The sequence below is a fragment of the Aotus nancymaae genome, unplaced genomic scaffold (genome assembly GCF_030222135.1).
Source record: "Aotus nancymaae isolate 86718 unplaced genomic scaffold, 86718_ANA_hifiasm-v0.15.2.pri h1tg000028l, whole genome shotgun sequence".
NCBI lineage: Eukaryota > Metazoa > Chordata > Mammalia > Primates > Aotidae > Aotus > Aotus nancymaae.
This window is the reverse complement of record NW_026988441.1, coordinates 27,669,978-27,782,308: the sequence shown is the minus strand read 5'-3', so window position 1 is coordinate 27,782,308 and position 112,331 is coordinate 27,669,978. Positions and strand designations below refer to the sequence as shown.

The 112,331-nt window shown below is 53.8% G+C and overlaps 4 protein-coding genes across 12 annotated transcripts; 2 read left to right on the top strand and 2 right to left on the bottom strand.

Moving 5' to 3' along the window:
• Positions 1 to 5,980: 5,980 nt before the first annotated feature.
• On the top strand, positions 5,981 to 49,622 carry FCHO1 (FCH and mu domain containing endocytic adaptor 1). Of its 7 annotated transcripts, none has more exons than XM_064381652.1 (29): positions 5,981 to 6,051; positions 12,373 to 12,417; positions 12,651 to 12,680; positions 13,175 to 13,248; positions 20,608 to 20,699; positions 23,389 to 23,463; positions 26,024 to 26,165; positions 30,534 to 30,686; positions 30,880 to 30,984; positions 32,897 to 32,995; positions 33,086 to 33,182; positions 34,308 to 34,352; positions 34,466 to 34,550; positions 35,090 to 35,114; positions 35,494 to 35,551; positions 35,987 to 36,165; positions 36,251 to 36,275; positions 36,619 to 36,670; positions 38,113 to 38,204; positions 38,588 to 38,863; positions 41,773 to 41,885; positions 41,992 to 42,079; positions 42,257 to 42,365; positions 43,513 to 43,668; positions 44,275 to 44,407; positions 44,889 to 45,088; positions 47,013 to 47,068; positions 48,328 to 48,492; positions 49,334 to 49,622. In XM_064381652.1, exons 4-29 carry the CDS (start codon positions 13,222 to 13,224, stop codon positions 49,354 to 49,356), a joined length of 2,670 nt encoding a protein of 889 aa, XP_064237722.1. In that variant the 5' UTR covers positions 5,981 to 6,051; positions 12,373 to 12,417; positions 12,651 to 12,680; positions 13,175 to 13,221; the 3' UTR covers positions 49,357 to 49,622. The 7 variants fall into 7 exon arrangements, with proteins under 7 accessions (XP_064237722.1, XP_064237721.1, XP_064237718.1 ...); XM_064381651.1 differs by having other exon boundaries at positions 12,651 to 12,740; positions 13,179 to 13,248; XM_064381648.1 differs by having other exon boundaries at positions 12,651 to 12,740.
• Positions 49,623 to 57,368: 7,746 nt separating this feature from the next.
• Positions 57,369 to 71,760, top strand: B3GNT3 (UDP-GlcNAc:betaGal beta-1,3-N-acetylglucosaminyltransferase 3). Of its 2 annotated transcripts, none has more exons than XM_012443648.2 (3): positions 57,369 to 57,458; positions 67,618 to 68,243; positions 70,855 to 71,760. In XM_012443648.2, exons 2-3 carry the CDS (start codon positions 67,668 to 67,670, stop codon positions 71,404 to 71,406), a joined length of 1,128 nt encoding a protein of 375 aa, XP_012299071.2. In that variant the 5' UTR covers positions 57,369 to 57,458; positions 67,618 to 67,667; the 3' UTR covers positions 71,407 to 71,760. The 2 variants fall into 2 exon arrangements, with proteins under 2 accessions (XP_012299071.2, XP_012299070.2); XM_012443647.2 differs by lacking the exon at positions 57,369 to 57,458 and adding an exon at positions 58,041 to 58,092.
• Positions 71,761 to 74,483: 2,723 nt separating this feature from the next.
• INSL3 (insulin like 3) lies at positions 74,484 to 80,155 on the bottom strand. 2 transcript variants are annotated; one of them, XM_064380706.1, is made up of 3 exons: positions 79,966 to 80,155; positions 79,065 to 79,183; positions 74,484 to 75,444 (listed from the first exon to the last, which is right to left on the bottom strand). In XM_064380706.1, exons 1-3 carry the CDS (start codon positions 80,153 to 80,155, stop codon positions 75,253 to 75,255), a joined length of 501 nt encoding a protein of 166 aa, XP_064236776.1. In that variant the 3' UTR covers positions 74,484 to 75,252. The 2 variants fall into 2 exon arrangements, with proteins under 2 accessions (XP_064236776.1, XP_012298929.2); XM_012443506.2 differs by lacking the exon at positions 79,065 to 79,183.
• A 4,254-nt stretch (positions 80,156 to 84,409) lies between these two features.
• JAK3 (Janus kinase 3) lies at positions 84,410 to 106,401 on the bottom strand. The gene is made up of 25 exons (XM_064381647.1): positions 106,333 to 106,401; positions 104,402 to 104,517; positions 102,797 to 102,993; positions 102,336 to 102,459; positions 101,936 to 102,047; positions 101,584 to 101,729; positions 100,887 to 101,181; positions 100,224 to 100,346; positions 99,966 to 100,123; positions 98,031 to 98,142; positions 97,178 to 97,364; positions 95,595 to 95,722; positions 95,278 to 95,409; positions 93,868 to 93,952; positions 92,454 to 92,581; positions 91,613 to 91,745; positions 91,382 to 91,533; positions 91,102 to 91,252; positions 90,300 to 90,439; positions 90,029 to 90,218; positions 89,230 to 89,354; positions 88,801 to 88,973; positions 88,098 to 88,215; positions 87,712 to 87,822; positions 84,410 to 84,611 (listed from the first exon to the last, which is right to left on the bottom strand). Exons 2-25 carry the CDS (start codon positions 104,497 to 104,499, stop codon positions 84,498 to 84,500), a joined length of 3,432 nt encoding a protein of 1,143 aa, XP_064237717.1. The 5' UTR covers positions 104,500 to 104,517; positions 106,333 to 106,401; the 3' UTR covers positions 84,410 to 84,497.
• Positions 106,402 to 112,331: the final 5,930 nt, after the last annotated feature.

The window sequence follows — 112,331 nt, the reverse complement described above, 5'->3', positions numbered from 1 at the left end:
GGTCCAGCAGCTGCCTGGTGCCTGGTGGCCTCACTGAGCAGCTGGGACCAAACTCCATGAGGCCACGGGAAGGGGACACCCAGGGGAAGCAGGCTTACAGTTTGGATTTGGGGGAGGCGGGAGTGGGGGTCCCAGGTCCTGGTGGGGTGTGGCTGGAGCTCATTCTGGGAAGATGTCAGCTCTTCCCAGGCAGAGGCGGTGATGGAGCAGGGCGTGGTGAAACCCTGCCTGCCATGGCACCTCCTCCAGGAAGCCTTCCTTCCTACCTCTTAGTCCACTGCGAGGGTCCTTCCTGACTCCCTCTCTTAAAAGTGTTGTCCAAGCCAGGCATGGTGGCTCAAGCCTGTAATTCCAGCACTTTGGGAGGCTGAGGCAGGGGGATCACCTGAAGTCAAGCATTCAAGACCAGCCTGGCCAACGTAGTGATACCCCATCTCTACTAAAAATACAAAAATTAGCCGGGCATGGTGGTGGGCACATGTAATCTCAGCTACTTGGGAGGATGAGGAGGAGAATCACTTCAACCTGGGAGGTGGAGGTTGCAGTGAACTGAAATCGCCCGGGCAGCAGAGTGAGACTGTCTCAAAATAAATACATAAATGAATAATAAAATAATACACTAAAAAAAAGTGTCGTCCTGTCCACCAGCACATCTCCCTTTTGTATTTCCTTGTTTTTTTTTTTTTTTTTTTTTTTGAGAAGGAGTCTTGCTCTGTTGCCCAGGCTGGAGTGCAGTGGCGCAGTCTTGGCTCACTGCAACCTCCGCCTCCCGAGTTCCAGCGATTCTCCTGCCTCAGCCTCCCAAATAGCTGGGGTTGCATGCACGAGCCACCACGCCCAGCTAATTTTTTGTATTTTTAGTAGAGACAGGGTTTCACCATGTTAGGCAGGATGGTCTCGATCTCTTAACCTCATGATCCACCCGCCTCAGCCTCCCAAAGTGCTGGGATTACAGGCGTAAGCCACCGCGCCCAGCTATTTGTTTATATTGTATCGATTCCCTGACTGCGAGCCCGGGAAAGCTGCACCCTCTCTGTCTTGGCTGTTTCTGGGTCCCCACCGCCCAGGACAGGACCCAGTACTTGCCTTCACACGGTACGTTCTCGGGAAATGCTGGTTGTGACCCAGCTTGGCAGCTCTGCTGGGTGACCTTGGGAATGTTATTTAACTTTTCTGGGCTTCCCCTCTCCTCCAGTCTCAGAAATAAGAAAGTTGGCCTCAACCTCCAGGAGAAGCAGGGAGCCTTTGGGCTCTTTTTGTGGCACTGGACCCCTGAGTTTTCTTCCCTGGCCTGCTCAGCCCCAGGCACCCCAGACAGACCTGCCCTGTGTCATCCTGCCCTCCCCATCCCCAACAGCATCCTTTGGGATCTGGGCCCAGGTCAGGTGTGAGCTTTGGTACCAGCACAGCCATGTCAAGTTCTGCCTCTGACACGTGTGTGCCGTGTGACTTCGGAGAGTAGCTTGCTTTCCCTGAGCTCAGTTTCCCCTGGCACAGGCTTGGGAGAGGAGTGTCTAGGGGAGTGTGGATGCAGTTCAGACCTCACCTGACAGGTGTGGATGGTGCCAGGGCCCCCAACAAGCTCCCAGGCTGGAGGGGGAGGGGCAATGCCTAACACAACATCCCGGTCCTGGGGAATCAGCACTGGCTTGGAAAGTCAGATGGGTTTTCAGGAGCCTGGGATGCCAGCTGGAGGGCTTCTTGGAGGAGGGTACCGCGTAGGAATGAAGAGCTGAAGGTAGGAAAATTACCAGTCAGATTGGCCCTGAGGTGGAACTGCTTTTGTGCCTTGAGTGTGGTGGAGACAGATGAGGGCAGGAACTTAGGCAGGGCTGGACTCTGGCAGCGTGATGGGCTGCTGAGGGGTTTGCAGTTTTTACCAAGAGTGCTGGGGAGTCTGGGGAGTGTTCCCAGCTGGAGAAGGGGATCAGTTTCTGTCTGAAACCCCACTGTGGGTCTGAGTTAAACATTCTGGAATTGCTACGCATGTGCACTGCAGTGGAACAGCTGAGCCGTGAAGGTGAGGAGGACAGGCGAGCCTCAAAATTGGGGCTTAGCCCGGGAGGGTTCTTGGCTTCACCCAGGAAGGAATTTGAGGGTGAGTCAACGGTGTTAAATAGCAACTTTTTTTTTTTAGACAGGATCTTACTGTCAAGCCCATGTTGGAGTGCAGTGGCAGGACCTTGGCTCACTGCAGGCTCCAGGAGTACTCCCACCTCAGCCTCCTGTGAAACTTGGACCACAGGCATGTGCCACCATGCCCAGCTAATTTTTTTGTACTTTTTTTCTTTTTTTGAGATGGGGTCTTGCTCTGTCACCCAGGCTGGAGTGCAATGGCAAGATCTCTGCTCACTGCTCCCTCTGCCTCCCAGTCTCAAGGGATCCTCCCACCTCAGCCTCCCAGGTATCTGGGACTACAGGCATATGCAATTGACCCAGCTAATTTTTTGTATTTTTGGTAAAGGCAGGGTTTCACCATTTTGCCCAGGCTGGTCTTAAACTCCTGAGTGCATGTGATCCGCCTGCATGGGCCTCCCAAAGTGCTGAGACTACCGGTGTGAGCCACCACACTTGGCATAATCTTTGTATTTTTTTTGTAGAGATGGGGTTTAGCCATGTTGCCCAGGCTGGTAAACATACATTTTTTTTTTCTTTTCCTTTTTTTTTTTTTTTTTTTTTTTGAGACGCAGTTTAGCTCTTGGAGGGTAATGGCATGATCTCAGCTCACTGCAACCTCCACCTCCTGGGTTCAAGCAATTCTCCTGCCTCAGCCTCCCAAGTAGCTGGGATTACAGGTGCCCACCACCATGCCTGGCTAATTCTTATGTCTTTAGTAGAGACAGGGCTTTGCCATGTCGACCAGGCTGGTCCCGAACTCCTGACCTCAGGTGATCTGCCCGCCTCGGCCTCCCAAAGTGCTGATATCATAGGTGTGAGCCAACTTGCCTGGCCTCTTTTTTTTTTTTTTTTTTTGAGACAGAGTGTCACTCTGCCACCTAGGTGGAGTGCAATGGCACCATCTTGGCTCACTGCAACCTCTACCTCCCAGGATCAAGCAATTCTCGTGCCTTGGCCTCTCAAGTAGCTGGGACAACAGGTGCCTGCTACCAGGCTTGGCTTATTTTTATTTTTATTTTTGAGACAGAGTCTCGCTGTTGCTCAGGCTGGAGTGTAGTGGCATGATAACAGCTCACTGCAGCCTCCAACTCTCTGGCTCAAGCAATCCTCCAGCCTCAGCTCCCGAATAGCTGGGATTATAGGCATGTGCCATCTCAAGAAAACAAACAAAAAAAACCCCTAAACCTGACAGATGCTACTTCTGCCAGGAAATCAAGGTCAATGCCAGCAGAATAGGTCATGCTGACAATTTACCTTTGATATGGTGTGATGAGATGGGTGCTTCACCTCTGTGGTCTTCCTTCCCCAAATCCGTCAGCCTCATTTGACCCTGAGAAAAACATCCTTGACGGAGGGACATTCTGTAGAACAGCTGACCACCATTCCTCAAAACTGTCACCAAAAACAAGACAGTTTGACAAACAGTCACACCCAGAAGAGCCTGAAGAGACATGAGGAGTCAATGTCATGTAGGATTCTAGGATAAAAAAAGACATACCAGTGGAAGGTGATAATTACAGGGGAGGCGGGCCGGGCGCAGTGGCTCACGCCTGTGATCCCAGCACTTTGGGAGGCCGAGGCGGGCGGATCATGAGGTCAGGAGTTCGAGACCAGCCTGGTCAATATGGTGAAATCCCGGCTCTACTAAAAATACAAAAATTAGCCGGGCGTGCTGGCACTCGCCTGTAGTCTCAGCTACTCGGGAGGCTGAGGCAGAAGAATAGATTGGGCCCGAGAGGCGGAGATTGCAGTGAGGTGAGATCACGCCATTGAACTCCAGCCTGGGCAACAGAGCGAGACTCTGTCTCAAAAATAAATAAATAAATAATAAAGAAAAAAATAATTGGAGAAACTGGCTGTGGGGTATACAGGAACTTTCTGTACTAGCTTCACAATAATTCTATAAATCTAAAACTGCTCCAAAATAAAAGCTTTATTGGGAAAAATAAGAAAAGGAACTGGCCAGGTGCCATGCTTCATGCCTGTTGTCCCAGCACTTTGGAAGGCTGAGGCAGGAGGATCGCTTAAGCCTGGGAGTTTGAGGCTGCAATGAGCTATGATCACGCCACTGCACTCCGGCCTGGGCAACTGAGCAAGACGCCATCTCTAAAAAAGAAAGGAAAGAAAAGAAAGAACAACGATAGTTGCCTTGGAGAACAGAGATTGTCTAGAGCTGGGATGGAGGGAATGAGAAACACAAATAGGAAACTGAGGCAGCTTCCAGACTGAAGACAATTGGGTCTTTGCCCAGACCCCTGTGGGGTGTAGGAAAATGGACAATTTGGAACTGTTTCAGAGACACTGAATCCACAGGATGAAATGCCGGTGATGAAGGGAAGAGAAGATCCTCAAGGCCTCCCAAGCTTCTGGTCCGTGCTCCTGGACTGCTCTGACTGAGCCTGGGAGGCTGCTGGAGGGGCAAGAGGTGATCAGCTGGGTGCCCTGTCCCTAGGTGGAGGGTTGAATGGGGGACTGGCGGGTGTCGTGTAAGTTTCTGTTTTCTTTTTCTTTTCTTTTTTTTTTTTTGAGACGGAGTCTCGCTGTGTTGCCCAGGCTGGAGTGCAGTAGGTGGTGCGATCTTGGCTCACTGCAACTTCCACCTCCCCAGCTCAATTCTCCTGCCTCAGCCTCCCAAGTAGCTGGGATTACAGGTGTGCGTCACCACGCGCAGCTAATTTTTTTGTATTTTTAGTAGAGACAGAGTTTCACCATGTTGACCAGGCTTGTCTCAAACTCCTGACCTCAAGTGATCCACCTGCCTTGGCCTCCAAATGTGCTGGGATTACAGGCGCTCACCCCCACACTGGCTTTTTTTTTTTTTTTTTTTTTTGTATTTTTAGTAGAGACAGGTTTTTACCACACTGACCAGGCTGATCTCGAACTCCTGGCCTCAAGTGATCCACTCGCCTCGTCCACCCAAAGTGCTGGGATTACAGGCATAAACCATCGTGCCCGGCGTTGTGTAAACTTCATTAGGGCCCAGGTAACGGGGATGGGTATGGCAGCTTCTCAGAACTGTCACATGAGCCCGGCGCTGTGGCTCACACCTGTAATCCCAGCACTTTGGGAGGCCGAGGCAGGCAGATCACCTGAGGTCAGGAGTTCGAGACCAGCCTGGCCAACATGTTGACACCCTGTCTCTATTAAAAGTACGAAAAATTAGCCTAGGGTAGTGCCGGGCGCCTGTAATCCCAGCTACTCAGGAGACTGAGGCAGGAGAATCGCTTGAACCCGAGGGGCTGAGGTTGCAGTGAGCCGAGATCGCGCCATTGCACTCCAGCCTGGGCGACAAGAGCGAAACTCATGTCTCAAAAAAAAAAAAAAGAAAGAAAGAAAAAAAAGAACTGTCACATGGCCGATTGAAGGAATGACTCCTCTGCAAGTGGCCGGATTCCGAGACTGCCCTGGGCCGGCTGGCAGACTTGCTGTGTGGCCTACAAGCAAGACCTAGCCCTCTCTGAGCCTCAGATTTCCCAACTGTAAAATAAAGACCAATAATGTCCCGCTTACAGGCTTGTGGGGTGGGGTCATCAAATGAGCCCTGTCTGGGCGCTCAATAAAGGTTGATCGCTCCTTACACCTTATCAACAGTCTCAGGGGGAAAGAGTGGCGCCTGTCTCTTTAAATTATGCAAATAGACTGCGGGTGGTGTGGGGGGAATATAAAAAGGATCCTGATCTACGGCTGGGCCAATCAGCGCGCTGGGTTGGCGGAGCTGGCCGCCTAAATGGCCCAATGGCGGACGGCGCGGGATCAGAGCCCGCCTCTGCCTACCGGCGCCGTCATTGGGGTGGGGACTTTCTCGGCCACGCCCGGGGGGCGGAGCCAGCCGGCAGCCGCGCCGCAGCCTCGGAGGGAGGGCGGGGCGGGCTCGGGTGTCAGCGACCAAGCCGCAGGTGGCGGCGAGCGCGGGGCTCGGCCCGAGCTCAGGAGGTGAGTGCTGCCCCCCAGACCCCCGTGGGGCATGCTGGCCCGCGCAGCCTCCCACGCGCACCGTGCTCTGCAGCCCCAGAGGCTGCGGAGGGCAAAGGCGCGGCGGGACAGGAGGGATGGAGAGCAGGGGGTGGGGGTACGCGGTGGGTGCCCAGGCTTCCCCCCACCAGTGGTAATCGGGGGTCCACAGGCGGAAATGGGGACAGCTCCCCAAATCCCCTGTCTCCTGGCCTAGAACCGAGAGTGCACGGGGGCGGTGGCGACGACGCGAGACCCCTCCCCAAATCCTTTTATTCTAAGCCTAAGTCTGGATTCTGGGGCTGCAAAGATGGGGGCGCCGCTCCCCCTCCAGCCTGGAACGCTGGGCGGCGGCTGAGGTGGAGACCACCCCTAAATACCTTCTTCACAGCTCCAGCTTGCAGACCCCTGGGGACCGAGATGAGGGACCCACTTCTCTTTTCCTCCAGGCCTGGTTGCTAGAGGAGCTGGGGGGTCCCCTGGCCCCTGTAATCTGCCCCATCCCAGCACCCCACCTCAAGTATGGGGTAGGGGGCGTTTACTGGCATGTTCTGTAGGGACCCCGAGGTTGGAGTTTTGGGGAGGAGGTCAGCATGGGGTTCCCTGCCTGGCACGGATTAGCCAGACCAGGCCTCGAAGGGCCTGGAGCCTGGACTTGTGGGGGGTCCCTCTCTCACTGGGGGGGGGGGTGTACAGCTAGCATCTGTTCCTGGGGATTAAAATAAATCGAGGTAAATCAGGATCTTGCCAGAGGCTGACTGTGAGTGGGGTGCGGAGGAGGCTTGGGGGGTGGGGGGCCTCCATCTGCCTTGGATCCCCCAAGTCACCTGCCCCAGCCGCACTGGGGACCAGGAGGCAGTGTCAAATGGACCTGCCTCACTGGTGACCTTGGGCAGGTGACAGCACCTTTCTGAACGTCCGTTTCCTCTTTTGAAAATTGAGGTTGGGAGCTTCGGACCCTGCGTTTTGCAGATTCTGAACTCACCCAGCCCACATTTTGTCCGATGGTGATTCACTCTTCTGCTTAACATGTGGGTGGTTTGGGGTCCAGAGAGCATTGGGTTGAGGACCCTCTCACAGTGCCTTGCTAGTCTCTGAGCCTCAGTTTACTGCACTGCAAAATGGGTTGATGATGACACTCTGATATTTGGGCTGGGGGCATGGGGCAGGGAATAAAACATAGAACAGAGCTGCAATCGTCGGGACGGGGCTTAGCTACCCTGGCCTCACCGGTGGGGCCACCTGGGGCACACCCTGACCCACATACCGTCACCCACGCCAGGGGTGAAGCTGTTCTCGGGCGGGGTCCTGGGCAGGAGGAGGTGGGAGTTGCCAGGCCAGCTCATCCCCTGTCCCTTGGAGCACCCTCCCAGCGGTGGGCACAGGGCTGGGAGTCTGACACCCCCAGATTTGAATTTGCCTCTGCCTGTGTGTGTGTGTTCCCTTGGTGTCTTGGTCTGTTCTTCTGTGAAATGGGCTGAATTCCTCTGGGAAGATCAGAGGAGTCTGTGGGAGGAGGCGAGCTCTGTAAATACAGACATGATCATTATAATATTAATGACAATATTAGCAGCGCTCATTAAATGGGGTCACTGCTGAGCAGGAGGAGGGCGGGGAAGGGGGAGTCTGCCAAGGACGTTGCCTGAGGAGACGCCAGCATCTGGGAAATGTAGGTACACAGTCGGCACACAATAGATGTTTGCCAAATGAAGTGAGGAAGAAGGAGGGGACTCGTGGGGAGGGCAGAAAATTCCTGAGAATCCCTGGCTCAGATTCCCACTTGGTGGCTGGAGTCGCTGTGTGACCTGGGGCATGTGCCTCAGTTTCCCCATTGTGGTGCTGGTCAAGATAAGACTGCCTCGAGATGCGGTGGCGACAATCAAGCCAGACTGTGTTAAGTGATCGCAGCCCAGGTGGCTTGGTCAAGGGGGAGACGTGACGTTGTAGGTCATTGAAACAGCATGGTACCCACTTGAACCAAGTGACCGGTCAGTGGGAAGGATGAGGAAACCCTTGCTCCTGGCCCTACTGTGCGCACACTGGGGTCCAAGAGAGAGGGAAATGCCAGATCCTGTAGATCCTGTTTCCCAGGATCCTGGAAGCCAGATCCTGGAAGGTCAGGAGTGTCCAAGGTCATTGGCAAGAAGTCAGCAGCTCCGGACGCCCAGCCAGACACCACCCGATTCCCAGGGTGGGAGCCCAGGTCTTGCCTTTGTAACTGATGTGGTTCCTGCTTTGTTTTATCTGTTCCGGGGCTGCTCACATGTCTCAGCCCCAGGTTTGCAAGATTTGGTGCCGGGAAGGCGGGATGGGGCCCTGAGTCAGCTGGCAGTGTGCTGTGTGACCTTGGGTAAGTCTCCGGCCCTCTCTGGGCTTTGTGCTGGCACTGTACAGGCTGGGAGACTTGGGTTCTAGCAGAGCTGACTGCAGCAGACCCGACAAGCCCAACGTCTCAGGCTCAGAGTGCTTTTCCAGGCCCTCAGGGTGATGTTTTCACTGCTTTTCAAATCAGAAGGGAAAAAGAATGAACTTTTGGGTTGAAGGAAGCATTTTTGTGTATAACATTAATATATTTGTCTTTATGCCAATGCAGTAGTAAAATATAGCTTTGTTTTTTGTTTTTTTGAGAGAGTCTCACTCTGTCGCCCAGGCTGGAGTGCAGTGGTGCGATCTCGGCTCACTGCAACCTCCACCTCCCGGGTTCAAGCAATTCTCCTGCCTCAGCCTCCCAAGTAGCTGAGATTACAGGCATGTGCCACCACACCCGGCTAACTTTTGTATTTTTAGTAGAATCGGGGTTTCACCATGTTGCCCAGGCTGTTCTTGAACTCCTGGGCTCAAGTGATCCACCTGCCTCGGCCTCCCAAAGTGTTGGGATTCCAGGCATGAGCCAACATGCCCAGCCTAAAATATAATTTTAAATTCCTTTTGTAGTGAAGGAAAGGGCCCACGAATACAAAAATGTCTTCCCCTTTCTGAGCGTGTTTCCCTCTCTGAGCCTCAGTTTACCCTGTCTGTGAAGTGGGTATCGTTGCACGTCGGGACAGTGAGATGTTGAATGTCCGGGTCAGGGTGGGTGCACAGCTAGTTCCCAGTTGTTTTCGTGATTATTATTTGTTCGGTAAGAACAGCCCTAGGTTCAGGCTGGGGGGCTGCAGGTTCAGGCGTCTGTTTACTCACCCATGGCCTATGTGGTTCCAGGGAGGTCCCATGGGTGCCGATCGGGCGGGGGAGGTAAGGTGGCAGTTGGATGGTAGGCGGGGCGGGGTGAGCTTCCTGTCCCCCCCATGCACACAAGTCTCCAACTTGGTGCTGACGGAAGTGGCCTTGTGGCCGTCTCCTGGCGCCTGCCTCATCAGACGGGGGCCCCATCCCACTCGCTGCCCTGTCCGGTGAGTTTGAACCCTGGCCGGTAGGCACCCATCGCCTCTCCTTGCCCCCTCCGCTCAGGAGCAGAAGGGAGGCCCCTCTGCTCGGGGCCCGGGTTTCAGGAGAAGTAGCAGGTGTCACTTCCTGGGCTTGGGGAAGTGACAACGCGTGGGGCTACCCGTTGCCCTGTCCCCCGCCCCCCATTCCAGCTGTGAGTGGTGGCTTGGGTTGGGGCAGGGCAGCAGCGGGGGCTTAGAAACCCAGAGAGCGACGCGTGATGGTTTCAAACAGGTCACTGGCAGAGAGACCAGGGGCAAAATCACAGTCAGCGGGACCAATGACTGACCTCCCTGTGCCTCAGTTTCCCTCGTAACGTTGAGATTGCATCTCAGGGCATGGCGTGAAGGTTGGCTGAACGGATGTGTGTGAATAGTTGGGTAGAGGGTCGCACACATACTGGTGCTCCGTGTGTATCTGTTTGCCAGGGGTGGGGTGGGTGAGGCAATCTCACTGAAACTGTAAAAACAGTAGTGAGATTCTTGGTTTCTGGGGAACTTGGGCTCTGTGGCTCCTGGGATCTTCTAGAACAATGTTGGGCACAGGACTTTCTCATCTGTGCCATCCAATACGGCAGCCACCAGCCTCATGTAGCTTCTGAGCCTTGGAAGGGAGGCTGGCGCAGGTGAGGAGTTGGGCACGTAATTGTATTTAATTTTGTGTGTGTGTGTGTGTGTGTGTGTGTGAGAGAGAGAGACAGGGTTTCACTCCGTCACCCAGGCTGGAATGCAGTGGCGTGATCTCAACTCACTACAATCTCCGCCTCCAAGATTCAAGCGATTCTTGTGCCTCAGCCTCCCAAGTAGCTGGGACTACAGGCATGCGCCACCACGCCTGGCTGATTTTTGTATTTTTTGGTAGAGATGGAGTTTTGCCATGTTGTCTAGGCTGGTCTCGAACTCCTGACCTCAAATTATCCACCTATGTTGGCCTTCCAAAGTCCTGGGATTACAGGTGTGAGCCACCATGTCCAGCCAATTAAATTTAATTTTACTTCGTTTAACATTAATATAAACCAGCATTGGTGGCTCACGCCTGCAATCCCAGCACTTTGGGAGGTTGAGGCGGGTGGGTCACCTGAGGTCAAGAGTGAGACCAGCCTGACCAACATGGAGAAACCCCATCTCTACTAAAAATACAAAATTAGCCAGGCATGGCAGTGCATGCTTGTATCACGATACTTGGGAGGCTGAGGCAGGGGAGGTGGAGGTTGCAGTAAGCCGAGATCTCGCCACTGCACTCCAGCCTAGCCAACAAGAGCGAAACTCCATCTCAAAAAAAAAACAACAACAAACATACAAATCATTAATACAAGAATTAAGACCAGGGGTGTTGGCTCACAGCTGTAATTTCAGCATTTTGGGAGGCCCAGGCGGGAGGATCGCTTGAGCGCAGGAGTTTGGAACGAGCCTAGGCAATGCTAGTGAGACCTAGTTTCTACAAAAAAAAAGGTTTTTAAAAAATTAATTGGGCATGGAGTCCCAGCTACTCAGGTGGCTGAGATGGGGGGATCACTTGAACCTGGGAAGTTGAGGCTGCAGTGAGCTGTGATCGCACCACTGCACTCCAGCCCTGGGCAACAGAGCAAGACCCTGTCTCTGAAAAAAAAAAAAAAAAGAAAAAGAAAAAACAGTTAAGTCACTGTTTGGGGCTAGTGGTTCCTGCCAGTCAGCACAGCTCTAAGGGATTTGGAGATGCTTAGGGGTCCCGGTCATGGATAGAAGCTAAGGCATGATATGGGAATTTAGAGCGTTTCCCGTGGGGATGTCAGTATAGCATGCTCACCACCCTACCCCTGCCACCAAATTAGGTTTCCTAAGGGACCACAGTAGAGCCTGAAGTTTTTCAGGGGCCCTGTCATTAACCAGTGCAAGGTTAGGAATGTTTGTTGAAACAAGTAATTTTTTGCCCAGCGAACTCCTATTCATCCTTTGAAACCCCAACTCCCATGAACTCTCCTTTTGTCTAGGCTCTTCTAGACCTTGTCCCTCCATCTGGCTCAGCCCTGACCATGCAGGATGGGGGTAGCTGTGTCCAGCTCTGTCCCTCTAAACTGGGACTGCTGCAGGGCCAGGCCCAGGGCTGAATCAACTCATTCAGCCTGACATTGTGCTATCCAGGATGAGTGCACGGGAGGTCTTAGGTGACTCACAGAAGTCCCAGGACTGGAGGGTGAAGATACTGGGTCCAATTAAACCTTTCGTTCGTTCGTTCGTTCGTTCTTTCTTTCTTTCTTTCTTTCTTTTTTTTCTCAGACAGAGTCTGGCTCTGTCACCGGGCTGGAGTGCAGTGATGCCATCTCGGCTCACTACAACATTTGCCTCCTGGGTTCAAGTGATTCTCCTGCCTCAGCCTCCTGAGTAGCTGGGATTACATGCATGCACCACCACACCCAGCTAATTTTTGTATTTTTAGTAGAGGCGGGGTTTCACCACGTTGGCCAAGCTGGTCTCGAACTCCTGACCTCAAGTGATCCGCCCACCTTGGCCTCCCAAAGTGCTGGGATTACAGGTGTGAGCCACTGTGCCGGGCCTAAACTTTCAAGATGAGCTAGACTGAGGTGCATAGAGGGGCAGCCTTGCCCAAGGTCTTGCTCAGTCCTTTCCTGGGGAGACCCTGGGAGCCTCCTAATCCTGTGGTCACCGGTCCCTGTCTCTCTTGCCACTGTGCCTCTCAGGCTCCCAGCTGCTGCCGAGCTGCCTGCCGGATCATGAATTATGAATGAGGCCCTCAGGCTCCAGTAACAAGTCTGGCCTCTAGCACATGCCAAGGACACTGCCTGTTCGTCCCCTGCCGGGCGGCCTGACCCATCCTTTTGTGCAGACACCTGAGGTTCCCCGGCAAGATCCCTTCTAAGCATTCCTTCTTATTTTGCAGATGGGGAAACTGAGGCACGGAGCTGGACAGTGACTCAGACACCAGGTGAACGCTGGCTTTCGAGGGCCGGGTTGGGAATCGTGGGGGCACCAGTGCCAGCTGGGGCATCACGATGAGGGGTGAGCTCTGACACCCAAGAGGGCACATAAGCTGGGGACTATTGTAGAGGAATTCAGAAGACCCCCCAAGGGACCGTCAGGGACACTTCAGGGACCCCAACCCCCATGTGGCTGATCACAGCCCCTACATCTATTTCTCTTCAAACCCTTTTCCTACAGGAGCCGCCTGGAGTGGAGCTGAGAGCACAGGTCTGTGCTCAGCCAGTCCAGAGTGCAAATCTACTATCACTTCCTAGCTGTGTAATCTTGGCAAGTGGCTTCCCCTCTGGAGGCGGGGAGGGCTCAGTTTTCCCATCTGTGAAGTGGCTCAGAGCTTTCCCTCCAAGGTTGGGGGTCATCCAGCACTGCTCCTACCCATTGCTATGAACTCTTATACATACCTCAAAACCCCACATTCCATGCCCCCTCCTCCAATCTAGACTCCCTCAGCTCTTGTCCCCCCACCTAGTCCAGTCCTGACTGTGGAACTAAGGGCATCTGTGTCTTGTTCTGCCCCCTATACTGGAGCTACTTGGGGCCAGCACCAGGGCTGAATTATCTCAGGGGTCCTGGCATGGTCTTAGCAATGGGGCTTTCAGTTCCTCCTTCATCCTTTCTCTCCCTCCTCTACAGGGAGGGACTTTCCCCCTCATCAGGCCCACACTGGCAATGACTCTGTAGGTCAAACTTGCCTCTCTCTTTAGACAGGCACTGGACGGGGCCTGCGGCAGTCTCCACAGAGATCATCAGGATGTCGTATTTTGGGGAGCATTTTTGGGTAAGACCTACTCTTATTTTGGTGGGGGATCCTGGCAGGGCTTCAGGGACTTTTATGGAGATGGGGGGACTGGGTGAATTGTGGGTAGAGTCTCGGACAGGAGGGTCTGCAAGGGATGGAAGTTAACGTGGGAAGAGTCAGGCTGGGTTTGAATCCACACCCACTCCAGACCTCACAGGCCTTACGACCTTGGGCAAGTCATAGCTTGTGTCATAGGGAGACCAAGGCCCAGAGTGAGAACGTCTTACCTGAAGCTGCCCCATGAAAAAGTGCAGAGTCAGCACTCAAACCCAGGGCCAAACTGAACTTCCAGGACTCAGGGTCATTCCAGCCAGGGAATTTCCACCCCCTTCCCATCCTGGAGAATTGGGGGGTTTTCCTGACCTAGCCAACCATGGCCTGTGCACCCCTCCACTGTCTAGGTTGGAGATCACCTACTGTAGCCCAGGGGGTGCTGAGTGGGACAGATTTGTTTTCATTCATTCATTTCCTCCCTCCCTGCCACTGTGACCTCATCCCCAGCTCTCCCTAGGAGAGACTGGGGCCTCCAAGAGAATCCATCCCAGCCCCAGCCCCAGCCCCAGCCCCAAGGGAGGAGTCCCCAGTCTGGGGGACCCAGAGCCAGCTTAGACACCTCCAGCCCTGCAGGACCAGGGCTGGACCCAGCCTTGGTGGGGGCGGGGGGTCTTATAGTGGGAACCAGGACACAACAGAGTCGTGTTTGCTGTGGGACAGCCTGGGCAAAAGACTAGAAGTGTGACATTGAGTGGCAAGTTGAGGAAACAGGGACTCCTCCTGCGGAGCCAGGATAACGGGATGCCACAGAGGATGGGCGAACAAGGGAGAGCCCAGGAGTCAGGGAAGAACCAGGGCAGAAAGCCCCTTCCCCAGTTGCGGTCCCTGAGCTTGCAGCTAGGAAGCTTGTTGCTAGGTGACTGGTTGCCCCTGGCAACAAGCCCCACCTCCTGCCCTTGCTCCCTCCCCAGCTGGGGCTCCTCTTCCTTGCGCTTGCTTTCTTAAAGGGGCCGCACTCCCTTGCCTCCTGGAGGGGTGTGACCTCTGCCCTGTCTCCGAAGGTCAGACTCCTCGATTTTCCCCTGCAAGGCTGTGTGACCCCAGTAAGGGCTACATCTCTGAGCTCCTGTTAGTACTGCTGTGTAATGGAGGTGACCGTTTGAGGATCAGAAGTCACCCACATGTTGGAACCCCGACAGTGGCACCTACCTTTATTTTAAATCCTTTTTAATTGCGTGAGGCATGCGGGGCTCGCTGCAGAAAATTCAGATCAGCAGAGAAAATAGAAACCGCCCCCGACTTCCCCACCCCGCCCAAAGATATCCTGGTAGAGAATGGTTAAGAGCTTTGAGTTCAGGATTCGAACTGGGCTCTGCTGGGAGCCCTTGAGAAAAGGGCTTTACCGGCCTGAACCTCCGTTTCCCCATCTGGGAAAAAGGAACGAAATTCCTGCACCGCCACTCCCACCCCACGCACCCCACGCAACCCCAGACTCAGGGAGGCCTCCCGTGACATCTGTCACCGGCAAGGTTTCTTTTCATCAGTTGTTGGTATTGAAGCCGCCACAGATGCCTGGTTCTTTGCTGGGTGATACTGGGCGCTGATGGCTCAAAGGCGGCTCTCATCAGGGGAGATTAAGCCAGACAGGGATGTCTCAGTCTCATCACGACAGGGCAGGGCCAAGGCATAGAGGGTACTAGGGAGCCGTGGGGGAAGTGTGAGCAGGAGAGGGACATAAACAAGCTTTGTTACAAAGACCACACTCTTGGCCGGGTGCGGTGGGTCATGCCTGTCATCCCAGCACTTTGGGAGGCTGAGTGGGGCGGATCACCTGAGGTCAGGAGTTGGAGACCAGCCTGGCCAACATGGCAAAACCCCATCTCTGCTAAAAATACAAAACTTAGCCAGGCATAGTGGCATGCGCCTGTAGTCCCAGCTACTCGGGAGGCTAAGGCACGAGAATCACTTGAACCCAGAAGGTGGAGGCTGCAGTGAGTTTGCACCACTGCACTCCAGCCTGGGCAACAAGCAAGACTCTGTCTCAAAAAAAAAGACCCCACTCCGGCTGGCACGGAGGCAAGTCCGAAGTCTGGAAGTTCTGGTGGGAGAGATAGACCTGAGACAGCCCCTCCTAGGACCCTCGGCTGCCAGCCCAGTCCAAGGGAGGCAGACGCCACTGGGGGTTTGCCAGGTCTGGGAAAAGGGCCAGCATTTGGCTCTGAGTCAGCTCCAGATGCTGGTCTGGGCGGTGGTGCCTGGTGCAGCCTCACCCGAGGATCTCCTGGGGCCAGCGCTGTGCCAGCCCCATCCCACCAAGACCCTTGGGAGTTGGGTGCTGTTCTTGTCCCCACTTGTCACACAAGGAAGAAAACTGAGGCCAGAGAGGCGAAGTCACCAACCCAAAGTGACCTTGTACATATAAGGAGATTGGACACTTGAACTTTGAAAGTATGATTCCAAACACATGAAGAGGGAAACCATGGGTGGGGCGTGGTGGCTCACGCCTGTAATCCAAACACTTGGGGAGGCTGAGATGGCAGATCACCTGAGGCCAGGAGTTTGAGACCAGCCTGGGCAACATGGCAAGACCCCGTCTCTACTAAAAATACAAAAAATTAGCCAGGCGTGGTGGTGTGCACCTGTGGTCCCAGCTACTTGGGAGGCTGAGGTGGGAGGATCGCTTGAGTCTGGGAGGCAGAGGTTGTAGTGAGCCAAGATCACACCACTGTACTCCAGCCTGGGTGACACAGTGAGACCCTGTCTCAAAAAAAAAAAAAAAAAAAAAAAGAGAGAGAAAATATATTCTTGGTGAGCTGGAGGGAGCAACAGTGAAGTGGGAAGGGGGTTGAGCAGGGTTAGGGAAGTCCTAGAGCAGGGAGCGATGATCCTTGAGAACTGGAAGGATGTGGATGGGTGGAAGGAGTTGCAGGCTGGGGAGCTGATGGCAGGAATAGCCTGGACAAAAGGTGTGCTGGTGGAAAGGCATTGTGTGTCTTTGCTGTTTGCTGTTTTGTGGGTAAGGCTAGGAAGAGGCTAGGTGATGAGGCTGGAGCGTCCATGGACTTGGACTTCGGCATCTGGTGGGCAATAGGGAGCCATCGATGATTCTAGAGTGAAGTAGTGACCATTGGGAGATTTGGGCTTGAGGCTGACCTGGGTCTGCCCCAGTCTTGACTTCAGTTTCTTCATCGGTGTAGCAGGAAACATTACCTAGCGGTGACCTCTGGCTTTAACCTTCAAGCTTCTGCCCAAGTGTGATGGCTCATGCCTGTAATCCCAGCACCTTGGGAGGCTGAGACAGGAGGATTGCTTGAGTCCAGGAGTTCAAGACCAACTTGGGCAACATAGTAAAACCCTGTCTCTACTGAAAATTAAAAAAATCAGCCGGGCATGGTGGCACATGCCTGTGGTCCCAGCTACTTGGGAGACTGAGGTGGGAGGATCGCTTGAGTCTGGAATTGGAGGCTGCAGTGAGCCAAGATTGTGCTGCTGCACTCCAGCCGGGGAGACAGAGCAAGACCCTATCTCAAATATGAAAAATAGGCCCGGTATGGTGGCTGACACCTGTAATCCCAGCATTTTGGGAGGCGGAGGCGGGCGGATCACAAGGTCAAGAGATTGAGACCATCCTGGCCAACCTGGTGAAAACCCGTATCAACTAAAAAAAATACAAAAAATTAGCTGGGTATGGTGGCATGTGCCTGTAGTCCCAACTACTTGGGAGGCTGAGGCAGGAGAATTGCTTGAACCGGGGAGGCGCCGATTGCGGTGAGCCGAGATCGCACCACTGCACTCCAGCCTGGCACCTGGAGACAGAGCAAGACTCTGTCTCAAAAAAAAAAAAAAGAAAAGAAAAATATATATAACATTCAAATATAGCATTCAAGCTTCCAGGTACCTGGGAGGGTGAACTGGCCGGTTGGAGGAGGATGCAGGAAACTACCATTTATGGAAAACCAGCCAAACGCTGCCACAGCAATGGCTTCACTGATAAGTGTTGGGACTTAAATAGCATCAGATCTCTCCACAAACCTTCTTTTCGCAGTATTATTACAAGACCTGATTTAGTGCTAAAATGTCCCCCGTTCCCTCAGACCCCAGCTGATGACCTTTTTTTTTTTTTTTGAGACAGAGTCTCTGCTGCCCAAGCTGGAGTGCAGTGGCACGATCTCGGCTCATTGCAACTTCCACTTCCTAGGTTCAAGTGATTCTCCTGCCTCAGCCTCCTGAGTAGCTGGGGTTACAGGCACGTGCCACCACACCCGGCTAATTTTTGTATTTGTAGTAGAGACAAGGTTTCACCATGTTGCCCAGGCTGGTCTTCAACTCGATTACCTGACCTCAGGTAATCTGCTTGCCTTGACCTCCCAAAGTGCTGGGACTACAGGTGTGAGCCACTGCGCCCAGCCTGATGACCCTTTTTTATTTTTTGAGATGGAGTCTTGCTCTGTTGCCAGTCTGGAGTGCAGTGGCGTGATCTCAGCTACTGCAACCTCTGCCTCCCAGGTTCAAGCGATTCTCCTGCCTCAGCCTCCTGAGTAGCTGGGGTTACAGGGGCGTGCCACCATGCTCGGCTATTTTTTGTATTTTTAGTACAGACGAGGTTTCACCATGTTGGCCAGGATGGTCTCGATCTCCTGACCTTGTGATCTGCCTGCCTCGGCCTCCCAAAGTGCTGGGATTACAGGCTGAGCCACTGCGCCCGGCCTGATTACCATTTTTAATGGACAGCTTAGTAGTGTTCAGGTATGATACCCTTCCCAGGTGATAGAATCTGGCTGGGATTAAGATAGAGTTGTTGGCTCATTTTTGCCTACTCCCTTCATATGGCAAAGGGTCCCGATTTTCCATTGAGAATGGCAGAAAAAGTTGCCCTTTGACGTAAATGTCTTTGGGGAAGAAGCATAAGCAAATGTGAAACAAATGCTAATTATTAATAACCAATATTATGAATTAGCAAAAACGAGAGTTGCCTTCGGGGCTTTGGGGAGCAGTGACGTGGGTTATCTCGCTGCTTGCATCATCCCCCTGTAAGAGGCGGATGTCTCCCAGGCTGTAGGGTAGTGGCATGATTTCGGCTCACTGCAACCTCTGCCTCCCGGGTTCAAGCAATTCTCCTGCTTCAGCCTCTTGAATAGCTGGGATTACAGGCGGCTGCCACCATGCTTGGTTTATTTTGCATTTTTAGTAGAGACGGGGTTTCACCACGTTGGCCAGGCTGATCTCAAACTCCTGACCTCAAATGATCGGCCCTCCTCAGCCTCCCAAAGTGCCAGGATTACAGGCATGAGCCAGCACGCCCAGCCTCCCTGTCCCATCTTAATGAGGAGCTGCTAAAAGCTCAGAGAGGGTCACACAACGAAGCCCCGGACTGCCCCACCGTGACAACCCCAGAAACGGGAGGAAAGAGATTTTCTGCAAAGCTTTCTCAGGCACCAGGGTAAATGCTCAGTTTCCACTGGCACTAGCAGGTAACAGCAGAATCATTTGTTCATTTATTCAACAAACTCAAATGTCCTTTCTGTCTCTCATTCTGTGCTGGGCTTTGCTGGGTCCTGGGAGAAAACTCAAACTTCGACCCTACTTTGGGTTCTCAGAGAAGGAGTTTCCACATTGATAAGAACAGAAAACACAACTACAGTGACTTAAGCAACAGGGATTGTATTGGTTTATAAAATCAATTTATCATGGGGGAATGTGGCTTTCAGGGTGGGTTTGATCCAGCAACTCGATTCAACTGACTTTTTTTTTTTTTTTTTTGTAGCTATTGTAAGTGGGAACACTTTCTTGATTTCTTTTCAGCTATTTTATCATTGGTGTATAGAAATGCTACTGATTTCCATATGTTGATTTTTGTATTTTGCAACTTAACTGAATTTGTTTATCAGTTCTAAGAGGTTTTTTTTTTTTTCTTTTGAGATGGAGTTTTGCTCTTGTTGCCCAGGCTGGAGTGCAGTGGCATGATCTCAGCTCACTGCAACCTCTGCCTCCCAGGTTCAAGCTATTCTCCTGCCTCAGCCTCCTGAGTAGCTGGGATTACAGGCATATGCTACCACGCCCAGCTAATTTTGTATTTTTAGCAGAGATAGGGTTTCTCCATGTTGGTCAGCCTGGTCTCGAACGCCCGACCTCAGGTGATCTGCCCGCCTCGGCCTCCCAAAGTGCTGGGATTACAGGCCTGAACCACTGTGCCCAGCCAGTTCTAGGAGTTTTTTTGGGGAATGTTTAGTCCTTTCTATACATAAGATCATGTCACAAAGAGACTATTTGACTTCTTTCTTTCCAATTTTTTTTCTTTTTTTCCTGAGACAGTCTTGCTCTGTCACCCAGAGCTGGAGTGCAATGGCGCCATCTCAGCTCCCTGAAACCTCTGCCTCCCGGGTTCAACCAATTCTGCCTCAGCCTCCCGAATAGCTGGGATTACAGACATGCACCACCATGCCCGGCTGATGTAGAGACGGAGTTTCACCATGTTGGCCAGGCTGGTCTCGAACTCCTGACCTCGTGATCTGCCTGCCTCGGCCTCGCAAAGTTCTGGGATTACAGGCGTGAGCCACTCCAACTTATTTTTATTTTATTTATTTATTTCAAAACAGAGTCTTGCTCTGACGCCCAGGCAGGAGTGCAGTGGCACGTTCTGAGCTCACTGCAATCTCTGCCTCCTGGGCTCAAGCAATCCTCCTGCCTCAGTCTCCCAAGTAGCCACCACTCCCAGCTAATTTTCGTACTTTTAATAGAGATGGGTTTTTGTATTTTTAATACAGACAGGGTTTCGCCTTCTTGGCCAAGCTGGTCTCGAACTCCTGACCTCGAGATCCACCCACTTCGGCCTCCCAAAGTGCTGGGATTACAGGCATTAGCCACCGCACCCAACTTAACACACTTTTTTTTTTTTTTTTTTAATACAAAAGCCCTCTGGTTTAGCTTCTTTCTAAGGTTCATGGTTTCCATTTGAATTCCAATATCCCCTGTGGCCACATAATTCCCCATTTAGGAAAGACGCATAGAGGCAGAAACAAAGGCAGAGAGGCTCAGAAAAACAGAGAGGAAGACGGAGACACAAAGACAGAAGGAGACAAAGACGCAGAACAAATGAGATTCCTCCCCACCAACGACCAGACAAAAAGAAAATCCCAGGCTTCTCGCTGATTCGACCAATTTAAGGCCCATAGACAATCCCTATGGCCCAGGGGACATGCAGCAAGCTGATTGGCTCAGGCCTGCAGCCTGGAGACGAGTCCCTGCAGCCAAGGGGACGGACGTCTTCTCCTTGGCCACGCCCCCGTTGCTAAGCAACTGTGATGTCCTCTCCATCCTTTCTCAATCTTACTCCCATCCCTGCAGGGTGAGAAAAATCATGGCTTTGAGGTCCTGTACCACAGCGTGAAGCAGGGGCCCATCTCCACCAAGGAGCTGGCAGAGTTCATCCGGGAGAGGTGAGGTCCCCAAGCCCCACCCACCACAGGCCACGCCCACCACCCTGTAGTCACGCCCACCATGGCTACCCACAATGGTCAGGGACTAGATCCCTGGGGGTTCCAGGAACCAGATGGGCTCGAAAATCCTGGAAACGACTGATTCTCCACCCTGTCAGCCTCATACGTCCTTTTAAACAACAATCACCCGGTTTAGAAAGTTCCCCTCCTCTAAAGAAGATGATATACCTACTCATGGTGGGAATTTGTTTGGAGACAAGATCTTGCTTTGTTACCCAGGCTGGAGTGCAGTGACTGGATCATAGCTCACTGTAGCCTCGAACTCCTGAGTTCAAGGGATCCGCCCACCTCAGCCTCCCAACTAGCTGGGACTACAGGCACGTACAACCACATCCGGCATTTTTTTTTTCTTGAGACAGAGTTTCGCTCTTGTTGCCCAGGCTGGAGCGCAATGATGCTGTCTCGGCTCCCTGCAACCTCTGCTACCAGGTTCCAGCGATTCTCCTGTCTCAGCCTCCCAAGTAGCTGAGACTACAGGTGCCTGCCACCACGCCTGGCTAATTTTTATATTTTTTTATTATTTTTGAGACGGAGTCTCACTTTGTCGACAGGCTGGAGTGTGGTGGAGTAATCTCGGCTCACTGCAACCTCTGCCTCTTGGGTTCAAGCGATTTTCCTGTCTCAGCCTCCTGAGTAGCTGGGACTACAGGCACGTGCCACCAAGCCCAGCTAATCTTTGTATTTTTAGTAGAGAGGGGGTTTCACCATGTTGGCCAGGATGGTCTTGAACTCCCGACCTCAGGTGATCCACCTGCCTTAGCCTCCCAAAGTGCTGGGATTACAGGTGTGAGCCACCGCGCCCAGCCTAATTTTTATGTTTTTAGTAGAGATGGGGTTTCACCATCTTGGCCAGGCTGGTGTCGAACTCCTGACCTTAGATAATCCACCTGCCTCGGCCTCCCACTGCACCCTACCTTTTTTTATTTATTTATTTTTTATTTTTTTTAAGACAAAGTCTCGCTTTGTTGCCCAGGGTGATCTGATCGTAGCTCACTGCAGCCTTGACCTCCCAGGCCCAAGTGATCCTCCTACCTCAGCCTCCTGAGTAGCTGGGACTACAGGCATGCAGCACCACACCCATCAAAGTTTAAAAAAAATAAAAATTGTAGAGAAGGATTCTCATTATATTGCCAGGGTGGTCTCGAACCCCTGGTCTCCAGTGATCCTCCCACCTTGGCCTCCCAAAGTGCTGGAGTTACAGGCATGAGTCACCATGCCCAGCTCACTACTGTTGTTAATAAAATATATAGCTAAGAAAAATAGGCCGGGCGCAGTGGCTCACGCCTATAATCCCAGCACTTTGGGAGGCCGAGGCGGGTGGATCACGAGGTCAAGAGATCGAGACCATCCTGGTCAACATGGTGAAACCCAGTCTCTACTGAAAATACAAAAATTAGCTGGGCATGGTGGTGTGCACCTGTAGTCCCAGCTACTCGGAAAGCTGAGGGAGAATTGCCTGAACCCAGGAGGCGGAGGTCGCAGTGAGCCGAGATCACGCCATTGCACTCCAGCCTGGGTAACAAGAGCAAAACTCCGTCTCAAAAAAAAAAAAAAGAAAGAAAGAAAAAAAATCCTCTCCTATGAATTTCCAAAACATTCCCCAGAGGGTTGTGTCATCCCCCCATTATGGAGAGCCACTGCTTAGGTGTTTGAGATGGGGAAACTGAGGCCCAGCGGAGTAGCGCCTCTCTCAAGGGTATCTGAAAGCTTCTTCATCTTTTTTTTGTTTTTTGTTTTGAGATGGAGTCTTGCTCTGTCACCCAGGCTGGAGTGCAGTGGCGTGATCTCAGCTCAATGCAACCTCCCAGGTTCAAGCGATTCTCGTGCCTCAGCCTCCCAAAGTAGCTGGGATCACAGGCACATACTACCATGCCTGGCTAATTTTTGTATTTTTAGTAGAGGTTGCACCATGTTGGCCAGGCTGATCTCGAACTCCTGACCTCAGCTGATCCACCCACCTCGGCCTCCCAAAGTGCTGGGATTATAGGCATGAGCCAGTGCGCCTGGCCAGTTTCTGCATCTTTTTTTTTTTTTTTTTGAGATGGAGTCTGGACCGTCGCCAGGCTGGAGTGCAGTGGCACAATCTTGGCTCACTACAACCTCCGCTTCCCAGGTTCAAGTGATTCTCCTGCCTCAGCCTCCAAGTAGCTGGGACTATTTTTCAGTAGAGACGGGGTTTCACCACGTTGGCTGGGATGGTCTCAAATTTTTTTTTTTTTTTTTTTTTGAGATGGAGTTTCACTCTTGTTACCCAGGCTGGAGTGCAATGGCGCGATCTCGGTTCACCGCAACCTCCGCCTCCTGGGTTCAGGCAATTCTCCTGCCTCAGCCTCCCGAGTAGCTGGGATTACAGGCATGCGCCACCACGCCCAGCTAATTTTTTGTATTTTTAGTAGAGACAGGGTTTCACCATGTTGACCAGGATGGTCTCGATCTCTTGACCCCGTGATCCACCCGCCTCAGCCTCCCAAAATGCTGGGATTACAGGCTTGAGCCACCGTGCCCGGCCTGGTCTCAATTTCTTGATCTCATGATCCACCCGCCTCAGCCTCCCAAAGTGCTGGGATTACAGGCATCGGCCATTGCGCCCCACCCAGTTTCTTTATCTTTATCCCGTTCTCCTACCCAGGGCTACCATCGAGGAGACCTACTCAAAGGCAATGGCGAAACTCTCCAAGCTGGCCAGCAACGGGACCCCCGTGGGGTGAGTGGGGCAGGGGTCACCAAGGTTGGAACATTGGGAGCCTCTTCCTACATGGGTATCTCTTCACACTCAGGGCGTGAAGAACAGAGGTCATCCACCTCCATTATGGAGGTAACCAGATAGAAAGATGTATATCATTCATTCACACACTAGCTCATTCATTCATTCATTCATTCCACAAACATTTGTTGAGTGCCTTCTGTGTGCCAGACATCAGCAGCAACCCAGACAGATAAAGCCCCGGTCACCTTCATGCAATGTACATCTGGGTTGTGTGACAAGACAGGTGTTACACACAAACAAAACAGTTTTGTTCTGGTGTGAAAAGTGCTGGGAAGGAGACCCGGCTCAGTGGCTCACGCCTGTACTCCCAGCACTTTGGGAGGCTGAGGTGGGCAGATCACCTGAGGTCAGGAGTTCGAGACCAGCCTAGGCAACATGGTGAAACTATGTCTCTACTAAAAATACAAAAATTAGCTGGGCGTGGTGGCGGGCACCTGTAATCCCAGCTACTCGGGAGGCTGAGGCAGGAGAATCGTTTGAACCCGGGAGGTGGAGGTTGCAGTGAGCCAAGATCGCGCCATTGCACTCCAGCCTGGGCAACGAGAGCAAAACTCTTATTTCAAAAAAAAAAAAAAAAAGAAAAGAAAATGTGCTGGGAAGGGAATGAAATAGGAGTGAGAGAGATCGGGCACTTTCTCTGGGGTGGGCCCAGCCTCCCTGAGCTGAGACCTTTATAGAAAGGGGCTGGCCATGGGGATGTCTGACGGATAGAGACCCAGGCAGGTGGCTCAGCCAGTGCAAAGGTCCTGAGTCCACAGGTGTGGCATATTCAAGGAAGAGTGAGGAGGCTGGCATGCTGCAGGCTTGGGCAATGTAGAAAGCAAGTAGGAAGGGAGATGGCAGAGCATGACACACAAATGACTCTACATGAAACTCTGCCCGAGCATGGTGGCTCATACCAGTCATCCCAGCATTTTGGGAAGCCAAGGTGAGAGGATCACTTGAAGACAAGAGTTCAAGACCAGCCTGGGCAACATGGAGAACCCCCTTTTTTTTGAGACAGAGTCTTGCTCTGTCACCCAGGCTAGAGTGCGGTGGCGTGATCTTAGCTCACTGCAACCTCCACCTCCCGGGTTCAAGTGATTATCCTGCCTCAGCCTCCCAAGTAGCTGGGATTACAGGTGCCTGCCACTGCGCCCAGCTGATTTTTGTATTTTTAGTAGAGACGGGGTTTCACTATCTTGGCCAGGCTGGTCTCAAACTCCTGACCTGGTGATCCACTTGCCTTGGCCTCCCAAAGTGCTGGGATTACAGGCGTTGGCCACTGCGCCTGGCCCAAGAAACCCCTGTCTCTACTCAAAATGCAAAAATTAGCCGAGCATGGTGGTGTGTGCTTGTAGTCCCAGCTACTCTGGAGGCTGAGGCGGGAGGATGGCTTGAGCCCAGGAGATAGAGGCTGGAGTGAGCCATGATTGCACCATTTCACTTCAGCCTGGGTGAAAGAGTGAGACCCTGCCTCAACAAAACAAAACACATAATGTGGTCCCGACGGCATTTGCAATTTTCTCTGTGGCTGCTACAAGGCAAAAGCTCTGTCAGGAGGGCAGGAGTGGAGGCAGCAGTAGGAGTAGGCAGGAGGGAGGCTGGACGGGGCTTCTGTTGAGGGGGAGGCTGAATAGACTTGATTGGGGCATGTGGTGTCTCAGCCACTCTTTTTTTTTTTTTTTTTTTTTTTTGTGAGATTGAGTCTCCCTGTGTCACCCAGGCTGGAGTGCAGTGGCACAGTCCCGGCTCACTGCAATCTCCGCCTCCCAGATTCAAGCGATTCTTCTGCCTCAGCCTCCTGAGTAGCTGGGATTACAGGCACTCACCACCACATCCAACTAATTTTATTTTTTTCCTTTTGAGACGGAGTCTGGCTCTGTTGCCCAGGCTGGAGTGCAGTGGCTCGATCTTGGCTCACTGCAACCTCCGCCCCCTAGGTTCAAGCGATTCTCCTGCCTCACACTCCCGAGTAGCTGGGACTACAGGTGTGAGATACCAAGCCCAGCTGATTTTTGTATTTTTAGTAGAGACAGGGTTTTACCATGTTGGCCAGGATGGTCTCGAACTCTTGACCTCATGATCGGCCCTCCTCTCCTTCCCAAAGTGCTGGGATTACAGGTGTGAACCACCACACCCGGCCAAATTTTTGTATTTTAAGTAGAGATGGGGGGTTTTCATCACATTGCTCAGGCTGGTATTGAACTCCTGACCTCAAGTGATCCACATGCCTTGGCCTCCCTAAGTCCTGGAATTACCAGGGCCTGGGTTTAAATTCCTGCTCTGGTGTTCATTTGCTGAGGGCCTTGGGATGAGCTAAAGCGCTCCCTATGCCTCAGTTTCCCCACCTGTCGCAGGCCCGCCTCTTACGGCTGTAATGGAGTTGAAATGAATGAGTAATAAGCATTAATGTTTAACAGGGCTCAGTGCACAGCAGATGCCTGAGCCTGTGCCAGCGCTCTCCTGCGGTGGGGTGAGCCACATGAGCCCTGGGTGTGACCTTGCCTGCCCCCAGGACCTTTGCCCCGCTCTGGGAGGTCTTCCGCGTCTCCTCGGACAAGCTGGCGCTGTGCCACCTGGAGCTGACACGGAAGTTGCAAGATCTCATCAAGGACGTTCTCCGCTACGGTGAGGAACAGCTCAAGACCCACAAGAAGGTGTGTGTCGTGGGCGCCGCCTAGCGGGTGGGTCGGTGTGGGACACAAGCAGCTCGCAGGACCCCAGATGTGGGGCTTGGAACCTGCGGATGTGAGCCTCCGTTCATTCCACGACGTCAAGCCCAGGGTCTTATACGCATTGTCGAATTTCAGACTTGAAAATTCCAGACCAGGAGTTAGCACACGGCGGCCCGAGGGCCAAATCCAGCCCACCCACCACCAGTGTTTGTACAGCTAAGAAGAGTTGTTTTTTTTTCCTTGTTTATTTTTATTTATTTTTATTTTATTTTATTTATTTATTTTTTTTGAGACGGAGTTTCGCTCTTGTTACCCAGGCTGGAGTGCAATGGCGTGATCTCGGCTCACCGCAACCTCTGCCTCCTGGGTTCAGGCAATTCTCCTGCCTTAGCCTCCTGAGTAGCTGGGACTACAGGCATGTGCCACCATGCCCAGCTAATTTTTGTATTTTTTTTTAGTAAAGACGGGGTTTCACCATGTTGACCAGGATGGTCTCGATCTCTTGACCTCATGATCCACCCGCCTCGGCCTCCCAAAGTGCTGGGATTATAGGCGTGAGCCACCGCGCCTGGCCTTCTCCTTGTTTATTTTTAAGAGACAGGGTCTCGGTCTGTCATGCAGGTGCAGTGGCGTAATCAGAGCTCCCTCAAGTCACTTGGGCTCAAGTGAACCTCCTGCCTCAGCCCCCACAGAATAGCTGGGACTACTGGTGCACGGCTCTGTGCTTTGGCTAATTTTTTAAAAATGTTTGAGCCACAGTGACTCATGCCTATAATCCCAACACTTTGGGAAGCTGAGGCGGGAGGATGGCTGGAGCCAGGATCCTCCTTTGAGACCAGCCTGGGCAAATAGGGAGAACCATCTCTACCAACAAACAAAACAAAACGAAACTATCCAGGCCTGGTGGCACATGCTGATAGTCCTAGCTACTCCGGAGGCAGAGGTGGGAGGATCACTTGAGCATGGGAGGTCAAGGCTGCAGTGAGCCGTGATTGCACCACTGCACTCCAGCCTGGGCAACAGAGCAAAACTCCATCTCAAAAAAAAAAAGAAAATAAAAGAAAGAGACAGATGCGGTGTCACTGGTTTATATGTGTGTGTGTATAAATGTAAATATAAATATAAATATAAATATATATATATTGAGTCAGAGTCTTGCCCTGTTGCCCAGGCTGGAGTGCAATGGCGCAATCTCAGCTCACTGCAACTTCCGCCTCCCGGGTTCAAGCGATTCTCCTGCCTCACCCTGCCAAGTAACTGGAATTACAGGTGTGAGCCACCATGTCCAGCTAATTTTTTGTATCTTTAGTAGAGACGGGGTTCCACCATGTTGGCCAGGCTGGTCTCGAACTCCTGACCTTGTGATCCACCCGCCTTGGCCTCCCAAAGTGCTGGGATTACAGGTTTGAGCCACTGGGCCTGGCCTGGTTTTTATATTTTCAAAGGGTTAGAAAAAAATCAAAGGAAAAATAATATTTCACGACATGTGAAAATGATATGACAGTTACATATCGGTGCCGGTAAATAAAGTTTTATTGGCACACAGTCAACCCACTGATGTGCCTGTCATCTGTGGCTGCTTCGCACCGCAACGGCAGAGTCAAGTGTTCGTATCAAGCCAAACACATTTACTATCTGTTCCTTTACAGAAAACATTTGCCAACGGCTGTTCTAAAGCACTAGAAGATAACAGATATTCATATTTACTATTTTTAGACTCTTGAAAACCTAGAATCTTGGCAGATCCGTCTTAGACTCTTAGAATTCCACAATCTCCAAAGCTTATAATTGTAGAATCATAGATGCATTGCATTTGCAGAGTTTCAAAATCTGCATTTGTTTAACTCTTGTTTAAAAAGGGAGTTGGTAATACCTTTTTGTTTTTTTGAAGCAGAGACCCGCTCTGTCACCCAGGCTGGAGTGCAGTGGTGTGAGTGATCTCAGCTCACTGCAACCTCCACTTCCTAGGTTCAAGCAATTTTCCTGCCTCAGCCTCCCAAGTAGCTGGGATTACAGGTGTGCACCACCACGCCTGGCTAATTTTTTGTATTTTTAGTAGAGACAGGGTTTCACCGTGTTGGCCAGGCTGGTCTTGAACTCCTGACCTCAGGTGATCCACCCACCTCAACCTTCCAAAGTGCTGGGATTGCAGGCGTGAGCCACGACGCCCAGACTCACTAATTTTTAAATTTTTTGTAGAGAACGGGTCTTGCTAGCCAGGAGAATGGCTTACACCTGTAATCCCAGCACTTTGGAAAGATGAGGCGGGTGTATCACTTGAGACCAGCCTGACCAACATGGTGAAACTCTGTCGGTACTAAAAGTACAAAAATTAGTCAGACGTGGTAGAACACACACTTGTAATTCCAGCTAGTCAGGAGGCAGAGACTGGAGAATCACTTGAACCCAGGAGGCAGAGGTTGCAGTGAGTTGAGATCGTGACATTGCACTCCAGCCTGGGTGACAGAGTGAGACTGTGTCTCAAAAAAAAAAAAAAGAGAGAGAGAGAGAGAAAGGGTCCTGCTGTGTTTCCCAGGCTGGTGAAGCATGTAACATATCTGTCTCAGCCTTCCAAAATGCTGGGATTACAGGTATGACCCATTGTGCCTAGAATGGAGTGGAATTTTAAGTGGTAAGAGCAAGCCAGGTGTGGTGTGGATGTCTGTAGTCCCAGCTACTTGGGAGGCTGAGCTGAGGTGGGAGAATTGCTTGAGCCCAGGAGTTAGAAACCAGTTTAGGCAACATAGTGAGACCCCCATCTCTTAAAGAAAAAAAAAAAAGGCCAGGCACGGTGGCTCATGTCTGTAATCCCAGCACTTTGGGAGGCTGAGGCAGGCAGATCACCAGAGGCTCTTAGAATTCTTAGACTCTTAGAATTCCACAGTCTCCAAAGCTTGTATTTGTAGAATCATAGATGCATTGCATTTACAGAGTTTCAAAATATGGAGAAAACTGTCTCTACTAAAAATACAAAATTAGCTGGGCACGGTGGCACATGCCTGTAATCCCAGCTACTTGGGAGGCTAAGGCAGGAGAATCGCTTGAACCCAGGAGGCGGAGGTTGCAGCGAGCTGAGATCATGTCACTGCACTCCAGCCTGGGTGAAAGAGCAAGACTCCATCTCAAAAAAAAAAAGTGGTTTAGCAATTCTGCCGCTTTTTGTCATAAAACATGGGTTAGAACAAGCACCTTTATCCATATGCGGGTTATTTCTAGAGAAACATCACAGTAATAATTGGGGACTTCTAGGCTGGAGGGCCCATATATGGGAGGCTTTTTCCTGGCTTACCCCTTACAACTTTCTGAAATATGAACCATGTGTAAATAGTATCTATTTTAAAAGTCAAAAATGGGCCGGGCATGGTGGCTCACACCTGTAATCCCAGCACTTTGGGAGGCCGAGGCAGGCGGATTACCTGAGGTAGGGAGTTCAAGACCAGCCTGACCAATATGGAGAAACCCTGTCTCTATGAAAAATACAAAATTAACCGGGCATCCTAGCTATTCGCGAAGCTGAGGCAGGAGAATTGCTTGAACCTCGGAGGTGGAGGTTGTGGTGAGCCGAATTGTCCCATTGCACTCCAGCCTGGGTGACAGAGCAAAATCCATCTCAAAAAAAAAAAAAAAACAGTTAAAAATGGGCCAAGGTGGGTGGATCACAAGGTCAGGAGTTTGAGACCAGCCTGACCAACATGGTGAGCCCTCTTCTCTCAAATAAATAAATAAATAAAATTTAAAAATAAAAGTTAAGAATGTTTTGAAATGAAAAACATACAGGCCAGGCATGGTGGCTCACGCCTGTAACACCAACACTTTGGGAGGCCAAGGCGGGTGAATTGCTTGAGTCTAGAAGTTTGAGACCAGCTGCCTGGGCAACATAGCAAGACCCTGTTGCTATTAAAACACACACACACAGGCCGGGCATGGCAGCTCACACCTGTAATCCCAGCACTTTGGGAGGCCGAGGCGGGCGGATCATGAGGTCAGGAGTTTGAGACCAGCCTGGCCAAAATAGTGAAACCCCATCTCTACTAAAAATGCAAAAATTAGCCGGGTGTGGTGGCAAGTGCCTATAGTCCCAGCTACTCAGGAGGCTGAGGCAGGAGAATCACTTGAACCCTGGAGGGGGAGGTTGCAGTGAGCCGAGATTGTGGCACTGTACTCCAGCCTGGGCAACAAGAGCGAAACTCCATCTCAAAAAACAAAAACCAAAACACACACACACACACACACACACACACACACACACACACACACACACACACAGAGACTGCACCTGGCATCGCATGGAGCGTTTGTGAGGTCAGGAGTTTCCCGGTCTGCCCACGGTCTCCCCTCCTACCCCTGCAGTGCAAGGAGGAAGTGGTGGGCACCCTGGATGCTGTGCAGGTACTCTCGGGGGTCAGCCAGCTCCTGCCCAAGTCCCGCGAGAACTACCTGAACCGTTGCATGGACCAGGAGCGGCTGCGGAGGGAGAGCACCAGCCAGAAGGAGATGGACAAGGTGTGCTGACAGTGGGGGGTTCAGAGGGGCGGCCTGATCAGAGAGTGGAAACACGTGGCAGAGCGATGGTGGTGGAGCCTGTGGGCGATCGCACCCCTGGGTACCCGGAGGAGATGAGCTACCAGGTGATGGGCCCTGGCGGAAGCCCCCGAGTGTCCCCCTCCCATCCCCGTTTCCTCCCTGTGTTTCCCAGGCAGAGGCTAAAACCAAGAAGGCGGCAGAGAGCCTGCGGCGCTCAGTGGAAAAATACAACTCAGCCCGAGCTGACTTTGAGCAGAAAATGCTGGACTCGGCCCTGGTAAGGACTAGGCATCTGTAGATTTACGACCCACATATGCCTTTGCCCAGGAGGTTATGGGCTGCAGAAATCCCAGGCCAGTGCAGTGGCTCACGCCTGCAATTCCAGCACTTTGGGAGGCCTAGGCAGGAGGATCACTGAGGTCAGGAGTTTGAGACCAGCCCGGCCAACATGGCAAAACCTCATCTCTATTAAAAATACATTAGCTGTGCACGGTGGCTCACGCCTGCAATTCCAGCACTTTGGGAGGCCTAGGCAGGAGGATCACTGAGGTCAGGAGTTTGAGACCAGCCCGGCCAACATGTTGAAACCTCGTCTCTATTAAAAATACATTAGCTGTGCGCGGTGGCTCACGCCTGTAATCCCAGCACTTTGGGAGGCCGAGGTGGGTGGATCATAAGGTCAGGAGTTTGAGACCAGCCTGACCAACATGGGGAAACCCTGTATCTACTAAAAATACAAATATTAGCTGGGTTTGGCAGCACATGCCTGTAATTTCAGCTACTCGGGAGACTGAGGCAGGAGAATCACTTGAACCTGGGAGGCGGAGGTTGCAGTGAGCCGAGATTGCACCACTGCACTGCAGCCTGGGCGACAGAGCAAGACTCTGTCTCAAAAAACAAAAAACAAAAAACAAAAAACAAACCATTAGCCTGGCGTGTTGGCACCAGCCTGTAATCCCAATTCGGGAGGCTGAGGTGGGAGAATCACTTGAACCTGGAAGGCAGAGGTTGCAGTGAGCCAAGATCATGCCGCTGCACTCCAGCTTGGGTGATAGAGTGGAACTCTGTCTCAGAAAAAATAAAAATAAATACATAAAAGTAGATTGGAATCTCAGTATTAGGAATCAGAATTTTTTTCAAGTTACAAGTGATAGAAAGCTTCATTCAAATTGACAATGTGTGTATATATATATATATATATATATATATATATATATATAAAACAAATTTTAAAAACTGACAAGGTGATTTATTAGCTGAGGGAAGTGAAAGTTTTATTTTTGAGGGGTGGAGGTTTCAGGCGTAGCTGAATCCAGGTGCTCAAATAGTGCTGGCAAGAAATTGTGCGTTTCTGTTTCTTTTTTTCTTTCTTTTTTTTTTTTTTTAAGACGGGGTTTCACCATGATGGCCAGGCTGGTCTTGAACTCCTGACCTCAGGTGATCTACCCACGTCGGCCTCCCAAAGTGCTAGGATTAAACAGGTGTGAGCCACTGTGCTTGGCCATTTCTGCTTCCTTGTGTGTGTGTGTGTGTGTGTGTGTGTGTGAGAGAGAGAGAGAGAGAGAAGGAGAATTTCGTTCTGTCGCCCAGGCTGGAGTGCAATGGCACGGTCTCAGCTCACTGCAACCTCCGCCTCCCAGGTTCAAGCAATTCTCCTGCCTCAGCCTCCTGAGTAGCTAGGATTACAGGTGTTCACCACCACGCCTGGCTATTTTTTGTGTTTTCAGTAGAGATAGGGTTTCACCATGTTGGCCAGGCTGGTCTTGAACTCCTGACCTCAGATAATCTGCCCCCCTCAGTCTCCCAAGTGCTGAGAACCACGCCTGGCCACTATTTCTGCTTTTCAGGTCTGTTTTCCTCTCTGGGGACTTCACTCCCAGCAGACATGCCCGTGTGTGTGTGTGTGTGTGCGCGCGCGCGCGCGCGCGCGTGTGTACATTGTATGCACATGTGTGCAGCAAAGTGGCCACCAGCAACCCCCACTTACATCCCATCAGCTCATCGGCTCAGGAATGAAAATGTCTTTTCCTATAGATTCACCAAAAGTCCTAGCGCAGACTCTCATTGGCCTTTCCCCAAATCATTCACTGAGCCAGGGGCTTAGGGTGTTCTGATTGGTCAGGCTGAGTCATGGCCACTCCTTCTTGGCCCTGACCTTCTTTCCACCTGCGTCTCCCCTCCTGCTTCAGCGCTTCCAAGCCATGGAGGAAACGCACCTGAGGCACATGAAGGCACTGCTGGGCTCCTATGCTCACTCGGTGGAGGACACGCATGTGCAGATCGGGCAGGTGAGTCAGGGCAGGTGTGAGGAATGAGGCTGGGGTCGCTGCTGGGCGAGGGGGCCCTGATCAGTTACACGCCCTGCCCACCTGGCACAGGTGCATGAAGAATTTAAGCAGAACATTGAGAACGTCAGCGTGGAGATGCTACTCAGGAAGTTTGCAGAGAGTAAGGGCACGGGCCGCGAGAAGCCAGGTGAGTCAGGGCAGCCATCGAGGATTGGGCTGTGGGGCTGCAGGTGACGGGCAGGACTCCAGAGGCAGGAGACTGAACCTCCCTGAGCTTTGGTTTCTTCATGGTAAAAATGGGCTGCTGAGGAGTCCAGCTCTTCAGGCTGAACTTACCTGTAAATTTCTTTGAACCAGATCCCAGAGGAGCCTTGAATGCCAGGCTCAGCTGATCTGACTTCACCCCCCAGGACCTAAGGGAGCCATTGAGGGTTGTGGAGCAAAAGAACAATTTGCAAATGCTCAGATGCAGTACTGGGGAGGAGTTAAGAGCGAAAGTTTTGCCGGGTGCGGTGGCTCACGCCTGTAATCCCAGCACTTTGGGAGACTGAGGAGGGCAGATCACGAGGTCAGGAGATCAATACCATCCTGGCTAACACAGTGAAACCCTGTCTCTACTAAAAATACAAAAAATTAGCCGGGCTTGCTAATTTTTACAGGTGGCACGCGCCTGTAATCCCAGCTACTTACTTGGGAGGCTGAGGCAGGAGAATTGCTTGAACCCAGGAGGCGGAGGTTGCAGTGAGCCGAGATCACACCACTGCACTCCAGCCTGGATGACAAAGCAAGACTGTGCCTCAAAAAAAAAAAAGAAAGAAAAAGAAACTCAATTGAGGATGGGGAGACTGGCTAAATTTCTTTTTTTTAAGATGGAGTCTTGCTCCGTCGCCCAGGCTAGAGTGAAGTGGCATGATCTTGGCTCACTGCAGCCTCTGCCTCCCAGGTTTAAGCGAGTCTCCTGCCTCAGCCTCCCAAGTGGATAGGACTGCAGGCGTGCACCACCATGCCTGGCTAATTTTTTTTTGTATTTTAGTAGAGAAGGGGTTTCACCATGTTGCCCAGGCTGGTCACAAACTCCTGAGCTCAGGCAATCCATCTGCCTCAGCCTCCCAAAGTGCTGGGAATACAGGCATGAGCCACTACGCCCAGCCAATTCTTTTATGTTTTTAGTAGAGACAGAGTTTCACCATGTTGGCCAGGCTGGTCTCAAACTCCTGACTGCAGGTGATCTGCCCTGGTCTCCTAAAGCTGGGATTACAGGCGTGAGCCACCGCACCTGGCCCCTCAATTGAGTTTCTGTCTCCCATCTCAGGACCTCTGGACTTCGAGTCCTACAGTGCGGCTGCCCTGCAGGAAGGCAAGTACGTCTGGGCCTGGATGCCCAGGCTGGACCGTGGGGCTGAGGGAGGCTGATCTGAATGTGAAAGGAGGCACCTCCCCGTGCTCAGCCGCCCCCCAATCTATCCTCAGCAATGAAACGTTTGCGGGGAGCCAAGGCCTTCCGCCTTCCGGGACTCAGCCGGCGGGAGCGGGAGCCAGAGCCACCTGCAGCTGTGTGAGGAAGCACCCTTGCCTGGCCTGGCCCAGGCTAGCCCAGAAGCCCTCTCCTAGGCTAGCCCAGGAGTATCCATATTCCAGGCTAGCCCAGGAATCCCTCCACCCAAGGCAGACCAGGAGTGCCTCTGGCCCAGGCTAGCTCACTATTACCACTGCCAAGGCTAGTCCAGAATTCCTCCTTTTGCCAGGTTAGGCCAGGAACTGCCTGTCCCAGAGTAGCCTAGCCTTTCCCCTGCCCAAGCTGGCCCAGGATTTGTCTATCTGTTTGCCAAGGCTAGCCCCCACTTTCCCTACCTTCATAGGGCAGCCCTTCAAATTACTTCCAGGATTTCTTCCCTCCCAGGCTGTTTGAGAACACCCTCTACTCAGCTAAACAGATTCAACCCCCTCCCCACGCAAGCCCCAGGGTCCCACTGCCTCCGGGGCTAGCTCCGGGCAATATCACAGCCCGGGAGCTGCCCCAGCTTCCATGTCCAGTGTAGGGGGGACCAGATGGGCTGCAGAAGCTGACAGCAACATCTCTTCCTCCATCCCCAGAGATTTCCTGGAGCCTGATTCAGGGGTGAGTGACGTGGGAGGGGTCAGGCTGGGCTATAAGCGGGAGGAGTTTGAGCCTACTCTTGGCTCTTAAAGTTCAGATCTTTACTGGAAACTAAAGAGCCGGGATTGAGGGGCAGGCTGGAGGTGGCACAGCCTGGGGGCTGGGTTCAAATCCCACCTCAGCTGCAAAGTCCCGTGGACCACGTGGGCAGGGATAATGTCCCTGCCGAAGCTCAGTTTATCCCAGGAACCTGCCCACACACCGGGGAAAGAGTTGTTGCCATCAGGGTGGTTTTGAGGTCTGCGTCAGGGCCTGGGGGCGGGGCAGTTAGCAGCGTGAGATGGAAGGTTTGATACCCGGTAGCCTGACTCACCGCTGCCCCTCCCCCTGACTCCCCTAGACATGTCCAGAGGTGGATGATGAAGGCTTCACTGTCCGGCCCGACGTGACCCAGAACAATATCCTTCTGGCACCCCCTAGGGGCAGTTGTTGGCACAGCAAGGACAATAATCACTCCACTTTCAGCAATCGTCTCTGTACATCCTGCAGAGAGTCTCCCCTGTGGATGAAGCCAACCTAAATGCAATCACCCACTCTATGGGGTCAGCATTGGGCAAGAGGGAGAGAGAAAAGGAGAGCCAGCAGGGCTTCCTGGAGGAGGGGGCACCAGTGTTGGGGTTTTGCAGCTGAATAGCAGTTTGCCAGTTAGGGCTGGGCAGGCTTGTGCAAAGGCTTGGCGGTGGGGTGGGTGTCAGGACTTAGGTGGCAAGTGCTGAGCGATGGGATTGTGCAGGACCTCCAAGGGTGTGAGCAGGAAGGGACGAGGCTGAGTTGGAGAGCTGACTGGGGGGAAGCTTGTGTTGGGATTGGCTTGGACCTTGACTGCAGCCCACGCATGGCCGAGCCCTCCCGTTTCTCATCCAGCGACTCCGACTTCGACGATGAAGAGCCCCGCAAGTTCTACGTGCACATCAAGCCTGCCCCGGCCCGGGCTCCAGCCTGCAGCTCCGAGGCCGCAGCGGCACAGCTCAGGGCCACCGCGGGCAGCCTCATCCTTCCTCCCGGCCCAGGGGTGAGGCGTGGGAGGGGTGCCCTGGGTGGTGCTGGCGAGGCTGGCTGGATGCCCTCGTATGTGATGTTGCCCTCTTTGTCCCCAGGGCACCATGAAACGCCATTCTTCACGTGAGTAGCCTTTGGTCTTCAGAGTGGGGAGGATGCTAAGGTGGGGAGGCTGTGGGTGTGGACTTGAATCATAGCTCTGTTGTGTGACTTGGGTCAGGCTGCTTAACCAGTCTGATCTTCAGTCTCCTTTTCTGTAAAATGAGGTCATTATGAAATTAAATGAGAGCTGAAAGGGGTAGCTGGGGCCAGGAGGAGCCGACGTCTGGAGATGGGCTGACTCAGGCTTGAATCTGTGTCTGCCTGATTTGCTGATCACCTTGGGCAACTGGATGGCGCCGAACCTCAGTCCCCTGGTCTGTGGAGTGGGGAGCATTGCAGACTCAAAGAACTGCATCTCTTGTAGGGGACGCTGCTGGGAAACCCCAGAGACCACAGTCTGCCCCAAGAACTGGCAGGTGGGTTCCACATGAGTGGGCAGGTGGGGGGTGTCCCCACCTCCTCTCTCCACCTCCCCATATCTCTGCCTGGTGTCGTCTTGTCCTCACTGCGAGTTGAAGTCACACTGGGGTTTTTTTGTTTTTGTTTTTTGAGAGGGAGTCTCACTCTGTGACCCAGGCTGGAGTGCAGTGGTGCGATCTTGGCTCACTGCAACCTCTGCCTCCTGGGTTCAAGCGATTCTCCTGCCACAGCCTCCTGAGTAGCTGGGATTACAGGCACCCGCCACCACCCCAGCTAATTTTTGTATTTTTAGTAGTGACAGGGTTTCACCATGTTGGCCAGGCTGGTCTCGAACTCCTGACCTCAAGTGATCTGCCCACGTCGGCCTCCCAAAGTGCTGGGATTACAGGTATGAGCCATCGCACCTGGCCTATGCTGGCTTTTGAGGGACCATTTAGTCATTCATTTGATGAACATTTATTGAGTGCCTGCTGTGTACGTGTACTGTTCTAGGGCCTGGGTTCTGAGACAGGTCTCCCTTCTCAGAGTCACATTCTAGTGACTCAGATTTTAAGAAGAGCAAATAAGGCTGGGTGCGCTGGCTCACGCCTGTAATCTCAGCACTTTGGGAGGCCAAGGTGGGTGGATCACCTGAGGTCGGGAGTTCGAGACCAGCCTGACCAACATGGAGACACACCATCTCTACTAAAAATACAAAATTAGTCGGGTGCAGTGGCACACGCCTGTAATCCCAGCTACTTGGGAGGCTGAGGCAGGAGAATCACTTGAACTCAGGAGGCGGAGGTTGTGGTGAGCCAAGATTGCGCCATTGCACTCCAGCCTGGGCAGCAAGAGTGAAATTCCATCTCAAAAAAAAAAAAAAATAGCAAATAAGTTAGAGCATATTTGATACTTCTAAGTGCTATGAAGAAACTAAAGCCGACGACGTGAAGAAAGGAGGGGGTGACTTCGCTTGGGGTGGGGATGGGATCCTCCCCAAGGGAATGACTTGGAGCTAAGCCCCACAGAGGAGCCAGGAGGTGGCTGTGAAGAGAGCTGAGAGAATGGAACTCCCGACTGGGAACAGGCTGGGCACAGTGGCTCACACCTGTAAGCCCAGGACTTTGGGAAGCTGAAGTGGGCAGTTCATTTGAGGTCAGGAGTTCGAGACCAGCCTGGCCAAGATGGTGAAACCCCATCTGTATTAAAAATACAAAATTAGCTTGGTGTGGTGGCAGGTGCCTGTAATCCCAGCTACTCAGGAGGCTGAGGCAGGAGAATCGCTTGAACCAGGGAGGCGGAGGTTGCAGCGAGCTGAGATCGGGCTACTGGGCTCCAGCCTGGGTGACAGAGTGAGACTCCGCCTTAAAAAAAAATGGTGGGGACAGCATGTGCAAAGGCCCCAGGGTGGGATGAGGCTTGGGAAAAATAGAAGCAGCCCTCTTGGCCTCCTCTCTAGCTGTGCAGAGAAATTGCAGTCAGAGGAGCAGGTGTCCAAGAACCTGTTTGGGCCGCCCCTGGAGTCAGCCTTTGACCACGAAGATTTTACAGGTGATGGAGATAAGGGATTGGAGGGCATGGGTGTGGCCAGAGGGAGGATGGGTGGGGCCATTGCAAAGTCAGGCCGCTCACGTCCGTGGGAGGACAGGCCAGGCTGTAGGGAAGGCTAGCCCGTGTAAGGGTGGGCGGGGCCGGAGTGAAGGTGGGAGGGGCCATAGAGAGGGCGGGGCCCTGGGCAGTGGGCGGTGACTGGGTGGATGGGCAGGGCATTTTTGGAGAGTGAAGTCACCAGAAGGCGTAGCCTCAGGGGCTTGCACAAGGACTGAATGGGAGTCCCCCCGACCTTTCCTCGACGTTGCTGTAGCCTGCAGGAGGATGGGCGGGGACTCCAAGTGGGCGAGGGTCGGAGCTGACCGCCCCCTTCCCTCCCCAAGGCTCTAGCAGCCTGGGCTTCACCTCCAGCCCCTCCCCCTTCTCCTCCTCGTCGCCCGAAAATGTGGAGGATTCCGGCCTGGACTCTCCGTCCCACGCGGCACCTGGCCCCTCCCCAGATTCCTGGGTCCCCCGCCCAGGCACTCCGCAGAGCCCGCCCAGCTGTAGGGCGCCGCCCCCAGAGGCCAGGGGGATCCGGGCACCGCCTCTGCCAGACTCGCCGCAGCCCCTCGCCCCCTCTCCAGGGCCCTGGGGGCTGGAGGCCTTGGCTGGAGGAGGTGAGTCCAGCGGGCCTGGGCCTGAGAGTTGCTGGAACCCTGGGCCGGGGATTGAGCGCCTGCTGTGGGCAGGGCCTGATCAGGGCCTGATCAGCATCAGGAGGATAGAACCTCCCACCCTTGCGGGGACAACAATGAGATGGACATTTAGGAAGGCAGGCGGGTAGCGGGTGCCAGCTGGTGGCCCTCCCTGAGGAAGGGACATCTGAGCTGCAATTTCAGGGATGTGAGGACAGAACCATGTGGACATGAGGGGAAAGACGTGCTGGGCAGGGGGCACAGCCCTAGTGCAGGAATGCGCTAGGCATGTCTGAAGAACAGCAAGGAGGTCGGCCTGCTGGAATGGGGTGATGAGGGGAGGAGGAGGGAGAGAGTGGGGGTGTCGGCAGGGAAACGGGACCAGGCAGGGCCTGATGGGCCCAGGGAGGGCTTGTGAGTATCACCCTGAGTAACGATGAGGGCCATGAGCAGGGAGAGGGGTGGGACCTGATTCAGGTCACAGGCTCCCTTGAGCAGCTTTGGGAGTGAGGGCAGAAACCAGAGACGGGAGGCAACCAGGGAGGCAAGTGAGTGATGGGGGTACGGGTGGCAGTGGGAGAAACAGGTGGATAGGTCACTGCAGGGAGAGGGTGGAGTAAGGGGAGGAGTCAAGGGAGGGTGGAGGATGAGGAAGGGGCAGGATCAAGAGAGGGAGGAGGATGGAGAAGGGGTGGGGTCAAGGGAAGGAGGAGGATGGGGAAGGGGCGAGGTCAAGGGAGGGAGGAGATGGGGATGGGGCGGAGTCAAGAGAGGGAGGAGGATGGGAAGGGGCGGGGTCAAGGGAGGGAGGAGATGGGGAAGGGGCAGGGTCAAGGGAGGGAGGAGCATGGAGAAGGGGCGGGGTCAAGGGAGGGAGGAGGATGGAGAAGGGGCGGGGTCAAGGGAGGGAGGAGGATGAGGAAGGGGCGGGATCAAGAGAGGGAGGAGGATGGGGAAGGGGTGGGGTCAAGGGAGGGTGGAGGATGAGGAAGGGGAGGGATCAAGAGAGGGAGGAGGATGGGGAAGGGGTGGGGTCAAGGGAAGGAGGAGGATGGGGAAGGGGCGGGGTCAAGGGAGGGAGGAGGATGGGGAAGGGGCGGGGTCAAGGGAGGAGGATGGGGAAGGGGCAGGGTCAAGGGAGGGAGGAGGATGGAGAAGGGGTTGGGTCAAGGGAGGGAGGAGATGGGGAAGGGGCGGGGTCAAGGGAGGGAGGAGGATGGGAAGGGGCGGGGTCAAGGGAGGGAGGAGATGGGGAAGGGGCGGGGTCAAGGGAGGGAGGAGCATGGAGAAGGGGCGGGGTCAAGGGAGGGAGGAGGGTGGGGAAGGGGCGGGGTCAAGGGAGGGAGGAGGATGGGGAAGGGGTGGGGTCAAGGGAGGGAGGAGGATGGGGAAGGGGCGGGGTCAAGGGAGGGAGGAGGATGGGGAAGGGGCGGGGTCAAGGGAGGGAGGAGGATGGGGGAAGGGGTGGAGTCAAGGCTGGGCCTTTAGGTATCAGGTGGACAGTGGACCCCGAGTTTGGGGAAGGTCAGGTCAGGTCAGGTCAGAGCACCCCTCTTTGAAGACATAGTCAAAACACGGCCGCCCAGGGAGAGCAGAAGAGAGGACAGAGCCAGTGAGCGGGCGGGGCTGGAGGGAGGAGGACAGCAGGAGTTGGGCGGAGAGCGTCGGGGTGGGCTCCTGGGGGCTGCGTGAGGAGAGTGGGAAGCCCCCGAGTCAGAGGGACGGTGGGCTGTGACCATCTGAGGTCCCCAGCAGTGCCAACAAGGACGCTTGGCACCCTCCATAGGAAAAGGCCTGGCTGGAGCCCGTTCAAGGGAGAGCAGAGGTGGGTGGAGGCCACAGCAGCTTTTTTTTTTTTTTTTTAAATGGGAGTTTTGCTCTTGTCGCCGAGGTTGGAGTGCAGTGGTGCGATCTCGGCTCACTGCAACCTCCCCTTCCCGGGTTCAAGAGATTCTTCTGCCTCAGCCTCCCCAGTAGCTGGGATTACAGGCGCCTGCCACCACGCCCCGCTAATTTTTGTATTTTTAGTAGAGACAGGGTTTCACCCGGTTGGCCAGGCTGGTCTCGAACTCCTGACCTCAGGTGATCTGCCTGCCTCTGCCTCACAAAGTGTTGGGATTACAGGCGTGACCCACCATGCTCGGCCTGAGCAGAGGCTCTTATCCAACCAGGCCAATTTTGCTCCCAGGGGGTATTGTCAGTGTGTAGAGACATTTTTGGTTGTCGCCACCAGGCAGGGGTGTGCTCCCGGCTTCAGTGGGTGGAGGCTGGGGTTGCTGCTCAGCAGGCACATGGCAGCCCCCACCCCCCGAGAATGGTTCAGCCCCCAAATGTCTGCAGTGCTGACTGAGAAAGTAGGGTAGAGGGTGGAGCACAGCCTGGGGTGCAGGGAGGTAGGTAGGAGAGGAGGTAGGCAAGCGAGTGAGCATGTTCATAGATGGAACAGAAAACCAGGACCCTGAGGAAGCAGGAGAGGGAGGGGAGCTTGGGTGTTAGAAACTCAGGGAACTCAGACACAGGCCACCATAGGTGGTTGTGGTCAGGTTCTCAGAGAGGGTGGAGGTCACAGAATGGGTAAATGTTGGCTAAAAATCCTCTGCTGAACCCTACAGCGTGCCTGCCTCCTAAGCCTTCAGTGCTTGCTTGCATACCCCCAGTGACAGGGAGCTCACCCCTTATTCGGCCACCATTCTGGTGTCTGGGAGGTTCAGGGGTTTGGATGGTATCTGCAGTCCTGTCTGGCACCTTTTCTGCAGCCCCAGGACTTCAGACCCATCGGGGGTCTCCACAGAAAAGCCCACCTCCTAGATTTGGGCTGAGTTCGTGCCCCTGGGAAGGCCTCAGAGGCCCTGGGCAGCATCTCAGCAGTGCCTCTGTGCAATTGCTCCCAGACCTGATGCCTGCACCTGCTGACCCCACAGCCAGGGAGGGCCTGGCAGCCCCACCCAGGAGACTTCGCTCTAGGAAGGTGTCCTGCCCTCTCACACGCAGCAACGGGGACCTGGTAGGTGAGGGGGCATGGCAGGAGCTGAGCTGTGGGTCGCCTCTGGGGTCAGCTTTGGGCACTGCTCCTGGGCACCCACAGCCCAGCTTGTCTCTTTCCCTTCCAGTCTCGTTCCCTGAGCCCCTCCCCACTGGGCTCTTCGGCCCCCAGCACTGGCCCGGAACGGCCCTGCTTCTCATCCCAGACAGGACACGGTACGTGAGGGTAGGCCTGAGCCCTGCTTTGGGCCTCAGTCTCACTTTCTGTGGTTTGGGTGGGTAGCTTCTCTGTTGGCACAGGTGTGGTGGGGCGGAGGTGGGGGCGGGGTCTCGAGCCTGAGGCCTGTCTTCACCCTATCTATCTGTTCCCCATTCCCTCCCCACCACCCCTAGGAGTCTCCCGGGGTCCTAGCCCTGTGGTCCTGGGCTCCCAGGATGCCCTGCCGGTAGCCACAGCCTTCACGGAGTATGTCCACGCCTACTTCCGTGGCCACAGCCCCAGGTACACGGTGATGGGCAGACTGGGCCCATGGGGTCTGTGTTGGGGGGCGTCCAGCAGGGACAGCTTTCAGATGTGCTTCATGGCCTGTCTTACGGTGAAAGGGCCTTGAACACTGAGCCAAATGACCAGGGCCCCATGTCCTAAGGGCAATGGAGCCAGGGAGGGCCTTTTTTTAATTTGAGATGGACTTTCGCTCTTGTTGCCCAGGCTGGAGTGTAGTGGCGCAATCTCAGCTCACCACAACCTCCGCCTCCCGGGTTCAAGTGATTCTCCTGCCTTAGCCTCCCACGTAGCTGGAACTACAGGTGCTCACCAACGCACCTGACTCGATTTTTTAATTTTTCGTTTGTTTTGAGACAGAGTCTCACTCTGTCGCTCAGGCTGGAGTGCAGTGGTGTGATCTTGGCTCACTGCCACCTCTGCCTCCTGGGTTCAAGCGATTCTCCTGCCTCGGCCTCCCAAGTAGCTGAGATTACAGGTGCCCACCACCACGCCCAGCTAATTTTGTATTTTTAGTAGAGACAGGGTTTCACTGTGTTGGCCAGGCTGGTCTCGAACTCCTGACTTCAAGTGATCAGCCCGTCTCAGCCTCCCAAAGTGCTGGGATTACAGGCATGAGCCGCCACGCCTGACCATAGGAGGGCATTTGAGCAGGGCTAGGCATTACTGTAGACTGATTCGAGGCTGCCATGCGCATTTCGATGAAGAGACCAAGACTAGTTAGTCGCAGTAACGGGGGTTAGAGGGTGGGTTAGGGACAAGCAGAGGGACCAAGGATATATACTGGGATGGCCTTCAGCAGAAAAGATCTGAAAGTCAAACCACGAAGAAGAGGTGAGTGTCAGATCGAAAACCCAAGCAGACGACAGCTAAAAAACCGAACATTTTAATTTGAGCTTCCTGCTGGCCTAGGAGAAAAGAGAGCTAGGGAAGGAGATGTTCCTGCCTCCTTCAGCCCAGGGTGGATTCTTCCTGTCTAGGCAGGAACGAAAGAGGAGGAGGTTGGGGGAAAGGACATGGGGCATCCTCAGGGCCATCCTAGATCCGAGGGGTCTGGGGAGCCACAGGCAGCAGTGGAACCAGGAGAAGGGGGAGGATGAGACACCAGGCAGAGCTCGCCAACGCCCAGTCCCTCCACCCTCTCCAGCTGCCTGGCTCGAGTAACTGGGGAGCTGACCATGACCTTCCCTGCTGGCATCGTGCGTGTGTTCAGCGGGACCCCGCCCCCGCCTGTCCTCAGCTTCCGGCTTGTACACACGGCTCCTATAGAGCACTTCCAGCCCAATGCCGAGCTGCTCTTCAGGTACTGTGGATGGGCGGTGGGAGAGGGCCTCAGAGGCTGCTGGGGGTCAGGGGCTTCTGGGCTCTGAATTCCCTCTCTGCCCCTGGGATTTTTTTTTTTTTTTTTTTTTTTGAGACAGTCTCGCTCTGTTGCCCCGGCTGGATGTGCAATGGCGAGATCTCAGCTCACTGCAACCTCCGCCTCCCAGGTTCAAGCAATTCTCCTGCCTCAGCCTCCTGAGTAGCTGAGATTACTGGCCTGTGCCACCACACCCAGCTAATTTTTGTATTTTTAGTAGAGATGGGGTTTCACCATGTTGGTCAGACTGTCTCAAACTCCTGACCTTGTGATCTGCCGGCCTTGGCCTCCCAAAGTACAGGGATTATAGGTGTGAACCACCACGCCCAGCGGCCTCCTTGGATTTGCTGTGTGGCCTGGGGCAAGTAACTTGCCTTCTCTGACCCTGGTTTTCCATCCCTCCTTTACTGCCCCCACCACTACCACCCAGGTAGGGCTTTGGTGGGCCAGGAAATGGCATCTTTAGGAAGTGCTTGGGCTAGTTTGAATGTTGAGAGCCCTGGGAGGGCATCTCCCGAGGGTTGGGGTGATCAGTCCGGGTCTCTGCAGTGACCCCTCCCAGAGTGACCCTGAGACCAAAGACTTCTGGCTCAACATGGCAGCTCTGACCGAGGCCCTGCAGCGCCAGGCAGAGCAGAACCCCACCGCCTCCTACTACAACGTGGTGCTGCTGCGGTACCAGGTGCGCCACCCACAAGGGGCCGGGAGGAGGTGGAGTGGGGATGGGGTGAGCCGGCAGCCAACCTGGAAGTGCCTGCATGTTGGCCAAGCTGGTCTCGAACACCTGACCTCAAGATATCCAACCTGTGAGAGCCGACGAGCTGGAGTGCGTAGGCAGGGTGGGTTGGGAACGAATGGTGGAGTAGGCTGTGTGGGAGGGCGTTCGTCCCCTGTTGCAGATACCTTCATTATGTGAACTAGAAGAGGCCCAGCCAGGGAACCTTGCCCTTGAACTTCCTTGGTAGACTTAGAATGATGCGCTCTCCTGCCCCCTGCTGGAAACCTGGTGCAATACAGCCTCTCATCCGTCACATCTCCCTGTGACTGGGCTCTCTTGGGGCGGGGTGTGCGTGCATCGCAGGGTCAAGGTGGTTGAATAGTGCGTGTGTGGCGAGACGAGATGGCCCAAGCCATGTGCTCTCTCCCGTTCTGATTCCTCCTAGTTCTCCCGCCCGGGTCCCCAGTCTGTACCTCTGCAGCTCAGTGCCCACTGGCAGTGTGGGGCCACCCTCACCCAGGTCTCGGTGGACTACGGCTACCGGCCTGGTGCCACGGCTGTGCCCACGCCACTCACGAACGTCCAGATCCTGCTGCCCGTGGGGGAGCCTGTGACCAACGTCCGCCTGCAGCCAGCCGCCACCTGGTGAGGGCGTGCGGGAGGCCAGGGAAAACTCAGCAGTTTCCCCCATAAGCCCAGACCTTCCCCTTGATGACGGTTAAAGGGTACACGCTAAGCCCGACCCTTCACTGGTGATTCTACCCTGCTTAGCACTGAGGGTGATATTATGAGGGCCAGGTGTGATATTATGAGGGCCAGGGTCATGCCTGTAATCGCAATGCTTTGGGAGGCTGAGATGGGAGGTTCACTTAAGGCCAGGAGTTTGAGACCAGCCTGGACAATATAGTGAGACCTCATCTCTACAGAAAATATTTTAGTTTTATTAATTTAATTAATTAATTTATTTCGAGATGGAGTCTTGCTCTGTCACCCAGGCTGGAGTGCAACGGCGGGATCTCGGCTCACTGCGAACTCCGCCTCCCGGGTTCAAGTGATTCACCTCCCAAGTAGCTGGGATTACAGGTGCCTGCCACCACACCCAGCTAATTTTTGTATTTTTTTAGTAGAGACAGCGTTTCACCATGTTGCCCAGTCTGGTCTCGAACCCCTAACCTCAGGTGATCCACCCACCTCAGCCTCCCAAAGCTGAAGTACTGGGATTACAGGTGTGAGCCACTGCACCCTGCCTTCCAAAAAATATTTTAAAAAGTAGTCAGGCGTGGTGATGTGCTTCTGTAGTCTCAGCTACTTGGGAGGCTAAGGCAGAAGGATCACTTGAGCCCAGGAGTTGAGACTGCAGAGAGTTAGCCTGGGTGACAACCGTCTATCTTTATTTATTTATTTATTTTTTTGAGATGGAGTTTCGCTCTTGTTGTCCAGGCTGGAGTGCAATGGCGCGATCTCGGCTCACCGTGTCCTCCGCCTCCCGGGTTCAAGCAATTCTTCTGCCTCAGTCTCCCAAGTAGCTGGAATTACAGGCATGCGCCACCACGCCCAGCTAATTTTGTATTTTTAGTAGATGGGGTTTCTCCATGTTGGTCAGACTGGTCTCGCATTCCTGACTTCAGGTGATCTGCCCGCGTTGGCTTCCCAAAGTGCTGGGATTACAGGCTTGAGCCACTGTGCCCGGCCAGAACCCTCTCTTAAAAAACAAAAATTAGGCCGGGTGTGGTGGCTCTCACCAGCAATCCCAGAACTTTGGGAGGCCGAGGCAGGCAGATTACCTGAGGTCAGGAGTTCGAGACCAGCCTGGTTAATATGGTGAAACCCCATTTCTACTAAAAATACAAAAAAGTAGCCAGGCATGGTGGCACGTGCCTGTAACCCCAGCTACTCAGGATGCTGAGGCAGGAGAATCGCTTGAATCCGGGAGGCGGAGGTTGCAGTGAGCTGAGATAGCACCATCGTGCTCCAGCTTTGGCAACGAGAGCGAAACTCCATCTCAAAAAAAAAAATTGAGGAAAAAAAGGTAGTATCTGTCGTAAAGAAGCCACACTTATAGGACAGAATGCATCTCAAAGTGCTGCAAGGAGGCTGGGCGCGGTGGCTCACACCTGTAATCCCAGCACTTTGGGAGGCCGAGGCGGGAGGATCGCCTGAGGTCAGAAGTTTGAGACCAGCCTGGCCAACACGGTGAAACACCTTCTCTACTAAAAACACAAAAATTAGCCAGGCATGGTGGTGCGCTCCTGTAATCCTAGCTACTCAGGAAGTTGAGGCAGGAGAATTGCTTGAACCCGGGAGGAAGAGGTTGCAGTGAGCAGAGATCACACCACTGCACTCCAGCCTGGGTGACAGGGAGACTCTATCTCAAAAACAAAAACAAAAGCATAAAAGTGCTCTGTGGCTCCGTGGCTGTTCCGTATCTCACCCCCATTTCACAGATGGGGAAACTGAGGTGAAATGGGAGGTTTGCTGGGGTCACACAGCCAGGAGGCAGCAGAGCTGGGACCCTGGGCTCTCAGCATCCTCTCTGGGAAAGCCCTGACCGAGATTCTCTCACTGCCAGGAACCTGGAGGAGAAGCGGCTCACGTGGAGGCTTCCAGATGTGTCTGAGGCAGGGGGTGAGCTTTGGTTGTGCCTGAGGGCCGGGGGGAGGGACTGCGGTCAGGTGGGTGGCACTTCTTTGCACTCGGGTAGATTGGGGGTGCACTGGGGGCGGGCACGGGCACTGAGGAAGGCTTTAGCAAGCTGGAGGAAGGCTGCGCGGGTGGTCTGGGTGAGTCGGCGCTCCGCAGTGCTCACTTGAGCCCAGGGATTGGAGGCTGCAGCGACTCATGATCGCACCACAGCACTCTAGCCGGGGCAATAGAGCCAGACCGTGTTCTGAAAAACAAACCAACCAGCAAAAAACGCCAGGCGCAGTGGCTCACGCCTGTAGTTCCAGCACTTTGGGAGGCCGAGAGGGGTGGATCACTTGAGGTCAGGAGTTCTAGACCAGCCTGGCCAGCGTGGTGAAATCCTGTCTTTACTAAAAATACAAAAATTAGCTGGGCATAGTGGCAGGTGCCTGTAATCCCAGCTACGGGAGGCTGAGGCAGGAGAATCACTTGAACCCAGGAGGCAGAGGTGGCAGTGAGCCAAGATTGTGCCACTACACTCCAGCCTGGGCAACAAAGTGAGACTTTGTCTCGAAAAAAAAAGCTGGAGGAGGGCATAGTTCTGTAATCCCAGTGCTTTGGGAGGCCCAGATGGGAGGATCACAGGAGCCCAGGAGTTGGAGGCTGCAGTGACCTATGATCACACCACTACACTTCAGCCTGGGTGACAAAAAAAAAAAAAAAAGCTAGGCCAGGCGTGGTAGCTCACTCCTGTAATCCTAGCACTTTGGGAGGCTGAGGCGGGCGGATTACCTGAGGTCAGGAGTTCAAGACCAGCCTGGCCAACATGGTGAAACCCCCATCTCTACTAAAAATAGAAAAATTAGCTGGGCGTGGTGGCGGGCACCTGTAATCCCAGCTACTCGGGAGTCTGAGGCAGGAGAACTGCTTGAACCCGGGAGGCGGAGGTTGCAGTGAGCCGAGATCATACCACTGCACTGCAGCCTGGGTGACAGAGTGAGACTCTGTTTCAAAAAAAAAAAAAAAAAGGTGGCGGTGACAGTGTTCTAAGGCCAGATGGGCAGACACAGCAGGTGCAAAAGCCCTGAGGCAGGGCCCCCCTTGCCAGTGATGCCAGGAGAGATGGATGCAGGGAGGGAAGGGATATCTGATGAGGCACAGGAAGGCCACGGAACAAAGGGCTTCAGGCTCCAAAGAGGAGCCTGGTTCACAGCTGCGCCTGGGGCTGGGGCCGGGGCACAGCTGACCGCAGGCCTCCCCAGGCTCTGGCCGCCTCTCTGCCAGCTGGGAGCCGCTCTCGGGGCCCAGCACACCCAGCCCCGTGGCCGCACAGTTCACCAGCGAGGGGGCCACCCTGTCGGGCGTGGACTTGGAGCTCGTGGGCAGTGGGTACCGCATGTCGCTGGTGAAGAGGAGGTTCGCCACAGGTACTCCCCAACCCTGCTGCTGGGGGACCCCAGGAGCCGGGACCTGGCTGGGGGCAAGCAAGCCCCGGGGTGGCGGGGAGGGACTGGGTGTGGGATCCTTGGGAAGGACAGGTGGGTGTTGGGGCCAGGAGACCGCAGATGGGCGACACAGGTGGGGAAGGAGTCGGGGGCCCCATGTGTCTTGGGCTGGCCTCTGGAGGACGTCCTTGAAAGGACCCAAGCCGGCCCAGTGAGGTGGCTCACGCCTGTAATCCCAGCACTTTGGGAGGCCAAGGCGGGTGGATCAGCTGAGGTCATGAGTTTAAGACCAGCCTGACCAACATGGAGAAACCCCATCTCTACTAAAAAAAAATAGAAAAAAATAGCTGGGTGTGGTGGCACATGCCTGTAATCCCAGCTACTTGGGAGGCTGAGTCAGGAGAATCGCTTGAACCTGGGAGGTGGAGGTTGTGGTGAGGGCCATTGCACTCGAGCCTGGGCAAGGACCCAAGCCAGGGAGCTCAAAATCCCCCTGCCACCCCCTCCTCCAGCCCCACCTTGCCCCCATCAAGGGGCCCAGTGGCAGCAGGGACAATGAGTTATGGGGGTGTTTTGAAGAGGACAAGGATGATTGAAGCATCCCAGGGTGGGAGCAGGGGACCCCCTCCCGCACCCCTCCTCCCCGCCCCTCCCCCTCCTGCACCCTCCTTCCTGCACCTTCCCCTCCCGCACCCCTCCTCCCCGCCCCTCCCCCTCCTGCACCCTCCTCTCCGCCGCTTCCCCTCCTGCACCCCTCCTCCCTGCCCCTCCCCCTCCTGCACCCTCCTTCCCGCCCCTCCCCCTCACAGCCACGCCCCCACAGGAATGTACCTGGTGAGCTGCTGAATCCGCAGACGCTGCTGTCCCAGCTCTGCACTGCGCCCTGGTGCTGGTTGACTGCCCCCTGCCCTCCAGCGGGACCCTGGGGCCTCCCACCCCAGCCTCCTTGAGGCCCAGACTCCGAGGAGAGGAGCCCCATGCCCAGCCTGGCTGAGCCTGAGATTCACTCCTCCGCCTCATGCCAACCCCACACAGGTCCTGGCCTTTTAATGTTCTTTGAATAAACACTTTATTTTCTAATAAAATAAAAAAGGAAAACTTTTCCTGCTCCAGGAAGTGTCTTTTGCATTGTCAGAGACAGGAGGAAGAGAAGGAGGATGGATACGACACACCTAATGCACCTCCCTTCCTGCACTGTGTTCAACCTGTACAGGGCCATTCTGGGAGAGAAAGAACCAGACACAGACACCCCAGCCCCACGGGCTAGAGGGAGGGAGGAGGACTAGAGGTGCCCAGAAGGGGGTGCCAGGAGTCTTCCCAAGCAGTCAGGAAGACTTCCTAAGGAGGGGGCATTATAAATGGGGTTTTGAGGTATGAGTAGGAGTTTGCAAGCTAGGAACAGGCATTTCAAGCAAAGTGATGGGAAGTTGTTCAGTGAGGAGGCAATTAGTCAACCTACAAACATTTATTGGGTACCTACAGTATACCACATAGCAGGGAGAGAGCTGTAAGCAGAACAAAGTTCTTGGAAGCCAGACAGTAGAGATAGGAAGCCTGAGCGAGGAGCTGCTTGGCTACCACTGGCTGTGTGATTTGGAGCACAGGACTGGAGCCTCAGTTTGCTCATCTGCAACTCACCTCACTGGGTATCTGTGGGAGGTCACGCACTTAAAAGAGTACCAGCTACAGGGCAAAACCCCCAGTAGTACCGGGCAGCGTTGGGAGCCTCGGGTGGAGAGTGGACCTTGGTGCAGGTGTGCAAGAGTGGCCCACTGGGGAGGGCAAGACAGAAGTAGTAATAGCAGACTGCAGCAGGGAGCAGGTCTGAGGCCAGTGGACAGTCCTGGGTCCTGATGGACCTGCAGGGAACCGGGGCCCGTGTTCCTGACCTTGACACTGGGAAGACCCCTGGGAGCAAGCCCAGACTGGAAGAAGCTCAAAAGGAAGGAAGTAGGAGGTGGGATTTGGCATGAGACCTGCTGCGTGCTCTCTCTGATCCTCCCACCCTGTCCTCCGAAGAGAGAGTGCGTCTGGCGGTGCCTCGGTTTCCTTGTCTGTAACATGGGAGGAATCCTGACATTGGGAGAGGTTCAGGGAGCATCCTTGGCACAGAGCAAGTACACAACGCTAGCTGAGAGCCGGGCACCGTGGCTCACGCCGGGTAATCCCAGCACTTTGGGAGGCCAAGGCAGGAGGATCACTTGAGACCAGGAGTTCAAGACCAGCCTGGGCAACATAGCAAGACTCCTGTCCCTACAAAAATAGAAAAATTGGCCAGCCATGGTGGCGCACGCCTGTGGTCCCAGCTGCTTGAGAGGCTGAGGCAGGAGGATCAATAGAGCCCAGGAGGTTGAGGCTATGGTGAGCTAAGATCACACTGGTGCACACCAACCTGGGCAACCAGAGTGAGATGCCATCTCTTAAAACAACACAGGCCAGGTGCGGTAGCTCATACCTGTAATCCCAGCACTTTGGGAGGGCGAGCTGCGTGGATCATTTGAGGTCAGGAGTTCAAGACCAGCCTGGCCAACATGGTGGAACCCCAGCTGCACTAAAAATACAAAAATTAGCCGGGCGGTACTGGTGTGTGCCTGTAATTCCAGCAACTCAGGAGGCTGAGGCAGGAGAATCGCTTGAGCCTGGGAGGCGGAGGTTGCGGTGAGCCGAGAGTGCGCCACTGCACTCCAGCCTGGGCGACAGAGTGAGACCCTGCCTCAAAAAAATAAAACAAAAATCAGCTGTAGGAAGAAAGGGTGATTACAGGACTTAGGACATCAAATGAGGGCAGAGGCGGCTACAGCACCTGCCCCATCTGGGTACAAACGGCCCAGGGAATTCACAGCCCTTCCAGTCCTGTCCGTGGGGGGCCTCAGCACATAGGCTGTAAATTCAGAGATCACACCAGCCCAGTGGGGCCCTGGGTGTCAGGGAGAGAGCTGCAGAGGTGACAAAATCAAAGTCTGGGCTAGGCACGGTGGCTCACGCCTGTAATCCCAGCACTCTGGGAGGCCGAGGGAAGCAGATCACTTGAGGTCAGGGGTTCAAGACCAGCCTGACCAACATGGTGAAACCCTGTCTCTACTAAAAATACAATAATTAGCCAGACGTGGTGGCGGGTGCCTGTAATCCCAGCTACTCAGGAGGCTGAGGCAGGAGAATCGCTGGAACCTGGTAGGCGGAGGTTGCAGTGAGTCAAAAACATGCCACTGCACTCCAGTGTAGGCTACAGAGTGAGACTCCATCTCAAAAAACAAAACAAAAATTGCCGGGCACAGTGGCTCACACCTGTAATTCCAGCACTTTGGGAGGCTGAGGCAGGTATTTCATGAAGTCAAGAGTTTGAGGCCAGCCTGGCCAACATGGTGAAACCCAGTCTCCACTAAGAATACAAACATTAGCCGGGCTTGGTGGCATGTGGCTGTAATCTCAGCTATTTGGGAGGCTAAGGCAGTAGACTGCTTGAACCAGGGAGGTGAAGGTTGCAGTGAGCCAAGATCGAGCCACAGCACTCCAGCCAACAGAAACAAAACCAAGCAAACAAAGAATTGCAGAAGGCACTTTGCCCAGGTGTGGCCTCCTAACTGCCCAGCCGTCCAGAGCAGGTGTGAAATGACTTATCTCAGGAGAGTGACTTCCGAGAAAGAGGGAGGGTGTGTAACCCGTTAAACCTGCCAACCCCGGGCAGGCGTGGTGCCATTGTGCAGTTTACGTGCCCTGGTCTCTTCCACCCGAGGGACCCTACAACCTCAGCCGTGGCATGTGATGATTCATTGTCAACAGCGCTATCCGTTGGGTCACGTGTCAGAGGCCACCGTCAGCTGGTAAGTGGCCTAACTGGATTTTTTTTTAATTGAGGTGAAATTCACGTAACAAAAAACCACTTTAAGATGAATGATTCAATGAGTTTCAGTACCTTCACAATACTGTGCGACCACACCCGTGATCTAATTCCAGAACATTTTCATCCTCCTACAAAGGAAACTCCGTCTCCGTCAGCAGCCATGCCCCATTTCCCTTTCTGCAGCCCCTGGCAACCACTGATCTGCTTCCTGTCTCTGTGGATTTGTCTGTTCTGGGCGTTTCATAGCAATGGAACCACACTATACATGGCCTTTTGTGTCTGGCTTCTTCAACTCAGCAACGTGTTTTTGAGTTTCATTCTTGTTGTAGCATGGATCAGTTCAATCTCTTTTTTTGAGACAGAGTCTTGCTCTGTCACCCAGGATGGAGTGCAGTGGCACGATCTTGGCTCACTGTAACCTCCACCTCCTGGGATCAAGCAGTTCTCCTGCCTCGCCTCCTGAGTCACTGGGATTACAGGTGTGCACCGCAATGCCCAGCTAATTTTTGTATTCTTTAGTAAAGATGGGGTTTTGCCATGTTGGCCATGCTGGTCTCGAACTTGTGACCTCAAGTGATCTGCCTGCCTCGGCCTCCCAAAGTGCTGGGATTAGAGGCATGAGTCACTGCGCCTGGCCAGGACTTCAGTCTTTCTGATGGCTGAATAAGACTCCAGTCAGGGCACAGCGGCTCACACCTGTAAACCCAGCACTCTGGGAGGCCAAGGCAGGTGGATCGCTTGAGGTCAGGAGTTCAAGACCAGCCTGGGTAACATGGAGAAACCCCATCTCTACTAAAAATACAAAAAGTAGTCGGGCATGGTGGCGGGGATCTGTAATCCCAGCTACTTGGGAGGCCGAGGCAGGAGAATTGCTTGAACCCAGGAGGCGGAGGTTGCAGTGAGCCGAGATCGTGCCACTGCACTCCAGCCTGGGTGACAGAGCAAGATTCCATCTTGAAAAAAAAAAGACTCAAGACTCCATTGATGGACCACCTGCTATTTACCTATTCATCCACTGGACACTTGGGTGGGTTATCTCCTCCCAAGCCGTTGAAAAGAGCTTTGTGAATTGTGCTGCTGTGAACTTCCCAATGCAAGCTTTTATTTGAACCCTGTTTTCAGCTCCTTTGGGGAGTTTCCTAAGAGTGCAATCGTGGGATCATAGGGTCATTCTAGTCCGGATTTTGAACCCAGACCCCTGGGACCAGAGATCACTCTGTTGCACCCAGGGAACCCAGGAAGCACTTGGTTTAAAAGGACTGGGGGCTCAGGGCGTCTGCGTGTCTCACACGTGGGAAAACGGTTCAGTGTCCCTGGAGGAGCAGGGTGGGGCTGGAGCTCACATCCTCCCAGCACTCTGAATTCTAGAGGGCCAGTATCCCTGGTGGAGGAGGAGATGGGCAGGGACCCTGCCACGGGATGGTACTTTTTATTTTTGAGACAAAGTCTCGCTCTATTTCCCAGGCTGGAGTGCAGTGGTGCAAGTGGTGCAATCTCTGCTCACTGCAACCTCCGCCTCCCGGGTTCGAGCGATCCTCCTGCCCCAGCCTCCTGAGTAGCTGGGATTACAGGCACGCACCACCACGCCTAGCTAATTATTATTATTTTTTTTTTTTTGAGACAGAGTGTCGCTGTATCTCCCAGGCTGGAGTGCAGTAGTGTGATCTCGGCTCACTGCAACCGCTACCTCCCCAGTTCAAGTGATTCTCCTGCTTCAGCCTCTATAGTAGCTGGGATTACAGGCGCCTGCCAGTATGCCTCGCTGATTTTTTTTTTTTTTTTTTTGAGACGCAGTCTCGTTCTATCACCAGGCTGGAGTGCAGTGGCACAATCTCGGCTCACTGCAACCTCCACCTCCCAGTTCAAGTGATTCTTCCACCTCAGCCTCCCAAGAAGCTGGGACTACAGGCGCGTGCCACCGTGCCTGGCTAACGTTTTATATTTTTTTAGTAGAGATGGGGTTTCACCATGTTGGTCAAGATGGTCTCGATCCCTTGACCTCGTGATCCTCCCACCTTGGCCTCCCAAAGTGCTGGGACAGGCGTGAATACCATGCCTGGCTTGTATTCTTTCATAGAGACAGGTTTTGCCATGTTGGTCAGGCTGGTCTTGAACTCCTGACCTCAGGTGATCCGCTGACCCCAGCCTTTGGAAGGTGCTGGGATTACAGGTGTGATCTCCCTACCTCAGCCTTCCAAAGCGCTGGGATTATAGGTGTGAGCCACGTTGCCCAACCAGGATGGAACTTTTATTACGCTTCTTCCCAGCAGACAACTCCCTTCGTGGGGCCCATGGCTTGGCGGACCCAGGGGCCCAGCAGAGTAAACACAGAGTCTGAACCAAAGTCTCAGGTCATCTTATCACAGTAGGCCCGTACTGTCACATTTCATACTATAACATTTGCCGTTCATTCAGGTAGGCTTGCAAAAATTAAAAAAAAAAAAAAAACCTTGCCGTAATCACCTTCGTACACTTTTGATCATGTATTTGCTCTGAGGGTTCACTCCCCAGACCTCTCCCATCTAGAGGACCCAGAAGCTATTTGTGACACTTGACAGGTGAGGAAACTGAGGCACAGCCAGGCCACATACACACCCCAGCTTCCTCCTCGGGAAGAAACAGGGATGGAAGAGGAAGGAGGAGTTTTCTGAAACCATAGCTCAGTTCACACACCTGGGCTTCCCCAACCCCGGAGCTCCCAACCCTGGGGCCAGGCTAGAATCTTCTAGAGAGTCAGAGACAGCGAGGGGCAGGGTTCGAATCCTAGCCAACCCCAACCCTAAAAATCTACAAATCTGAGGCCGGGTGCAATGGCTCACAGCTATAATGCCAGCACTTTGGGAAGCTGAGGCAGGTGGGTCGCTGGATGCCTGGAGTTTGAGACCAGCCTGGGCAACTTCACAAAACCCTATGTCTAGAAAAATGACAAAAACTAGCCAGGCGTGCTGGCAGGTGCCTGTAGTCCCAGCTACTCAGGAGGCTGAGGTGGGGGGATTGCTTGAACCTGTGGGTAACCTTACCCCATATAGGCACCGAGGAATGAGAGCTAAGCAGAACCCTGGCACAGTTAGGGCTTGAGGAATATCTCACTTTATAGTGTTACTACTCAGCTATTTCCTCTTATATAATCCTTTATACAATCATATACTAGTTTATAGAAATAGGGCTTGAAGAATTCCTTTATATAATCCTCTGTATATAATCATATAATAGTTGATAGTATGAGTGCCTAAAGAATATTTCCCTACATATATATCTATAATTATATCTTAGTTCATAATCGGAGGAATGCCTAGAGTAGACACGGTACAGAGCATGAATTAAAGAATAAGCAGCTTATAATCAGAGGAATGCCTAGAGCAGACACAGTGCAGAGCATGATTTAAGGGAAAAACAGTTACACCAGGACAAGAATCCATGGCCCAGGCGGCAGCGTTCAGTATTGTAAAGATACCCGCTGTATGGCAGGCTTGGGGCAAGAGCCACTCCTCCTGATGAAGGAGTTGTAGGACCTTGCTCCAGTTCTTGTGGAAGGCTGCCCTCAGACCGGCAATCCACCTTGGTGACTGTGAACTTTATCAGCTCTGGTCACTGTGCTGCTTGAAAAGCATCTTCCCATAGAACCCATTGGAAGCTGCCAGGAGGTGGCGGTAACCTCGATAGCTCTGTCACTGCTATGTGACTTAAAGCATCCTCCTATAAATCTTCTTAGAAGTAGTTTGCCCATAGATAGACGTATTGCACACTGCACCCTCTTCACTGTGCACGGCCCACCTTCAAGCCTCGGTGACCTAATGGGGGTGGAACCCTTACTGCACACGGCCCTTGCCTTCATGGGAACGGGCCCCTTGCCGCGCACCGTCCACCTCCTGGCCTAGGTGACCTAATGGGGGTGGACCCCATGTTTTATTGCTCACGACCCTATCACTATCCTTAAAGATGATTTCACTCACTGCCCTGCCCCCAACCTATACACAATAAATACTCATGCTTCTGGACATTCAGGGCCTCGCCTGACTCTGCTTATAGGTGGCGTGGCCCCCCGAGCCCAGCTGCGTGTCCTGTCTCTTTATTTCTCGGATCCTGCGCCTCAGCACAGCATAAGGCTCACCCCACGACCCTGTGGGCACTCAGCCCTACATCAGGCTCCCAACGTGCCCTACAGAACTGAGGAGGCCGGCGTTGTAGTGAGCCGAGATTGCACCACTGCACTCTTAATAGCCTGGACAATAAAGCGAGATCCTGTCAAAAGAAAGAAAAGAAAAGAGAAAGGACACTACAAATCCGATTTTTGACTTGGAGAGAGAGAGAGAGAAAGAAACAAAGAAAGGAAGAGGGAAAGAAAGAACACTACAAATCTGTCTGATTTTCGACTTCAGAACCTTTCCAAATGCCAGCAGGTGGCATCTGAATGTCTGGGAGTACAGCATAGGTTTTTGGCTCCTGGGACTATTTTAAATATAGAAATGGGGTCTCACTATGCTGCCCAGATTGGTCTCAAACTCCTGGGTTCAAGCGATCCCCCTCCCTCAGCCTCCCGAAACGCAGGAGTGAGCCACCGCTCTCTGTCCTTGGTTTCTGGAATCTTTGAACCCCTTGCAGAGAGCAGAAATGCCACAAGGTTCAGCTTGCCCCCCTCTGTCCCCCACGCCCTCATCCAGTCATTTCTTCACCCAACGTACCTGGGCCGACGCTGACCGGGCTCTGTGCCAGGAACCTGCCAGGCGCCGTTTGATCATCTCCAGCCACGGGGAGCTCATTTCCTAGCAGCGGGCCAGGCCCAGGGTGGGGTCGTGCGCCCCGAGAGCGGCGAGGGTGGCAAGAGGCGGGGATGGCAGAGGCTGGAGCCGGGCCCGGACAGGAGAAGGTGGCGGTGGCCGGGGAGGGAGGCGCCAGCGGGGAACTTCACCTGGGCCACCAGGAAACTCAGCCCAGCTGGGAGCAGGGGCCTGGCGGGGGGCGGGGGCGGAGGGAGGCAGGAAGGAGCGAGGCCCGGTGGGAGGGAGGAACTGGAGAAGGCGGGAGCTCTGGCTCAGGTGGAAACCGTCTTCGGATCCTGGGCGGAGAGGAGCCGGCACAGGGGCAGAGGCGGGACGGTGGTCTGGGGGTGAGTGTCTGCAGCCCCCGCAGAATCTGGCGGACCCCGGGATGGGGGTCTCGGGCGGGGGAGTTGGGGCTCTGGAGAAGCCCCTGCGGTCTCCACCGCGCGTACCCTGCAGATGTGGGGACGTTCGGGAGCCCCGAGTCCCAGCAGCCCGGTTGCCCTCACCCAGCCCTAAGTGTCTCCGGCGTTCCCCAGGCCACCTCGGCCCTGGGTCTGGGAGGCGGCCTCCCCCACGCCTGGCCGCCCGGGACCCCGCGCAGCGCCCAGGGTCGGGCGGGATCAGCCCCCCGAGGCGGAGGCGGCTCAGGCCGCCTGGCTGTTGCTGTGACCGTTGCCTGCTTGTCGGAATTATTGGCGTCTTGGTTGGGAGGGTCTGGGCAAGCCGGCACTGGGGTCCCCGGCTGTGCGTCTGGGAACTGCAGCCGACCCCCAGCCTCTCCCCGCGGCTCCGGTGCTGCGGGGCCTGCCAGGGCCCCCGGCTGTGTGGCGCGGACACGTTGCTCTTGGCCTCTGAACCGGCCTCAGTTTCCCCTCTGTGAGGTGGGACAGTGACCCAGCTGGGATGAGGATGCCCGAAGCGTTCAGTCAAAGGAAGCTTTTGTGATGGGGTGTACTGCTGGCCACTGGGGGCCCTTGGGTGAGTGACGTTTGGTCTCCGAGCCTCAGTTTCCCTATGTGTCAAGGGGGGGGTCTCGGGACATGGGACCTCGGTGAGGATGAGTTGAGTGGGTAAGAGCTGTGGTCACTCAGTGGATGCCCAGGGACAGTCAGTTGTCATCATAATTATATGTATATGTATTTTTTCTTTCTTTTTTCTTTTTCTTTTTTTTAATTCTTTTTTTTTCCTTTTTTTAAATTTTTTTCTTTTTACACTCCCCACCCTCTTTTTTTTTTCTTCTTTTTTTTTGAGACAGAATCTGACTCTGCCACCCAGGCTGGAGTGCAGTGGCACGATCTTGGCTCACTGCAACCTCCACCTCCCGGATTCAAGTAATTCCCCTGCCTCAGCCTCTCTAGTAGCTGGGATTACAGGCACGTGCCACCACGCCCAACTAATTTAGTAGAGAGGAGATTTCACCATGTTGGCCAGGTGGGTCTCAAACTCCTGAGCTCAGGTGATCCGCCCATCTCAGCCTCCCAAAGTTCTGGGATTATAGGCGTGAGCCACCACGCCCAGCCCATCCTTATTATATTAATAATAATTATGTCTGTAGCCACTGTTCAGATTCACTCTTGTTCCGAGGATCCTGACCACCTTTTCCTCTGGGTCAGATTTAAACCTTTTATAGAGGCAGGGTCTCACTTTGTCACCCAGGCTGGAGTGCAGTGGTGCGATCTTGGCTCACTGTACCCTCCACCTCCTGGGCTCAAGTGATCCTCCCACTTCAGCCTCCCAAGCAGCTAATTACTGGTGCACATCACACTCAGCTAATTAAAAAAGCTTTTGTTTAAAGAGATGGGGTCTCACTATATTGTCCAGGCTGGTCTCAAACTCCTGGATCCAAGCAATCCTCCTGTCTTGGCCTCCCAAAGTGCTGGGATTTCGGGCATGAGCCACTGCACACAGCCCTGATTTTTTTTAAATGGATACTTCTCGAGGGGAAACTGAGGTACCCCTCAGCTCGGGCCAGGGCCTCCTGCAGTCTAGACTTGGGACTCAGAGCCCAGGGGCGGTCACCTGGCTGTCTAGGTCTGGGGCCAGCCCTGGGGGCCGTCACTTCCTCTCACTGCCCTGTTCTCAAGGTGACACCAGGCAGGGCTGGTATCGTGGCTTGGAGTCAGGAGGTCAGGAGGAAGAGGTGTGGCCTCCAAGTCAAGCAGTTGGGCCCCCTCCTGGCCTAGGCGAGCAGCTGGCTGTTTGTCTAGCCTGGACACCCTCAGCATGTAGCAGTTTCTGCCAGGTGCTCTGGGTGTGGAGGAACCAAAAGGGGGCCTAGGAGCCTCTCTGCCCTAGGCCAGAGTTCAGGGAATGCAGACAGGCTGGGCAAGCCCAGGAGGAGAAAGTAAGCCCTCCCTGAGTGATGTTTCTTCCTGCCACCAGCCTCTGAGGCCCAGAGCAAGGCAGGGATTTGCTTGCTCTCCCAACCCCATGAGCCACGGAGGATGCCTATTGTGGACCCTCTTCCTGATGGGAATCTGACTTGGCTTGATTGCTCCTCATGATGGGGAACTCACTACCAACATGGCAAACTAAAGGAAGTCTCATCAGCTGGGAGTTAAAGGCAGGAACTAGGCTCCCACCCAACCTTTCTCAGATGTATTTCTAGACCTCTCTGTGTCTCAGTTTTCCTATCCATAAAAATGGGGCTAATGCAGCCCTGCTTCCCAGCACAGATAACGGAGTTTGGATGGTCAGATGGTGACCAGGCTGCACGCAGGAGCTGGCATGTTGACTGTAGTCCTGATTATGCCGCTCATTATGTTCTCGTTGATAACAGTGTGTCTTTGCATGACGGAAATATTATCATGAATATTTCCAGGCTCTAAGTATAGGGCTTGGGAAAGAGTCCTGACCAGCCTGAGGGTGTGGGGAAGTCCCTAGAGGAGGGGCCCACGACACCTCAGTGCTCCCATCACTCCTGGATCGTGGGAAGGGTCTGAGGTTGAACTGTGATTCACGGCCTGCCATCCCCAGCCTCAGTTTCCCCCTCTATGGAGGGAGCCCTAGATGTCCTTTGAGGAGCCACTGGACCAGGGCTGGTTACTGAGGGCCCCTGTCCAGCGTCACGCAGGTGCCTCAGACAGTTCCTGCAGCAGGGTGACATACAATGAATGAGTCATCCACGACAAAGCCTGAAGACCTAGAAACCCAGCACACCAAGGTCTAAAGTGCATGTAACATCCTGCCCCGCCCCACCCTTTTTTCCACACCTAGCTACTCTCTGGTGCGAATATTGAGTATATGTTGATGTAGAACTCACTACACACACGGTTTTGCTAAAGCAGGGCCCGGCGGCCATCGTAAACCTAAAGAATTATGTTTACTGGGTTTTTTCTTTTCTTCTCCCTGTATTTGCAAAAGCAACACCTGCTCCTTGTAAAAAGGTACCAGCCCATCATTACTGGGAGGCCAAACTGGTAAGAACTGGGGAGGAACCAGCCTCAGGGGCCAGGAGGTCAGGATTTAAATCCCACGCACCCGCCCTGGCCTCAGTCCTGGCCTCAGTCAGCTGTGTGACCTTGGAAAGGTGTGGACCCTCTCTGTACAGATCGTCCACTTGGACGCTGGGTTCCCCTCTGGAAGGCTCAGTGAGAGTCCTGGGGTCCCTCCACAGGCGAGGGGCTCACACCGCCTCCCGTAAGTGTCCCCAACTTCCACCCTGGAGTTTCTTCACCCCTGGAGGGTGTACTCCTCTGGAAAATTGTCCTGTTTGCCACTTCTCTGTCCCCTGTTAGTGTGATGGTGTCCTAGGCACACAAGGATTTCTCTTCATCATCTGGGCTCTGTCCTTGAAACCTAGACCCAGAGGTGGTATACACTAGGTGCTCAGCACTTGCTTGGAGCAGTCGCAAGTATCCAGGTGATAAGGGTGACAGCAGCTGCTATTAAATCTCACTGTGGCTGGGCGCAGTGGTTCACGCTTGTAATCTCAGCACTTTGGGAGGCCGAGGCAGGCAGATCACCTGAAGTCAGGAGTTCGAGACCAGCCTGGGCGACATGGTGAAACCCCGTCTCTACTGAAAGTTAGCCGGGCGTGGTGACGCACTCCTGTAATCCCAGCTACTCTGGAGGCTGAGACAGGAGAATCGCTTGAACCCTGGAGGCAGAGGTTGCAGTGAGCCAAGATTACACCACTGCACTCCAGCCTGGGCGACAGAGCGAGGATCTGTCTCCAAAAAAAACAAAACAAAAACTCATTGTAGCTAGTCGAGGTGGTTCATACCTGTAATCCCAGCAACTCTGGGAGACTGTGGTGGGAGTATCACTTGAGCCCAGGAGTTAGACCAACCCAGGCAACATAGCGAGACCCATCTCTACAAAAATGAAATTAGCCAGGCGTGGCGGTGCATGCCTGTGGTCCTAGCTACTCAGGAGGCAGAGGCGGGAGGATCGCTTGAGCCCTGGAATTGGAGGCTGCAGTGAGCTATGATTACACACGGCAACACTCCAGCCTGGGTGACAGAGTGAGATCTTGCCTCAAGAAAAGAAATCTCATTGTTGGCACTTCCCGTATATGCCACTTGGAGAAAAGGTCACTGCTTGCATCCACCGCTTGGCCCTCTAGCTTTTCCCAGGAGTCAAGTCCTTATGCATTCAAACGGGATTCTTCCAGAAGCTTCCCTCACCCTCCGCCCCTTGCCTTGCCTTTTGGAAGCCTCAGAATGTTTCACGCCTCCATCCAAATCCCAATTGAGGATTGCTGAGAACTGGAGAAGCGGCAGCCACAACAGAGCTGACAGTCGGTGGCTCTGCCTCCATCCCAGCTTTGTAGAGGAGGATACTGAGGTCTGGGTGGCCCCAGCTTCTCAGCCCAAGTCCTGTGGATGGTTAGTCGCTGGGTCAGAATGTCCTTCCTCAAGGGCTGTCGGGAGTCCCCATGGCTGCTTCGAGGACATCAGCTCACAGGCCAGTCCTTCTAACCACAGGCGAGGAGGAGACAGAGCCAGTGACCAGGCCAGTTAGGGGTATCCGGGCCTGCGAGTCTATGAAGAGGGGTTCAGAAGCAGATCTCTCTGGGCCTCGGTTTCCTCATCTGGAAAATGGGAGTTTCACAATGGGAATTACCTTTATACTATGGAGACCTCTGAGTCAGTGTCAGGCAGGACAGCCCCTCCCCCCTGTGCCACCCCCCTTCACCCATCGTCTCTGAATAGTCCTGGGAGTGAAAGGGGGAAAGATTGAGCCCCAGGGGGTGCCAGCAGGGTCCTTGATGATATTCACATGCCCAAGTCTCTCAGAGACAGTGACAAGAACAGGGTTGAGACCAGGTGCAGTGGCTCACGCCTGTAATCTCAGCACTTTGGGAGGCTGAGGCGAGGGGATCACAACATCAGGGGTTCAAGACTAGCCTGGCCAAGATGGTGAAACCCCGACTCTACTAAAATTACAAAAATTAGCCAGATGTGGTGGTGGGTGCCTGTAATCCCAGCTACTCAGGAGGCTAAGGCAGAGAATTACTTGAACCCAGAAGGCAGAGGTTGCAGTGAGCCGAGATGGTGCCACTGCACTCCAGCCTGGGTGACAGAGTGAGACTTCCATCTCAAAAAAAAAAAATTAGCCAGGCACGGTGGTGCACACTTGTAATCCCACCCACTTGGGAGGCTGAGGCAGGAGGACTGCTTGAAAGCAGGGGGTGGAAGTTGCAGTGAGCCGAGATTGCACCATTGCACTTCAGCCTGGGCAACAGGAAAAAAAAAAAAAAAAAACAGCGTTGAGGGCTGAGGGCGACAGAGGTGGCTGGAGCCACTTGCACCTGGGGCAAGGGCCCAACCTTGACTGTCCCCTGGAAGTGATGAGGACACAGGGCCAGAGTGCAGCCACCAACGCCCGCGATTCCGCCGAGCAGACAACGCCTTCTGCATATTTAGTGGCCACTAATTTTCATTAACCATTGATTTTCTTTTTTTCTTTTTTTTTTTTTTTAAGATGGGGTTTCACCATGATGGCCAGGCTGATCTTGAACTCCTGACCTCAGGTGATTCACCCACCTCGGCCTCCCAAAGTGCTAGGATTACAAGCGTGAGCCACCGTGCCTGGCCCAACCATTGATTTTCAATGAGTCATTAATACTTAGCATCATCTAAGCATTGAAGCATGAATATTCAGTGACCATGAATATTTGGTATCTGAAGGACTATTTGTGGCTTGTTAATATTCCTCATGACACTATTAGGTCTGGCATGGTAGATCACGCCTGTAATCCCGGCACTTTGGGAGGCCGAGGCAGGTGGACCACCTGAGATCAGGAGTTCGAAACCAGCCTGGCCAACATGGTGAAACCCCGTCTTTACTAAAAGTACAAAAATTAGCCAAGTGTGGTGGTGCATTCCTGTTATTTTTAGCAGAGACAGGGTCTCCCTTTCTTGCTCAGGCTGGTCTTGAACTCCTGGGCTCAAGCAATCTTCCTGCCTCAGCCTCCCAAACTGGGGTGTTTAAATGTGTGCACATATATATATATATATGTATTTTTTTTTCCTTTTGGAGACAGAGTCTGGCTGTGTCCCCCAGGCTGGAGTGCAATGGCGCCATCTTGGCTCACTGCAACCTCCGCCTCCTGGATTCAAGTGATTCTCCTGCCTCAGCCTCCTAAGTAGCTTGGATTACAGGCGCGTGCCACCATGCCCAGCTAATTTTTGCATTTTTAGTAGATACGGGGTTTCACCACATTGGCCAGGCTGGTCTCGAACTCCTAACCTCGGGTGATCTGCCCGCCTCAGCCTCCCAAAGTGCTGGGATTACAGGCGTGAGCCACCGCACCCGGCCATGTTTAAGGATTGATCAAGAATCTGGTGCAGCTGGTGCAGATGAGTGAGGGCAGAGATTGTGTGGGAAAGATGGCAGCAGAGAGGACCCACATCCTGCAGCCACACGCCAGGCAGAGGCTTCTGGGTCTTGGCAGAGGGAAATAAGTGGCTTTTCTGTGTGCATTTGAGGAAGTGGGTTCTGGAGGATGGTAAAATCGCGCTGGCACGTGAAAGGCAAACAGCTCCAGGCAGGACCGGCTGGTCTGGCAGCGGGTGGGCAGACGAGGGGCCCCACGAATTAGCCTGGACGTCACTGCTGGACACTGGTGGCACCATGTCTGGCTTGGGGTGATGCTTCTTTACCCACCTTGAGCAGGAGTGCAGGGGAGGCACTGTTATGCGCAGACAACATACGATGTTCTTCATCAATGTGTTGGCGTCAGGCGTGGTGACTGGTGCCTGTGGTCCCAGCAACTCGGGAGGCTAAGGCTGGAGGATCACTTGAGTCCAGGAGCTGGAGGCTGCAGTAAGCTCTGATCACCACTGCACTCCAGCTTGGACAACAGAGCAAGTGAGATCCTATCACTAAAAAAACACATTTTAAAAATTAGCTGGCACGGTGGCTCATGTCTGTAATCCCAGCACTTTGGGAGGCGAAGGCAGGAGGATGGCTTGAGCCCAGGGAATTCAAGACCAGCCTGGGCAACATAGTGAGACCCTGTGTCTTTAAACGCAGCACACACAAGCAGCACCTGCTGGGCCTTCCTGGTTTACAGGCCGTCGTGTGCCAACAGCTCTCACCTGGATACCGGACGGAGTCTCCCACTGCCCAGAGGTTCCTCATATTCTGTTCCTCTGGAGTGCAATGGCACGATCCCAGCTCACTGCAACCTCCACCTCCTGGGTTCAAGCGATCCTCCTGCCTCAGCCTCCTGAGTAGCTGGGATTACAGGCACCCACCACCACACCCAGCTAATTTTTGTATTTTTAGTAGAGACGGGGTTTCACTGTGTTGGCCAGGATGGTCTCGATCTCTTGACCTTGTGATCTACTCACCTAGGCCTCCCAAAGTGCTAGAATTACAGACATGAGCCACTGCACCAGGCTAATTTTTGTATTTTTAGCAGAGACAGGGGTTTCACCATGTTGGCCAGGCTGGTCTTGAACTCCTGACCTCAGGTGATCCACCCACTTCAGCCTCCCAAAGTGCTGGCATGACAGGCGTGAGCCACTGCGCCCAGCCCTTCATCTTATTTTCTAAACCTCCCCTCTCCCCTCTTCCATGGAGTCTTGCTCTGTTACCCAGGCTGGAGTGCAATGGCGCGATCTCGGCTCACTGCCACCTCCGCCTCCTGGGTTCAAGCAATTCTCCTGCCTCAGCCTCCTGACTAGCTGGGATTACAGGCGCGCATCACCACACCCAGCTAATTTTTGTATTTTTAGTAGAGATGGAGTTTCACTATCTTGGCCAGGCTGGTCTCAGACTCCTGACCTGTTGATCCACCCGCCTCGGCCTCTCAAAGTGCTGAGATTATAGGCATGAGCCACCTCACCCGGCCCACAGGGGACTTCTTAAATGTATAAATCAATCTGATTCCTCCCCTGCTCATAGACCCTCCATGGCTCCCCATTGCTTCTTACAGGAAAATAAGACTTTCTTCCTGGCCTGCCCATTCAATTCCTGCACCCTAGTCGGGTCCTATAACTCCATCATCACCTCCATCCCCCCGCCCGCCCCCATCCCAACCCCATCAACCTCCTCGTTCTGCCACCAACACCCTAAATCTGGGTCACCTCAGGGCCTTTACACGTACTCCACCCTCTGCCTGGAATGTCCGTCCCCACCGCTCTGCCCAAGTGAACCCCCGTCATCCTTGAGGACCTCCCTGCTCCTAGGCTGCTCAGGTCCCCCATGGACCTGCCTCAGTAGCAATTAGTATGGCTGTCACTAATTGTTAATATCATTAGCAATTTTTTCTGAGACAGTGTCTTGCTCTGTTTCCCAGGCTGGAGTGCAGTGGTGTGATCATAGCTCACAGCAGCCCTGAACTTCTGGGCTCAGGCGATCCTCCCACCTCCGCCTCCTGGGTAGCTGAGACCACAAGCACATGCCACCGCACCCTGCTAATTTTTTGTTTTGTTTTGTTTTGTTTTGAGACATAGTCTCATTCTGTCATCCAGTCTGGAGTGCAGTGGCACAATCATTGCTCACTGCAGCCTCTGCCTCCGGAGTTCAAGCAATTCTCCTGCCTCAGGCTCCCGAGTAGTTGGGATTACAGGCACCCATCACCATACCTGGCTAATTTTTGTATTTTTGGTAGAGATAGCCTGGCTGGTCTTGGGCTCCTGACCTCAAGTGATCCGCCTGCCTTGGCCTCCTAAAGTGCTGGGATTATGGGTGTGAGCCACTGTGCCCAGCCTAATTTTTGTGTTTTTTGTAGAGATGAGGTTTTACCATGTTGCCCAAGCTGTTCTACTGTATTATTATAGTGAGGACAGGGCTGGCTTGGTCACGGCTGCATCCCCAGCATCTAGCATATAGTAGTTGCTCAGTTAACACTCTTGGGCTGATGAGTCAGCGCGACAGTTAACAGGATTGGACTCGGGCAGCCGGTTAGCTTAGTTGGTGAGTGCCTGGTGCTCAGTGCCCCAGGTCGCGGACTCGATTCCCGCACCGGCCAGCCCCATTAAAAAAAAAAAAAGATAAGAAAAAAAATCAAACAGGATTGGACTCATGCATGTTCACAGATACTCAGCTGTCTGTGCCCTGGGTGGCAGAGGTTGGCCAGGTTCTCTATCCTTTGAGAGATATTTGGTGCCATCCATGACGCAGTCCCTTGTGATAGATTCTGGGAGGCCCTGAGATCTGGGCAGGGAATCCCCCAGTGACCCCGAGTTGAGGGACGTATGAGGCGGACGGACTGCACCTGTCAAAGTCCTGGGTTCTGATCCTGCTCCATGCCGAAGCTTAACATCCCTGTCTGTAAGTGGGGAATCAAGGCAGCCAGGGCGGTGGACTGACGGTCACTGAGGCAGTCACCACACAGCTAAGATGCGCCAAGCCCTTTCGCAGTCACAGGGAGCTGTGGCCCCACTGTGTGTGTGTGTGTGTGTGTGTGAGAGAGGGGTAATCTCAGCACCCCCATGTCCTAATAAGGAAACTAAGACTTCACATGGAAAGGCCAGGTGTGGTGGCTCATGCCTCTCACCTCAGCCCTTTGAGAGGCCGTGACAGAGGCCAGACACAGTGGCTTATGCCTATAATTCCAACACTTTGGGAGGCCGAGACAGACGGGTCACCTGAGGTCGAGAGTTTAAGACCAGCCTGACCAACATGGAGAAACCCCGTCTCTACTAAAAATACAAAAAAAATTAGCCGGGCATGGTGGCTCACACCTGTAATCCCAGCTACTCAGGAGGCTGAGGCATGGGGATCGCTTGAACCCGTGAGGTGGAGGCTGCAGTGAGCTGAAATCACACCACTGCACTCCAGCCTGGGCAACAGAATGAGAGATCCTGTCTCAAAAAGAATAAAAATTAAAATAATCCCCAGTGGGGGGCGGGGGCAGGGCACCTGTCAGAGCCAGTCGGGGTTGGAGTGCTTTGCAGTGGGTCTTGCAAGGGGCAGAGGGGTTAGCTGGGGGGTGAATTTTGATATTTTGCCAACCTGAGCAACCTCCAGGTGCCACCAGGTGTTGGGGGCCACAGGAAAGCGCTTTGCTCATGGCAAGCGTTCAGTGAGTTTTGTTTTCCGCAGGAGCTGCCCAGGGGGCTCCTCAGACTGACCCCAGACCCTGGCTGGCCAGGATGAGGCATTTCCGGCACCTTCGGCCCAGTGGTACCCTCATTCTGGCCATCGGCGCTTTCACCCTCCTCCTCCTTCTCCTCTTCACTCTGCAAGAGTCACCACCCACCTACGAGGTCCGGGAGCAGCCACCAGAGACCCCCAAGACCCTGGCCTGGCCCACTCCACCCACCCCGCCAGCCCGCGCCCCGTGCCACGCCAACACCTCTGTGACTGCACACCCGGACTTCGCGGGGCAGCCGCGGCAGGTTCGGGACTTCCTGCTGTACAAACACTGCCGCGACTTTCCGCTGCTGCAGGACGCGCCCCCCTCTAAGTGCGCGCAGCCGGTCTTCCTGCTGCTGGCGATCAAGTCCTCGCCCAGCAACTACGAGCGGCGCGAGCTGCTGCGGCGCACGTGGGGCCGCGAGCGCAAGGTGCGGGGTTTGCAGCTGCGCCGCCTCTTCCTGGTGGGCACAGCCTCCAACCCACACGAGGCCCACAAGGTCAACCGGCTGCTGGAGCTGGAGGCACAGACTCACGGAGACATCCTACAGTGGGATTTCCACGACACCTTCTTCAACCTCACACTCAAGCAGGTGCGCTGGGCTGAGGTCACCTGATCGGGGCACCTGCTCTTCTTGTCCAAATGACCACCCCTTCCTGAGGGACCCAGGGGACCATCATGCCCCATTCTGCCCCTCTGCTATCCCCACCAGCCTTGTGGTGACCCAAAGTCATCTTCTCCTGGGGAAGGCTTGGGGGAAGGGCAGGGGAGCTAGGTTACCAGCACAGAGCTCCAGCCCGACGATGGGGTTCGAATCTAAACTCTGCCTCTTACTTGCTCTTGGACCTTGGAGGAGTTCATTCACCTCTCTGTGCCTCAGTTTTCTTACCTGGGAAATGGGATGTGAATGGGTCCCACCTACCTCTGGGGGCTGCTGTGAGGTTTACAGGAGATGGCGTTTATAAGGCACGCAGACCAGTGCCGGATGCCCAGCTCAACTTGGCAGTGACAGGAAACACATCTCCTTGGGTTTTTTTGTTTGTTTTATGGAGTCTCACTCTGTCACCCAGCTGGAATGCAGGGGCGTGATCTCAACTCACTGCAACCTCTGCCTCCCAGGTTCAAGCGATTCTCCTGCCTCGGCCTCCCGAGTCGCTGGGACTACAGGCGTGTGACACCACATCCAGCTGATTTTATTTTTATTTTATTTATTTATTTATTTATTTATTTATTTATTTATTTATTTATTTATTTGAGATGGAGTTTCACTCTTGTTACCCAGCTGGAGTGCAATGGCACGATCTCGGCTCACCGCAACCTCCGCCTCCTGGGTTCAGGCAATTCTCCTGCCTCAGCCTCCTGAGTAGCTGGGATTACAGGCATGCGCCACCGTGCCCAGCTGATTTTTACATTTTTAGTAGAGACGGGGTTTCACCATGTTGGCCAGGATGGTCTCGAGCTCCTGACCTCAGGTGATCCACTGTCTTGGCCTCCCAAAGTGCTGGGACTACAGGCATGAGCCACCATGCCTGACCTCATCTCTATTTTTTTAAAAAAGAACCCATGAGAAGTGAGAAAATCCTGCCCATCTGCAGATGAGGAAATGGAGGCTCTAAGAAGCCCTCCTAGGTCCTCGAGTTGAGCGAGACAAGTAGAGACATTTTCACGGAGGAACAGGGAATTCAGCAGGTTCCTGCTCATAGGAGGTACAGACAGGCCTGGATTCGAGGCCACTAGGGCCATTTCTCTGCAGGTGACCTCACTCAGTACAGTTTTCTTCAGGGAGCCTCTGTTCCCTCGTCTGTAAATAAGATTGAGGACCACTGCTACCTCCTAAGGGTGCATTCAGGATTCAAGGTAGGGCGCGCGCCAAGCACAGTGCCTGGAGCAGGCAGATGCCCAGCCCGTGTTAATTACCAAGTAGGTCTCCACCATGGTGAGGCTGAGGCAGGAGAATCGCTTGAGCCCTGGAGGTGGAGGTTGCGGTGAGCCAAGATCGCGCCACTGCACTCCAGCCTGGGTGACAGAGTGAGACTCTACCTCAAAAAAACAAAACAATACAAAACCCACAGAAGTGTGTGATGAATGTCAACTTGACAAATATGAACCTAGCACCCATGAAGCTCCAGCACTATGCTGGGTGCTGAGGGAGGGATGGCATGGACAGAAAGATGGAGACACAGGCCCAAGGAGGGAAGCCCAGTGTTTGATTGGAGAGGTAGATGTGAACAATCACGCAGGCTAAGCGCAGTGGCTCACACCTGTAATCCGAGCACTTTGGGAGGCTGAGGCAAGTGGATCACCTGAGGTCAGGAGTTCAAGACCAGCCTGACCAACATGGTGAAATCCCATCTCTACTAAATACAAAAAATTAGCCAGGCATGGTCGTGCATGCCTATAATCCCAGCTACTTGGGAGGTTGAGGCAGGAGAATTGCTTGAACCCAGGAGGCAGAGGTTGCAGTGACCCAAGGTTGCCACTGTACTCCAACCTGGGTAGTAAGAGTGAAAACTCCATCTCGAAAAAAAAAAAAAAAAAAAAAAACTCCCAAAGGCCAGGAGTGGTGGCTCATGCTTATAATCTCAGCGTTTTGGGAGGCTGAGGTGGGAGGATTCTTTGAGGCCAGGAGTTTGAGACCAGCCTGGGCAACATAGCAAGGTCCCATCTCTAAAAATAAAATTGTCTTAATTAGCCGGGAGTAGTGGCAAGTGTCTATACTCCCAGCTACTTGGGAGGCTGAGGTGGGAGGATCACTTGAGCCCAGGAATTCAAGGCTGCAGTGAACTATGATCATGCCACTGCACTCAAGCCTGGGCAATAGAGCAAGACCCTGTCTCAAAAACAAACAAACCGAATTCACACAAATAAGTATTTAACAACAGGGCTTGGCCAGGCAGAGTTGGAAGGAATAGCAATAAATATAAATGTAACAATTTTCTAGCATTTCTTGATGCTTCATGAAGCATGGTCTCCATGAATTTTCCCAATACTCCTGGAGGCACATGATGAGGCCTGTTTGGAGAGTTGGAAACTGAGGCACAGAGAGGGTTTCCAAAGTAACCCCCACAGAACTGGACCTCAAACCCAGGCTGGACTGTAGACACTTCCTTTCCTGGGCTCACTAGGCTGGGGTGACCAACAGGGGCCCAAGGCCGATTTCTCCAGCCCTCCAGCAAGCATGCCCTGCCCCCCCTTGTCTGCAGGTGCTGTTCTTACAGTGGCAGGAGGTGAGGTGCGCCAACACCAGCTTCGTGCTCAACGGGGATGATGACGTCTTTGCACACACGGACAATATGGTCTCCTACCTGCAGGGCCATGACCCTGGCCACCACCTCTTCGTGGGGCAACTGATCCGAAACGTGGGCCCCATCCGGGTTTTCTGGAGCAAGTACTACGTGCCGAAGATGGTGACTCAGAATGAGCGGTACCCACCCTACTGTGGGGGTGGTGGCTTCCTGCTGTCCCGCTTCACGGCCGATGCCCTCCGCCGGGCCGCCCGTGTCTTAGACCTCTTCCCCATTGATGATGTCTTCATGGGTATGTGTCTGGAGCTCGAGGGACTGAAGCCTGCCTCCCACAGCGGCATCCGCACGGTTGGCGTGCAGGTCCCGTCGCGACGCCTGTCCTCCTTCGACCCCTGCTTCTACCGTGACCTGCTGCTGGTGCACCGCTTCCTGCCTTATGAGATGCTGCTCATGTGGGATGCACTGAACCAGCCCAACCTCACCTGTGGCAAACAGAGACAGATCCACTGAGGCAGCATCAGGGTCCCCAGCCTCTGGGCTCCTGCTTTCATTGGAAGGGGTGACACCTTCCCCCCAGGAAGCTACTATCTTTGTGGTCTGAGCGGAGGGGAGTGCCAGGGAAGGTTTGATGAGTAAATATTCTGGCTGGTGAACTCCTATACATCCTTCAAAACCCACCTGGTATTGTTCCAGCATTCTCCCTGGATGACTAAAAGAACTCCAGAAAATATCCGTCTTCTGTTTCCGGAAACTAACAGTAAAAGTGCCTCTGCTAGGGTTCCAACTGTGGACGCATCCATTCCATTTAGATCAAGGTCCTACTTCCCTGCTCTGACCTACTTATAAACAGGATACTAAGCGGTGCACCTGCAGTGGTTTAATGGCAGATAAGTTCCGCCCAGTTCCAGGCCAACAAGAAACTCCTGTGTCCACATAGAGCTGATATGAGAAATATCTTTCAGCCCAGGAGAAGAGAGGTTCCGATCTTTGTGTGCGTGTGTGCGCATGCGTGTGTGAGGCAAAGTCTCGCTCTGTCGCTAGCTGTGGCGCGATCTCAACTCATCCCAACATCTGCCTCCCAGGTTCAAGCAATTCTCCTGCCTCAGCCTCCCGAGTAGCTGAAACTACAGGTGCGTGCCACCATGTCCGGCTAATTTTTGTACTTTTAGTAGAGACAGGGTTTCACTAGGTTGGCCAGGCTGGTCTTGAACTCCCGACCTTGTGATATGCCCGCCTCGGCCTCCCAAAGTGCTGGGATTACAGGTGTGAGCCACCATGCTGGCCAAGAGTTTCTGATCGTAGCCCTTTCCTGGGCCTTGGACAACTCAGAAGGTGGTGGTGGTGGGGGACCAGAGAAGTTGTGGGTCCCTCCTTGCTTGTGGTATCAAATGCTCTAATGGTGGAGGCGTGGGCAGAGGAGGGAGGCAGGGGTCCTTTGAAGGTTGTGGAAGCTCAGAGTTTCTGAGGCCCCCATTGGGAGTCAGCCCCTATCCCTGTGTTCCCTAATAATTCAGAGAACAGCACTGGGGCTGGAAGCGTCTTTAATGGACACGAGGCCAGTAGGCACAGGCCCCACTTCCTGGAGAAGGGAGAGATTCAGGTCCTTCAGCGGCCCCCACCCCGGTATATTTTACAGATTATGGGGAGACCGAGTGAGTCAGTGACCCCCTGCAGTCCCCAGCCTCAGGCCTCAGTCTCTGGGACTGCTGCTTCACAGGCATTGTGATGGGGCATCCTTGGAGAATAAAAAGTTTTGTGAAGACCTGGAGGTCTTTTTTCTTTAAAAGCAATTTATAAGTTTTAACAGAGACAAGTCCACATTCATCCCTAAAAGTTTCGTTTTCCAGTAGAAAATATACATTGGTAAAAACAAGGTGGCCGGCCGCGGTGGCTCACGCCTGTAATCCCCACACTTTGAGAGGCTGAGGCGGGCAGATCACGAAGTCAGGAGATTGAGACCATCCTGGCCAATATGGTGAAACCCTATCTCTACTAAAAATACAAAAATTAGCAGGGCATGGTGGCACATGCCTGTAATCCCAGCTACTTGGGAGGCTGAGGCAGGAGGATCCCTTGAGCCCAGGAGTTGGAGGCTGCAGTGAGCCATGACTGCGCCACCGCACTCTAATCTGAGCAGCAACAGAGTGAGACTTTGTCTCAAGAAAACTGAAACAAAACAGGACTGGTGAGGCAAAGACTGCAGGAATTTCTGTCAGGTTGATCTGACCTCATCCCACCCCACCCCCTGCTCAGACACCCTTCACAGCTCCCTGTTGCTTTCAGCTCATATTCCCAAAGACAGATTTTTCTTTTTTCTTTTTTTTCCTGAGATGGAGTCTTGCTCTGTCACCCAGGAGGGAGTGTAGTGGCACAATCTCAGCTCATGGTAACCTCCGCTTCCTGGGTTCAAGCAATTCTCCTCCTCAGCCTCCTGAATATCTGGGATTACAGGTCACAGGTATGTGCCACCACACCTGGCTAATTTTTGTACTTTTAGTAGAGATGGGGTTTCACCATGCCGGCCAGGCTGGTCTCAAACTCCTGACCTCAGGCGATCCACCCGCCTTGACTTGTCAAAATGCTGGGATTACAGGCGTGAGCCACCAAGCCCGGGCTTGATTTTATTTTTGAGACAGAGTCACGCTCTGTTGCCCAGGCTGGAGTGCAGTGGTGTGATTCTCAGCTCACTGTAATCTCTGCCTCCTAAATTCAAGTGATTCTCATGCCTCAGCCTCCCGAGTTGCTGGGATTACAAGCATGTGCCACCATGCCCAGCTAATATTTGTATTTTTAGTACAGACAGGGTTTCACCATGTTGGCCAGGCTGGTCTCGAACTCCTGGCCTCAAGGAATCCACCTGCCTCAACCTCCCAAAGTGTTGGGATTAAGGCATAAGCCACTGCACCAGCCTTAGCAGAATTTACACGAGGCAATAGGGCCGGACACAATGGCTCATGCCTATGATTCCAGGGCTTTGGGAGGCCAAGGTGGGAGGATCACTTGAGCCCAGGAGTTCAAGACCAGCCTGGGCAACACAGCAACACCCTATCTCTATGGAAAAAAAAAAAAAAAGCCAGGTATGGTGGTGCCCACCTGTCGCCCCAGCTACTTGGAAAGCTGAGATGAGAGGACCACTTGCGCCTGGGAGGTTGAGGTTGCAGTGAGCCAGGACCATGCCACTGCACTGCAGCCCAGGTGAGAGAGAGACCTTGTTTCAAAAATAAAATGAGGCCGGGCATGGTGGCTCACGCCTGTAATCCCAGCGTTTTGGGAGTCAGAGGCAGGTGGATCACCTGAGGTCAGTAGTTTGAGACCAGCCTGACCAACATGGTAAAACCCCATCTCTACTAAAAATAAATTAGCAGGGTATTGTGTCACATGCCTGTAATCCCAGCTACTCGGGAGGCTGAGGCACGAGAATTGCTTGAACCTGGAAGGTGGAGGCTGGAGAATCGCTTTAACCTGGGAGAGGAAGGTTGCAGTGAGCTGAGATCATCCCACTGCACTCCAGCCTGGGTGACAGAGTGAGACTCTGTCTCAAAAAGAAAAAAAACAAAAAAAACAAAATGAGCTGGTGGGTGACTCAAACCTGTCATCCCAGCACTTTGGGAGGCCAAGGCAGATAGATCACTTGAGACCAGGGGTTCATGACCAGCCTGGGCAACAGTGAGACCCTGTCTCAAACGCCAATCAGTGTGTTTTGCCACGATCATTTTCAGACATTTGTGTCTAGTTTCTACCATTCTAGGTCCTCAGGGTTCAGGACTCCCATGGGCCTTGGTAGAGACCTTGGCTCAAGTCCAGCACTTAACCCTTCCCACCCTGTCTGACCTTGGCAAGCAGCCATCTCCCTGGGCCTCAGTTTCCCCACTTTGCATAGCAATGCCTCTCTAGATATCAAGCTCCTGGAAGTGCCCGTGGGTCTGTGGCTGCTGGGAACAAGCCCACATGGGACTCACTGAGGCCGGTCCCTTTTTCTGTGGAAAATGCAGAACGCTGCTTTGCGTTGTTTATTTACTAGGAGACAGCAGGAAGGGGTGTTACACACGCAGGGAGCAGAGCATCGGGCTCCTCCGGAGTGGACGTTTGGCTCTCAGTGTCCAGCATCTGTGAAAGTGGGGATCCCCCAAGCCAGGGCTAGGGTGTGATTTATTCTACAGTTGACGCCACAGGCTGCAGGTGGCATTGGTCTGGGGTAGATAGTGAGCATCTCGTCCCAGGAGGTAATCAACAATGTTCCTGCAGATGTGGGACTTTATGGTGCTGTGTGGTCTTAGGACCTCAGCAGACCAGACCCCTCGGGGCCTCGGGCCACTCTGAGGCTGCACCCAAGGAGGAATCATCAGGGACAGAGGGTCAGCAGGTCTCGTTGGCTACACCCACTGAAGCAGCAGTAGCGTGCGGGGTTGCTGGCAGCTGCACGGCGGTGGCGATGATGGTGAGAGGTCTGGGGCAGGGGCTGCAGGCCAGGTCCTCCCGGCGCAGGCTCACTGTTGGCCACCAGTCCATAGAGCAGATGTCGTCTCTCCAGCCACTGCAGCAGTTCACCTGGGGACAGAGTGGAACTCAGCCAGAACCAGGACCACAGAGGACACCCCACCCCCTGCTGCATGTGCATGAATCCACACACTCACATCCCACTGACTGACCCACAGAACACTCATCATGCATGCAAATAAAAAGTGAGCAATAGCCGGGCGCGGTGGCTCACGCCTGTAATCCCAGCACTTGGGGAGGCTGAGTGTACAGATCACTTAAGGTCAGGAGTTCAAGACCAGCCTGACCAACATGGTGAAACCCCGTCTCTACTAAAAAATACAAAAATTAGGCCAGGGGAGGTGGCTCACATCTGTAATCCCAGCACTTTGGGAGGCCGAGGTGAGTGGATCACGAGGTCAAGAGATCGAGACCATCCCGGTCAACATGGTGGAATCCCGTCTCTACTAAAAATACAAAATATTAGCTGGGCACGGTGGCGCGTGCCTGTAATCCCAGCTACTCAGGAGGCTGAGGTAGGAGAATCGCTTGAACCCAGGAGGTGGAGGTTGCAGGCAGCCGGGATCGCACCACTGCACTCCAGCCTGGGCGTCAAGAATGAAACTCCTCAAAAAAAAAAAAGTGAGGACATATTAAACACCTACTGTATGCCAGGCACCTGGTTAATCATCTCATCCACTCAACTCATGTCCACGCGTCCCCAGCTGCATGCACCCCCAGATGCCACCTGTGTACCCCAAGCCCAGTCCAAGGAATATCAGGGCTCTTGGAGCTGCGATAGATCCGAGGGTCCGTGAGGCACCCAGAGCAGGTCAGAGACCCACCCACAGACTCCTCATGGCGCTGAGACATGCAGGGATGTGCGTGTCTGTGGGTCCACTTGGTCACCCACGCATGCATGGTGGACCCACAGACGTACACACACCACTACATGGACACACCCCTGGTGGCCCCCCTCCCCTGGATCCCTGCCCCAGCCCCCCATCAGAGTGGCTCATAGAGGCATGTGGACACACGTTAACACATCTGCACAAAGTTGTCTTACATACCTTCACCAGGGCCAGGACTAGGGTGGGGAGAATAAGGCACAAAGCCATCGGGACTTTTTTTTTTTCAGACAGAGTTTCACTCTTGTCACCCAGGCTGGAGTGCAGTGGCATAATCTCTGCTCACTGCAACCTCCGCCTCCCAGGTTCAAGCGGTTCTACTGCCTCAGCCTCCCAAGTAGCTGGGATTACAGGTGTGCAACACCACGCCCGGCTAATTTTGTTTTGTTTTGTTTTGTTTTGTTTTTTTGAGATGGAGTTTTGCTCTTATTGCCCAGGCTGGAGTGAAATAGGGTGATCTCGGTTCGCTGCAACCTCCGCCTCCTCGGTTCAAGCGATTCTCCTGCCTCAGCCTCCCGAGTAGCTGGGATTAGAGGCGTGTGCCACCACGCCAGCTAATTTTGTATTTTAGTAGAGACGGGGTTTCTCCTTGTTGGTCAGGCTGGTCTCAAACTCCCAACCTCAGGTGATCTGCCCCCCTCGGCCTCCCAAAGTGCTGGGATTACAGGCGTGAGCCACTGCAGCTGGCCTATTTATTTATTTTTTTGAGACAGAATCTCAAAAAAGGAGGTGGAGTTTGCAGTGCAGTGGAGCAATCTCGATCTCGGCTCACTGCAACCTCCCGAGTTCAAGAGATTCTCGTGCCTCAGCCTCCCGAGTAGCTGGGATTACAGGCATGCACTACCACACCTGGATAATTTTGTATTTTTAGTAGGGACGGGGTTTCACTGTTTTGGCCAGGCTGGTCTCGAACTCCTGACCTCAGGTGATCTGCCTGCCTTGGCCTCCCAAAGTGCTGGGATTACAGGCGTGAGCCACTGCTCCTGGTTTCATAAGTTTTCAATTGTGTGCTGTTCTGAGTAGCGCTGTGAAATCTCACACTGTCATTCAGGGGACATGAGTCCGTCCTTTGTCTAGCGTATCCACACTGTTTACGCTCCCTGCCCATTCCTGTTAGTTACTTAGTAGCCGTCTTGGTGACCAGATGAACGGCAATGTTATCTTAGCGCCCCTGTTCAAGTAACCCTTCTTTTACTTCATCATGGCCTCAAAGCGCAAGAGTAGGCAACGCAGACATTACAGAGAAGACACCAAGTGCTTCCTTAAGCGAAAAAGGTGAAAGCTCTCAACTTCATAAGGAAAGGAAGAAAAAATAAAGTACTTGGTGGCCAGACCTGTGATCCCAGGCCTTTGGGAGGGTGAAGCGGGCAGATTGCCTGAGCTCAGGAGTTCGAGACCAGCCTAGGCAATATGGTGAAACCCCCATCACTACTAATAATACAAAAGTTAGCCAGACTTGGTGACATGTGCCTATAGTCCCAGCTACTCAGGAGGCTGAGGTGGGAGGATCTCTTGAGCCTGGGAGGTGGAGGCTGCAATGAGCTGAGATCATGCCACTGTACTCCAGCCTGGGTGATAGAGCGAGACCCTGTCTCAAAAAATATAGATATTAATAATATTATGTTTTCTTTCTTTGAGACAGGGGGTCTCTGTCTCAGGCTGAGTCTTACATTGCCCAGGCTGGTCTCAAACTCCTGGCTTCAAGTGATCCTCCCTCCTCAGCCTCCTGAATAGCAGGGATTATAAGCAAGAGCCACCACGTCCAGCAAGATAAGTATTTTAATGCAATACTTTTAAAACGAAATTTTAAATACTTGTAGAAAAGCCAGGCACAGTGGCTCACACATGTAATCCCAACACTTTATGAGGCTGAGGTGGGCAGATCACTTAGGTTCAGGAGTTCAAGATCAGCCTGCCCATCATAGTGAAACCCTATCTCTACTAAAAATACACAGTCCGGATACAGTGGCTCACACCTGTAATTCCAGCACTTTGGAAGGCCGAGGTGGGCAGATCACCTAAGGTCAGGAGTTCAAGACCAGCCTGGTCAACATGGTGAAACCTTGTCTCTACCAGAAGTACAAAAAAAGAAAAAAAAATCAGCTGGGCATGTTGGCGGGTGCCTGTAGTCCCAGCTACTTGGGAGGTTGAGGCAGGATAATTGGTTGAACTCAGGAGGTGGAAGTTGCAGTAAGCCGATGTCATGCCATTGCACTTCAGCCTGAGTGACAGAGCAAGTCTCCATCTCAAACAAACAAAATACAAAAATTAGCTGGGTGGGGTGGCGCATGCCTGTAGTCCCAGCTACTCCGGAGGCTGAGGCAGGAAAATCACTTGAACTTGGGAGGCAGAGGTTGCAGTGAGCTGAGATCGTGCTATTGCACTCTGGCTTGGGTGATGGAGCAAGACTCTGTCTCAAAATAAGTAAGTATAAAATAAATAAAATAATAATAAAATCCTTTTCAAAATCAATACTTTTATTTATTTATTTATTTATTTTGAGTCAGAGTCTTGCTCTGTTGCCAGGCTGGAGTGCAATGACACGATCTCAGCTCACTGCAACCTCTGCCTCCCAAGTTCAAGTGATTTTCCTGCCTCAGCCTCCTGAGTAGCTGAGACTACAGGTGCCCACCACCAAGTCCGGTTAATTTTTTGTATTTTTAGTAGAGATGAGGTTTCACCATGGCCAGGATGGTCTCGATCTCCTGACCTCGTGATCCGCCCACCTCGGCCTTCCAAAGTGCTGGGATTCCAGGTGTGAGCCACCGTGCCCGGCTTAAATACTTTTAAGGCTGGACACAGGGACTCATCTCTATTTCCAACACTTTGGAAGGTCAAGGTGGGAGGATCACTTGAGCCCAGGAGTTTGAGACCAGACCAGACAACACAGTGAGACTCCTTCTCTGCAAAAAAGAAAAAAAAGTTTGCTGGGCGTGATGGCAGCACCTGTATCCCAGCTACTCCAGAGAATGAGGCAGGAGGATCGTTTGAGCCTGCAGTGAGCGGTGATCGCACCACTGCACTCCATCCTGGGCATCAGAGTGAGACTCTGTCTCAAAAAACAAAAACAGGCCGGGCGCAGTGGCTCACGCCTGTAATCCCAGCACTTTGGGAGGCCGAGGCGGGTGGATCACGAGGTGAAAAGATCGAGACCATCCTGGTCAACATGGTGAAACCCCGTCTCTACTAATACAAAAAATTAGCTGGGCATGGTGGCGCGTGCCTGTAATCCCAGCTACTCAGGAGGCTGAGACAGGAGAATTGCCTGAACCCAGGAGGCGGAGGTTGCGGTGAGCCGAGATCACGCCATTGCACTCCAGCCTGGGTAACAAGAGCGAAACTCAGTCTCAAAAAAAAAAAAAAAAAAAAAACAAGAAGCAAAATTAAGGCAAACATTCACGAAGATCAAAATACTGAAATTTTGAGACAGGATCTCACCACCTACTTGCAAGAGCCTACCTCTCCTGCCTCGCTCTGTTTCTGGTCCCACAGGGGATTCATGCCCCTGGGGACTTTCACATGCGCGCGCACACACACTCCAGTGGGGACCCACGATCTGTGCACGCAGCCAGCAGGTGAGCGCCGGGCACACGCTTGCAAGCCCGCCCACCTGCCCTGCCCGTGTGCACCTGCACCTGCACCACCTCGGCTTCCCAGAGCGCTGCCCCCGCCCGTCCCCACTCACCGTCGCCAGCAGCCACAGGCCTCCTGGCCTCCGTGGACCAGCGGGGGCCCCCGCACACGCGCACCAGCGCGCGCACGAAGTGGTGGCCGCACAGTTTCTCACGCATCTCTGGGGTGGGCGCGGGGCCCAACGCGAACACCAGGGTGGGGCCCAGCAGCACCAGCGCCCAGGCAGGCAGTCGGGGATCCATGGTGGTGGGTGGCGCCTGGGCCAAGCGGGGACCCGCTTTATAGGCGCCTGGGCCGTCCCAGCTGGGGGCCTTGGAGAAGGGACAGAACATTCTTCAGGACCGCCCAGGAAGAAGGTCAAGGGTGGGGTTAGCGCCAGGGCCTTTCTCCCAGGGCCAGGGCCTTACATGTACCTCCTCCAGAGGGAGCACTGGGTAAGGAGTCTTTCTTTTTTATTTTTTCTTTCTTATTTTATTTTATTTTATTTTTGAGCCAGAGTTTCGCTCTGTCGCCCAGGCTAGAGTGCAGTGAGTCCATCTGGGCTCACTGCAACTTCAGACTCCCGGGTTCAAGCGAGTCTCCAGACTCAGCCTCCTGAGTAGCTGGGATTACAGGTGCACGCCACCCTGCCCAGCTAATATTTTTGTATTTCTTTTTTTTTTTTTTTAGTAGAGGCTGGGTTTTGCCATGTTGGCCAGGCTGGTCTCCAACTCCTGACCTCAAGCGATCCGCCTGCCTTAGCCTCTCACAGTGCTGGGATTATAGGCATGAGCCACCACACCCAGCCATTTAAAAATTTTAATTGTAGAGACGGGAGTCTTGCTATGTTGCCCAGGCTCATCTAGAACTCAAGTGGTCCTCCCTCCTCGGCCTTCCAAAGTGCTGGGATTACAAGTGTGAGCCGCCATACACAGCCAAGCCTTTGCTATTGTTGTCACAATTTTGAAGAAATGAAATAGTCAACTGAAAAATAATAATCCTGCATTTTCTGGGGGGTAGGAGGGAAGTCAGCCGGCATCTTCCAAGACCAACAATGTTCAGAATTTTGTTGTTTTTTTTTTTTACTGTACAAATAAGAAAACAGGCACAGAGGCCAGGAGCAGTGGTTCATGCCTGGAAATCCAGGCACTTTGGTAAGCTGGGGCAGGCAGATCACTTGAGGTCAGGAGTTCGAGACCAGCTTGCCCAATACGATGAAACCCCGTCTCTGCCAAATACAAAAATTAGCTGGGTGTGGTGGCGCATGCCTGTAATCCCAGCTACTCAGGAGGCTGAGGAAGGAGAATCACTTGAACCCAGGAGCAGAGGTTGCAGTGAGCCAAGATCATGCCACTGCATTCCAGGCAAGGGGACAGAGTGAGACTCCATCTCAAATCAAAAAAAAAAAAAAGAAAAAGAAAACTGACTCACAAAGAGAGGACCTCAGACTTGCCCAAAGTCACAGGAGACCAAGAAGAGCCAGGTCTTCTCAAGACGCCTGACACACAGGGCTGGGGGTGTCCCGTTGGAAGCTCTGCCTCCCCAGCACGGCGGTCCCTTCCGGGTGAGCAGGGGCTGAGGGGGACCCAGAACAGATCAAGGTTTATTAGTTCAGCATCTGCTTGGCCCCAGCTTTGTGCCTAGGGGGTCTCATGGCTTTATTTTACCAAGGAGTGAAACTGAGGCTGAGAGAGGGAAGGATGCTTGACCCGAGGCAGGAGAGAACCTGGGCTCTGGAATTCGGGTCTTGCTTGACCCCCCAGCAGGTGCCTCCCCCTTTCTGCCACATTAGGGTGCTCTCTGGGTATCTCTCTCCCCATCTTTCTTTTTTTTTTGAAATGGAGTCTTGCTCTGTCGCCCAGGCTGAAGTGCACTGGCATGATCAAGACTCACTGCAGCCTCCGCCTCCCAGTTTTAAGCAATTCTCCTGCCTCAGCCTCCTGAGTAGCCGGCATTACAGGCATAGGCCAGCACACCAAGCTAATGTTTGTATTTTTAGTAGAGACAGGGTTTCGCCATGTTGGCCATGCTGGTCTCAAATTCCTGACCTCAAGTGATCCTCCTGCCTTGGCCTCCCAAAGTGCTGGGATTAGAGGCGTGAGACACTGCGCCTGGCCATTCTCTACATCTTTCTAGCAGTTATGAGGTGCACATGGCTGGGGGTGGCCTGGCCCCAGTGATGTTGGTCCCTGCCCCACAGCCTCGCCTCCCCCAGCCTGGCCTTGTCCTCTGACCACCCAGAGAGCAGCCTGTTCCTTCCCCACCCGCAGAGAGCCTGTAATCAGCTCCCCCAGGCTGCAGCCAAGGCCGGCAGCTGGGGCTAGGAGTGAGGGAGCTCTGTCCTTGAGGGTCCCAGCCAAGCCTCACCCAGTGGTCCTCCTCCACCAGCCTACCCTGAGGCTCCCACAGTGGCCCCTTGAAAGGTCTTTGGCCCACAGCCCTAACCACATCCCTCCCAGCTCACACACCCTCTGAGGTTCCACATTGCCCCAAGTCGAGCACAAACCATCTTTTCCACTGAGTTTCTTTATTCAGTCAACAAACACTCCCAGAGCCCCCTCTGTGCCGAGGCCTTGGCCCAGCCCCCAGGTAAGCCCGAGGTCAGGAAAGATAGCTGGACACAGACACTTCGCCAGCCCCAGGGTCAGAGTGGGGCTGGAGGGAAGGACAGGGCTATAATAGTGGTGGGGGTATGTGAGGGAAGGCTGCAAGGGTTTTAAGAGATAGATAAAAGTTTTCTAAGGAGGCAAAAGTGGCGGAAAAGCTTTGCAGATCAGTGAGGAGGAGCTTAACCTGCATGAGAATCCCTGTCACCCATCAGAAAGTTGATCCTGCCCAGCCAACGGGTAAGCTCTGCCCATTTTGCAGGGGACAGAACTGAGACCCAGAGAGGGAAAGGAACTTGCCCACCGTCACACAGCGCAGAAGTGGCAAAACTCCAGGCTTCAATACCTGGGCTCTTAACCTCCTTACTCAGCCTTCTCATGCTTGGCATGCTGTTCCCTCTGCCAGGAATGTCTTTCCTTCCCTTAATTGCCTGAAAAGTTCCTGCCAGGTTCTGTGTCATCCTTTGTGGTGCTTGTAGGGTGAGGACAGAAGGGGTCCCATCAGACAGATGAGAAAACTGAAGCCCTGGGACAGTCAGGTACCGTGAGGGTGGACTGAGACTCCAGCCTCTCCTGCCTCCTTACAGAACCCCAAACAGATACACGGGCTCCCCCAAAAAGCGGAGTTCCAGCCACGGCAACTGCTCTCATCCTTGGCTTCCTCCAGAGAAACAGACACGGGGGAGCAGAGGTCAGATCAGATATTTAAAGCCACACTAATGTCCCCATTGGAAATAAGACTCAAAACTGGGTGCCTGTATTCCCAGCTGAGGCAGGAGGATCACTGTAGCCCAGGAGTTCGAGACCAGCCTGGCCAACAGAGCAAGACCCTGTCTCTTAAAAAAAAAAATAATAGGCCAGGCATTGTGGCTCATGCCTGTAATCCCAGCACTTTGGGAGGCTGAGGTGGGCAGATCATCTGAGGTCAGGAGTTCAAGACCAGCCTGACCAACATGGAGAAACCCCATCTCTACTAAAAAAACAAAATTAGCTAGACGTGGTGGCACACACCTGTAATCCCAACTACTTGGGAGGCTGAGGTAGAAGAACGGCTTGAACCCGGGAGGCAGAGGTTGCCATGAACCGAGATTGCACCATTGCACTCCAGCCTGGGTAACAAGAGTGAGACTCTGCCTCAATCATAATAATAACAATAATAATAATAAATTTAGGCCGGGCGTGGTGGCTCAAGCCTGTAATCCAAGCACTTTGGAGGTCAAGATGGGTGGATCACCTGAGGTTGGGAGTTCAAGACCAGCCTGACCAACATGGTGAAGCCCCGTCTTTAAAAAAAAAAAATTAAAAATATATTAAAAAAAGAAAATAATAATAATAATAAATTTAGAAAAAACAAAACCTGGGCACAGTGGATCATGCCTGTTATTCCAACATTTTGGGAGGCTGAGGCAGGAGGATCACTTGAGGTCAGGAGCTCAAGATCAGCCTAGCCATCACGGTGAAACCTTGTTTCTGCTAAAACTACAAAAATTAGCTGGGTGTGGTGGTGCACACCTGTAATCCCAGCTACTCGGGAGGCTGAGGCAGGAGAATCGCTTGAGCCTGGGAAGCAGAGGTTGCGGTGAGCCAAGATCGCAGAGTGAGACTCTGTCTCACAGAGAGAGAGAGAGAGAGAAGGAAACTCAGAGGGCCAGGGCTTGAGGGGATGGGAAGATGGGAAGGACTTAAATTTGGTTCCTTGCATCTTCAAGCCAGGACTCAGAGACCCCACTGACACATCTGCCCATCTGTCTTGAATCTTAACAAATCCAAAAGGCCACAGGCTATTCCACAAGCCACAGGAACCCTGGAAATGCAATGTCATGGGGGTGTTCCTGAAGTAGAGGACCCTCACAAGGCCTCCGAGGCCCAGAGAGGGGCAGCTCCCTGCCTAAGGTCACACAGCCAGTCAACAGAGACCTGGTCCAGAGGTCTGCAGGCAGGAGCTATAAAAAGGACAGAGTGGGGTTTGCCCTCTGGGTGAGCAGTGAAGGTGGGAGTCTCACACCCCCGGCTTCCACTCCACACACAGCATGTCCAGCTGAGGGCCCAGGGTGCTGAATGACGGCCGGTCCTGTGGGCTAGGGGCCCAGCACAGCTTCATGAGCTCATGAACCTGAGGGGCAGAAGACAGACAATGGAGTCATGCCTGAGCAGTCAGAAGGACACGACTCCCATTCAGTTTATCTGTTTTTGTTTTTTTGAGACGGAGTCTAGCTCTGTGGCCCAGGCTGGAGTGCAATGGCATAATCTCTGCTCACTGCAACCTCCACCTCCTGGGTTCAAGTAATTCTCCTGCCTCAGTCTCCTGAGTCACTGCAATTACAGGCACACGCCACCACGCTCAGCTAATTTCGTATTTTTAGTAGAGACGGGTTTCACCATGTTGGCCAGGCTGGTCTCAAACTCCTGACCTCAGGTGATCTGCCCGCCTTGGCCTCTCAAAGTACTGGGATTATAGGCGTGAGCCACCGCACCTGGCCTCATTCAGTTTTAAAATATAAATTAAAGCCCAGGTGCAGTTGCTCACACCTGTAATCCCAGCACTTTGGGAGGCCAAGGTGGGCAGATCATCTGAGGTCAGGGGTTTGAGACCAGCCTGGCCAACATGGTGAAACCCCATCTCTACTAAAAACCTAAAATTTAGCCAGGCATGGTGGGGCATGCCTGTAGTCCCAGCTACTTGGGAGGCTGAGGCAGGAGAATTGCTTGAACCCGGGAGTCGGAGGTTGCAGTGACCCGAGATCACACCACTGCACTCCAGCCTGGGCAACAGAGTGAACTCCATCTAAAAAAAACCAAAAAAACATAAATTAAATTCCATCCCATCTCTGCTCCAAAACATCCCATGGCTCCCTGTGGGTTTTATTTATTTACATATCTGAGACAGAGTTTTGCTCTTGTTGCCCAGGCTGGAGTGCAGTGGTGCGATCTCGGGTCACTGCAACCTCCGCCTCCCGGGTTCAAGCAATCTTCCTGCCTCAGCCTCCCGAGTAGCTGGGATTACACGTGCCCACCACCACACCTGGCTAATTTTGTATTTTTAGTAAAGATGAGGTTTCACCATGTTGGTCAGGCTGGTCTTGAACTCCTGATCTTATGTGATTCACCTGCCTCAGCTTCCCAAAGTGCTGGGATTTACAGATGTGAGCCACCGCGCCCGGCCGCTACGGAGCTTAGAACACACCTCTCCCCTGATGCCCTCCTTCACTCATCTCCCTCCTCTTTCTCATTTGTTCCAGGCAGTCAAACCTGCCTCCATCACACTGGTGCTTAAAGGACCCAGCTCATTCCTTCCCCAGGGCCTTGGCCCCTTCTGTGCCCTCCACTGGAAATGTCTTCTCCTAGATTTACCTATGGGTGGGCTCTTCCTCCTTCCATCATTCCCCCCAAGAGGCCCTCTTTGATCACCTCCACCCCACCATTTCCCTCTGTTCATTTTTTTTTTTTTTTTTTGAGACAGAGTCTTTCTGTGTTGCCCAGACTGGAGTGCAATGGCGCGATCTCTGCTCACTGCAATCTCCACCTCCCGGGTTCAAGCGATTCTCCTGCCTTAGCCACCCGAGTAGCTGGGGCTACAGGCGCCCGCCACCACGACTGGATAATTTTTGCATTTTTAGTAGAGATGGGGTTTCATTATGTTGGCCAGGCTGATCTTGAACTCCTGACCTCCTGATCCATCCACCTCGGCCTCCCAAAGTGCTGGGATTACAGGCTTGAGCCACCGTGCCTGGCCTGTTCATCTCTTTCAAGACACTTATCACTACCAGAATTTTTTGTTTGTTTTGAGACAGGGTGTCACTCTGTTGTCCAGCCTGGGGTGCAGTGGCATGATAATGGCTCACTGCAGCCTTGACCTCCCGGGCTCAAGCGATCCTCCTGCCTCAGCCTCCCGAGTAGCTGAATCTACAGATGCATTGTCACCACACCGGCTAATGCTTGTATCGTTTGTAGAGACAGGGTCTCACTATGGTGCCCAGGCTGGTCTGGAACTCCTGGGCTCCAGTGATCCTTCTGCCTCAGTCTCCCAAAGTGTCGGGATTATAGGCATGAGCCATCGTGCCCAGTGGACGCGATGTTCTCATCAGCTAGCAGTTACTGGGAGGACAGGGTTCTCTCCTCATCTGGGTCCTCAGCACCCAACAAGTTATGGCACACAGTTGGCACTCAATAAATGGTTTTGGCCTGAACAAATTAATTTATCAATGACCAACTGCATGTCAGACGCTTCCACAGGGGTTATTATATGATTATAAACCATGAGAGGGTGGTACGTGGTGGCTCAGGCCTGTAATCCCAGCACTTTGGGAGGCTGAGGTGGGCGGATCACGAGGTCAAGAGATTGAGATCATCCTAGCCAACATGATGAAACCCTGTCTCTGCTAAAAATATAAAAATTAGCTGGGTATGGTGGTGCGCGCCTGTAGTCCCAGCTACTCAGGAGGCTGAGGCAGGAGAATTGCTTGAACGCTTGAACCTGGGAGGCAGAGGTTGCAGTGACCCAAGATCACACCACTGCACTCCAGCATGGTGACAGAGCAAGACTCTGTCTCAAAAAAAAAAAAAATTAAACAAAATAATTTTTTAAAAAATTAACCAGGCATGGTGGTGTACACCTGTAGTCCCAGCACTTTGGGAGGCCGAGGCAGGAGGATTGCTTGAGTCCGGGAGTTCAAGACCAGCCTGGGCAACATAGCGAGACCCCCCATCTCTAAAAAATTATTTTAAAATTAGCCAGGCATGGTGGTGTACACCTGTAGTCACTGTTACTGGGGATGCTGAAGCAGGGGGATCACTTGAGCCCAGATGTTGGAGGCTGCAGTGAGCTATGACTGTGTCCCAGCCTGGGCAACAGAACAGAGTGAGCTCCATCTCTAAAAACACCAAAAAACCCATGAACGTCGCCACCATTTATGGAGCACCAACTCTGTGCAGAGCTTTCAGATGAGCCCTCATAGGCACAGGCGTCCAGGAGTCTGATCCTCCCTCATCCTATAAGGCATTACTATTCCCATTTTGGAAAAGAGTAAACTGAGGCTCTGAAAGTGCTCTGACTTGCCGCACAGTGAAAGAGTAGCCAAGTGGGGGCCAGGATCCTCATCAGCCTCACACTCTAGCCTTTCCTCTCAGTCCAGAGACTCAGGCGCTAGCTGGTTGCCTGAGACCCTGGCCCAATCTACAGACTGGGAAACTGAGGCTAGCCCTACCGCGCTCACCTCAGCAGGGCAGGCAGGAGGCGCCGGCAGCCTCTGGCCCTCCTCCAGCAGTTCCAGGAGGCGGCAGAGGGCGGGGACATCCCGCTCACAGGCCATCATCCGCAGGAACTCCTGGAGCAAAGCAGGAGCGCAGGTGGTGGGGGAGGGGTCTCTGTGGGGGGGAGGGGCACCCGTGTGGGGGGAGGGGCCATCTGTGATGGAGGGGGGAGGGGCTGCCTGTACTGTGGGGGGTCAGAAAGGTGAGGAAGGGTCCTCCTCACTGGGGCCTAAGATGCTGAGACCAGGTGACCCCATGCTAAAAAGGGGCGCAGGTGCAGACAGGATGGAGATTGGCTATGAGGGCCGTGCGGGGAGAAGGAGGCTGGGGGCCCAGGGAGCCGACTCACGGCCGAGGGGCTGCAGCTTTTGTCGCAGTAGCTGAAGAGCTCGTACAGGACAACCCCGAAGCTCCAGACGTCTGACTGGCGAGAGAATATGTTGTCCGAGAGGGACTCGGGGGCATACCTGGCGAGGGAACAGGGAGGTCTTGAGGAACGGACAGGAAGAGGGGGGCAGCCTTGGAATGGGGAACTGGTCGGGGTAGGTGGGGACTGTAAGCAGGTCAGTCCCATCCCCAGGATCTCGGTTTCCCCGGCTGTGGGATGGGTGGATTCTCCAGCCTTGGGAGGTGCCTGGGAAGACCCTAGGCTGGGGACAGGGGCGGGGTCACTGCAGAGGGGCGGAGATGGGGCGGGGCCAGAGCCGTGGGATGGGAGGGGCCAGAACTGGGGGAAGGGTGGAACTAAGAGGGGGCCAGCGCTGAGGGGCGGAGCCAGAGTAGTTGGAGGGGTGGGACCGTGAAGAGTGGGAGGGGCCAGAGCTGAGGAGGGGCGGGGCTATGGCTGGGAGCGGCTGTCAGTGGGCAGGGAAAGAGGAAGGAGCCAGTGCAGTTGAGGGGCGGGGCTCTGGGGAGTGGGCAGGACCAGAGCTGGAGCAGAGGAAGGGCGAGGCTAAGGCTGCGGAGCAAGCAGCGGGAGGGGCGGGGCCATGGCTGGGGGCGGGGTCACAGCCGTGGGAAGTCGGGACGGAGCCTGGGCGCGGGTTCCCCACCAGAAAATGGGGCTCTGGCCCGGCTCGCGGACCACGTAGTAGTCTTTGTCAAGCGGCAGCAGCTTGGCTAGGCCGAAGTCAGCGATCTTGACGTGTGCCTCGCTCTCCACCAGGATGTTCCGGGCGGCCAGGTCGCGGTGCACGCAGCGGCGGGAGCCCAGGTACTCCATGCCCTGCGGACCGGCGGGGTGAGCGTGCAGAGAGAACCCCACGCCTGACCTGGACTCTAATCCTAACCCAGACCCCAAGCCTAACCCTACCCACGAGCCATACTTCACTGCAGTTTTGATCCTGAATCAAGTCAACCCCACCACCCCCGAGACCTGGACCGCAAACTTCACTCCTCAGCCTTCACCGCGACCTCTATGCAGACCCCTGCCCAGGCCGAGCCAGCTGAGTCCCCACAGGTCCCGGGGCGCCCCCTCGCACCTTGCAGATCTGCGAGGCGTAGAGGAGGAGCCGGCTGGCAACGAGATGAGCGCGATGCCGCTGCAGGAAGTCGCGCAGGCAGCCGCTGGGCAGGTACTCCATGACCAGCCGCAGGCTCTGGCGGCCTGGAGGACGCAGGAGCTGTCACAGCAGGGCCCAGCCCTGCTCCTTCCCCCATTTTCCCCCCCTTTCACAGCAGGACCTTGTGTCCCTTTCGACTTCAGTTTTGCTGACTGTCACATGGAAACCACGACAATGACACATTGCTAATATCTCTTGCGTACCTTCTACAACATACATTGATTTATTTCTATATCATGGCCAGGCACGGTGGCTCATGCTTGTAATCCCAACACTTTGGGAGCCTCACTCCAGGTCAGGAGTTCAAGACCAGCCTGGCCAACATGGTGAAGACCCCGTCTCTACTAAAAACAAAAATTAGCCGGGTGTGCTGGCATGCTCCTATAATTTCTGCTACTCAGGAGGTTTAGGAGAATCATTTGAACCCGGAAGGCAGAGGTTGCAGTGAGCCGAGATTGCCTGACTGCACTCCAGCCTGGGTGTCAGAGCGAGACTCTGTCTCAAAAACAAAAAACAAGTAAATATCACAACAACCCATTTATCAGCTGGGGAAACTGTGGCTCAGAAAAGTCAAGGTTGCACAGTTGGTAAGGGGTAGGGTCAGGATTCAAACCTGTGACCCATGAGAATCTGGATCCATAATCACGCAGGAGGGTAAGAATGTGCACTTTGAAAAGCACCCATACGTCTTGGTGCACTCATCCAGGAGCTGGCTCACCCGGGCCGTAGCTGACACCACGATACTTGACAATGAAGTCACTGTGCAGTGCTTTGAGGATCTGGATCTCCCGCTGGAAGTCCCTCTGCTGGTCTGGCCCGCTGTGCTGCAGCTGTTTCACGGCCACCAGGGCACCTGTGTTGTCGCCTAGCGGGTCATAGCGGCACAGTTCCACGCTGCCAAAGTTGCCCTGGGGAATAGTGGGGCTGGTGTCCAGGCGCCCGGATGCTGCCCCGCCGTCTCCAACCCACCCCGGCCCTACCCACCTTACCTTGCCCAGCTGTGAGATGTACTTGAGATGTCTCTCCTCAAAGATCGTGGGGTCTTGGCAGGCATAGAGCTGGGTACCATTCCACAGCCCATCACGAGGTGCCAGGGCACCAGGTGTGGGGTCTGAGAGGAGCTCATAATCTGGGGCGGGGGCATGGCCAGTGGTAAGCAGCGCTTCTCATCCTCGGCCCCACTCCTGAGCTCACTTGCTGTGCAACTTGCATCTGCATATTGGCCCTCTCTGTGCATATGGCAGGGCCATTGCAAGCCAAAGTCTACCTTGTGGAGACCGGGAAAAGGTGTCCCCCACTCCGTCCCAGGCAAAGGAAGACTCCTTGTGCAGTACACACCCTGTGCAACTCCCCATGGCTACAAAGACGGAGGACATAATGAGAACTCATTTCCCTCGTTCCACCACTATGAAACGTGGCCACATGACTGTGCTCGGGCTGATGGACAAGATGTGCTGGGTGCCCCTCCAGTCCTGGCCCATGGAAACCTAACATGGGACCCTCCACACTCTCTCTTTTATCTGCAGAGGATCCAACAGGAACCCAAGGCCTGAGGTGGGTGGAGACACAAAGTGAGAGGTTCCTATGGGCCTGGACACCCTCATTGAATGAGGACTAAGTATCGCACGGGGCATGGTTGTCTGTGCCTGTAATCCCACCTACTTGGGAGACTAAGGCAGGAGGATTGCTTGAGCCGGTAATTTAAGACCAGCCTGGGCAACGCAGCAAGACCAAGCCTAACCCTACCCATGACATCACAGCTCTTCCCACCCAACCAGGCCCAGCGGGCACCTGCAGAGATGAGGCTGTTGAGGTCACGGATGATGGCTCGAAAGGAGGGTCTCCGGACTGGCTCGTAGTCCATGCACTGCTGAATGAGCAGGGCCAGCTCTGTCCACTTGGGGGCCGGCAGCTGCTGCCGGTCCTCATAAAACTGGAGTTTCTGAGGGTGAGAGGAGGGGTCTGTCATCCCCAACCCACTAGACCCACCCCAACCTCCCAAACTGGGTATCGGTCTGCCCTTCTGTCACAGTAGGGGCTCAGTGACCGATGGCAGGCGAGGGGCTCTGACCTTAGCGGGATCCAGGGCGCTGATGGGCATGGTGACGCCACTAAACACCTCCCAGACGGTGGCGCCGAAGCCCCACTTGTCAGCTTCCAGGCTAAGTGTCTGGGCCTCTCGGAGGCACTCGGGGGCCACCCAGGGAATCCGGTCGGTGAGCACTGAGGGAATGGAAGTGCGATGAGGGATCCACTTCCTTGCCCTGCTCAGCCCCTCCCTCCTCCACCTCCAGGAACTTACTCTCCAGGCTTAGCACAGTGGGGCTGACCCCAGGATCACTCAGCTTGATGAAGGGCGGGCTCCCATCACCCCCGTCCCGAGCCAGGAGCACCTTCCGGGCAGAGACATTGCCGTGGGGGAGGCCTTTGTCCTCCTAAGGGGGCCAGGCATAGGGAAATGCCAGGAAGGGTTTGATGAATGAAGGCTCTGTTTGGCAAACTCCTATACATCCTTCAAAACCCACTTGGTACTGCTCAGACATGCTCCAGCATCAGCCCTGACTCCTGACATCCTGTCTTGCCCCTTTAGTTTACCCCCTACACTGACCTGGCTGTGTCCCTCCCCTTCTCAAACCCATCCTGTGGCTCCCCAGTGCCTTTGACACAAAGTGAAAGCGCCTTAGCCTGGCAATCAAGGCCCTTGTTCAAGCTGCCCATGAACTTCTCTTCCACGCTGGCCCCCTGGTCTCCTGCCAGCTGAACTGCCTGATAGGCCCAGCAGGGCCTAGTGCAATACACTAGGAACCTAGGCTGTTCCAATACTAGGGAACCTAGGCTGCTCCCTCAGCCTGACGTGCCCACCTTCCTTTCTTTTCTCGATGAACTTCTACTCAACCTTCAAGGCCCCATCTCCAATGTCCCTTCTTCTAGGAAGCCTTCCCCCCTGCCTAGCCTCATCATTCACTACACCCCCTGACATCCATGAATGACATGTTCCCTTCTAGTGTTCTCACAACCTCGTTCTAAAATGCCCTCCCCTCGAACCCTTACCAAACTCCTATGCATACTACAGAGCCCACTCCCAATCCCCAGAGAAAGCCTTCCCTGTGAATGGAGGGTGGAGCAGGCAGAGGAGAACTCACCAGATAGTTGAGGGCATAGGCCAGCTGTTTGACCACCTGTAGCTTCCAGCTGGCTGGCACCAGGTGGCCACGCTTGCGCAGATACATGTCTATTGCCCCCAGGTGTACAAACTCCTGCACCATGGTGCCTGGTTGGCAGCAGGGAGAGGCAGGTTGGGAGACGGAACTGCACTGTGTTGAGGACGCTCTGCCAACATCCTGGCTCTCGCGGTCTCTCGAACACTCCTCTCTGTCTGTTCCCTCCCCTGCTGCCTCTGTTCATACCATACTCACCTCTGCTCCCACCTCCAGCTCTCAATGATTTGCTTGGAATTTCTAGAAGATGCCAAGCCCTGTTTCTTTTTTCTTTCTTTCTGTCCTTCCTTCCTGCCTTCCTTCCTGCCTTCCTTCCTGCCTTCTCTTCCCTTCCCTTCCTTCCTTCCTGCCTTCCCTCTTTCCTTCCCTTTCCTTCTCTTCCTTCCTTTCTTCCTGCCTTCCTTCCTGCCTTCCTTCCTGCCTTCCCTCCTTCTTTCCCTTCCCTTCCTTCCTTCCCTTCCCTTCCTTCCTTCCTTTCTTTCTTCTCTTTCTCTCTCTCTCTTTCTCTTTCTTCCTTTCCTTTGCTTTCTTTTTCTTTTCGTTTCTTTTGAAACGGAGTCTCACTCTGTTGCCCAGGCTGGAGTGGAGTGGCGCTATCTTGGCTTATTGCAACCTCCACCTCCCAGGCTCAAGCCTCCCAAGTAGCTGGAACTATAGGCATGTGCCACCACACCCAGCTAATTTTGCATTTTTAGTAGAGACGAGGTATTGCCATGCTGGCCAGGCTGGTCTTGAACTCCTGATCTCAGGTGATCCGCCTGCCTTGGCTTTTCAATTACAGGCCTGACCCACCGTGCCCAACCTCTGTATCTCACTTCTAACCCTTTGTATGTCCTGCGTCCTCTGCCTAGAACACTCCTTCCTTTCCTAATTCACACTTGCCCTTGTCTTTCCAGGTTAGAATGCATCTCTGTCTACCCACAGCATTGCCCGACCCCCAGGCTGGCCCAGCAGCCTCTCTGGCCACCCACAATGCCCCATGCTTCCCTCCTCACATCTCATCAGACCCTGCCTGTCACATTCTAGGCTCTGTCCCCAGCTCCCGGCCCATCCTGGACTCCCAACCAATGAAACCGGGGCTCAGAAAGGTCACGTACAAAGCTGCAGATATTGGAAAGCCAGTTTTGTCTGACTTCAGACCATTCTGGGGCTGGGCACAGGTGGGAACCTGGAGCTGCTTTCCAAGGAGTGATGATGGAGAGACATGAATAAAGGGTAATGGACACGGCCCCCATCCGGGGCGGTCCAGCACGTGGCTGGTGCTGTCATACTGAGGCTCAGAACAGAGGCGGGAAGGACAGCCTGGACTTGGTGAGGCAGGGGTTGGGGGGGGTCTCACTGTCTCCAGCCATGCACACGCCATGCAGTAACACGAGATGCCGGTACGACACTTGGCTCATCAAGCTCGCTGCTTCCAGGAATGACTGGGGAGGGTGGCAAGGGAGAGAGGATGTGTGGGTTCTTACCACTTCAACGATCACAAATGTTGTGCTCACAAAACTGCCTTAGGTGAAAACCTACCCACAGGTTACCTTTGGCCCTGGAGTCCGCCATTAGTACATACAACACTACCATGATGGTTTTCTTTTATCTTTTATCTTTTTTTTTTTTTTTTGAGAGGGAGTCTCGCTCTTATTGCCCAGGCTGGAGTGCAATGGCCCGATCTCGGCTCACCGCAACCTCCTCCTCCCAGGTTCACGTGATTCTCCTGCCTCAGCCTGAAATCAGAGGTTGCGGCGAGCCGAGATCACGCCATTGCACTCCGCCTTAGTTTGGGGTACCCCCTAGAAGCCAACCCCGAGATGAAGACTCCAGGGCACCACTCCGAGCAGCGGGGATTACAGGCGTGCACCACCACACCCAGCTAATTTTGTATTTTTAGTAGAGACGGGGTTTCTCCATGTTGGCCAGGCTGGTCTGGACCTCCTGACCTCAGGTGATCTGCCCGCCTCAGCCTCCCAAAGTGCTGGGATTACAGGCATGAGCCATCGCGCCAGGTCACTACCATGATTTTCTGATACGGGATGGAAGTTCCCACTACAGTCTACCTTTATTTATTTATTAATATTAATATTATTATTATTGAGATGGAGTCTTGCTCTGTCACCAGGCTGGAGTGCAGTGGCATGTTCTTGGCTCACTGCAACCTCCGCTTCCTGGGTTCAAGCAATTCTCCTGCCTCAGCCTCCCGAGTAGCCGGGACTACAGGTGCACACCACCACCATGCCAGGCTAATTTTTGTTTTAGTACAGATAGGGTTTTGCCATGTTGGCCAGGCTGGTCTCCAACTCCTGGCCTCAAGTGATCCACCCACCTCCGCCTCCCCAAGTGCTGGGATTACAGGTGTGAGTGACCACACACGGCCTGTTTTGTTTTTTAGAGGCAGGGTCTCCCTTTGTCACCCAGGCTGGAGTGCAGTGGCATGATCAAAGCTCCCTGCAGCCTCAAACCCCTGTGCTTAAGTGATCCTCCCTCCTCAGCCTCCTGAGTAGCTGGGACTACAGGCACGTGCCACTATACCTGGCTAATTTTTTTTAATTTTTTTGTAGAGACCAGGTCTCGCGATGTTACCTAGGCTGTTCTGGAACTCCTGGCTTCAAACCATCCTCCTGCCTCAGCCTCCCAAAGTGCTGGGATTACAAGCATGAGCCACCGCACCCAGGCCCTGTGTGTTTTTAAATTTCTCTGTGTCCATGACCCCCTCTCCAGCCAGCCCTGCCTCCAAAGGTCTGGTCCCCACCCCTCTCACCTCCATGCAGTTCTTGTGTTTGGCGTTCATCACCTTCAGCAGCACCTCTGTCTGTCGGGCCTCCCCATCCACTGCCTCGTGGCGACAGCCCCGGTAAATCTTGGTGAAGGACCCATGGCCCAGGTTCTCATGCTGGATGGTGAGGGGACAGCAGAAGGGCCCAGTGAGGGTTCATGCAGGATCCCAGCCCACTGCTGGCCCCATTTTACAGAGGAGAAAACAGAGGCAAAAGAAACTTATAGCACATGCCTGAGGCCACACATCTGCATCTCTGGGCCCCAGACTGAGGTATCGCCCCATTTCCCAGGGCCCCTTACCCACTCCAGGCTGTCCGCGGGGATCTTGTGAAATGTCATCTGGCTCAGCTGGCATTGGGATTGGGGCTGAACCAGGGAGGATGTGGGTGGGCTGCGACCTCTCCGGACCACAATCAGGTTGGACTTTTCTATGGGGACAGAATGAGGGAGAAATACCAGAAATCAGAGCTGAAACGTCCCCAAGAAAAGCCAGAAATCAGAGGTGAAATCAGAGGTTGCAGCGAGCCGAGATGGCGCCATTGCACTCCTTAGTTTGGGGCACCCCTAGGAGCCGACCCTGAGATGGAGACTCCAGGGCACATGGTTTATTTGCTTTCTGTTGTCATTGCTGTTGTTGAGATGGAGTCTTGCTCTGTCATCCAGGCTGGAGTGATGTGGTCTCTGCTCACTGCAACCTCCGCCTCCCAGGTTCAAGTGATTTTCCTGCCTTAGCCTCCTGAGTAGCTGGGACTACAGGTGTGCACCACCATGCACGGATAATTTTTTTTCTTTTCTGAGTCTCATTCTGTTGCCCAGGCAGGAGTGCAGTGGTGAGATCTCGGCTCACTGCAACCTCCACCTCCCAGGTTCAAGTAATTCTCCTGCCTCAGCCTCCTGAGTAGCTGGGATTACTGGTGTGCTCCACCACGCCCATCTAATTTTTGTATTTTTAGTAGAGATGGAATTTCACCATGTTGGCCACGCTGGTCTCAAACTCCTGACCTCAAGTGATCCGTCTGACTCAGCCTCCCAAAGTGCTGGGATTACAGGCGTGAGCCACCACGCCTGGCTGGCACATGATTTATTTGAAAGGAGATCCAGAAGAGGCTGGGCACAGTGGCTCACGCCTGTAATCCCAGCACTTTGGGAGGTCGAGATGGGTGGATCACCTGAGGTTGGGAGTTCAAGACCAGCCTGTCCATCATGGAGAAACCCTGTCTCTACTTAAAAATACAAAACTAGCCGGGTGCGGTGGCACATGCCTATAATCCCAGCTACTCGGCAGGCTGAGACAAGAGAATGGCTTGAGCCTGGGAGGCGGAGGTCACAGTGATTGGAGATCGCGCCATTGCACTCCAGCCTGGGCAACAAGAGCGAAACTCCGTCTCAAAAAAAAAAAAAAAAAAAAAAAGGAAGGAAGGAAGGAAGGAAGGAAAGGAGATCCAGAAAGTCCCCATAGGGATTTGGGATGAGAGACAGGGAAGGGAGGAGCCCTGCAGGGCTTTACAGAACAGGTAGTACTGTGGACAGTGTGAACAACCAGGGCCCAGTTCTACTAGAGATTCTGGGAGACTCTGAAGAACTCACATCTCAGAGTTGTCCCGTCAGAGGGGTTTGTCTAAGAGTGAAATTCACCCAGAGGAAGAGCTGAAAGATGGAGAGAGACTAGGTGCAGATGACATGGCTCAAATCTAGCTATACCTAGATCAAGCCAGACCTGAAGGTTATTTATCTCTAACTGCTGAGCCAATAAATCACCTTTTCTTCCCTAATCCACCTTGACCCGCAGTTTCCGCCACTTGCCACCCACACAGGAGCTGTCACAGACATAGAAAGCCAGGGTCCCAGATCAGCCGCTCATTTCAGGGGAGGAGAGGGCTCACCTTTGGGTCTGGGGATACAGCAGGAGGTGAGGGTCACTGGGACCCCGTCTACGTGCAGCCCTCCATCCCAGCAGGTTGCCAGGAGCTCTCGAAGACTGCTGTAGGGTTGGCCGAGGCCAACCAGAAAAAAGGATCCTGTGGGGCTGCGCCGGATGAGGCAGCCCTTATAATCAGGACCGAGGGGTGTCTGCAAAGAAGAGTGAGTGGTCCCTGAGTGGGAGTGGGCAGCACTCTCCCTCCTTCTCTCTTCCTTCCTTCCTTTCCCTCTCTTTCCTTCTCCCCTCCTTCCCTCACTTCCTTTCTTTCTATTTTCTCCCTCCCTCTCTCCTTTCTTTCCTTTCTTCTTTCTTTCATCTCTTTCTTTCCTTCTTTCTTTGACAGAGTCTCACTCTGTTGCCCCAGGCTGGAGTGCAATGGTGCAATCTCTGCTCACTGCAATCTTCATCTCCCAGGTTCAAGTGATGCTCCTGCCTCAGCCTCCCAAGTACCTGGGATTACAGGCCTGCACCACCACACCCAGCTAATTTTTGTATTTGTAGTAGAGATGGGCTTTCACCACGCTGGCCAGGGTGGTCTTGAACTCCTGACCTCAGATGATGTACCCACCTTGGCCTTTCCAAAGTGCCGGGATTACAGGTATGAGCCATCATGCCCAGCCTCAGTCCTTCTTCCTAAAGCACCACAAACTCATTGCATTCTCTCGACCTTTGCATATGCTGTTCTCTTCATTTCTCTTCTCTTCTCTTTCCCTCCCATTCTTCAGGAACCAAATGCCGACTGATCTTTTAGATCTCAACTCAAACGTCACCTCCTCCAGGAAGCCCTCCACTACCCACCCTAGCAGTAGACCGACCTGAACACAAACAGTGAGGAGGAAGCTGTCAAAGTCCTGGGGGCTGCGGCGGAGAACATAGGAGCCAGGAACTGAGCCCCCAGTCTTAAGCTTGTTGATGGCAAAGTCCAGACTGTGGAGAAAGGTGAGAGGGAAGGGGAAGGAAAGTCAGAGACAGGAGAAGACAGAGACCTGGGTTCAAATTTAGTACCTCTGTAGCCCTGGGATTTTTGCCAGGTGACACCCTTCTCCCATTTATCAAATCAGCCATAAGTCTTGGCCTCTTCCTAGGAGATTTTTTAAAAAATAGATGTGGGTAATCCCCCATATCGGCACCGAGGAATGAGAGCTAAGCAGAACCCTGGCACGGTCAGGGCTTGAGGAATATCTCACTTTATAGTTTTACTACTCAGCTATTTCCTTTTATATAATCCTTTACATAATCATATATTTGTTTATAGAAATAGGGCTTGATGAATCACTTTATATAATCCTCTATATATAATCATATAATAGTTGATAGTATGAGTGCCTAAAGAATATTTCCCTACATATATACCTATAATTATATCTTAGCTCATAATTGGAGGAATGCCTAGAGTGGACACAGTACAGAGCATGAATTAAGGGAAAACAGTTACACCAGGACAAGAATCCATGGCCCAGGCGGCAGCGTTCAGTATCGTAAAGATACCCGCTGTATGGCAGGCTTGGGGCAAGAGCCACTCCTCCTGATGAAGGAGTTGTAGGACCTTGCTCCAGTTCTTGTGGAAGGCTGCCCTCGGAACGGCAATCCACCTTGGTGACTGTGAACTTTATCAGCTCTGGTCACTGTGCTACTTGAAAAGCATCCTCCTATAGAACCCATTGGAAGCTGCCAGAAGGTGGCGGTAACCTCGACAGCTCTGTCACTGCTATGGGACTTAAAGCATCCTCTTATAAATCTTCTTAGAAGTAGTTTGCCCATAGATAGAAGTATTGCACACTGCACCCTCTTCACTGTGCACGGCCCACCTTCAAGCCTCGGTGACCTAATGGGGGTGGACCCCTTACTGCACACGGCCCTTGCCTTCATGGGAACGGGCCCCTTGCCGCGCACTGTCCACCTCCTGGCCTAGGTGACCTAATGGGGGTGGACCCCATGTTTTATTGCTCAAGACCCTATCACAATCCCTAAAGATGATTTCACTCACTGCCCTGCCCCCTAACCTATACACAATAAATACTCATGCTTCTGGACATTCGGGGCCTCGCCTGACTCTGCTTATAGGTGGTGTGGCCCCCTGAGCCCAGCTGCGTGTCCTGTCTCTTTATTTCTCGGATCCTGCGCCTCAGCACAGCATAAGGCTCACCCCACGACCCTGTGGGCACTCAGCCCTACATCAGGCTCCCAACGTGCCCTACAAATAGAGACAGGGTCTTGCTCGGTTCCCCAGGCTGGAGTGCAATCTCAGCTCACTGCAGCCTCCAACTGCTGGGCTCAAGTGATCCTCCTGCTTCAGCCTCCACAGTCGCTGGGACTACAGGCCAACCACCACACCCAGCTGTTTTTTTTGTTTGTTTGTTTGTTTGTTTTTCATATTTTTTTTATAGAGATGAGGTCTCTCTTGTTGCCTAGACTGGCCTCCAACTCCTGAGTTCAACAATCCTCCCGCCTTGACCCCTCAAAGCGCTGGGATTGCATGCGTGCGCCACTATGCCCGCCCTTCCTGGGAGATTAAACAAGAGCCTGTAGGTGAAGGTGGGTGACTTGTCCGTCTCCAGGAAATGGCCCTGGGGTCTGAGAGACAGTAGTGGTCGCCCTACAGAGCAGAAGGAGACTCCAGCTTCACCGGGGCTGATTGTGCAGCACGTCCGGTGTGGGCACTGGGCCCCTGTCCAGGGCTCCTGGAAGGCGAGGAGAAGGGGAGGGGCCCCGCGTGGCCGCGGAGGTGGGAATGGAGGGCAGGTCCTTACGTGATGGGGCCGTGGCACTGCTCGGCCACCTCCTCCAGCAGCCTCGGCGGAGCCACCTCCTTGCAGAAGAAGTGCTGGGAGTCCGTGGTCAGCCGGAAGTAGCCGTCCAGGAGCGCCACAAAGGACAGCGCCTCAGGCAGCCCCGGGAACTCGGCCTCCTGCGAGGGACGAGCGTCGGAGCCCAGGAGCCCACTGCAACCCGAGGGTGCCGGTCCCGCCCTCGGGGTAAGGCCGGAGGGGAGGGGAGCCTGCACTCACCAAAATCTGATTGTCTGTTCTGGTGACAGTTACCAGACGGTGCTCCCCGGCCGGGCCAGTGCGCGGGGCCTGCTTGATGCTAATGTCTACGATTTCTGGAAAGTCGCAGAAGGGCTGGAGTTCCTGGGAAGGAGGGAAGGATAGAGGTGGGGACCCTGCTGTACCCCACCAACCCACGCCCACGAGCCGGAGCACCCAGCCACGCCATCTCCTTCTCTACCCCTTTCCCACTCAACCCCGCCAAACCCCGCCCCCTCCTGTCAACCCCACCCCTCTCAACCCCTCCCCTGCCTATCCCCCAACATCTCCCACCCACCCCCTGCCAATCCTCGCCTCCTTCTCTCTGCCAGTGCTCTGCTCCTCGATCTCTGCCCCGCTTCGCAGCCTCCCAGCTCTCGGAGCCTCACTCCCTGGTTCCCGCGCCCACCCAGCCACTCCCCTCCTCAGCCCCTCACATTTTCATTCCCGCGTCGCTCAGCCCCACCTTTCACTCGCTTGCTCCTCCCACTCTCGTAGTCTCCACCCTTTCTAAGCCCCGCCCCTCCTTAAGCCTCGCCCACTTCCCCGACCCTTTCGCTTTGGCTCCGCCCCACATCCCCGCCCACTCTGCGGCCCCTACCTAGCCCCGCCCCATTGGCCCCGCCCAGCGGGGTCCGCCCTCACCTCCTGTCCTCCAGGGCTCCAGGCGAGGCCGCGGTCACCTGCCACGCGGAGCAGCCCCAGCCCGTCCTGGCCATCAGGGCCCCCGGGGAGGCCCACGTGAAAGGTCTCGGCGGCCCCGGCCGGATTCAGCCGCTCCAGGTCCATGATGTACTTGGCCATGAGCGACTGCCGGTCGGCCTGGCAGGAGGCCACGCGGTGCAGGGCCCTGCGCACGGTCCTCCGAATACGCCTCCGCGTCACGAAACTCAGGCCCTGGATCAGGTCGCGCAGGCTGAGGGGTAGGCAGGCCTTGTAGCTGCGGAGGTTGGAGGGGAGGGAGCCGGCCCTTAGCGTGGGGAGGGGTCCCCGCGGGGACACACACAAACCCAGGCTTTAGCCCAGGGGCTGGGGTGCGGCCCCAGTTGGGGCACGAGGCACATAGGGACTCTCATTCAGGGGCCGGTATGGGGACTGGACCTCAGAGTAGGGGAGGGCCACTGGCGCCCACAGGTCGGACGGGGACCCCACACGCCTTTTAGCTGGGGAAGGTCAGGTGTCTGTCCAGCTGGAGCCTGGGGGTAGGGAGGGCTGGGTTCATGGGAGGCCCTGGGTCATAGGAAAGATTGCAGGGGAGCTGCATGGTGGGAGCCCGGCACCGGATGGAGCCCATGTTGCTCACTCCAAGCAGAGGCGGTCCCCACAGCCTGGTGGCTCTCACCTGACAGTCTTCAGCAGTTCTCCTGGCCGCTGGGCCTGCTCCCTCGCCATCCGGGCCAGGTCCAGCACAGCCAGGCTGAGACACTCACCCTGCTCCTTGAGGCTGAGGCCCACAGGGAGGCGTCCACTCACCAGGTCACTGCGGTGCTGGGGGCACCACACAGGGAGCATTAGCTGAGGCCACCCAGCCTCAAGCCCTGATGCTAACCTGCAGAACCCCCAATCCTGGGCAGACCCGCACCCCTGGACTGCCACAGGGAGGGTCAGACGAGGTCCCACCTGATTGCAAGCCAGCCCTGATGTTGCCTCTCGGACGCCCAACCCCCTGGGCCAAACCCTAGGCAGAGTCCCACCTGGGCAAAGAGGTGCTCCAGGACCGGCAGGTCAAGGACAGCACTGGCCAAATCCTTTCGCAGCCCGAAGCGGTGGCACTTCTCCAGCCCACACCAATTGGGGAAGTAAAAGCTGTGAGGGGGGAAAGAGCCCTGGGTTGAAAGTGAAACGTAGCCTCAGTAGGAGTGACAGTATGGTGGAGGCGGTGGGGGGCAGATTCTGCAGAGGCCTCACAGAGCCCAGCTTGTACCTTTAACTTTCTGTGTGACCTTGGGCAAGTGACCCACCCTCTCTGGTCTGTTTCCTCATCTGAGAAACGGGTAGTGATCATGTCCCCTCCCTGGGATGGGGGTGTGGGCACCTCGAAATGCAAGGAGATAACATTGTACAATCCCTGGGGTTTGGTGGTGCTCTTCCTACCGAATCCTGTAGCACAGGACATGGGTGGTGGCATCCTCCACGGAGAAGATGTGGCTTGGGGGGAACCAGCAGGACAGGTCCTCGGTGGCCAGAGCAAAGAGGGAGTGGTACACAGGCAGGATGCCTATAGGAGGCGGTTGCATCAGCACCCTCCCGAGTCACCTCACCTGTGCCCCGCAGGAGTGCCAGGCTCATACCCAACCGTCCAGATCCCTTCCATACCACAAGGGATGACCAGGTGTCCCCTTCATGTGCGGGTCACACCTCTGAGTTTTTGCACATACCATTCCCTCTGCCTCAAAGGCCCACCCTTCACACCCTTCTCCATTGCCAAACTCCTACTCATCCCTCAAAGCCCCAGCTCCAATGCCGATTTCTGTAGGCATCTATTCCAGCTCCCAATCTTGGCTCCACACAGCCCTATCCTTCCCTCTGGCCCGATCTTCTAGGGATGCACTCACCGCTGGCCTTGGCAGCCTGCACGCACAGGTCCTCAGCCAAGTGGTCCCCATAGGAGAAAGTTAGGCACTGGGGGGGCCCTGGGCCCCTAGCGGGCAGCAGCACATGCAGGGCACCAGCTTCCGTGGACAAGAGGCTGCAGGAACGCTGAGGGATCAGGGGCGTCTCTTCGCTTGGAGGTGCCATGAGTGCAGCTTGCCTGGGGCACAGAGAGGCAGCTCCTCAGTCCTGGCCAGAGGGGACTGGACTTATGGGGTAGGGGGAGCATGGAAAGGCGTGCTGGAGGCCGGGCGCGGTGGCTCACACCTGTATCCCATCACTTTGGGAGGCCAAGGAGGAAGGATAGCTTGAGACCAGGAGTTTGATTTTTGTTTTTTTGAGACAAAGTCTTGCGCTATTGCCCAGGCTGGAGTGCAGTGGTGCAATCTCAGCTCACTGCAACCTCTGCCTCCCAGGTTCAAGAGATTCTCCTGCCTCAGCCACCCCAGTAGCTGGGGCATTACAGGCGTGCGCCACCACGCCCAGCTAATTTTTTTGTATTTTTAGTAGAGACGGGGTTTCACTATGTTGTCCAGGCTGGTCTCGAACTCCTGGCTTCAAGTGATCTGCCACAGCCTCCCAAAATGCTGGATTACAGGTGTGAGCCACCTCGCCTGGCTGAGACCAGGAGTTCGAAGCCAGACTGGGCAATATAGTGAGAGCTCCTCTCAAAAAGAAAAAATGCCTTGTAATCCCAGCACTTTGAAAGGCCGAGGTGGGTGGATCACTAAGGCTAGGAATCTGAGACCTCATTTAGCAGGGCATGGTGATACACCCCCAGAGTCCCAGCTACTTGGGAGGCTGAGGCGGGAGGATGCCTTCAGCCCTGGAGGCTGAGGCTACATTGAGCTATGATCACACTACTGCACTCCAGCCCGGGCAGCAGAGTAAGACCTTATCTCTCTCTTAAAAAAAAAAATACAAAATACAAAATACAAAACAATGTTCCAAAACAATACCCTGGGGCTGTGGTGGGGCGGCATTAAAGAGGTTTTTGGTTTTGGTTTTGGGATGGAGTCTGGCTCTGTCCCCAGGCTGGAGTGCAGTGGCGCAATCTCAGCTCACTCCACCTCCTGGGTTCAAGCGATTCTCCTGCCTCAGCCTCCCAAGGAGCTGGGATTACAGGGGGCATGTGCCACCACACCCAGCTAATTTTTGTATTTTTAGTAGAGACGGGGTTTCACCGTGTTGACTAGGCTGGTCTGGAACTCCTGACCTCAGGTGATCCACCCGCCTTGGCCTCCTAAAATGCTGGGATTACAGGCTTGAGAAAACGCGCGGGGCCAAATGAGGTTTAAGACACCCAGAAGACTAGGGCCCTAGGACTCAGCTTTCGTAGCTGTGAAATGGGCTGACTCCCCAGAAGCCTCAGTGAGGCGGTTGGCTCAGCCCAATCCAGGCCTAAAGGGTCAACTCAATTAATCTGCATTAATTCGTACACTTCCTGATGATGTGCCGGTAAGCAATCAACAAATGCCTGTTAAACCAAACAGGAAGGGCAATTGGCACAGTGGTGTGTGGTGGTGGTTACCGTGGGAAGGGAAGTCTTGCAGGGGAAAGAATCTTACCGCCGGGCGCGGTGGCTCACGCCTGTAATCCCAGCACTTTGGGAGGCTGAGGTGGGTGGATCACGAGGTCGGGAGATCGAGACCATCCTGGCCAACATGGTGAAACCCCGTCTCTACTAAAAATACAAAAAAATTAGTTGGGCGTGGTGGCGCGTGCCTGTGATCCAAGCTACTTGGGAGGCTGAAGCAGGAGAATCACTTGAACCCAGGAGGCGGAGACTGCAGTGGGCCGAGATCGTGCCACTGCACTACAGCCTGGGTGACAGAGAGAGACTCCGTCTCAGGAAAAAAAAAAAAAAAAAAAAAAAATCCTTACCAAAGGGACACTTTGATCAATGCCCATATGAAGAATGAGCACATTCTTAGTCCCAGGAACCTTGGAGGAGCCCCATGTCTGCCAGAGACAAATCCTATCCTGATTGTAACGGCAGAGCCTGTGATGCCTAGTTTTGCCCTTTATAGAAATAGAATCACGTAGCATGTCCTCTTTATCCTACCCTCGACATCAGCCAATCAAGTGTTTTTTGTTTGTTTGTTTGTTTTGAGATAGAGTCTTCCTCTGTCGCCAGGCGCCAGGCTGGAGTGCAATGGCGCGATCTCGGCTCACTGCAACCTCCGCCTCCCGGGTTCAAGCAATTCTCCTGCCTCAGCCTCCCCAGTAGCTAGGACTACAGGCGCACGCCACCACACCCAGCTAATTTTTTGTATATTTAGTAGAGACGGGGTTTCACCATGTTGGCCAGGATGGTCTCGATCTCTTGACCTGGTGATCCTCCCGCCTCGGCCTCCCAAAGTGCTGGGATTACAGGCGTGAGCCACCGCGCCCGGCCTCAAGTGTTTTTTTTTTGTTGTTGTTACTTGTTTTTTTGTTTGTTTGTTTGTTTTGACAGATTCTCCCTCTGTTGCCCAGGCTGGAGTGCAAAGGCTCAATCTCAGCTCACTGCAACCTCCACCTCCCGGGTTCAAGAGATTCTCCTGCCTCAGCCTCCCAAGTAGCTGGGATTTCAGGCGCCCGCCACCACCATGCCTGGCTAATTTTTGTGTTTTTAGTAGAGACGGTGTTTCACCATGTTGGCCAGGCTGGTCTCAAACTCCTGACCTCAAGTGATACGCTGGCCTCAGCCTCCCAAAGTGCTGGGATTACAGGTGTGAGTCACTGTGCCCAGCCTCAATCAAGTTTAAAATAAAGCTTCGGTGGCAGTGGCACCCCAATGCAATCCCAGCTACTTGGTGGGCTGAGGCAGGAGGATAGCTTGAGGTCAGGGGTTAGAGACCAGCTCGGACAACAGAGACCCCTTTCTCCAAAAAACATTTTTAAACAAAATATTATTATTTTTTAATATTGAAAGAAAAAAAAGGAAAAGTCAGAGGTGATGTTTGGGCCCAGAAAACGCCATGGGTGTTTTTGTTTGTTTGTTTTGTTTTGTTTTTGTTTTTTTTGGTTTCTGAAAAATGTTTGTAGAAACGGGGTCTGGCTCTGTTGCCCAGGCTGGTCTTGAACTCCTGGCCTCGAGCTACCCTTCCGCCTCAGCCTCCCCTGTTTATAATTCCCAACATTCTGCATCCTGGCGTGGTGGGGCACCCTGTGTCTGGACAGGGAAGGCTTGGAGGGTCGGGGCTGGGAACTCCGCCCCCTAGTCACCCCGCAACCGCAACCCCAACCCCCACCGAAACACCAAGCCCGTGGCGCATGCGCAGTGACTCCTCCAAGTCCACAAGGCGGGCAACTCGGGGGGCCTTGGTCGAAGCTGAGAAGGGAGCGCCTGGGGGATGCGAGTCTCAGCTCTTGTCTGTCTCGCAGCTTTCCTCCGAGGCCTGGAAGGCGAGCTCGCCTTTGCCCTGGCAGCACCCTGCACCAGCCCCGCCATCCCCAGCCACCACCGTCCTCCCCCAGGGTCTGGGCAGAGCCCGGAGGCATCGCCAGCTCTTACCTAGCAGGCAGGGATCCCGGGCCTTCAAAGGGAGGGCAGAGCCGGGAGGCAGCGAGAGGAAAGTCCCACTCGGCTCCTTCCTGTGTGGGCCCCTTGGTTTCCTGAGCCACTGTCGTTTACCGAAAGTTAGGGCCCTGTGGGAGACGGGGGCGGGGAGGCCGCCAAGGACGGGTAGAAAGTTCCGGAAGCCTCTGCGACAGCCGCCCGGCTCAGACAGGCTGCTGGAGACCCCTGACCCGAGGGAACTGATGTAGCACAGAGAAGGGTCTGGGTCACACGGGGGCGGGGGGCTCAGCCGACTCCAGACCCACTTGTGAAGTGGGGCCCTAGCCCGGCCCTTGTCGCCTCAGTTTTCCCATCTGTAGCATGTGTGAGTCGGGCACCCATTGGAACTAATTTTGCACCCAGGGAAGGAAACCGGGCTGGATTTGCCCAGGAGGGAGGCAGGGAAGTTGTTCCAGAGGAAGGTCAAGTTCTTCTTTGAGGTATTTCTTCCTTAAGACTCAGGGAGACGATGGGTGCAGTGGCTCACGCCTGTATCCCAGCACTTTGGGAGGCTGGGGAAGCTGAGGTGGGCGAATCACTTGAGGTCAAGAGTTTGAGAGCAGCCTGACCAACGTGTCGAAACTCTGTCTCTACCAAAAATACAAAAATTAGCCGGGCATGGTGGCACATGCCTGTAATTGCAGCACTTTGGGAGGCCGAGGCAGGCGGACCACTTGAAGTCAGGAGTTCGAGACCAGCCTGGCCAGCATGGTGAAACCTCATCTTTACTAAAAATAGGAAAAGTAGGCAGTCGTGGTGATGCCTGTAATCCCAGCTACTTAGGAGGCTGAGGGCAGGAGAACTGTAATCCCAGCTATCCGGGAGGTGAAGGTTGCAGTGAGTCGAGATCGCGCCACTGCACTCCAGCCTGGGAGACAGAGCAAGACTCCGTCTCAAATAAATAAATAAGCAAATGGAAGAGGCAGAAGGTCCGGGCAGCATTCAAAACCTGGGCCAGTGTTCTTAGGATAATAGGATCGGAGCTCCTGGAGGTAGAGCTTCAGGAATAGATTGAAGAAGTCATGACCGGGTGCAGTGGCTCACATCTTAATCCCAGGACTTTGGGAGGCCCAGGTGGGAAGATCGCTTGAGCCCAGGAGTTCGAGACCAGCCTGGCCAACGTGGTGAAACCCCATCTCTACTAACAGTATAAAAATTAGCCTGGCATGGTGGCACATGTCTGTAATCCCAGCTACTCAGGAGACTGAGGCAGAAGAATCACTGGAACCCAGGAGACGGAGGTTGCAGTGAGCTGAGATCGTGCCACTGCACTCCAGTCAGCAATAGAGTGAGACTCTGTCTCAAAAACAAAAACAAAAACAAAATTTAAAAAAATAATAAGGAATAGATATAAGAAGTTGTGGCCAGCCGCAGTGGCTCACACCTGTAATCCCAGCACATTGGGAGGTTGACGCAGGAGGATGGCTTGAGCCCAGGTGTTCGAGACCAGCCTGGGCAACATGGTGAAACCCCATCTCTACAAAAAATATAGTAATAATAATAAGAAGCTGGGTGTGGTGGCATGTGCCTGTAGTCCCAGCTACTGGGGAGGCTGAGGTGGGAGGGTCACCTGAGCCCGGGAAGTTGAGGCTGCAGTGAGCCATGGTCATGCCACTGCACTCCAGCCTGGGGCAATGGGAGTGAGACCTTGTCTCAAAAAAAAAAAAAAAAAAAGTCATCTTCATCTCTGTAACCCAATCACAAATCTTAGCACATAAATGGTCTGGGTAAGTATTTTGTTTATTTTAACTGTTCAATCACCCAGAGATACTTCTTGGGCACAGCCTTCGTACAGGGAATCGAGGACAAAGCAAACCCAGTCCCTGCCCAAGGGAGCTGACAGTCCAGTAGGAGAGATGGCAATAAATAAACTATTACCCAATAATTATATCAGTTGCCCCTGGGACCAGGCTGCTAAGAGAGATGACTAAGTCTGGGAGGGCTTCCCGGAGGAGGTGGCTTTGATACTGAAATCCAGCAACAAATGGGACTAGCCAGAGAGTGACCTTAGAGTGTGGGAGTGTGGGGAGTTCTGGCAACGGGAACAGCCCAGGCAAAGGCCAGGAAGCTGCGTGAATTCAGTGTTCCTGAGAAGAGCAGGGTGTCAGGGATACAGGGAGCTGATGAGACTCATTTGATGGCACGGGTGGGGCCTCGTGGGTCAAGGGAAAGAGATATAGATGGTGTCCTCAGCTCAGTGGAGCCACAGCCGACGTGCAGCCGGAAGTGCCAAGCAGAGGCTTAGCTGTGTATTTTTCTCTCACTTCCTGGTGGTTTCAGCAGACAGTAATGCAACCTTATGGCCCCATCCCTGGCCCGAGACTGAAGCCTCCATTCTCCAGGAGGTACAGTGAGTTTCTGCGCCTCTGCTTCCTCTAGTGTGATGGTTCCTGCAATGTTTTGAGAATGCATAAGAGGATATTGGGGTGAGGCCCAAAGTGGTACCCTCAACCCCAGAGAAGGACGTGTGGTTTCTATAAGGAAGTCCGGGCCAGGCGTGGTGGCTCACACCTGTGATCCCAGCACTTTGGGAAGCCGAGTCAAGAAGATCGCCTGAGGTCAGGAGTTCGAGATCAGCCTGGCCAACATGGTGAAACCCCGTCTCTTCTAAAGATACAAAAATTAGCTGGATGTGGTGGCTCATACCTGTAGTCCCAGCTACTCAGGAGGCTGAGGCAGGAGAATCGCTTGAACCCGGGAGGCAGAGGTTGCAGTGAGTTGAGATTGCGCCATTGCACTCCAGCCTGGGTGATAGAGTGAGACTCTGTCTCAAAAAATAAATAAACAAAAATTTTTTTAAAAAAAGGAAGTTCTGGCCAGGTGCGGTGGCTCACGCCTGTAATCCCAGCACTTTGGGAGGCCAAGGCCAGAGGATCACGAGGTCAGGAGATCGAGACCATCCTGGCTAACACGGTGAAACTCCATCTCTACTAAAAATACAGGAAAAAAAAATAGTCGGGCGTGGTGGCACCTACCTGTAATCCCAGCTACTTGGGAGGCTGAGGCAGGAGAATCGTTTGAACCCGGGAGGCAGAGGTTGCAGGGAGCCAAGATTGTATCACTGCACTCCAGCCTGGGCAACAGAATGAGACTCTGTTTCAAAAAAAGAAAAAAGATCAGGGGACAGAACCCAGAACTTGCCAAAGAAAACTGGGGTGTGCCAGTGATGTAAACACTCACATTTTTCTGCTGACACGAAGTTCGTAAACACAGTGAAAGAATAGAATCAAATCAAAATGTAACTGGAAACAAAGTTCAACTCATGGATAAAGTATCTTCATTATATAAGTAACATCTATAAAGCAGCAAGAAAATGCCAACCACGTAGGTGGATATGAATCCAGAAGTCAAAGAAAATGAAGGACAAACAGCTCTTAAACTCAAAAAAAGGTCCGGAGCTTCACGTGCCAAATGAAAATTAGGAGTGCAGTGAAGCAGGCATGCGCGCTGGCTCACACCTGTAATCCCAGCACTTTGATACACAAGGCGAGCAGATGACCTGAGGTCAGGAGTTCGAGACCAGCCTGGCCAACATGGTGAAAACCCATCTCTACTAAAAAATACAAAAATTAGCCAGGTGTGGTGGCATGCACCTGTAATTCCAGCTACGAGGGGGACTGAGGCAGCAGAATTGCTTGAGCCTGGGAGGCAGAAGTTGAAGTGAGCCAAGATCATGCTACTGCACTCCAGAGGGTGATAGAGCAAGACTCCTTCTCAAAACATATATAAATAAAAATTTTAAAAAGTTAGCCAGGTGTGGTGGTGGGCACCTGTCATGCCAGCTACTCGGGAGGCTGAGACAGGAGAATTGCTTGAACCCAGAATGCAGAGGTTGCAGTGAGCTGAGATCACGCCACTGCACTCCAGCCTGAGCGACAGTGAGACTCCAGGCAGGTCCTCGAAGATGTCAAAAAACAAACAAACAAACAAATGCCAGGTGCCGTGGCTCATACCTGTAATCCTATCACTGTGGGAGGCTGAGACACGTGGATCACCTGAGGTCAGGAGTTCAAGACCAGCCTGGCCAAAATGGCGAAACCCCATCTCTACTAAAAATACAAACAGTAGCCGGGCACCCCCGTAACCCCAGCTACTTGGGAGGCTGAGGAAGGAGAATCACTTGAACCCGAGAGGTGGAGGTTGCAGTGAGGTGAGATCACGACACTGCCCTCCAGCCTGGGTGACAGAGAGAGACTCCATCTCAAAAAAAAAAAAAAAAGAAGAAGGCCAGGGACCTGGGGTCTGGAGTACATACAAGTGGGTGGTTTTGCAGTGTTTTGAGGACCTAGGGTCAGAATCCAAATCTTGGCAGATTTGGGGGTCTTGGATGCAGCCCTGGGAAGGCGCTGTTGCCAGTAACTGAGGTTAGGGAGGGCGTGGGAAGGAGATTGAGCTGTGGCTTTGCCCAGGGTCCTGAATGAACAAACTGGCGCCTTCAAAGTCCCTGGCGAAAAGACGACAGGGAGGACGGGCTGCCCTTGGGCTGCTCTGCCAACCAGGAACTCCTCGGCTGGGCCCCACCGAATGGTGATGACAGGCAGAGGGTGGCCCAATACCAGCCTGCCCAGGTCAGATTCCTGCGTGGCCTGAGGTGTAGGCAGAGGAATCCTACCAGGCCAGCTGTGTCACTAGGAAACGGGGGACACGTCATCACTCAGACACCGACAAAACGTAAAAGAAAGAAAAATAATAAAGCTTATTATTACTATTATTTTTGAGAAGGAGTCTCTCTCTGTTGCCCAGGCTGGAGTGCAAAGGCTCAATCTCAGCTCACTGCAACCTCCGCCTCCCAGATTCAAGCAATTCTCCTGCCTCAGCCTCCCAAGTAGCTGGGATTACAGGCGTGCACCACCACACCCAGCTAATTTTTGTATTTTTAGTAGAGACGGGGTTTCATCATATTGATCAGGCTGGTCTTGAACTCCTGACCTCAGGTGATCCGCCCACCTCAGCCTCCCAAAGTGCTGGGATTACAGGCATGAGCCACCGCGCCCAGCCAAAAATAAAAATAATAAAGCTTTGAAGCAAACAGTGAGCATATCACAACCCGTGCCCTTCCCCACCCCAGCGTGCCCCTCCCTCCGCTCCAACCCAGGCCTTGGAGACAGAAGCACCAGGCTGCAAGGGCAGGACTAGGGTTCAGGGATCTCCCTCTCCTCTCCTTCCTCCTCCCCTAAATTCCTTTTCCTGCCCCTCTCCTGTTCTCCCAGGATCCAATTTGTGCTCCAGGCGGTGCTCTGCCCTTTCCAGATCTCTCTCCACCCGCTTGTCGCCTTGCAGCACTTTGGGGAAACTGATGCCAGAGTGGTGCGTTCCGGCACAAAGGGAGAGACGGGGTCTCAACCTCCCCAGTACAAATAATCATACACCATTTAAATCTCACAACAACCCTATAAGCTGGCGACTATTATTGACTTCATTTTGTGGATGGGGAAACTGAGGCCCGGAGCGGCAACGCAGCCGGTGAACCATTGTTGGGACTTGAACCTGGTTTTGAGTGGGGTTCTTCTGCCACCTGGTGGACACTCAGGGCAGCGCGGTTGGGATAGAGTCGCCTTTCACCTGACGTCCGGCCCAGAAGACCCCAGCCAGAGAAGGACTGACCTGCTTCCCTGGCCTCCCTGTCACACATTACACCCATCAATTTTCTGAATTTTCACAATCTAAGTGTCCACCAAGAAGGGACTGGGTAACTGACCACCTGTGTTATCGTTGGGCTAAAGATTTTGGGTCAAAAATTAATTTGCCCACCTTTTAAGAAATAGCAAAAGAAATTCTTTTTTTTTTTTGAGACAGAGTCTTGCTCTGTTGCCCAGGCTGGAGTGCAGTGGCATGATCGTGGCTCACTGCAAACTCTGCCTCCCAGGCTCAAGCGATTTTCATGCCTCAGCCTCGAGTAGGTGGGACTACAGGCGCCCGCCACCACACCCAGCTACATTTTGTAATTTTTGGTA

Excerpts from the sequence above, each read along its gene's own strand:
- FCHO1 (XM_064381653.1), top strand. The coding sequence starts at position 13,222 with ATGTCGTATTTTGGGGAGCATTTTTGG. Across the intron at positions 36,166-36,250 it reads TCCTTCCTCCCGGCCCAGGG|GGCACCATGAAACGCCATTC; the intron begins GTGAGGCGTGGG and ends CTTTGTCCCCAG. Across the intron at positions 41,886-41,991 it reads CACGCAGCAACGGGGACCTG|TCTCGTTCCCTGAGCCCCTC; the intron begins GTAGGTGAGGGG and ends TTTCCCTTCCAG.
- B3GNT3 (XM_012443647.2), top strand. The coding sequence starts at position 58,059 with ATGGGGTGTACTGCTGGCCACTGGGGGCCCTTGG. Across the intron at positions 58,093-67,617 it reads TGGCCACTGGGGGCCCTTGG|GAGCTGCCCAGGGGGCTCCT; the intron begins GTGAGTGACGTT and ends TGTTTTCCGCAG. Across the intron at positions 68,244-70,854 it reads TCAACCTCACACTCAAGCAG|GTGCTGTTCTTACAGTGGCA; the intron begins GTGCGCTGGGCT and ends CCTTGTCTGCAG.
- INSL3 (XM_064380706.1), bottom strand. The coding sequence starts at position 80,155 with ATGGATCCCCGACTGCCTGCCTGGGCGCTGGTGCTGCTGGGCCCCACC. Across the intron at positions 79,184-79,965 it reads GCCTGTGGCTGCTGGCGACG|AGAAGGAGTCTCACTGTGTT; the intron begins GTGAGTGGGGAC and ends TCTTTTTTGCAG. Across the intron at positions 75,445-79,064 it reads CCCTGTGTCCAGCCTTAAAA|GTGAACTGCTGCAGTGGCTG; the intron begins GTATTTAAGCCG and ends CTCTGTCCCCAG.
- JAK3 (XM_064381647.1), bottom strand. The coding sequence starts at position 104,499 with ATGTTGGCCAGGATGGTCTCGATCTCCCGACCTCGTGATCCACCCACC. Across the intron at positions 102,994-104,401 it reads GTGAGCCACCGCGCCCGGCG|GCAAGCTGCACTCATGGCAC; the intron begins GTAAGATTCTTT and ends TCTGTGCCCCAG. Across the intron at positions 93,953-95,277 it reads AACACAAGAACTGCATGGAG|TCATTCCTGGAAGCAGCGAG; the intron begins GTGAGAGGGGTG and ends CACCCTCCCCAG.